At 38.9% G+C, this 144,179-nt stretch overlaps 2 protein-coding genes across 10 annotated transcripts; one reads left to right on the forward strand and one right to left on the reverse strand.

Annotated features, from left to right (window-relative positions):
- Nucleotides 1-1,523: 1,523 nt before the first annotated feature.
- Nucleotides 1,524-73,114, reverse strand: CCSER2 (coiled-coil serine rich protein 2). Of its 9 annotated transcripts, none has more exons than XM_051617213.1 (12): nucleotides 72,542-72,738; nucleotides 57,962-59,435; nucleotides 56,881-57,080; nucleotides 37,172-37,262; nucleotides 33,921-34,083; nucleotides 33,089-33,284; nucleotides 23,822-23,905; nucleotides 21,962-22,048; nucleotides 20,505-20,603; nucleotides 14,965-15,049; nucleotides 10,502-10,541; nucleotides 6,617-6,775 (listed from the first exon to the last, which is right to left on the reverse strand). In XM_051617213.1, the coding sequence occupies exons 2-12, from the start codon at nucleotides 59,394-59,396 to the stop codon at nucleotides 6,712-6,714; spliced, it is 2,544 nt and encodes an 847-aa protein (XP_051473173.1). In that variant the 5' UTR covers nucleotides 59,397-59,435; nucleotides 72,542-72,738; the 3' UTR covers nucleotides 6,617-6,711. The 9 variants fall into 9 exon arrangements, with proteins under 9 accessions (XP_051473166.1, XP_051473167.1, XP_051473165.1 ...); XM_051617211.1 differs by having other exon boundaries at nucleotides 56,881-57,083; XM_051617212.1 differs by lacking the exon at nucleotides 10,502-10,541 and having other exon boundaries at nucleotides 6,596-6,775; nucleotides 56,881-57,083; nucleotides 72,542-72,737.
- Nucleotides 73,115-137,164: 64,050 nt separating this feature from the next.
- On the forward strand, nucleotides 137,165-143,508 carry LOC127384063 (protein NDNF-like). Its single transcript, XM_051617992.1, has 4 exons — nucleotides 137,165-137,360; nucleotides 139,450-139,645; nucleotides 140,172-140,305; nucleotides 141,272-143,508. The coding sequence occupies exons 2-4, from the start codon at nucleotides 139,458-139,460 to the stop codon at nucleotides 142,621-142,623; spliced, it is 1,674 nt and encodes a 557-aa protein (XP_051473952.1). The 5' UTR covers nucleotides 137,165-137,360; nucleotides 139,450-139,457; the 3' UTR covers nucleotides 142,624-143,508.
- The last annotated feature ends 671 nt before the right edge of the window (nucleotides 143,509-144,179 follow it).

The following is a 144,179-nucleotide window of genomic DNA, read 5'->3' on the forward strand; positions in this document are numbered from 1 at the left end:
GTGCTGGGATGGCCCTGTATGAAAGCTTTCCACAGCACCACTCAACGCCTGGTCATCCTTCCACACCTACCCCCTACCCCTAACAGGTGACACCCCCACTCCAGCCCCAAAAAAACCCTCGCACATGAGCTTTTCTCACTATAGTGGTGCTCCAGGCACCTGCCAAGCTCCAGCCAGTGGTGGAGATAGGCTTGGAGCTGGGCACACGGAGCTGGGCATGTGCAACAGCAGCCAAAGAGGCTGCACAGCCCTCCTTATGGGGTGCTCAAGCCATTGCTTGGACTGCAAAACACCTGGAATGTCATGCCCACCATGCTCTTATGTGACCATCACCCTAGTGACTAGTCTCATTTAGCTGCATTCAGGCATGCTCATAAAAAAAGTAAACCATTCCTATACACAGAAAGGTGCTGAGTGCGTTGATTCTGGCTTGCAAAATAAGTGAAATGTCAAAAATTGCTCATCATTAACACTTTCTCCTCACACATCATGTTCTGGTGAACCCTTCCAGATTCAGCAGAACACTGCTTTCAGTCCAGGGAGCAGAACACTGTTCAGCACTGCCACAAGGCATTTACCTTTGGATAGGAGAGAGTAGAGAAGACAGGGAAGCTTTGAATGACAGCTTTTAGGAGCACTAGTTACACGGTCACTGAATCAGCTGTTTAACATCTGATAGGACTGTCACTGCAACAGTCTTGTCCATCAAGCAAAGTGCACCCTTGCCCACCAGAACTACAAAGCAAGGAGGATCCACAGTGTGTAAGTACCTTTTTGGGCCCCAGTTGAGGAAGGTACCTAAAACTTTGGAATTTGGAAACTCTATGCAGAAGTTCCCCCCACCTGGAAAAACTCTGAAGATCATCCTGAAGCTCAAAATGAAACCTTAGATTAAGGATTACAAGTGTCTGTCTGAAACATTAAGTGTTCAAACTACAGGAGTCCCCCTTTACCAATCCCTAAATTTTTATTGACATTTCAAAGTTGAACTTTTATCTACCAAAACAGGTCAGATGAAATTGGTGGAATGGATTTTTTTTTTTTTCAAGAATAATAAACCATTAAAACAATGGGCAAAATACTAATAGACAATTAGAAGCTTTTTATGACTGTTCACATGTATGCATACACTGTATTCATTTGGACTCCTTTGGGGGAATAACTCTCAAAGTTATTTGTTATTATAGTAATTTTAACTAGTTAATTATGTAACAAAACTATGAAATACTCTTCTCAATAGTGCACCAGGGTGAAATAACATACCTTTAAAAACTAGCCACATCAGTCCTTGTTCATGTGGAAACAATCCATTAAAAGTTTAGGTTTTCCATGTATTCTTTTTTTTTTTTTTCTTTTTTCTTTAAATAAAAGTCTCATGCTAAAAACCCTCAGTCTGTTGGAAAAAGACAATTCCATGAGAAAACACTGTAAGAATAAGCACAGTCCCCACCTCCCACAAAATCTTCTGCATAGTCAACGACTTGAAAACATACATGAAGTGAACAGTCAGGAGAAACAGATACTTATTAGAATTATGACTTATTTTTATTCACTAGAGCAACATTGAAGACAATTTTTAAATACAGGTTTTTAAATCAACTTTACAAGCCAATTCCAATATACAGTATTTACTCTGGCCTGGGTTAAAAAAGCAAAAACAACAAAGCAGATAATAAGGGTACCTCTTGTTTGAGCCAGTAGTGAATTTAAGATTTCACTGACACTGGAAATATACTGGTTTTATTGTGGTGCTTCTATAATTACGTAGGCAGTGAGCAGCTTTACCACAACAGTGACTGAATTTCCTTGATGGTGTAGTTGTAAGATTACTATACTGAAACCTACCACCAGGATAATGTATTAAATCCACTCTGCTCAGAAAAAAGCCACTATAACAAGATAAGGAATAGCTACACAATCCTAATTCAGGAGCAGACTTCCATTTGTATCACGAGAAAATGTCCATATTAAGAGGATTATGTGCTGTGCAAAAAGAGAAATACCTCCCCCCCCAACATGCAACCTACCCAAGTATGCATGACACTTCAGAATGTGCATATGGTTGTGACATGCAACTAAAGTAAATCACGCAAATGGCATTCGGGTTTCTAGCATCATTACAACAAATTAGCAATTAGATCCAAGAATGGAATTAATTTTACTGATCTATGATGCAGTCTAGTTGTTATGTCTAGTCTCACTGCTATGAGATGTAAAGTTGAGGAACCCACTTTTTTTGTAACTGTATGAAAAATTCAGGGCTGTTTTGGATTTTCAGGGCCTTTTTGATTATTTCCAGAAAGTCTGAAAGATAATATTGCACTTTGTTTCTTGAACAAAAACATATATTGGAACATTATTATTTGAGGGCTACACTAGTCCTAGGGAAATTTTGCCATTGTCCTTGATTGGCAGTAGGAAGTGCTAGCTTCAGGATAATCTCTCTGAATCATCAGTATTAAAATTCCACAGTTAAAGTCATTGCACAACAAAAACTGAGTATGCTGTATGAGTACTTATTAAACATACTAGAGTGCATATCAATTCTGTGAAAGTGATGTGAAGATACCTTGGAAACAGCCACACTACCAGGAAAATGAGTTTCCAACAAAAGCCACACACAGCAGGAGGCATCTAGATTATTTTAGGCACAAATCCAAGCAATAAAGCTCATTTAAAGTGCAATTCTGGGTGGTTTTGTTTTTTGTGTGTGTGTGTTTATTCACTTGTTGAAACACATAATTGCCTCTGTACACACATACTGAACAGTAGTTTAATACTTCTGTGAATATTGCACAAAAGAACGAGAAATCAAAACCAAAAAAAATGGCAATAAACCAGTTTTAGAAACCTAAAAAAAACCCCTGAAGATATCAAAACCTTTACTTTCCGCATACATGATAATTTGCACCAGTACTCATGATAAATCTGCACCTTCCATAAGGTAGACACATTACCTGAAAACACTTACTTACTCCCCTTTGACAAGCTCTACACAGTGCCCTTTTATCCTTCTCCCCTCCAGCCCCGTCCCGCACTGAAGTGAAGCTTCAGCCTTCACTTCACTACTTCTCTCCCAGCTGCCCATCTGCTGACAGGCTTTGCTCGTACTCTGGACTTGCTATACATGCAACTTGAACCTTCCTTGGTAAAGTCTGAAGAGCCAAAAGACCTTGTTGTCTTTAGAGGGATGAAGGGTTAGCAGCTGAATACAAACACAATCCAGGCTAGCATCTGTCTTATCCATAGTCAAATCCTGCTGTCTCCAGCTCAGTGTCACACTAATCTGTCAGAAGAAAATGGGGAAATGCTAGAACAAAGAATATAACCCATTTATGTTCCTTCCACACAAAAAATAACGCCACAGAATATATTTTTGTTCTTCTAGGAAAAAATAATTAAGTACTATATTCTTCCTTATGAAAACCCTGATCAACTCTTTGCTTCATTCCTTAATTTTCAATAAAGGTGCAGATAGATATCTATAATTTTAGATGTAAACATAAAAAAATTTAACATCACTACATCAAGCTGGTCATACCTCCAGAATAAGAAGCAAAAAACCTCAATATTTCTGTCAATAGCATTAAGTGAAAAACAGATTTTTACACAAAATCATATACAACAAAAAATAAAATGAGCTTCCTTTCAAGGAACGTAAACTTAAAAAAACCCCACAAACCTTCCATAGAAATCTATATGGACCAGAAAAGAAATCAGGAACCTGTTCATTCCGTCAGCAGTTTTTAAAACTCCTGAGAAACACAGTTAGCTGCCAGGAGCTAGTTTTTGGGGAATACAGAAAGTCAGTTTTGTTTGTTGTTTTTTTTTTAATTTAACAAAAGCAAATGCTTATACTGAGGCCCATCTCATTCAATGCTTTTCAAGGAAAGAAATAATTTTTCCTGGAAAGTAATTGTTACAGCAATCTTGAACTGTAGGTATTTTCACCTTCTATCAACTGTAACACTTAATGTTACCTTCTTACTTCTTGCTTACATTGTCTTCACCACAGGTAACAGGAAGTCCTGCAGGTCTCTTATTTCAGATTGACATAAGCATTTCTGAAATAGAACCTCCCCCCTAACCGTTTTTCCCCAAGCTTTTAATTTTTCCACTTCATTGTCAGTTAAAATAATTTATTGTGACAAATCCAAAAACTTTCTTGGACATTATCTACCTACTGAAAAATTCATCTGAGATTTAATTATTTTTCCTTTTCAAGGTATTCATCAGGATACCCCTAATTATAGGACTTATATTACAAAAGTTGATTATTGAATTTATTTATGAAAAGTCTGTACCTACTCACTTTAATTCTCTCAAAGAAAATACTGTAATATGTCAATGTCCTGTAGCCAAGCTTAGAACAAATTATTACTACATTTCATTTTACTGACATTATATGCTCTTCAGAACAGATTTTGAGAAAAGTAATTTTAAGAGCCTTCTGCTGCTGATTTTAAAACCAATTCAAGAAGAGAAAAAAAACCCCAATAGTAACATCCAAGAGACAGTGGTGGGAAAGAAGGGAAGAACTGAAGATGGGACATAAGTTTCTGGAAAGCTTCACTGGATATGGACATATTTATCTCACAGCACACATGTCATGGTCCCATAGTTGCACCATGATGGGCACGTACTTCCAGATCCCACTTTCAGAAAAAAATACTACTTCTAGAGAGCAGAAAATGTTTGGTGTTGGTTTGGTTTGGTTTTGTGTTTTGTTTTTTTTTTGTCTTTATTTCCCCAAAAAGCTCCTTCCCAGTTATCATGCACTTCTTTAGAAATTACACACAAAAAAACTTACAAAAAACCCAAAACCAAAATACACATCTCTGAAAAACTCTTAAGAGTACCAGCTCTGGATTAGGATTTAATAAGACTGCTCAAAGCAAGTAAGTGGGGTTAATTAATTATTTTGTTTTAAAAATAGTTGCTTTTTAATACAAGTTTTATTCTGTAAAATAGCTTCAAATGCTTACACATATGGCAAAGTTTGTGCAAAATTTCAAGTCAGGTACTTCAGAGTCTTTCAATATTAAACAGAATTCAATAAATAAAAATAGTACAATAAAAGTTAAAAACTATTAATTAAAATGCATGTTGTGCAATGTCAACATAGGTGTTATGGACCCCTCATTCCCAGAGGCTCCCTACTTATCAATTAATGAGAGCCTGTATTGGAAGGTTTTGCACAAGTATCCTTAGCACTGCGTTTCAAGAATCTACCGGCAATGTGTCTATTCAACACAATAAAAACATACCACAGTCTTGTAACAAATGATATTTGAGAAGATTCATTTCACCCTGTGAAATCTGCTTATTGTCCGTGAACCGTGAAAATGGGATAAATAAAGAACAAAGCAACTTCAGATTACAGCAAAACAAAACAACGCAACCCACCCAACCCATCAGATTAAATAACATTAAATAGGTGAGTCTTGAGATAATTATAAATACAAGGATTTTTGCATAGGCTTCTGGAATACAGAGTCAGAATTATGGCCAATAAAACATCTGCTACTCAGCCTAATTTCCACCGCTCTAACCTAACGAGTACTCAGAACCAAGAAGTTAAACCAAAAAGTAATTTCATTGTCTAGTAACTCAGAGGTAAGAAATTATTCCTGCCATCCTCAAATACATAGTGCAGCATTCTGGTATTCGTGGTCACATCAGACTTTAGTAATTGCTTACTTACTAAGATCACTGGGCAATACAATCTTTAAGACAGACCTACAATATAAGAAAACACTCTGAATAGAAACTGCTCAGCTCAGAATATGAGCCTCAGAACATAACAGGATGGAGTATGCAAACACTAAATAAAGATGCTATTTGAATATTCACTCAGGATTTGCAGGCTTGTAGGTGAAGGAGGCTCAAAGGCAGTCAAGACACAGGAAGCAGTTTAATGTATGGCATCATTCAATGAGATGTAGGAACGTTCTCAATGTGTCTTTGGCTTAGGGAGGCGGGAATGCCGATTAGAGGGCAAACTGTCCCCAGAATGCAAACCAATACCCTGTGTTTGCACACCTTCCTTTCTCTGTACTGGTGGCTTTGGGATGTTAGTCTTCATGCAGGTGTTTTGAGGCTCTGCAGATACTGGTGTGGATTTCTGACTGCTCACTTGCTTAGATTTAACAAAGGACATAGTTGGTGGACGAAGTTTAGACACTTTCTGACTCTGTTTACCCTTTAGGTTATCCTGACCAGATGTTGACTGTAGCGGAGTTGAACTACTTGATGGTAGAAGCTCATGTTCCTTGGAAGCAGAGGAATGATTTGCAGATCGTGCGAGAACGGCCATTGTAGGAGGCACTAAAGCATTTGGGGGCTTTGCTATTCTTAAAGTCTTTGGCCGAGAAGCCTGATTTGTGAAAGAGGGTTGACTTTTCACAGCTAATTCAGTCTGCACCTCTCTGTCATCAGCTCCTGTAGAGGTCTGAAAACAGGAACAAGATGATAGTGCACCTTCTTCATTACTGGCCATCTCTCCAGGGTCTTCAGTATTTCTATTCTTCAAATTTTCCAAATATGATGTATTCTTATCTTTTATGCGTGACTGTACGCTCATTAAAGAGTTTGCATCATTCAGGCTGTTTATGAGAGAGATATTTGCAGCATTTTGATTTTGATGATTGCTATTTGCATGCAGACCATGTTTAGGATATTCACTGTGGGCCTCGATATGTGGCATTTTTATTAGTTTTCCCTGGGCGAGGTCTGTGGAACTGGGAAGGCTGCTGGAAGGCTGTAGTACTTGAGGCTGTTAAAGAAAAAAGAATACAATAATATATTAGGCAAAGAAAACACCAGAAAACATCCTGAATCCAATGTGTGTTGACTGGATGCTTGGTAAGGGCTGAATATCTGCTTTTTTAAAATCAAAACTTTGACAAAACAGGATGGCTCATGGGATGTGTACAAATGTAACTTGCAACTTAAGAGGAAAAAATATACCAGCACTGAAATACACAACATCACAAAGACAAAAAAGAAACCAATTAGGTTAAGAAAGAAAGATGGAAAAGGCATGGTTGATGGTTTTACCTAAATCTGCAGGACAGTGTGAAAATGGCACACGAGTACCCTTGATCGATTCCGATTCCACTGCTTAATAAACAAGCACAACAGCTATCACACTGTATCCATCTTTTAATTTCTTTTAACCCCATGGTCAAGATAACTATCCCAAACCTTTTGTCAATGTCATATACTGTACAGGCAGGAAAGGAGTTTAATGGACCACATGAATTTATAAGTGCATTTTCCTTGCCTTACTGAGGTCAGAAAATTTGATACAGGTATGCACTAGTTAGGTTAGTTATTAGATTTAAATAACTTTTACCTTGAATAGAATGCAAATGGGCTGATAAAGAAACTCTCTTCAACAAAGCAGTGCAACCAAGTACATTTGAAGCTAGATATCTGTCCTGTGACATATTACTAAGCTGATAACCAAAGGATAAAGATAATGAAGATTTTACATTTTATCAGAAGATTTAATTTGATCAGACACGTATCAAACAAGAGCATTGCCTCTTCTGGATCATTTGTTTTTCTCTTTGCTCTTCTCTGTAAAAAGACTTCAAAGATTAATGTGTTAGCTTCACAAACATCCTAGACTTGCAACTTGCAGACAGACCTTGGAAGAATTATAAAATTTCTGCAATCCATGGCAAAACCCAAAACCTATCAAAACTTAAACTATAGTTTTATCAAGTCCAGGTTTAGATTATTTTCTCATTTTCTTTATAAAGGAGGAGAAATGAGCTACTACAAGCTAGTTTTATCCCTAAACTACTTGAATTCTTACCGATTGATGGATTGCACATGCATAGTAAACAGGCTTATAATATTTGTTTATTAGTGAAGTATAGTCAGTCAAGAAGAAGCAATCTTCGTCTTTAAGGGATTTGACTAAAAATGTCACCTTAGTCTCGCTCTTGAATAATTCACAACTTCTAAATGTGAAAGCCAATTATTTGTCCAGTCTTTTAACCTTAGAATCAGAAGGAACAACATAATGAAAGCTGTGCAGGCCAAAGGCTTGTTACATTTCTAGCACAATAGCACGTCTGGATTATTTAAGCTTTTAATCTTTTTCTTGGCAGGATTACTACTGAAAATGAATCCTCAAAATTCCTCACCAAGAAAATATTGTAATGGAAATAAGAAAAATACTGAGATTTCTCAACCTAATTTTGATTTACTCGCAGTTTTTCACTTTACAATGTACCAGTTCTACCTGTAAGCAATGGCATATCAAAGCTGGATGGACCAGGGACACCAGCAAGTGAAAGACAGGGAAGTGCAAATATCAGCAGTCTGAACACAACTGTTCTGGGAAAAGGGAGGAGGAGGAAGAGGGGGAAAAAATGCCTCAAAAAAGCCTTCAATCAAACTGATGTCAAAATTACTACCAGAACACACGTGACCACAACTAGCTTAGCTTTGTGAATTCTCCTTAGCCAAGCAATTCTACAGAAAGGAAGTATTAAACACAATTAATAGTTCAGTATACTAAGACAGTTAGAGCTTAAAAAAAAGAATCCTCTAGGTACTTTTTTTTTTTTTTTTTTTTCCTTCAGTGTTTAAGTGATGGGTTACAGAAGTCATCCTTCCAGCTTAGGACCTGACAGACAGATGTTAGCCAAAAGGATTTACTGATTTGGGACCTCACCTGTAAAAACAAAATTGCTAAAAATAAATGTAGAAACCAAAGCAATATATACTTGATTACCATACAAATACTTCAACAAATAATTCAGATTTTCTAATCCTTCCTGAAGTGAAATATTAGTACATTTATAGCAAGCAGTACTACGTGGAATTCTATTATGTAAAAATAATTGTCAGAAAAAAATTCCCCTCACCTAGGAAAGGTTTCTAAATGCCAGTCCTGAAAAGTGCAGATAGAAGTCTAATCTAATAAATCCTAACTTTATATCAAATAGTCCCAGTTACACTAATCAGCAAAATGAAAAATGTTCAATTTACAGAAGAAACTGAAGTTGTACAGAAAGCTGTTAGACACAAAAGTATCTGAAATACAGCAAAGAAGCAAGCTTTTGATAATGATATTTTTAGTTATTTTGACAAAAATGAGGTAATATTTGAGCCTTTACATTTGGACAATTTTGCATTTTACATATAAAAATATATATATTCTTCATTATCCTTCATGACCTAAAAAGGTCTAAGCAGCTTACTATCCAGAAAGCTGGCAATTCAAAAGTAGAAAACAGCTCCATGCTCAGAATTATTAGGATATTAAAGCTATGGTGTCACCTTTGCTAGTTTTTTTAAAATACGGTACTGTTCTCTAATTATGTACTTCTACTTAGTCAAAGTCTGTCCAATTATCATGGTTACAGATTTTTAACTTTCTTCTAATTGCTACATGCTTAATGCATTCAAGATGACACTGAAAGCGGAGGATCACCACTTCAGTTCAGAAGGTACCTAACACTGAAAACTGCATTTTCTCCATCCACAGCTTACATCTTTGCCTTACACACAAATTTTCCATTTACTAGGGAGGTCTTAATAAATTATGACCATGTTATTCGTAAAAAAAAGAACCAGCAGAAGGACTAGTTATTGGTGAAATCCATCACAAGAAGGAGGGGGAACAGAAAAATATAGAAGCATTCTACCTTCTAAGAAGAGCAATTTATTTCACAGAAATCTTAAAAAAAGAGTTGATCATCTGCATTGCTTTGAGTGGGTCAGACCATGACACTAGACTTCTGGTTTTGTCCCATAAAAAACAGTCAAGTGGGTAAAAACCAGCATACCTTTGAGATGCTCCTAAAACGTGAAGTTGGACTCTAAAACATCTCTAGGACAACGTAACTGGAGAGAATTAGTCGTCCCCTACACAAAAGGACATTAGGCAAAACCTTTGTGCACATGGTCCTTTTTGCACAACAAAGAAACAGACTTTTCTGCACTGGTAAGAGATGAAGTGGTGCACCAATCAAAATTACTAAATCAGTCCCTACCACATTAGCTTAAAGAGATTTTCTCTCAAGTAAATCTGGCTGTTACATCATCCAGAGAAAAATGACAACACATCCGCAAGAAGGATTATCTTTAGTCCTCAGTTATTCACCCTGAGATTGCACCGAGATTGCATTAGCTTTGTAATGGAAAACTGAGACAAGTATGTCATACTGATAAAGAAGTTAAATCAATGTGGTCGTAACAGTAATAGTAATTGCAATATCACTACCTGAAAAACCCCTGCAGTTTTGCTGTACTTATTTTATACCTCTAACCTCAATCCTGATTCCCTATAAAATATCTTTGTAGAATGAAATAGACATTTTCTCCCTGCAGTATTTTGAGGAACAAGGGAAGTGAAGCAATGAGGAACCCGAGAACTGCATGCACATCTCCAACAGACATGCATCATGCATAGGGCAAAAAAACCAAGAGTGGAAATGTGTGAGGAGGAGACGGGAAGAAATCTGAAGTTGTACTGTACCACGCTTTATCACAGAAGTAATGGACTAACTTCTCAACTCCTTGCCAATGGCATAATGGGAAAGCAGAGACAAGAAAAAGACAAGGACAATGGTATCAGAGGACCAAGACAAAACAACGAGCAATTGCCGTGACAGAACTGCAACTTTTCAACATTTAAATTGCAATTATCATGTCCCCCACCCGTTTTTCATCTACCTTCCAGAAACAAAGGAAGCAATAGTGTTGAAATACTGCAGTACAAATAATATTTATAGCAAGACCTGCACAGAATACCTTTGCTCTTGTAACTTGAAGTCTTTTAAGACAGTTATCTCTTACACTTGAAATACTGTTTAGAGCTGTAACTAGAACTTGTGTGTAGCATTACAGATGTATAAATAAAAAAAAAAATTGCATCCAAGCACATACAGTTTTAGGTATCTAACAATGAACAACAATGCATTGTGTATCTTGGCCATGTTGCCCATGCCTTTTAATACTCCATCTTCTAGAAACTCACTCACCAGCTTTCTTTTTAGGAAGGGGCAGGGAAGAAGGGAAACAAACCCTACTACATCAGTTTTTAATTTTCTAGCTGTTCTGACATCCCTTATCTCAATGTCTTGTCACTGGATAAGCTGTCATTTCACAGGCCTTTGCTTGAAATGACAGCCCTGCTGAAAGGCTACACTGGAAAGCTCATTTTCTACCTCTGGAAAACACCAAGATTTCCCAACTTAATCAGCAGCATTTGTTGATACTTTCAATTTGCTTTTTTTTTTTTTATTTTCTGTTTTAGCTAGCTATATTATACCCATATTTCAACACTGCAAAACAGCATACCACATCATGGAGTATTATTTATAGCAATAATATTAAACAACCATATTTTTTAAAAAACTACTTTTCATCACAGCATGGGGGTAGTAAAATAATCAGGAGTATGGTACAGCTTTCTTTTTTTCTGCACAGTCTGTATAGAAACCCCAACTTTCTTAAAAGAAAAATACTGTCTTCCTCAAATTAAAAAAAAAATAAAATCACTGAAAGTAATATATAACTACCATCAAGGCAGGCATTACATCTATAAATCAGTTACATATGCAACAAACAGACAAATGTGTAAATCACATGTAAAACTAAGCTTAGTCAGGTACAAGAGAGACTTCTCCTGTAGTCCAATCTGAAACTACTCAACATGGGAGATGCAAGTTTTTTCTTTATGTAATGGTTCCAGGACATTTTAAATAATTTGTCACTCTCTTAATACAAATCATAGAACTTCAAGATAATATTCTGAAAGCAACTTTGTTCTGCTAACACCAACATCCTACAAGAACAAAGAAGGAATATACCCTTGTTAAAAATAATAATAATAATAATACATGTAAAAGCAAAGCCTGCACCTGATTTATATTTGGTGTGCATACAGCAGCTTTCTTGCTGGTGACAAAGCTACATGTGACCTGCTAGAATTGCTTACAGGACCTTTATTTGTAATGCTTACATACAAGAAGTCATCATGAAGTGCACAGTAAGCAAAGATGTGAACAACTGCAATGCTTGAGTAACCAAGCAGCATTCATCTGCATTTCCCTGTGGAGAAGCACTCCAATCTAGGGGCCTAGAGGGAGTGGTATAATATTGTTTTATGACAAGAGTTCATAATTGTTCATCACCAATGTGCATTCTAAATGCTGTGTTTCCAGAGTGGCATCATTAAAGCTCCAGAATATGAAAGCAAACATTTCAAACTTTGTTGAAGAAAGTTTGCTGTGTCATCAAATTATATCCTATTATCAAGATTAAAAATCAAGGAGCATTACATAAGAATTGAGTTCAAGACATACATTTCAGTTTTAAGAATAAAAAACAAAATTTTCTTCATAAAATGACAAAAATAAAGGTATTATTCAGAAAGTGTTTATGAAATATAAAATGCTGAATTGTTTCCAAGGCTGTTGAAACAACATAAAGGTAATATATGTAAAAGTACTAAAAATTAATTCTCATTAAAACATACATCCAACTCTAAAGCACATTACCAAAGTTCTTAGGGCAAGATAAGCAGTAGGTGCATTAACCTTGTCACCTTGTAACTTGTGCAAATAGAGAAATGTAACCATATGATAGTATTGTGGTACTACGTAGTAGGGATATAATATCACCTGTCCTGTTCAGCAGCAGTAAAATTATCTTACCATATATAAACAACTAAATATGAACAGCTTACAGATTTTTGTCCTCATAATCTACAGTGCTTGTTAGTGGTCCATCCGATAATAACTACATAGGGAAGAAACCTGCAGTATCCACAAGCATAGATATTTTAGGTTCAGGATGCAGAAGTTAGAGAAGAAATGTTTCAAGATCTCCAAGCAGAAAACACAGCCAAACAAAACTGAGACTGCTTTGTGTTCCCATCCCCTTCTCTATACTCTTGCAAAAGAATGCTAACATTGACTTGAAGGCTGTTTTCCTATTCTTGGTGGTGATACCCAGCTCATCACTTGCCTCAAAACCCCTCATTTAGCATTCTGTACTAGCTCAAAAACCATCACACCTAAACCCCTTGACCCAAGGGAAAAGGCAATGCAGGTAAATAAGGATGCTAGTGATAATTCTGGTAATGTTCTGCATAATGGGATCCTTCACAGACATACATCAGCGGTTTTGCAAGACAGCGAAAGTGTCCAAGAAACCTCCTAATTTATACTGCATTTTTATTCTCAATATTTATCTTTTTATCAACCTAAGACTTAAAGAAAAATGCTAAGAATACTCAGTTATATGAAACATTTATCTTCCTGAGCAATAGGTTTATTATAGCTTCGGTTGATTAGTCAATGGGTCAGTTTTCATCTACTTGATTTCCTTTACTAGTAATAATTCATAGAATTTAATGTATAAGATGTATACTAAAAAATCCAACCGGCTTTAGTAATGGAAGTTTGCTATGGGATCCCTGAATAAGAAGCTGCTGCTATTACTGAAGGAATGAGGTGGGGGACGGGGCTCAGAGAAATTATAAGATTAGCAAAGTTGTTTTCTTCAGTTCAGCAATTAGTGTGAATGATGACAACAGAGGCACACATCTGGCAGCTCAGACATCAGCCTCCCATTCTGATTCTCTGTTCAGTAAGCCCCCAAAATGTGATGTTTTTATGTTCCTGAGGTCTACAACTGATCTTTTTAAACTCAGGTTGTCTGCCAACAGGATAGCAAAATAGCCAGGCTGCGTTACTGCTGGCCCTCTCCAGAAACAGACTATGTGATGATCAGCTTTAGGGGTGCTACATTCATTACACACACACAGTCCCATATCAAACACCACAGAAAAATGAACACATCCCTCCATCGCATAGAGAAAAGCCTATCAAACAGGCTGTGCATTCCTGATGAGTTGTTTAAATGAACATTGTCACAGAAACGTCAAGAGAGTATTTGAAACACAGTTTACAAAATAATTTAGTGGGTTTTTTCTTGCAATTGGAATAAGTTCAGATTATTGTAGTCTGAAATACATGTAAGATTTGTTTTCCAAGGTGCAGCTTACTCTTCAGATCTCCATTGGCCCTGGAAATCTATTGTATGTTTCCATAATTTTACTTTCTCCTTTGTTTCTTGTCCAAATACACTCTTGGGCTTTGCTAGGCAAACACACTGTAATTCTCAGATTACAGTACATTTTAAAATATAACTTTAGCTTTACAAACTAGTTATATTTCTTTGATCAATTATCTGTTGACAATGCAATACCAAAGCACAAAATAAGACTTACCATTTCTCTATGTCTACGTAAGCATACAGTTTTAAAATCAGCAATTGTCTTTTGTTTTGCAGATCCAAGCCAAGAGAACAAATGCATCTTACATCAGCCCACATTGTAGCTAGCACATAAGGAATGTTAATAAATCATGCAAGTTTTGCAACAGCCACTTGGATTTATTAGAAGCCTTTTTACAACAAAGACTGAGAGAGGGGGAAAAAAAATTAGTTTTGGGGAAGCCATTCTGAAAAGTTAAGAAAACTTCTTGTGAGAGGCAATGAAAACAACACTTTCTCGGCAACGTTTTCATGTGTATTCACAATGTATTTACGTGTATACATCCACATATGCACACGTGCAGACTTACGAGCAAACAGAACACATACACACACAGGATGGTATATTACAGCCATGAAAGAGAAAAGGAAAATGCAGCAAGCAAGATTGATGTTAAGACAAGACTGGAAACAAGGGCCTACTCAGGTTTGCCTGAAGTACTGCTGAAGTACATCAGCATTTAACAGCTGTTACAAAGCTACAAGTGGTAGCTGCTTATACGATGGCTGAAGGAAGCATTTTGGTTAGCCACAGACTATTGTGTATGCCTGTAAATCTGCCTGAGAAAGGAGGGTACTACGGGATGAACAGTGCGTGCAAAGGGGAAGCTGCTACTGGAACACGGTGAGGGAGATGAGTGAGAGGTACAGACTCACTCTGTCTGCGGTGCGGTGGAACAGTCCGAGGGATGCCCTGGAATGAGCCCTGCCAGGGAGAGAAGGAGGGAGCAGAATACCCACCCTGTGCAGAAAGAGAGAGGGGGAGAAGTATAATAAAAAAAGAGAACAGGGAAAAAACAAAACACCAAAAAGCCACACCATTCTTTTTTCTTTTTCCCCTCAGAAAGGTATAATTATATTTTCCAGTTGTTCTACTTGGTAACAGAAACAGCTACATGCTAGAAAATCGCAGAAGAAAAACTAAACTAGTCAGAAATCTTGCAAATACCTCAATTGTTATTCATTATATACACATTTCTGCTAAAGATGTTTTTAGGGGAAAAGTACAGGAGCTGAGCTTTGCATGTTAAAAATACATGCTAAAAATTGTGGATTTACAGCTTTCAAATATGTTTCAAAAATGCCTCCCCAAGCACTAAGCTGCATAATACTAAGACTCTGGAACATCAGTCAGCTTTAGATTATAATGAAAAACATTCTATGGCATAGAAACAGATTTTCTAGCAAATCCTGGTACTTTAGAGTCCACTTTGCTCATATTTTGATAGTACCATTAAATGTGAAAAGAGGAGAGGTGACATTTGACTGTCTTCCTTGCACTTTGCTCTTGGAGCTTGAGCATTTGGTTACAGGATCAGAGACCCATGCACGTCAATGCCATGTGTGGTTTGCCTGTCAGACCTTTCCGTTCACCACAGAAGTGACACACTGTGGGTGTTGCATTCTCAAAGCATGAGAGTAATTTAATGCAGTCTGTAATTTTTTCCACTCCCTCACCTTTAAAATAAATCTATCCAGGCTGGAACTTCCCCCTTAAATCACATAATCTTCATTTCTTCTTATTTCAGTTAGACAGGTCTAAGTCTGTAAAACCCCTTCACTAGCAGTTGAAAACTTCTGCTTCTACAAAATCCCATTCCTTTCTTTTCCCAGATGCTGGAATTGTGAAACAGCAAAGGTATCCCAAAAGAGAAGTGTTTCTAAATTTTAAACACCAGGCAAAACAAAAGACTTAGGAACGGAAAAATAAGAGCAGCTGAATTAAAGCAGCCTACAAACCAGAACAAAAATACTTATGTTCTTCAGAAATCCTGATTCATTGTGCAATTGCTGCTGAACACTTAATGAATTTCTGACCCTGACTGCACTGGTCTGTTTGGTTTGTTGTTGTGGTTTTTTTTTTTAAAAAAAAGATTACTATGAAGATATTATGGCCAGAGTTTTCCACTGCTATGAAGAGACCTCTACCTTAGAATAAGCAATCCCATAAACAAAGCAATTGCTTCTGCCAGAAAAGGACAAGAGAAGTATTTCTAAACTATGCTAAATAGTAATTTTAGGCCAACAGCCAAATATTCCAGCTTTTTTTCCCCAGGATATACCAATATCCAAAACTGCTACTGCTTTAAAATAAATTTTCTGCTGCAAAAACACAAATACATGAAACTACTATTTTTATCCATACAGCTGGAGCCTCTGAGCACTCCCAAGAATTGGTGGTTTTTGCTGAATCTCTCCAAGAATTGCTGGTTGTCTCATATGAACTCAGAGCTCCACACCATGAACAAACCTAGAATGACATACTGTAAGCATCAACACAAACAAAATGTTTTTGCAGCAGCCTCCTCTTGCCAGCCTAGCACCCAGTCAAAGAGATTACGAATGCACAGTTCTGACAGGCAGTGCTCTTCTTGAAAGCATTCAGGTGAAAAAAAAATACATAGTCTTATGTGCTGGATTACACTAAACCAGAAAGAATTGCCTGTGAAAGGTTTAAAGAACCTCTCTTCTGTGCATTTTCCCACATATTACACACTGCTACTGTAGGAGAGTAAGAAAAATGCACAACACTACTATTTAGTCCTGCCATGGTTCTGTCTCACCAAGGATGTACATTATAAGGGATCAGCAAGTGAACAGCAGAGCATTGGACAACAAGAGAAACCTGGGCTGACTGCGAAGATAAACACTAAAATAGTGCCTAGGCTTCAAAACCTGGAAGCTTAAATTCATAGCTGCAGAGTCAAAGCATAAAGAAATGTTAAGGCTAAGGTGGAAGGAGATACTCAAAGACAGCAGTACCCAACCACAGTGGAAGTATTAGGAAGGTTTATCAAAACAACTGATGTGAAAGGCTTTGGAAGGATGGAGTGGAACAATACTCAGATGGAAGGCAAAGAGTACATCTCAGCACAGAAGCAGAGATGTAGCGAAGAACAAGATTATGCATGATCCCAGGCAAACTGAGTTTTTTTGTTGTCATTTTGCCAGAGACAAGAAGGAATTTGTACATGTATTTGGAAAGCAAAACTTATTCTCACCACCGTGTACTATCTACTGTACACTAACTACTGTTGCAGGGCATGGAAAAGCACCCACCAACTAGGAGGAGTTGCGTTGTGCTAAGGAACCAGAGGCCTTCTAGAAATGTGACTGTCTACCCTGTCAGTGAATACTTGTACAAGCCTTGGGGACTGCTAACCAAAAATAATGTTTCCTTCTAAGTGGTCATTGTCTGTACAAATACTCAGAAATTACATACTGTGATTTTGAGCAGACCGTCAGGACACTGCTTTCAAGAAACACCATGTAGCAGCACAGGGGTGAGGCAATAGGTTGGCTCTTAATGTTCAATTTTCAAAACATGTATTTTTAGCCACTAGGTTTTATTACATGAAGTAGTAAATTCCAAGGATTAACTTAAAGTTACATAGTTTCCATTTATATACATAATTATCTTTAAATAGGAAAAAAACCTTAGAAGTACTTTCAAAAGCTATGTGATCTTTAAAGAGAATAAAACCATAGAAGTTTATAATCACATCAGGAGGGGCCCTTTTCTAAAAATATCCGGTAATAAAGAAAGAACTGGTAAGAACGTAACTTCCTAAAATGAATATCTAATGATATTTACTTGCCTATTTACTGGGAGCATCATGAAGTGATCAGAAATACCAGCTATTTGAAATCGGTAATAAAACTGCAATAAATTACTGCCATTCTCTAATTGAAATCTTTTAATAGCCAATTTCCACTCTCACTATTTCCTTGTTTATTCTAGCATCTGTTCTTTGTGAAACATTACTTAAACTATAAATTAAGAGCATTTCTGGAAGCATTTAAACTATTCCTTAAAACAGTAAATTGCTGTGTGTTCCTAGACTGCTATTTTTGTTTCAGGAATGAACATACAGTATCAGTTCTGATAGAATCTGTAAACTGTCAGAATAATCTTGAAAGTGAAAGTAACTTCCTGATATTCACCATCATTTAAAGTGACAGACAGGTTAACACTTACAGAAAAAAAAGAAATAATCAAATATCCATATAGTAATAACTATTAACAAACTTGAAGTAGCAAAAAAACCTTTTATGTCTCAAAGGAGCTGTACTCTCATTGCCAAGTTTTCAATTACAATTTGGTCTTTAAAAATCGTAGTCTATATAAAAACTTAATTTCATAAACATGGACTATGATTCATACCATGTTTAGAACCAATAGATCTGATTTCTCCCAGCCTGCACTCTCAGTTCAAAGCAATATATTCAACTGAAGAGGAATGTTAATAAAGCAAAACAATATATAAGACTTTTTTTTTAGTAAGAATACACTTTACTCATGTCTCTCCTGCTATTTCAATTTATCATACTCCTGCCTCAAGAAAATAGAGCCAATTGTCTCCCCTTTCTATTGCAAGTGACAGTTTAAGTCACTGGGCTCCAGATCAACAATGATTTCATGCCAAGGCTTTTTCTACATTTGTACTCCCCTTAGTCCATGCAAGGAAGCACACAAATGCCTGTTAGCAGAGCAGCTGTTAAATCAGAAAGTTACGGTCTGATCATTAGACCTGAAACTCTGCTTACAACAGCAAGACTATTATCCCCCTTTAAGAAATCCCACATTAAGGAGGTCCAAAAGTTAAAAACACATGCAAAGAAGAAGACATTAAAAAAACCATTCTGTACACACACCCAATCATGAATACAGCAGAGGTCCTTCCTTTTTTAAACTATACCCCCTTAACTCTAATTTCCTCATCACAAAAAAAAAAAAAAAGAGTGTATTTTTGAACAAACCTTTAGAATAACTTAGAAGAAATATAATTCAACAAGACCAAAACCACAGAATTTGAATAAATTACTACTTTTACCTGAGACATCAATTCACATTCACCATCTTCTCCAATATCTTCGTGTTAACAATACCACACCTTGCTCAAACTAAACTTCTGTAGTTAGCAACTAACTTTCAATAGTTACTAATCTGTTTCTGAATTTATGTGGAAAATGATAGGGAAAAAAAGGAACACAGAAACAACAATAGCCACAAACCCAGTGATAGTATCAAAGCACTAAAACATCACAGAACATCACAGATAGGCAATGAAATGGGTAACAGAACCAATACAAGAGCTCAAAAGCTACAAAGTAACAAGAAAAGAGAAACAAATAGGATAAACGTCACAAACATTACACATACTTTCTGGAACGGAGCTGTCAGAGCAAACTAAGAGCTGATTAAAATGATGGTCTCTTTAAACTGGGTTCTTATCAGACAGAAGGTGGCTGGGAACCAGGGTCTCAACAGGATAAGGCTGATTTCTAGCAACTGCTGAACATGCAGTGTGGTTGCATTTCTGCCCTTGCACTATACGTTCAAAAGGGTGAGTTTAGAAGGATAGCAGGGGTCTTTACTACAATCTTACATCAAGCAAATCAAGGCAGGGTAAAAACAAAGGAATAAGAAATCTAAGACCTTTTTTAATCTTTAGAAGAAATCTCTTAAGATTCTTTAGCTAGAACAGCAGATCCAAGATCCAGAGTATTTGCTAATGACTGACAAAAGTCTTGTCCAAAGATAACTCCTTAGTATTATATAATATCAAATATGTTGTCCCTCCCCCATCTTAAGTATTCTGCTAGAGTTCCATGAAGAATCTAAGTAAAATATAATGAAACAAAAAGTGATCCATGCAACATCATGTGGGAATGAAGATGTCCTTTGTCAAAGTGATTTTCACCCAATAATTTTTTTAATATATCAAATTCTTCAAATAATTCATTAATAAAAAAAAACTTTTGTTTTTACATTTATGAAACTTGGAAAATACCGTTGCTTTCCTTAACGAATGTGAGAGCAGCAACAACACTTGAACCAGGAAAAAACCACAACTATAGATAGCTAAGACTTAAAGTCAGGACAAAGGAAAATACCTTACATAGGATTAAATATACAGCTTGGCCTGGCTGTAACTTAAACAGTGCAGAAGGTGATAATTTTAAGAACAGATTTCTAAAACTTAATTACTTACGTCTGAAGAAATGTTTGCAATACATGTTTATATAAAAGGGTTACAAAAGAGCCCAGGGGATGCACAGCATGTAGGATACTGCTCTCACACACAGCACAGAATCTCTTACCCAAAGCCAACCTGTACGACAGCAAATGCCATAGAACTGGGGAATGAAATGCAGAAAGTCATACCCGAGAAGGAATGGCACATTTTACTCACAGAACTCCTCCTCCAGGAGGTTTGGGTAAATTTATCAGCGTACATACACGTTGTCCCTGCAGGTTTTTGACTGTCTTTCTGGCAGTTACATCTAGTGGCCTTAATCCCCCAAAAAAGAAAAAGAATATTTTGTTAGAAAATAACTAAGACACTTGAAAAGCATAGTCAAGGCCAATGTTCAAACATGACCCGTTATTTGGCAGTATAGCACAATACAATTAAACTAAAGAAACTTCTAATTAAAGAGCTGCACAACTGCTTCTCTTCCCAAGGCATATCTAGAAATAATTTAGAATAAATGTTGAATTTTGGAAAGGGTTTTTGATTAACTTGTATTTATGAAGGAACACATTCTCTAATTCACCTTTCAATAAGTCCAAATGTAAGTTTTACCCATCTTTACAGCACAGTTCCTTAGCTGCAGCAAAGCTTTCAGCTCCTGCAGTAATCAGGTATACTTCCTACCAGGGGGAGAGACTTCCTTCTGGAAATCTTTGAAGGCTGATGGTAAGACTAAGCATACTGAAAAATCAACACATAATGCAAAATACTAATAGATTTATTATTATTTTTTATATATCCTGTGATCTGAAATTCTGTTGTTTAAATGGAGCAAAAAGCCAAATCTCAACATTTCATTTTTTCTAGGGGGAATGATCACATGGTAGACAGGGAGAGCAGGAAGACCACAGGTCAGTTTCAGTGCACATATGTATAAAAGCACATGCTAAACATTTAATTAGTCACACAAAACTGTCTCCAGCTATGATAAATAACATGGTGTGCACCTCTTGGCATCTCATCTACCCTACTTTTCAGATTTTATTGTGGCTTGAAAACTTGGGGCTATTTTACAAGAATTGTCACAGCAGGTGAGTTTAAAAAAAAACAAACAACAAATCAACTTTGAATACTACCTTGCTTGACTTTAAATTCTATGGTGGAATTCTTTATTAAACTAATGGACTGTAGAGGAAATGAGAGGGAGAAAAATACCTACCAAAAAATGTCAAGTAGAATGATAGGCCTGATACTTGTTATTTTTAAAATACTTTAAGCATAAAGTACCTTATCTCTGCTCATTGTTCTTTCTGAACAGCTCCTAGAATTTCATGTTCAAAGTGTTTGTTTTGGAAATGAAATGTATTAAACAATGGTCTCAACATCCTTACTCAGTGCCACACATACAAAACATAACTTGCCTACAGAATTAAATATCCCTGGTGTACAGCTGCAAACACATTACAGCAGGTATAATCAGTCTGCTAAAGGATCCATTACAGACTCATGAGTCAGGTGGGTCTAAACAAAAGCCAAATATACCTTTGTTTTAATGAAAGTGTAGGGAAAAAAATGAGACAACTAGCTCTCTTAAAGCCTTGATAAGAGTTACCTATTGAAGTCACACTTTGCAGTGCATACTTGAGACATTGTTAAACATTTAGTGCTACACTTACAAGTTGATGCTCTAACTGGTTGATTGTTTCATCCTTTTTCTTCAGTTCATCTTTCAGCTGCCTGATCTCATTCAGCAGATCATCCATCTGCAGTGGAACAGCAGGCAACATGAGGTTTTCTATAAGGGCTACACAGTCTAAAGCAACACCTCTATGGGACATTATATCAGACGGAGGACAGGCAGTAATGTTAGCATAGGCATTCCCCTTATTAACACAATGAGACAGGCTGTAAGCACACAGCCTAAAGAGTGAAGAAGCTTGACTAGAAGCTTCTGTAATAGAGTTGAACCAATCTACTGAATTTTCAGGCTAAGGTAAGTATATCGGCTGCATTTTTGATGCAGTAATTCATCTGTTGTACAAGTGACTGGCATCACGGAGATGAACATCCCCAGCATCTACTACTACTGTGCTCCTCTTCATACAACAAAAAAAAAATATTAGAGAAGCTTAAAAGTTAAGTGAATTTATCATTAACATAAAATGATAGAAACATGAACAACATAATTTAGAAACATGAGCAGAACTACATTTACTGAATGCAAACAGCATGGCTGATTTGAACTACTATAAACTGAAGACCTAAAGTTCAGAATAAATAATGAAAATATGCAATTTTTTTTTTATTTTTTTATTTTTCATCATTAGGTCAATTTAATGTGCTTTCTAACTGTGCCATTATAGCTAGGCCACAAACTAAGGGACACACTTCCATGTAGTAGCATTGATCTATGAATTCAGTTTCACTGAAGATGTTTTTTGTTACTGTTTTAGGACAACACTCGGATTGATTTGTTGGGCAATTTTTCAAAAAAACATGATGGTATCAGGTAAAGATGTGACAATTCAAAATATCAGTTAAACCTAGCAAATTTTTTTTCTTATTAAGTTAAAAAGCAATACTTATTCCTCTAGGAAATGAGACTAAGATTTTGAGGGAAGTGATTGTAGCAGGACAACAAATGCATCAAACAGCAATTAAAGAAAAAGAAGGCTTAAATGATAAGAATGATGCATATAGACCTAGAGCTTTGGTGAACCTCTTAAACCCTGAAACCAGGATTTGTACAGATGATCTTCAAACAGGAACAAGATTGTAAGTGTTCTTCCCTTTCAAGGAGTATTTCTAATTTTATTGTATATTCAGCAAGTATTATTGTACTACTACTACTTACTACTCTAAGTGTAGGATTAGTGATCTTTCTGTACTGATTTTACAATAAGAGCCTCAAGCAATGCTATAAAACCCCTGTAGAAAACAACATTACAAGACTTGGACCATAAAAGATGATCCTTTTTGGAGTATCCACTGTGAGTGCTTTGCCCTTTAATATCCATTAAAAAAAAAAAGTGCATCTTTGACTTTGTGGGGTTCACAGTGTTTTTAAGTTACATCTGCAACATCTGCATTAACTCAGGGAAAACTTATTTACATGAAAGAATTGTAAACTGAAGTCAATAATTAATTTAATGAAAGAACAAGTAAAGTATGATTACACTTTAAAGCAAAAATTAGCTTTTCAATTTCTAACACTTAACAAGCTGGCAGCAAATTTTGGAAGGGAGTTACTCTACAGCTGTTAATTCCCACATGGCTGCTACAAATAACAAAAAGTAAAGTTATTTTAAATATTTAAATGGTGCTAGCATTTGTTTTAAAAAGCATGTATTTTAAAAGGTCAAATAAACCCTTCCATTTTAACAAAACTGAAAAGACCAGGTATATCAAATGCAAACCTAGCAAATGTTTAATAGATGAACAAAGAAAGAGGCACTATTGCTCAGTGACAGAAAAGTCTTTTTAAACACAAACAGACTTTTATCTTCTATTCTGTAGAGTTCATCAGTGTCGCTTACCTTGAAAGTTGTCTCAGGTTCTCGTGGTTCTGGACTTGGTGGAAGTGAGAGTGGGATGTCCTGGAGTGATATATTTTCATCATTCTATCAGAGAATAAAAACAAGAACTGGCTGATGCTTTGCTCTCTGTGAGATTTATATTGCAACCCATGAGATTTGACCTGGTTAGGTGACTTAGTCTATTTATGCATTTTTGTCTGAAAGTTTTGTGACCAACTGTTGAACATTATTTTAAAAGAAACCTTACAACCAGCAACATAAACTATGTATATATTTCAAAGTTATGATTGAAGTGGAGGATGAATTACTGGAATTAATATCTATTACCAAGAAGTTTGACTAGTTCCTTATGCACTAAGCTATGGTAGAAGTGCAAGAAGCTGGAAGACTCTCTTGCCTAGCTCACTTGGTCAAGAGTGAAAAGACACAGCATTAAGTAGGTGGCAGCTATTGCCTTCAGTCCCTACCTAGACACAGCAGCAGTTCATATCCTCAAAACTATTTCCTGAAAGAACTCCCTCGCAAACTTGCTTTGAAGGATGGACACATATCACCTGTCTCCAGAACCTGTTATAATGTCCACTACCTCTGTGCATTCTCCTTTTCTCCCAGATAGGAAAGCCTCCCTTGATGCAGCACATTGCACAGTACCCAAATAAGGGCCATGAACAGCCTCCCACTCCTCACAAAGTTGAAGAAACAGCTGCAGCTATGCCAAAGTGCATTGATTTTGCACAAAAATCTGGTAAAAACTGCCCATTGTGTTCAGATGTGTTGTATCAGGAGGGAATGGTGATACTATGTGATTTTTAAAGCTTCGTTTTCTTCAGTATCCATTCAAAGAATCTGTCTGAGCAATATCAAAATATACAGGCAGAATATTTCAGCCCTGAATTCAGCCATGAATTCTTAACTACTAAAGCAACATTTGCTTCTGGGACAACTAATACAAAATTAATTCACGGCCATCAGAACAAAACATCAATTATAAAAACTGGAACCACAGAAAAGTATTCTTTCCCCCAGCATGACAGCCATAAATTCTGAAATTATGCACACCAAGTAGAAACAGAAATAACCAAAGATGCCAAAAGATGATTGCCTGGATATGCCCTGAACCACTTTTGTCACTCTCATGACAAAAACACACACAGCCCTTCTCTGCAGTACCTCAAATCTCAGGGCTCAGCCCTGAAGAGGTTCCATTAGGTGACAGTGTCAAGGCACAGACTGACACACTGGCAGTATATTCTCATGACACGTTCTCAGGTTTGTAGCACAATCTCAGTGTGCGCAATTGTAGTCCAATCTCAGTGTGAAACAAAACTACAGTACAACTACAGTGCTGTTATTTTATGGACATGAGAGATCATAACCTCCATTTACTGGGTGTAAAAAGATTCCACAAACACCCTTTTCTGTCCATCTCATCCATGCTACCTTCTTAAAGAAGAAAAATAAAATAAACTTCTATCTTACAGTATTCTACTTTATTTTTAGGGTTCTTAAAGGGGAGTTTCTTGATCCAATGACTTGTAGAATATAAGAGCAGCAACTCCCTAAAACCTGTCTGTCTTGAAACTGCTGAGGCTGAACCAGCAAGTCCCTAAATTCATGGGAGTCAAACCACAGCTCAAATGCTAAGGATCAATTAAGGGAAAAACTCACAATACAACTATTTATGTTATGTCCATGAAGCATCTTTTTTTTTTAATCCATAAGAAATATGGCTCACAAATTTTTAACTGAACTGCAGAGAAACATCAAGATTGTCCAGATGAAAAAAAAAAAAAACTAACTTCTAATAATTAAGTTTTAACTTCTTCCTATAGTCACCAACTAGTTGCAGCCAAAATATGCACAACCATTACCAGAATTAAAATATAAAAATACTAAGAACTGTCATACAATTCCAAATTGCTTTTGCCATACTACAGACAGTTAAATTAATTGCCATCACTAAGATGTAATCGTATATCTTGCAGTTTTTTGGTGGTGTTTACTTGTTCGTTTGGGTTATTTTTACTTCTTGGGTTTTTTTATTTTTATTTTTTAAAGACTATGATAGTGAGAGCAGTTGAATTTCAAGGCTTCTGACTCCTCAACACAGCAAATCCTTCAGCTTACCCTGCTTAACACACAGTTGTATTCACTTCACAAGTGGCTGGTTGTTCCTTCTGGGCAGAAAGCCAGCAAGTGACAGGCTGATGAAGCAGCAGTTTACAGCCTATGCTATGAACGAGTTCCAATCGAGTGTTTTAAAAATAATTTGCACAATAATACCATACAGAAACAAACACTATTTAATCCAAAGCATTTCTGAAGTGGTAGAGGAAACTGAGCAGCGATTAAAATAATAGAATCATTTACAGATTAACAGATTATATATTTTGTATTATATTTTAATTTATATACTGCAGAAAACAGATTTCATCAACATTTGTTATTTTAAATGTGTATTCAAACAAATACACATGCTCAGAAGAAAAGGTACATCAGACAGTCACAGCTGTAATTGTGAAGGAGCAATCATGGGAACGGAAAAAAAAACCAAGCCAAAGTACTTCAATCAAAAGTAGCTTGCAGGCTTTTAAAAGCTGTATCACTGATACCTCTAGTGTATCTTTTAGTTCACATTAGAATGCATTTAAATGAAGCAATAAAACATTCTACAACAGCAGATTAAGACCTAATTGCAAAGAAGGTTAATATGTCGCATATTCACTGGTGATTTAAATGAAGTTCTCCAGCCCCATGTTACACCTGACTAGCAAAGCAAGTTCATCTGCATCAATTTCCTTGCCACTGTCTTAATTATCCTAATACATATAATGAACACAGGGCAACTAAAAAATAATTCAGTTCTAACACTATCAGCAGGAACTTAACCAACCATTGTGAACACTTGCTAGGATTCATCTGTGAAACTTGTTTTGTTTTGCTTTTTCTTTCTTCTTCATTGTTTTGCTGAAGTGAGATTGGTGAAGCAGAGTAAGGCTATCAATGTACAAGAAAGATATTAGATTGGCAAAACCCCCTATAAATTAGCAAAACAAATGCAAGTGGTTATATGCACATGCTATTTTGGTGGTCTAGAAATTATATGCTAAAATATAATCACATTTCAGAAACTTGGCGAGAACTTATACTAATTTTAACCTTCAGGTAAAATTACAGTAGACTTTCTAAAGGTATCTTCAAACTGTTACAGGCAATATAAAAAGCTATTACCTCTTGTTTTTTACCTAACATGTTTACAGCAGTAGAATACGTTATTGATCATACAGGTGCAACAAAAGCCTCATTTCTGCCAAATGTAAAAGATGTTTGCAAACACAAGAACCGAGGGCAGCTCATGAGGCATATAGAAAACAAATGCTTATCAAATACATCGACAAAGAAGTTCTACTTCTAAACATAAGTAGCAAAAAAAAGCACAACCCATTTCCTCAGGAGAAGATTGCTTTTGAAAAACAGCAGCATTAGACGGTAAAAATAGTTGTTGTTAATGTTTAACTTCTTCTTAAATTCAAAACACTGCAACTCAAACTTCTTACATCCTGGCAACCCTGGTATAGTTATTTTCAGTTTAGGCAGGAAAATAACCTGCAGCGTGTGAACTGACAGAGGACTGATGTTGCAGACATTCACATTTAATTAGCTATGGAGAGACAGTCTTCAGTTATAAATTTATTTTCTTTTTAACCTGATATAAATTCATATATATAAACTTGCATGCAATGTTTAATGAAGATCATACTCATTTAAGAAATTGCTGTCTGCAATTACTTTCAACTCATTTACATTTACTGGAAAGATTTTTCTGGACATAAGTCAACAGAATATAATTCAACTTTTAGCCAGTTCTGAGTGGCCTCTATGTAATAAACTGAGGTAATCACATGCTTCAAGATAGAAAATTACAGGAAACCTGGAGTCAGAAACCATTAAAAAATACCTCAGCAAGACTCAGAAAACCATCCTATATTGACTAGTAGCTACATAAAGGTAACAGGTAGTGGAAAAAATAAATCCACACACAAATACCCATCAAACACTTTTAGAATACTCAAAAACTTAAAGGTTACACAGGCAAAACCTTTATAGTAACTTTTTAAAGACAAGTGTAAGTCACCTCCCCTCTAACATTTTATAGTATTATCAGCATAGTACCTAAACACCAAATGCAGAAAAATGTCTGAAGCTTTACAGCCATGACAAGTTCTGATTTCATGCTGAGGATTATTTCAACTTCATATTCCTTTTCAAAGGATATCTGCTGAGAAAACACCATCTCAATTTTCTACAAGTTTATTTTATTGTTTCAGGATAAAGTCAGTGAGAGTTAGAATTTTTAAGTGTACATATAGGTAAAATAGATGACAGTCCTTGCTTTGCTGAGTATTAACACTGTCAGACACCTTGTTTCTCCAGACAATCTTCCACCTGTCAAATATTTTTACATACCCACTCCCATATGTTACAGTCTAAACTGCAGCACTTTATTGCATTCTCAGGTCTGCATATGTAATTTTTAATCCATCTCAAGGACATGAGCTAAAGGTTATGGGAATAACCCTCTATCATGGCTGTCACAGGTACAACCCCAACTCATTCAAATACAAACAACCACAGATTGAAACCTGTATTTTTGAGTGCCTGTACTTAACATGCTCTCATGCTAATATTTTACAAGTGTGAAACCTTTAACCTTATAAATTCCCAAAGAAGTGACTTACTGTTTTTTGGTAAACAGAGCACTAAATATTAATTTTTATTTAGTGACACTTCTTAATAAATAATAATCTCTGTGAAATAGAAGTGTTTAGTCAAGAACAGCCTAAAAAAGAAATCTCATTTTCTTTCTAACCTACTGTGCTGATTATACACAGCAGCAGCTTACCTACTATAGATTGTTGGGCTTTGAGCATTGCAGTTTTTTTGCTGATAAACAGTTCATCAGCTCAAAAACGCCACATTTATTTGTATTTGCTCCTGTCCTCTCAGTAGTTAAATGTTTTATTTTATGTGCCTCTATTTTAAAAATAAATAAAAACCCCACAACCATAAAGTCAAGCTCTGTGACTAAATACATCATAATAGTCCAGGGAATGTATTTCAGCATTATAAACGAGCCCCTTGTATACAGCAGACTGACTGTGCAATTTTTCTCACTGCCTATACTTTCCTTCTTCTCCTTTCCCTTTGCTTTCTTTAGGTGATATTAATTGCAGGTTTTAGTTAAAAGCACACATAAAATAAAGAAAAATTGTAGAACTTCTATAATAGATGAGATGAAGGATATTATTCTCCCTCAGAAAAAATCTCCTATACTGCCTCAGAGGAAGATAAGCTCAAAGCTTAAAACAATAGTTGCTTTAATTTTACTAAAATATTTTAAATCCTTCTATTACAAAAATTAACCTTTTAGAACCAAAGGCATTTTCAGCAATTATCACACAGTTCCCAAACAGCATAAGCTGCCTTTCAAAACACAGGATTTTAAAATAATATACTATTAATAGTATGCTAATAATTTCACCTTGAGAATTCTTTAAAAGTTCCAGCATCTGCACTTCACTAAGAAGCTGAAAAGTGCTGAAGAAACACTTCTAAAGTTTATCAAGGTTTATGAAAGCAGGTGCTATTCACCTGCTGACAACTTGGCACCTTGAGTGTAGTTTCATTCAAATATCACTAAAAATCAGTGTCATACAGTTTCCATTGCCCACTGTCAAACACAGTGAGAGTCCAACAGCTAACCAAATGCTTAAACTTGAAATTTTGTCAATTTCATTTGCTATTCTTTGGTGATTTCTTTGGTTCTATTTCTTTCAAGCACAGCTAAGTCACTGAGGTGAACTATTTTGTGGTGGAGAGAGAAAAAATAGGTGCAATTTATAAAACTTAACACATGACACAAAGAAATCTTAGTATTTCATTAACTAATCTGTTTCTTCTTTGTCTTCAGGCTTCTTACAACAAAGATAAGCAACTCTGCAGATCTCATCAGATACAATAATAAAACAGTACAATGAATACATACTTCAAAGATACTCAGGTGACTTACTAATCTCTAGCTTCAGCAAAAATACATTGGTGCATTTCACAGTTTAGCACTACAGACTCCATTTTTTCATTCATTCCCCTTCATGCAAGTGGGCTAGTCATATCTGAAAAGTTTCACTGAAGATCTGGGCTTGAAAAATAAGAACTTATTTTCCAGGTAAGTTGAAGAGAAACATTTTTAATAAAACTTGCTTCCCCCAGAGAAAAAAGGTCTTCACAGATCTCACAGTTCTTTGAACTGCTTCATGTTTCAGTCCTCCCTAAAGTATCAGTAAGTGCTTATCTGAGATAAGACAGGGTGGCTGCAAATCACTGCTGCCAGACTTCAGAGGAAGTTACTACAGAGGATGGTCAATCCTTGCCTAGATCAAAGGCTCTCAGGCATCAGAAATATCACAATTCTTATTTAAATAAGGATGTTCTAACACATTAGCTCTGTAGCCTCAACTTAAAGCAACAAGTTTAAGAAATTAACTGAGGAGGAGGAAGGAATTTAAGATCAGAAGAAAACTTATTTACTACTAAGCATGCAAATGAAGTACCTTAGTCAACGTTTAAGAAGCATTAACATTTAGATGTCAGCTATTACTAGAGCTAAGACTTCAGAGCTTTTTCTTCTTACAAGGCAAAGTTAGTGCTCTGGTTAAGCATTAAGTGAGAAGATTCACAAGTAGCTCCACATCTCCTTGTAAATAATTATAACTGCATGTAGCGCAAGAACCACCTACAATTTTCATTCCATGTAAGCTGCTATAAGATCATTGCAAGATCAGAGAAGGTTATACTTACTACAGGGAAAATGTTAAAAAACTCTGCATGATGGCAGCATGCAAGGAGTAAGCAGACAACCCGTGTACTGCTGGCACTGTTATCCTGGTCACACAGAGTTCAGAAAAGGCTAGACTGCTCAAATAACTACTTATTTTTCCAAGCAGAACTGGGAACCCAACACCCAACTCATGCTGTTGCAGCTATGTTACCAGTAATATTCAAGGTAATTTATATATGGTGATGTGAGCTACAGTCACAGCAATGACTCCAATAGAGCACATTAAGCCTCCCTAGGAATCTGCTAGGTATACATTCATTATATGCTCTGCTTTACAGTAATCACTCTAAAGTAAGATAATTGTATGAAATGGACTTTAATTACTGTATCTTACTATCTTTCTACAACTGTTCCCAGAAGACCTCATGCCTAAAACCTGACTACAGCTCTATTTCTATCTATCCAAATAATACTGCCAAAAGTCATAACTGGAAAAAGGTAACACTTGTATATTTAAATATATAATATAGGTGAAGCAAATACAAGAACTTCTGCTTCCTTTACTAAAGACAGTGGTTGAAAGGAGCCAAGTTTGTATCTTGCTTTTTAATGTTTTGAAAGAAGAGGCCTTTCATATGACCCAGAATGAGACCAAGTTCTAATTTAGTGTTCAGACAAAGTTCATGTAGTTGTTCTCAAATTTGTATTTCTGTTCTTTACAATGAGAGAGAAAAAAAAAAAGACAAAAAAAAAAAAAGACCTGCAATATTTTTACTCACTTGTCAGTATAAAGCTCAATATTTTCAGGAAAGGTTTAACCCTTAAAAATAACAAAAAGATGTGTGTGTGTGTATATATATATATATATATAAAAAGATAGAGTCTTACTCTGATTGTTCAGTAAATAATGGTAGTAAGGATCTAAAGTTATCCCCTCTGTAGCAGGTTAATTTACATTTACATTGCTATTCATATTGTTTGATTAAAAGGCTGGACAATACACAGGGCTGTAAGATTAAATGTTCAGAAGTCTAGTGACGAGTTTTGGAAGCAGTGAGTCAAAATGGGGAGGTGAGGTCAGAAAAATACATAGAAGTGTGCATGACCAAGTTTGAAGGGAAGAGTAATACTTGTTATTACACAACCCTACATTACAAGGAGTGAGGCAGAGGTGGTCAATTTTTTGGCAAGAGAAGCAGCAAATTTTGAAGAACAGACATTTGTAGGAGTAGCTTTCTTCTGAGAGTTTAAGTTTTTTAAGAAAAACTTAAACTGAGCTACTTGAGGCAAGGTTTGTGTTCTAGAACGTTTTAGAGAAGTCTGGCTCTTATAAACCAGGTCAAGATTTAAAATAGAGTATTCTGCAAGGCCACACACTATTTGGCTGTAACACGCATGCCTTTACACAATGATCTACACATGCACAACCATCTATCTAGTTGTTTAATTGTCCTTGTGTTAAAAGGCATTAAAGGCTCTGGATAAGCATTCTCTGCTATGTCATGTAATAATTAGATGCTTGAGCCCATTGGGAGGCACAGCTTTTGCAGTTCACTACCCAGGCACTAGGCTTCCCTCTCTGACACTACATTATTTTAGTTAGAATGATACTTTTGATTTCATCAGTGGAAAAACATCTCCAGTATTCTCAATTACCATAGGAAGCAAACGCTCACATTTCTAAAAGGCAGAGTCATACCCCTGAATTAGCTTCAAGGCTGATTTGCTTTTTGTTTTGCTGTGTTTTGTTTTAGTATCTTACTTTCAGGGCACAAACTTATTTCCACATTATTGTGTGAGGAAAAAAAACAGCAGTAAACCTACAGAACACCACACAGATACTTTTCAATGCTAATCTGTATATGTCTCCAAAGAAAGTCTCAAGGAATTTTTCTTTTTAAGGTAGCAAAGGAATTTTTGAAGCTGAAATGCCATACTACTGCTGAAGTCATCCAGCATTTGAGCAATTCCAATAGAAATGACCCAGTAGGATTTGCTAAGCTTTTTGTCAAAACACACAGAAAAGAAGGAAAACAAAGGCTTAAGAGCTATTACAACTGACTCGCTGAATGCAAGTTTGATCAATGGAATCAATTTTTATATTTTAATTTAGTTTTATTTTTTTAATCTCAGCTTTTTAGAATCTTACTAAATAAAATATTTTCTTCACATCCACTGAGGTGTTTTTTAATCTAGCATTATTTCCTCAGAGAAGCAGAATAACAGTATTTAATATTTTTTGCAAAGTGCTGAAGTATCAGAAAAAAGTACTACTTTACAGAGCAATAAAAAGTGCACACTTTCTTGAACACTGTAATTCAATGTATAAAGGAAATTATAACAGCCTAATAAGGCCAAACAGAACACTAGCCCACTTAAGCTCACTCTCCAAAATACTTTACTGCTTTTGTTCCATTTAAACAGCTCACCTGGTGCAATAATCTCTTCAGCTTCAATAACTGAGTTTTTACAGCTGTGCAGTCCTGGACCATGTGCCGAAGTGTCATTTCATCCAGCATCACAGTGTTCTCTGCTAAACCCACCAGCTGTCTAGGAGCCTGATAAAAATTCGGTGCTCCATAGCTTTCCAAGTGACCAACAGGAGATTCTAGGTATTTCGATCCCCTTTAAAAGAATAATTAAAAAATAAAAACACAGTGATGACAAAACTAGAGCTAGAAAGCAGTTAGTAAAAAAATGAAGTGTTCTGTAACATGGGTTATATTAACACACCGTGGCATACAGCAGTAAATAAAATACATTAGGAAATGTCAATCCCATTTCACTTAAATGCTGGGCTTTCCTTCCCACATGCGTACACCTCTCACAGTACCCAAAAAACAGTTTGTTCATCAGGATTTCTATAAACTGCCATTCAAGCCAGCTTCCAAGAACTATATGTTTACATAGAATTTTAAAACAAATCAATAAGTAAAAAGCTGTCCACACTTACAAACTGCAAATAAGAAGACAGTGTAATGTTCTTCCATGGAACATATATGGTAACTTAATCCAGGCTTCGTAGTATCACATAAACACAAGCAACTTTTTTTTTTTATTTAAAACCGTGACAGAAACAAAAATTTTGAAAAGAAGTAATTATAAATCTCAGTGATGCTCCCACCCAGACACACTATTTATAGACATACAACTATTCTGAAAATATCATGTACGCAGTGTCCCTTGAGACCCTTCTGTGCCAAAAGACATTTCTCATCCCGGTATTTCAATTGCTTGGGAGAAAAGAGACAAGTCCTTTACCTGTTCAAGTCATTTTTACCATGGATATAGTGATCAGTGTGGCCAAGATGATAGTGATCCTGTGTATTCCACCGCTGTTGTGGTGGTCTTTTCCAGAAACCTTCCTGATGTTGCCTAGCATTTCTGTCTTGTCTATCATAACGGCTCATATTTTCACATTCCTCTACAGAGAGCATAAAGTAAAAGTTAAAAAAAAAAATAAAATTTGTTCCTAAGTCCTTGTAAATAAAATATTTGCAACATGCTGGTAACAAATGCAGTGTAAAATCTGGGGGGTTTTTAAACTGATTTTAAAAAAACCAAAAGCATTTTAGGACTGCCAAGCAGACTTCTGAAGTGATGGCACATTTCTACTAGGATATAAACTGTTAAAAGAACAATAGTAGCCTGTAGAAAACAATTACAGAATTTAGTCTTATAAGTATTTTGGATTTAAGTAGAAAAAAATCATTTGGAGCCAACAAGGCTATGGGCAAGAGAAAAATAAAATCTGTAAGTAACATTTTCCTGTTTTCCTTAGTGACAGGATCTTCAGGCCTTTAAAAGTTCAAACATTACACGAATACAGAAAGACGACATTTCAGAAAAAGGCCAGTACTTAGTTTCAAAAGAGAAGAGTTTCATTACTTAAAATACATATATATCTCATCTAATTAATCTCATTTGTTTATCAGCTTGAAAGACCTTGAATCTTTATTTACCTGGACAACAAGAATGATTTAAAACAACCAAAACAATCTCCTTAAAACACTAACTTCCCCAAAGCGAAGCAGCAAATTCCACAAACTCCTGACGGGAACAAAAGCTATATTTGGCAACAGCTTGTAAACCACAAGAAACAGAGCCAAAACAAGTGCTACCCGTGCAGTGAGACACAGCAAAAAGAAGTCATGAACTGTTACTCTGCCATCGCATTTTCTCCTTCACTTACCCAAGGAGTTTTTCCTCACATTGTCAGTCCTTTTCTAGGAGAATAACTTTACACGAGAGAACACTGTTTTATTCAGCTGCCTACTCAGACATAGTTGCGCATAAGACGCTCATAAACAGGCCTTCCTTCCTGCTCAGCTCCCAGCCTGCGTGCTGTTGGGAAGGGAGCCCAGTTTCACCCTGTGATTTAAAACTGCCATCCTCACTCACTGCATACTTGTTGAGCTAGAACTGTTTCTATAAATAGTGTCCAAGCGGTATCCCAGACTCCAGAATGAAACAAGGAGTTTCTGTAGACCTAGAAAGTCTTAAGAGGTTGGTGTCAGAGAAGCCACACAATTACAAATAGAGTGTTGGCAAAAAGTGCTGTTAAATATCATTATAACAAATGTTCATCTCTACAATTCAGTTAACACCTAGTTCAATAACCAAAGAAGCAGGTAAGAAAACAAAGTTGTTTACCCAAAGTAACAGCAGATTTCCTTTAGAAACATCCTTCTACAGCTCAAAATACATGAAAATTCAAGGGAGCCTATTCAAAATAAGCCCTCAATAACTTTGTAAGTAATTTTATTATTATAATTTTCAGCTTTGGAAAATGAAATTGAGACACTAAGTACAGAGAAGTTAGGATTAACAAACTTTGCTTTTTCAGGTGGTCATAATTATTTAATGGAAAGCCTGGAGGTGAATTTTGAATACTGCTATTCAGATCCTCTTTGCTAAAAATTCAGGGGTTTCAAGATAAGAAGCAATTATACAAGAGACCCTGTTTATGCCCACTTAATACGGAAACCCAACTTAAAAAAAAGTCAATAATAATAGTAATTAGCTAATATTGATCTCAAACAACAAGTCTCTCCTCCTGAACCAGCAGCTTACACAGATTGTTGTAGCCACAAAACATATTCCAGCTGCACAAACTTTATTGATGCTTAGCTGTAGAAGTCTGAGTAGGTTTGTAGCAATGCAATTAAGAGAGCAGTGAATTAAAATCATATTTCATTTGTGTCTAGATTAAATGGTAAACAAACTTTTTTTGGGTAGCAAACATTCATCTTAAATGCATGCATTTTTAACAGTTTTCAAGTGAATAATTTAAAACAGAATTACTGATACAGTCAGTGCACGTTTTATAAACATTTTATGAGAACATTTTATTCTCATTTTATGAGAAATTGATCTACCCTGTAGAAATGTTTCTTAATTTTTCCAACAGGATTAAAATTACCATTATTGAAAGAATATCTATGCGCATAACCACTAGTACTGTCAGAAATCACCTAAGCTTGGATTGTCATTCATTCTGGAAAATTAAAGAATTGTACACTTATCTGGGCTGAAAATTTGAATACTAGGACTAACATTAGTAAGCAGCTTTCACACAAGTATGCTGGAAAACTTAGTCTGAGGTGTAAAAGATTGAGTACTACACTTGATATGTGCACACTTGAAACGTGTTGTGCCACCACTGCAGGAGATGGATCAACATGTGTTTATTTACTGCTAATTTGGCTTCATATCTTGCATACACACTGAAGTCTTCCCCCAGAGCACTGATGGAACTCTGAAAGAAACTCAGTTTCCCCAGTATTCAAGCAGGCAGCTAACCAGGACACCAAACAAGATAAGCCTTTTTTCTTTCAGTGCCTTTTGGTACAGGGTGGGACACCACACTGCTCCACATGTTAGCTGACTCCCACTGAACTTCGAGGTAAAGCTAATATCCATCTTCACATGACAGTGACAATTCCTATGAGTAGTTCAAAACTGACCAAAAGTAAATGCCCCAAGCTCTTCTAGTCCAGGATTTGAGAAAATGTGGTGGCAATCATTTGCCTTGCCTAGTTCATTCTAGTCTGGATCTGTGTTATTTTAGTGGCATATAGATACCACAATCCTCCGCCTGTGACATATTTGCCAGCATTCTCACTGACAACAAGAGTGCATAAAAGACTTCTCGAAAAAACACATCTTAAACCTTAAGGCCTCTGTTAACCTGAACTGTATAAAATGTATTAGGAAATACTGCCATTTTATAGAAGAAAACAAATAATGACCTCAAAAATAATTCTATTATCATTCACCAAAGTTGAAAAAATGTTGTCCCAACAATTAGCTGAAGGAGTAACTTTGAGTTAAAAATTTATTCTACTAAAATAATTTGAAGAAACTGTGCAACAAGGCTGCATTTTTATAAAAGGCAGTAAAAGTCTAAATTGAAAATTCTTCAAATGCAAAAGTCAGAACACCACAACTCAAAAATCTCTTTAAGCCTGTAATGCAGTTTCACAATAAGATTGCTTGGCTAATTTACTAACCCTTATCATGAGGTGGGTCCTCAGGTAGGTCCACATCAAGCATGAGATCATCATCCTCAAGATCACATGAATCAAGATTATTCAAGATATCCTGCAAGAAAGAAAATGTAGTATAGAGCTGCTGTCATGATACTTCATTTACCTACTGTCACAAAAAGTTTATTTCAAAGCTTTGTTCCATTTGTATTCTATACACCCAATGTTGTCACCAGCCTCCTCTCCTTAGAGGCCAAGATCAACCTTGCTCATGATCATCTTTATGAACAATACAATAACAGTGCTAGATAAAAAAAAAGATGAAGCAAAACATTTTTCTGCCTGATGTCCACAGAACAGTCTGAAGATTTCTCTATTCATTAATATTCTGCCTGCTCCTCAATTAGAAACATTTCAAAATTAAGTTATTTTTCTCACTTAAAGAAAAACTTTATGAAGAGAAGATATTAAATCACCTTATTTTGGCTTTCTTTGCACACTGACCAAAAGTTCATAACATCATTGAAAAGGAAAAGGGGTTTTGGAAACCTAGATGACCTTGGCTTTTTGGGCCAGATTATCAGCACTAAGCTCTGCTGCCTTTCAACTTTTAAGATCATAGTTCACATAAAACTGTTTCTAAAGCAACTAGCAAGCTAACAGTATAAGAAAAATAAAATCAAGGTGCTAGCACTAAATAGGATTATAAATATTCCATATAGTCAGTCAGGTATATTCAAAAAACAACTGTTGTGTGGGTAAGTCAAGTCAGTGCTAAAAAGACAGACCATTCCCTCTTTGTTTAAGAATTCCAACTACAGGAAAAACTCAAAGAGGTCAAGGTTGTAGAATATCCAAACTATTGAACAGCCAGATGCTGCTGCAAGCATCACGTCACTGAAAAGCCATGTCAGGCAAAAAAGTGCAGTACTTGATTAGAGAACCCAGACTCCATTTTACTTCATTATTCACAGAAAGCCAAGCTTATTAACAAGTGATAAAAACACAAAATAGGTCTAAGGGAACGGCTACTGGTTATACAGTTTTAACACTTGGGCACTGTTTTCCCTTATCCCACAAATAAAAGCCATAGTTTTAAGGCCCAAGATCAGACTCAGACATTTCACCTCTGCCTCTTTTCTAAGAGCAGGAATGCAGATTTTTCTTAGGTTTAACAGCAACTCCTAAAGATGATTCATAGGACCAATATTGAAAAAAATCACCAAAAATTAAGCAAAATAAGTGTTTCACTAATTATTTCTCAGTGGATAATAAAGCAATAAGCAAATACTTAAAGGAATACTTGCCTACAGTCTATTAATATCCTGCATAACAATATTCACTTGTAAATCTATGCCTTTGGGGGCTACCATTTGTTAGAATTACTTTGCCAGATATCATAGGTGAAGAGGAAGAACATTAATAGGAATCCGTCTAAACTGTTCCTCCATTTGTTTTTCAGCCATCTTCTGATACTGCTCACAAAGGACTGGTATATTTGATTACAAATGGTAGAAGAACCTAAGTGTATTTTAAGATATTTTTTTTTTTCCTCTTAACACAGAACATTGAACATTCTATATTTCTGCAGGGGAAGTTATTTATTGACTTAGGAGGGAGGGTATGAGATGAAAATAGTTAAGATGCACTTTGTAAAACAGAAGCAATACAAAGGAAAGATGGAATACTTGAGACAGAACCACCTGCTTTTTTTGTATTTCAAAGTCCTCCCAGAATAATTTTGTTTACATACAGTATTCTAAGTAGTTCCAGGAGAAATAGAAAAAAATAACAGTGTGAAAGTAGGTTCAGGGCATTGTGAATAACAACAAAAACAACTACAGAAACACTTTCACAGAGAAATTGAAGCCATTTAAAGGAAATGTGGATTTAACGTTCAGTAGAAGAAACTGCCTGTGTATACTCATTTTTTGTTTCCATTAATTTACATTTTTTCAGGAACTATAAGATTTTTAACTAACGTGTTTATAAAATGATTCTGCAAAATCCAGGTGTGCTTGAGATGCAGGTTTGGTTTGTTAGTTGATGAATTATTTCTATATCATGCTTTGTTCTTTCAAATTAGTATGGACAAGCATTTTCTTCTTCTACTGGGGGTACCTTAATAAGCATAACAAATAAATTGCCAACAGTGGCCACAAATACATCAGAAAGTTGAAAACATTTGTCACTGCTGTGCAAAAGCATTAAAAAAGCACAATATAAAAACATAGTATGTCAGACTGTTAACTAATAAATCTAGATAAACCCCTTTACTATCTTTGTATGAGAACTTCAGAACAATGTCAGAGGAGGTCAGCATTTGAGATGCCAAACATACTTTTTTGTCAACAGCCTATTTAATTATGTTTCCCTAATTATACATTCCTGCACCACACTCAGTCAACTCCATACTGGAACAGACAAATGTGCCTGTGAAGTCTTTGCAATAGCTGGGCCACATGTTAACTCATTTTGAATTTAAGTATTACCTAATGCTATCTACTTGAGAAAGATAATATAAAAGTAGACGTCAGCAATGTCACCATGAAATAGCTGCAAGATAAAGTGCAGGTTTCATCAACACATTAGTGCTTACAGATCCCATATTTATAGGCCTCCATTGTTATTCTTTCTACTGTGTAATAAACTAAAGTACATTATACAGTACATGGCATTAACATTGTTAATAATATGTGCTTAACAGCAATTATCATCATTAAGAGATTCTGGGCAACAAACTCAATGAGAACAAGAAAAAAAATTCTTTAAAGGTGCATCAACTACAACCCTACAGAACACTACATGTTGCAGTAATTATTAAAAGTTACAATAAGAGAAAAATGTATTTGTATAGTTGAAAAGAGTAACATGTATTAAAAGAAGCATGTAATTTCACAAGGCTTATTTAGCTCTAGATTTTCAAGATGGTACAGCCTAGAAAAAGCTTGAGTTTGGGACTATGAAATCCCAAGTCAAAGTTCAGTGCTGTCCCCAGGCTCTGTCTTCAGAAAAGTCTTCAACTGCACAAAGGCAGCCATGCTTTGTTTTCTTGCAGCAACAGAACAGGAAAATAATTAAATGAGAAACAGATGATCTATGACTAACTGGTATAAAAACTGAATAAACTGAGAACCCCAACCTACAACAGCCTGGGTTTTTTGCCTAATCTGTTAGATGCAGAGTGTTCAGAATCTTTCTCAAGAGGCATAACAAAACTAACTTCTCAAGACCAGTGCTTTAACAACTGGAGTACTGTAGGGCAGCTACTTTTGCTGAAGCTGAACAAGTTTAAAGTTCAACACAGATCCGTATCCATCATAATGAACTGGAATAGCAAAATACCAGTTTAATATAAAAAGCTCAGTTTCTAAAAATTCCTCATGCTACATACATCATAAGCTCTCTTCCACTGAAGAACAGTATTTTTCAGTCCATTAACTTAAGTTCAATTTAGCTTCACAGTTGGACCTAGGCAAGAGGCCTGATTCTCAGGTTGCCCATTTCTTGAGCTAAGTATATCATGTAAATCAAAATAAATTAAAATGTGCCCAAATTAGGATGAGGACAGATGTCTGGATTTCCCCTTTATTAAATGCAAAAGATGTGGACCAGGGAAAGCTTATGACACAATGCATATTACACTGAAATAAAAAAAAAAAAAGTAAAGGAAGAAGTCAGGCCTTGAGGTTAGTGCAGAAATACAGAGCAATTCCAGATATGCAACCCTCAACCAAATAATTTGGAGACTGTTCACAGAACTGAGAAGAGCCTGAGGACAAATCACCAATTCAATACCATTCTTTTCACCCAAGCTATGCTGTTCTGCTTGGAAAGCAATTGCATTGAGGTAGTCGTGAACTGTTGGTGAATATTAGGAACAATGTTTTACATTTTTCCACAAGTGAAGATCTGAACTCTCATTCTTTTGTTCTACCTTTAGAAAGTAAGCTGTTAAAGGTAAATAACTATAATTACTTTTGTTAGTGATTAGTTGAGTTAGGTCTTGCTTCCAATAACAATTATGCACTTCCAAAGCCAGTGGAAAATGGAAGCAAAAGCTCACATTCAATTTAAAAATGTTTCCCATAGTGATTACTTAACTGAATAAACATACAAGTTTTTACAGTCTGATTTGCATTACTTCCTGATTTTTTTAAGGCTACATGCACAATTTTTTTCATCTCAAAGACAACCATACAAGAGCATTTGCACATAGATAATTTAATACAAACTATTACAACTCTCTAAAAGCTTTGAACAACAAAAACATTAAAGGGATGGATATCACCACTTTGGGGAGAAAAGTGAAACTACAGAAACTATGTATATCTGCTCAAAATTTGACAGGATTTAGGATGACTACACTTCTTATTTTACAGCAAGATATTACATCCTCTACACCACCAGTGCATAAATACCTTTCTGCCATGCCTAGTTTTGATATTATTCACATAATAATTTCCCAGGTTACTGGCAATGCATTTCTAGAACTTTTATCTGACATGAAGGTAATCTAACTTAGTACAAAACTTTTCCATTAAAACTGGTTGAATATTACAAAAGGCAAACATGCCAGGCTATCTCCAGCACGTATTTTCAAAGTTGTTTACTCAAAGAACACAACAGTAATTACAGGTCACTTAGCTGAATCACAGCACATTATGGCATATTCCATTTATTCAGTTACCTTTATCTCTCTGTAAAAAACAAATCATCAATAGGTTAGACTCAGACTGCAGACTTTTGTTTAGTTATTCTTACAATAGCATGGTGTATTCCTTTGATGAAAACATTACAGCTAGTACCAGAAATGACTGATATAAAATCAAGGTTACTTTAGGACTTCCATTGAAGATTCCTTACTTATTTTTGACACTGTTAGTCTTTGTGGTCAAATTTGAGCTCAATTTTTCTACATCTACCTCGAGCTGATTTCAGGTTTTCAGTAAGAGTAAACAGTTTTTCAGAAACTGCTGAAAGAGGAAGCAGAGTTATTTGTCCACGCACATTTTTATCTTCAGTTTTTTATTTTTAAATAAAATAAATAATAAGTTTTTTAAAGACCACATACTAGAAGAAAGCTTGACACCAAAACTTCCCTCCAGTTCTCCGAAACTGACATCCCAGCTTGGGTCAAAATTAGGTACAAAAAACACATTCAGGAGCTACTGAAAAACTAATTAATGCATCAGAACAATTTAATAAGTGGCTTAGAGAATTATATTTAAATGACCCTAAAAAGTATAAATTAAAAAAGGGTAAATAAAAAGCCCGCTGAATAGAATACTATAAGAAACTCAAAAATATCTTACTTTTATAGGTCTTTTGGGTAATTACTATAATTATAACATTTTAAAAATATAATTTTACAGGAAAAAGACCCTGAGTCTTAGAAAAACTAGCATCTCTGTATTGCAACATACTTCTCTAAATTTAGAAAAGCAGTTGTCAAAGTTACTAAATCATTTAAAGCAGACATATGTGCTTGTGACATTCCACAACAAGAAAAACAACAGCCAAACATTCTGGGCAGATGTCACCTTCACCCTTTTTCTACTACTGAAAAGACCTTATTTAGATACAACTTTTGGTATCTATGGCAGCACGACAATGAAGGAACAATGCTGTGTTTAATCCAACTCTGATGCTATGGCAATGAATGTATCACTACAAATTTAGCAATACTGATTTTGCCTAATATCACTCAGGAGAAGAGAGTAATCAAAAGTAGGTCCTCCTGGGGAGCAGTGGGGAAGCCCCTTGAAACAGCAAAGGAAGTAGGCATTGACACTGAAACAGAAAGCTCAGTTTCTAGTCCAATGTAAGTAACTGATAGATTGAAGTCAGTTATTTAGCTGATTCACACAGCAGTGGCAGTCTTCATGCTTGCAGCATCAGAAGAACAGAACAGTCCTTGTACCAAGGGCTAATCCAACACACCCTTTTAATGCTCAAGACGACTCTTTAGAACAGGGCTATGGTAGGGTATTGTACCACTAGTTGTACTTTTTATTGCAACAAACTCATTTTCATGATTTCCCCATCCTATCACTTAGCAACAAAAAGGCAAAGGTCTTTTTGTGATCATGTTATTCACAAAAATGTAGATAAGATAGCTGAACAGACATGGTAGCTTTTGTCAAAAATTTCCTCAATTCCAACAGGCTTAAGAATTACAGACTAAACAAAGCTTCTTCTACATTATCATTTCTGAAGCCAAGAAAAACATCACAATACAGCCTTGATACACATCTGAACAACCGAACTGCACAGTAAAGCCCTATTGTTTTAAGAAGCAGCAAGAATAAGGCTGAATAGGAGGCCTGCTGCAAGACCCCTAGCTTCAAGGATTTACTGGGGAAAAGTATTCAGAAGAGCATGAAGATTACAAAATCATCAAATAGATGTTTAATTCATAAGATGCCGTGTTCTGGACAACAAAAACAACAATCACAAAATAACAAATAGCTTTCAAATTATTTTTGTGAGGAGAAACCTGGGTATGTCTCCTTAGAACATCAAAAAATACCTACTCTCAAACTGAACCTTGCCAGTGTGCATTTTTTGTCTGAACTGAAAGATGTATCTGTGATGCATCAGATGGGCAAATACTCAAAAAAACTTAAAGGAGAACTGAAGCGTTTGCAATCATTCCTCCACAACTTGAATTCTTGTTGACAAGCAGCATCATTGGAAAAAAAATATACACTAGACTTCTTTTAGTTATAATACAACAGCTTTTCTTAGATTACATTTTCATTACATGCAACAATATATCAAAATATTTTTACTTAAAAAAAAAAACAAACATGAATAGTCCTGCCAGTATGGCAGAAACACCCATAAATCTTACATTAAGATAAAGAACAGTATTTTAAAACATTATATTAGTACCTCATATTGATTCTCTGCTACCTGCAGGTAACATGAAAAAAAAAAGTATTAAGGCATCAGAGTATCCCAGACAAAGCATACTATTACTTTCTCATTAGTAGTTATGTCTCCTCTGGCATGACATTTGAACACTACAATCATCACGTACCTGTAATTTCAAAACATAATGTCTTTCACCATCTACACAAGGTCATTCACCTGACTGAAAGCAGGGATCACTGCAGTGTGTTGGCCCAGTTTTGAAAGAACAACAAAATTATACCGTGTTTATGAGATCCTCTACACTTCCATATTTGAAATGAGAAGAAACGGTCCTGTTTTACATCTGAACGTGATTAACATCTCTAGTTTCAGTGTGTGGTAAGTCTATAAGTCTTATGCTATACTAAAAAAGTGCTGTTTCTTTTTTCATTCTTTTGTTATTAAAACCTAGATGTGTATATTCTCAGAAAAACTAGTAGATTTAGATGCATGAAATTCCACTGTGTTTTCACACTAGTTTACTGTGCAGTTGCATTTGCTGCATCTCTTCTGCCAAGTTAAAGATTTTGGATTTTCCATTAAAAAGGCAGTGAATGGAAAGAAAAGGATAAAAAACTGACCACAGAAAAAAGTTCAACAAGCAGAACATAAGCATGAGTAAAGGAAGAGAACTAAGGAAGAATCTGCCCAAAAAACTTAAAGTGAAAAGTTTGAGGATAACACAGAAATTAACAAAGTATCATTTGTGGTACTTGAAGAATGAAAAAAAGGAAGCAGTTTTTAAAAACAACCACTGAAGGACTGGGTAAATCATTCATCTGGAGGGCAGCTTAAGGACAACTGCAAAGTAAGTCAAATATGATTCAAAGCTGAGAGAAGACAGAAAGACTTCCAGAGTCTTTTTCAATGCTATTTTCAGCATTTGACAGCACCCAGATGAAGAAGAGATAAAGAAAGAAACAGGAATACAAGAAGGTAAGGTTAAATAAGAACTGACCAGAACTGTTAAGTGAAGGCAGACAACAGAGACAGAAGATAAGACTTCTTTCACAGAGGGCAGCCAGGAAGGCACATACTATAGGGCTGAAGAGAAAAACCCACTGTAAACAACATCGGAATAACAGAGGAAACCACACAGGGAAAGAAAGGATAGAACTCTGCAGGATACCAAACTGCCACAGTAAGAGCACTATTTCAAATGCTGTATATTACAAGCCACATTAAATATAATTAAGCACAACATCCAAACAAGTATTTCATTGTTTTGCTCATGTAAAGGAGGGCTGATGTGACAACAAATACAAGAACTTCCAGAACAAAGTCCAAGACATTTTATGTTTAACTATTTGCTATAACAGTCTTAAATAAAGATTCATTATTCTGTAGAACATTTTTACAGAGGCATTGTATTGTTTATCATGGCTTATTGCAAGTAGATATCAAATAATTGTTAGGTTAAGTTATTACACATGTTTTCTCAAGAAGCAGCTATGCTTACTGCTTAGTATTTCATGTTATTTTTAAACAGATGTCAGGCTGTGTAACATATCTAAAAATCAATAGCATGATGAAGGGAGAGAAAGAAGAAAGCCAGAAATATTAACCATTCTGTTGAAACTTCACTAATTCATAAACAGCAGCACTTTCCAAACAGGCATCACAAGTTCAATGCCAGAGCCACAAAAAAAACTTTTCCTTGACTGCCATCTAGCCTCTGGTAATGAACCTACAAAATAAGACAATAACAGGGGGGAAGCAATTCTGCCCAACTTCCTGCTGAATTCCCACAAAATTAAAGAGTATTTTGTAATTATTTTTTTTTTAAACAGGCAGATGCTTTTAAGCAGAAAGTTTTTTCTTTACTATAGAGCACAATAAGAGAAAGTCATCAGCAGTAAGCATAAGTAGTAACATAGAAGCAGCACAAGACAAGGCAAAGCTGCCCTTCCTACTCATCACTTTCAGTCTTTTTTCAGAAAAGGCTTCTGATAATAAAACTTCAGCATTACTTTTAAGTTTACCTACAAATAATGGAGCATTTTACATTATAAAGCTATTTGTAATTGCTATGGATACCCTTAATTGGCAAAAATAATTTAGAATGACTCTTGCTCCACTGACTTGCACTTGTATTCATAGTGTGAGGTTCAGCTCACAGAAAAATAGGGAGGGGAAGTCCTCGAGAACCAGGAGAAACTACAATTTAAGCAATTTACTTCCTCATGACTTCTAGGCTACCAAACGTCTTGGATGACAGATCTGCTCATTTCTAGCCATCTGTAAAGACAAACCAAACAATCTCCTTCAGCTCCCCAAATGTGTTTCAGTTTGGTTTTACAACTTCCTCTAGGCACAGGCATCACCATTTGAAAAAACAATTAACACATGAAATACTGAAACTGAGCTATTTTAATTTTGAAATCCAATGATAATTGAAAAACTGTATCAGCCACCTCAGGCTTCAAGTAACTCCCAGCTGAGAATGAAACCAAACCATAATCTCAAAATTCAGAGGAACACCAAGGGCAGGGCTGCTACAAGTAAAATAAATTAAGTTTCCTCCATACAGTAATTTTTAATTATACCCTAGCTAGATTTTTAGTGTCATCTGGATACAACTTGTTATACAGCATTAATGTGTTCTGTTCTTATACAGTCAGCTTAATACATTTACTTCTAATTGAAAACAAATAAACCTCAAAGACCTTCTAGCTATTTTTGAGTAATTGTTTTGACCAGAATCTAAATGAATTGCCACCAACACAGGAAGCCTCGTCACTTACTTGCACTGTCACAATATATTCTCACTACATTGCCCTGATGCACTTCAACACTGTGTACCAAGAACAAGAAAACACTGAAATGCTGTTTACTCAGAATCACCTCACACGTGGAAAAGTGGTGCTTTGACAAATTGCCACTCTCAAGGAGGGTGACAATTAGAGCTACAAGGTGATATCAGATGGCAGTTGGTAGCAAGATGGCCTGAATGCGTTTGTGAAAAGGAGTTAAAGTGCATCCCCTATTTAAAACCATGGGGACAGTCAGACTGAAACCGGGTGTGTGCATTTCACTCACAGGGACCAAAGATGTGTGTACTGCAAAAACAATTGATCCCAACGTGTACAACACATTGCTCCTCCCCTCAACTTCTTATGCATTTCAACAGAAAACAATTTGGAAAAAGATTAATCACCAGTGTTCCCATAACTTATTAGGACACAATATGAGGTGAAAAGGAAAAGTAAAAGGAAACTGTCTGCCCATCTAGGTTTTTAATCAAGTAATCTGTAAAACATTCAGAAAACCATGTATATGGGTTAGATGTATGCCTCCAATTTATGTTTTTTTTCTGGTTTTTCTTGTTTACATTAATAGCTTTGAAAAATATCTCAACTTCTCTCTAGGAACATGTTCACCCACTCATTATGGTTTGAAAATTTCCTAGGAGTAAGGAAAATATGTGAGACTTAAAAATTTAGCAATAGAGTTAGATAAAGTATACTAGAGTTATTCTGAAGTCCTTCAGTTACTGAAAAATTATGTTACTTGGCAGAATAAAGAAAAAAATGAAAAGGAATAGCTATAAGCTCACATTAAAATGTAATATGCAGTTAACAACTCATACAGAAAAAATTACTTACAAGTTTATGAAATAAAAAGTGCTGATTTCTCCCAATATTCTCATATTTCATACAACAAATCAACTGCTGCTCTCTCTCCACCACACAAATTCAAAGCTGTCATTACCAGCTACCACATATGAAGCCCTTGAAGTTCCCTTACTTTGTTTTACCAGTCAAAGCAGCATGGGATTTACCGTGTCAGTTCTGAATCAAGCAGCTCTCAAAGGCATATATGCTTTCCCATCCCCAAGGAAAAAAAGGTAATTTGCCATAAAAGTGTGTTCACAAAACATCATGTCTCTCAAAGCAACATCACAAGAGGTTTGTGCTCTGTAATACAGTCATACAACCTCTTAATAATATTTGACAGCAGGGACATGTACATCACATAAGACAGAGATGCCATCTCATTAAGGAATTCAATTTCTCACTCCCATTGCTGTAATAGCTCAGCTCTGAAGATGAAGAGTAGAGCGGCAGTGGGAGGGTAGGCAGTGACTATTTCCCCTCTGAAGTCTTTACCTCTGAAATCACAGTTGTGAGTTTCAAGATATGTCCTTTCTCTGCCATAAGCTGAAAACTGTCTGCAAGCAAACTGCTGAAAGAATAGTTGAGGAACCTTGCTAACAGAATATACAGAAACAAGTTTGTACTCTTAGTTCTGTATTAAGTAATAATAGACTGAGTTTTACATTGCAGTTGCACATTTTTCTACTAAAACTGTAACTGTGGACACATTAATCAGTGATGGACTCCCACCAATTTAATGTCCACAAATAGTATTTGATCATAATGAAGACTAAATCCAAAAGTTGACACAGACTTTTGAGGCTTTGAAATCAGAAACAAGCAATCTAATGTTTTCTCCAAATATGAATTTATAGACTTAAGGGTTTTTTTTAGAAACTGAGTATTTGAAAAACAAATGCCAGAGATTTCTGTTCTTGTAATATTGTAAAAATGAAAGAAATTATATTAACCTATCAAAACCTATTATGTTACAAGTTAATGCTTAAGTCAGCAAAATTTTTGTCAGATATGAAACACAGCTTGAAGACATTAGGACAAAAGAGTGTGGAACTTAACCTTATCAGCTTAAGTAGAAGTTACCAGCAACACTAGCTTCAGATACATGGTGCACAGATGCAAGCCAATGAGAAACACCTTTCAAGGCTGACGTGTATTACATTCCAAGCCCAAAGTCACTGTTTTTCTGAGGAGGAAGATTGAACCACTTCAGGAAACAGAGTAAGACAAAGTTCTTTCACACAGACATCCTAAGCAGAAATGGCAGCTCACCAAGATAATGTATTTCCAATAAATCTTTTTGCATCACAAGTAAAATTCAGACATGCTGTTCACCATTTTCTGGAATGCATCAGTAAAAGCCAAAATTTCACAGAAGACTTCCTGGCCTGCCTCAATGTCTCTTGCTGAAAAACTACTGGTCTACAAATCCAAAAGTCAGGTTTTCAAGTCAAGGAGTGTGAAGGACCAATGAATTATTCAATCTGTCCTGCAAGACAAGATTTCTTTGGTGATGAATGCAACAAATGAAAATTATCTGAGCAGAATAAAAAAATACAGAACTCCAGGCTGCTATTCCAAATTTGTGATGCTATGTGCTATACATCTCTCTGTCCATTAAAATGCTCTTTGGTGGGCTGGGCACAGAGGCAAATGTAGAAGGAGGCACAATACAAATTGTAAAGTATCGGACACCCTCTGGGTTTGCTCTTAGTCACTTCCCAGGAGCTCCACAGGCACTTGTTTTGTACAGTGTCCACGCTCAACTGGACAGATAGACAAATGCAAATTTAAATTATTGCCTGTAGAGATGTACATGCCTGCATCAGATGATTTCTGAAGTGTTTTTATGATTGGTTTGAATACTTTCTAGGTAATAGGTAGAAAAAGTTACCTCTCCCTACACTGGTACTACATTCTACAGTTTCCTTACTCAGACACACACCTATGGGGAGAAATTCCCCATTTTCCTCCTCTCTGGTCCAGTTATGTCACAACAGTGGCCAGATAAATTTGGCAGCAGCAAGAAATATTAAAATGTCTAGGGTCTCACAGGCTTGTTAACTAGCCTCTTCAGGTGCCAAAAAAGGGCCAGCTACTTCAAAATCCAAATTAATATAGTTAGACAAGATTCCCCAAGGTTAGAACCATTATAATTAATTAAATACTGCTGTACTATAAGAATAATGCTTTCTCCTTCCTTTTAACCTCATTAAAGTCCTGGTCACATAGAAGAAACTTTGAAGTCTATACTGAATTCTCCAGCACAAATACATTTTAAAAATATAATCTAACCACAAACAAAATTGGAAGTGTGTATTTATTAACATCATAATGAATTCAAGTAAGAACAGCACTGACCATCCTTTGGTTTCAGGCACAGAACAAATCCAGACTCTTCTTAAAGAAGTGCCAGACTTAAGTACACAAACTACTTTAAGGAAGCAACATAGGAGCACCCTATGTACTTAGTTTTCTGTAGTAGCTTCACCTTTTGTCAGCCAAAAGACATGTATTCTAACAAAGGAGGAAATGTGATTAGTCACCACTGTTTATCTGAGTGCAGACTGTCAAAGAAAACCTAATGTCTTTTTTTAATGCTGTCCTCTGCTTTGAGGAAGATCTTTGTTGTTCTTGAATGAACCACATGAAGAGTTCTGATACAAAGATTTTAATCTGTTTCAGAAAATCTCAAGTGCAGTCTGGATAAAGAACAGAACTGCCAATGAGAGTAAGGTTTATGAAATAATGCAGTCCACAAAAGCAGTGCTGCTTCAAAAACAAAATGGTAACTCCTCTGAACTCACCTATACGAAAATTTACTGAGTTAACTTTTGAAGAATAACAGTATGTAGTTTCTTGGGGAGAAGTTAATTAAATACTGTTCTGAAATGAACTCTAAATTGGCTGAAAATTATAAGTTTCAATCAATCAACACCACTGCTAATATCTCACAAAGCAGTGTGACATTTGGTTTCATGTTTTGATGTTTTAACTTTATTCATTGTTCCCTTCCATTTCAACAGGGGAAGTCAGTTCAACTACATTTCCTCTATCACGCAGTAGCCAAACAAAAGCATAGAGAGCATACAGCATGTGAAAAAAATAAAGGAAGATGTGCTTTGAAGAAAGACTCCAAATCTGTAGGAAAGAGACGGTAAGGTCTGGGAAGTAGCCATGTCAGCACATTTCTGCACTGCTTCAACCAGAGCTGTGATATACTGGGAATAAATCAGAAAAAATTCTTCCCCTTGAAGATCTAAGTTTGAGAACAAGACACAAATGTATCAATCATCTAATACAAATGGATGATAATATAAAGTATTATATTTTCTATATTAATAACAAGTGCATACACCCTATTGGTGAACAAAGATATTTGGTTGATTCTGTCTCTTACTGGGGAAAAAAAACAAGAAGAGCTGAATGGTGAGCAAGTCTTTCCTGACTGGAATATTTTCTCTAATGAAGGATTTTACTAACAACTTGCAGACAGAAAAGCAAATACAAGAATGGGGAGAAAAAAGATGTTGAAAATCTAGGGGTTTCAGTAATGCCTTATATAAAGATATGAAAATCTAAATAAATTCAAGAGTTTTTCTTTCAATAATGAAGTCATATGTATGTATATTATTTTTTCTGCAAATGCAGATTTTACATCAAAGCAGGTTTGGTTTTTTTGAAGTTTTCTTTTACATTTACTCTCAGTGCCTTAAAATCTTAAGACACTTCACTAGCAGCATGAAAAGCAGAAAAAAGAATCAATTTTCAACTAGCTCATTAGATGGAAACTGCTTTTTATGTGTGCTTCTAACCAGCTTGCACCTGAAGGACTCATTTCAAGGCTGATCTTTTTAGAAAGTTATAGCAAAAAAAAAATGTCCACATCAAGAAAAGATTCATGCTTAGTTTCACTACACCCTATTACATGGATGCAAATCTACAAGACCTTCTGAATACTCTTTTACTGAATGCCGTAATAAATCCAGTGCTGCTTCTTATGAAAAATTGCTAAGAACACAGCTCAGTTTTAGAATACTACTTAAATTATGTTCAATCGGCAAACATTGCTTTTAATTCAGAAAGATTTTGTGCTGAAAATGCTTCCAACAGCTGTTATATAGTGCTGCTAGCACAGTATGGAGACTCAATACAGTGACTGAACTAAACAATGCTACTGTAGCATTTGCTAAGTAGTAGACTGCAGCATACTCCACTGTATCTCTGCCTCTAGAACCAGAAACCACTCTGCTCAGTCTCTAAAACTAATTCAGAATCACCCTTTCCCAAGTTTTGATCATCAATGGAAAAAAATACAGCAAACCAAAAAATAAGTCTTGTAAGACTCCAAAAATCACCTAGGAAAAAGAGATATGTGCAGCTATTTCACACTCTGGCTAAAATTCTGAGTACATGTCAATAAATGACAAAACAGAGTAATTTCAATGAGATCCAGATTTCATTCCAAGAGCAATTAAATTCTCAGCAAAGCAGCCAAAACCCATCTGTCTCTTCAAGACGGATTTCAATTATTATTCCATAACCCTATATCCTTATAATTACATTGATGCTACCTTTGTTTATACCCAAAATACTGGCTTTATTTCTTGCAGTAAAAATTAACATAGCACAAGCATTCATATTGTTACTAAAGCCTATAGTAAAAAGGGCTCAGATGACTCGATCTCTTGACTTTTTGTAAGAAAGGATCTTGATATGACCTGATAATACAGAGAACACTCATAAGTTTCCAGTCTAAACCTATTTCCCTGGATGAAATTGCTTTAAAAGAAACAAAACACACCACAACCTGTTCTCTAGAGAGTATTAAAGACAGAAGTCAAAGCTAGAGGTCTATATTCAGTTTGAATTTTTACCTCTTCCTGATTATTTACAAACTAGAATATCAGAGTGTCTTTAAAAAAAGCATATACCTCAGAACAATTAATAAAATATCAACTGTATTATCTATCCTATTCTTAATGCACATATGAACTTTGACTTTCCAGAACTATTCAAAGCTTCACTCTGAACAAGCACATATTAATGGTTATGTTTCTCATGTGTCTACTTAATACAGTGGACAGGAGAAAATAAAACAGCTGAAGCCTTGCTACACCAAAAATGTGCTTCATTACTGGTTAAGCAAAGGGGCAATGAGACTTGGGTCAAGATCCATGTTTTAGGCTATATTGCTTATATATATATATTGAACATGAGATTTCCAAACAAAAACTACTGAAAGCAAAGGTGTAGCAAGGTAGATATACTAGACTGCAGTCCAAATTCTCATTCCAAGAAACTGGAAAAAAGATTTCATGTTTCCTGTCCTCTAAAGTGAAATTACTTCAGTCCTAAGCAGCTATTTCAAATACCACTGTGGAAATCTGACATTCAGTCCTTCAGATGTGCAACTACTAGACTTCTACTGAGGGAATGCTCTAACCCTCTCACCTGCTCACTGAAGAGGCACAAGCCAGCAAAATACTTACACAATCTCTCCCTCCAATGAAACAGAACTCATCTAGAGGAACTAAGAGTTCTTAAAAATCTTGGTTTCAGCTTGGCTCTGCAAATGGTATTTTATTTTTTTTTGTTTAATGAAGACAGTTACATTACAATCATGTGCACAATCCAAACCTAGAGACACAGCAAATGTGTAGATCCATGTTAAGGTTTGTTTGAAGAAACATTTTAATTATAGCCCTTAAGACAATCTCTGATCTAAAGCTAATTAGCAACACAACTGATGAAAGCCCAGTACTAAAAAAAAAAACCAAAGAAAAAACCCAACACAATGCAACCAAACAAAACCCCACAAGCAAAACACAGCACAAGTCGCACCTCACGATGCTGAGCAGATTTCTGCCATAAAACAACAAAGAAGCGCTATGTGTTAAAGTAGGTAGCTGAAACACACAACATGAGCAAACAGTACAGCTAAATGTTAAGCAAGAAAACATGTGGGCAAATATTGTCTATGTTGCTAATTTATAGACATCACAACTGCTCTGCTAAGCATCAGTCTTCCCACATAGAACTGAGTAGAAACAGCATCAGTTTTTTAGGTGTTTAGTAGCAAAGACTAACAGCTGAAAGGAGTATAAGGAATATAAATGAAACAAATGCTTAAAAAAATTGAAGGAAGCCGAATTCTTAGAGTGCTACCCAATTGATAGCAAATTTCAATTTACTATTTGTTAGTAAATATCAATTCCAGTGAAATTCCAGTAAAAACTGGAAATGAAACAGGAGGGACAAGGAAATAAATGGTTTTGTTACACAATTAGAGAATACGAACTTTTTCATCCTGACAAGGTCTCAAGAACACCTCACATTCTACTCAGCTGTAAGTCCCCATGACATCATCTCATGAGGTTATTTAGATTTTTGTAACTTTAAAGCCCCAACACTTGATTGCACATTTTCTCCACAGCTATTGGCACAGTTAGTGAAGAAGAGAAAGTCTGTCCCAATAGAAGCCAATTTTTTTTTCCCTCCCTGTTCTTAAAACACAGATCTATTGAAACTACCAAACATCTGCTTTTCTTCTCCCAAAAAAGCAACTAAAAGATTAAGTAGATAGCAAGTCCCTTCACTCATCTTCCTATTCCAGTTGCAATTCCAGAGGACTAGTTAAAATCCTCTTTTCAAAGAAAGTCAAAATACTTCTAATCTAAGATTACCTAATAAGAGCTGTACTGCTATCTGCAGAAAAAATTAGGAAAAGTCTGTAATATGTGTCAATACTAAAGATGATAACGGCTTAAAAACTATCAATACAACAGCAGGACAGAAATTAAAAACAAGGTTATTTTTGCTCTCAACACTACCAATTACTCACCATTTAATTACCTGAATTGTTATTCAGCTACATTGCTTCTACTCACCCCAGCCTGATGCCACAGAAACTACAGAACTACCTCTCTGCTTTGGAGATTTCCCTGGAAATATTAGTTCCAAGGGGCAGTCAAGGTTGGCATTAGCTCAAGCACTCAAAATTCTTAAATCTGACTCTTTAACAACTGGATTTTGACACACAGATAATAACTTTTACCCTCACTGCACTAGAGGATGGAAACTGCATAATTTGATCACACACCTGCCAGCAATCAAAATACCTGATGTGTTGACTACTCACAATAATTATTCTCAACACTTCCAGTTCTATTTTTTTTAACCTGTCTTTACACTCCCTGCCTGCAGAGAAAAGGAAAAACATGGAACAAAAGCTTACACTACCTACCCAAGAATCCAATTCTTCAGAAATGAAAAGCTATCAGAATTCTTTCTGCCTCTTCAGAAGAAAAATGAGTGTTTAATCTCCAGGCTAAAGAAATCAAATATAACATGCTTCCTAACAAGACCAACAAGCACGGGAAAAAAAATACAACAAAAAACACCATTAAAAGGCAAATCAACAAATATTTCAGAGCTACCACTTCCCCTCAAAAAGGAAGCTAACTGAAAATATATTTCTGTCTTGTAAATATAAAAAGACGTATTATTGATGTTTCTCTCATTCAAGATAAAAAAAATTAAAAAATCACTGTACAGCAAGCATTGTAATTCTGGAAAAACTCTAGCAGCAAAAAATCAAAATACGGGTGGAAAAAGCACATGACTTTCTAGATTCAACAGGCAGTCTTAAAACTACCTTCTTTCTCCACTTCCTCTAAACCTAGTAAATTAATTCAATTTTTAAGTCCTCTCTAAAAGATACTTACTTTCAGTAAAGGAAGAAATAAATAAAAGTAGTTGAAAAGCTTCTAATGCACCTCTGCTCTACAAGGCTTACACGAGCTTTTGTCAATAAGAGCACTGACTGACTATCAATTCATGCACAAGCAAATTAATGCATGGAAGTTACATGCATCAAAACCAATGTCTTTCATTTGTCTGATAAATTTCAGTGTATGTATCAAAAATATCTATATTTAAAAATTATGAAGGACAAAGATAAAAAAATGTGCTTTCTTCCCTGGCATGTGCATCCATGTATCTGGGGAAAAAAGGTACCTGTTTTTGCAGCGACCTACATTAAACCTGTTTGTCCCCTAAAACATGAAAAAGGTATAAAGTTCATACAGAAAAAGTCTCAAGCTGTTTTTCCAAGCTGGCCACAATTACCATGAAAACTTAAAAACCATTTATAAACTCTTTAAAACATTACACCACAACATTGTAATTAAAGACAGAAAACAAACAATACCACAAGCAGGTGAAAATATATCAGGAATTTGTTTGTACTTGTTACACATATCAATGTAATTACACAGCTACACTCAATTTTCAGGAGAAATTTCTTGTTGTTCTGCTCTTGGACTAGTGCAGTCAATCCAAATAAGATTATAAATCAAAGTCTGAGCAGGTGTCACAATTCCTGTCCTAGTCCAAAACTGGCATCTACATTACTAAACTGGTGGTAGTGACACAGTATCTAACACACCTAACACATCAAGCACGACACATTGCTCCTACGGAATTTTTTTTGTTACAAGTTCTGAGTGTTTGGATAAATTAATATGAACAGTGAAAAGGGATGACAGACAGACAAGATTTTCCTCAAGTCCACTGAAATTCCAGGCTTGGCTCCCTGCATGCAGTGCTGTGACTCTTCAGCTGAAATAACTCACCACCCACTCTTCATGCTTCAGGCAGACCAGTTATAAATGTAGCAGTAAGAACAAGGTTGTTATGCATCCTGTGTATCACAGTACAGTCAGGTGTCTACTGTAAAGGTTCTGAGCTTGAACAAACTGAGAAATCAAAATAAACGTTGGTTCAACAGGGTCCTAATATGTATACAGTACAGATATAAGATGGTGGAAGAAGTTAGAAAGGCGACTGCTATTTTCTTGCATTTTCACTCCTAGGTTTATAGACTGGTCGGTGATATTTTAACCTAACATTTGCAGAAATTAATTAGCTTATATTTTGTGAGCACTACCATGAGATTGCATTAGGAAGGACCTGCTCTATCCTAACTTGAGAGTAAGGAAAATAAATGTATGTAAATAGCCTAACCAAGCTCACCTGTTCAGAAACACAAACTTAAAAAATAAATAAATCTATCAACTACAGAAGGAAGAGGAAGCAACTATGAAGCAAAAAATACGTTAACTCTATTTTTAAAATATACTTAATAAGCAATGAACTAAAAGCACTAGAATTATGCAACTTATGCATATAAATACATACTATGCTGTTCATTTCTGAAGATTCGTAACTTCCACAAGGATGGACACTTCCAATAGGTTCCAATCCTTCTTCATCCCACATATACGTGCCATCAGAGCTGTCAGATGGAGAAAGCTCAAAAGATGACCCAGCTCTGTAATTCATCTCTGGAGAAATCACACTCTTGGCAGTATGCTTTGTGCTTTCACTGTTGTCATCCACTGCTTAAAGAAAACAGAAATAGTCAAGATTCCAAAAACAATCCAATATGCCCAACATAAAAACTAATGTGTGTGTTATTGGTGTGTTAACTTTTCTGAAACTGTACTGTCACAGAAATTTCTGAAAGAATTCTGTCATATTGTTCACTCTTCCTGGAGGGGAAAAAAAGCTCAAGCTGGTTTGGCAGCTATAACTAAGCATCCTTCCAACCTACCTCTTTGCCAGCCTTTTACACAGCTTAATTCATTCCCCATAAAAGGATTCATAATTCTAGTAAGCAGCTTTCAACGTTAGAGGGTGGATGCAAATTTAGATTCTTTGTATCCAATTGTAACTTCTCTCAAAACAAGTGTTTATTATGAGAAGCCCACTAAGGACTTTAAAATGCAGCTTTTAAAACGATCTTCTGTCTCTTCCACTACTTTTTAAAGAATGCAGCATGCCTCTGGAAAAAAAGATTCATATCTATTATTTAACTGATGTAATTTGACACCCTACACTTACTCCCACTACTTAGGAGTGGTTACACCTACAAGGGTCAGAGAGGGGGTGGAGGGAAAGAAATTCCCTTAAATTAACATCAGTCCAGAGAAAGGAATGGCAAAGCAAGTATATGAGGAGTCCCACAGCCCTACCACAAGCATGGTTAAATGAGGCATCACTCACTCTAATCTCAAGGAAAAAGAGCTTTTCAGAGTCATGCCTGGGAAAGGTAACTATCACATTGAAAAAGCACTGTAAGAAAATAAAATGTGCCAGCATAGAGCCAAGTTCCATTCTAAAACAATTCACCACCAATGGGTAATTTATCTAACACCTTAAGTAGTAACAGAACCTTGATTTAGTACCTAAAATTTCCAACAGAACATAAAGTATTTACCAGACACGTTTATATCAAGCCAGTCATCAGCATTACCACAAGATCCTCCACCTTCCTTGAGAGAAGTGAACGGCTCGATGGATGTGATGCTCATGTGCTCTAACTCTTGAAGGCAGCTTTCCTTTTGCTCTATTTGTGTAGTTCTGTTGGGGTCTTCTATATCTATGAAATCATCACTGAAGTCTTCACTCAAATCATTTTTTTCAGATGATGACAAAGAAGATATAGATATTTCATCTCCATCATCACTCATACACATGACTTTTGATCCATGTTTTCCCATACTTTCATGCAGGCCCTCATCAGATGCTGTTCTTTGAGCACTGCTCTCTATAATGCTGCTTTTCTCAATTGCTCTGTTAATATTTGTTGAAATTTCGGAGGTCTCCATGAGGGATGTGTCAGGAGTTGTACTTTTGCTGCCATCCACAATGGTGCTTCCAGCAAATCGCTGCCTGGTGGGCTTCAGCAGAGAAGGCCGACTCAATCTGTATCCAAAAGATGGTGCTGACCCAGATCCATTTGACAGTGGGGGCTTCTTTGAACAAGGAGCTGATGTGCCAGAGTACGGCCTGGTAAATCCATACTTCACAGGTTCATTTCCATTTGGTACATCCAACTGGCGGGCACTTCTTGACAACAAAGTCGATCTCTGAGATGTCCTGGCAGCTACATTTTGACTATGATAAGGCCTTGTAAGATCCACAGCTTTGTTAAAGGAATGTGACCTGGTTAAAGATGCAGTGGGAAGGAAAGAATTCTGAATGGAATGTGAAAAACTTTGTGATCTTACCATTTTTTCACAGGAAAAAGCCTTGCTACTGTCTGTAGATTGTGCCAGGCTTTCTCCTGAACTTGTCCTTGTGGCACTGGAATTAGATCTAGGTCTCTGCAAGCCTACCACTGGCCTGTTTCCATAAAATCCATTTAAATTGGATTTTGGAGCACTGAGTCCAGAATACGAGGTCCTCCCTGACAGGGTGCCTTTGGTGAATTTTGCTGAACCAGAAAGTCCAGGCAAAGACTTTGGGTTTAATTCCTCAGCATTAGATACAAACATACTGGTTTGCTTTGCTGCTTTTGAGGCAACCGAAGTACTGTTCAAACCCACCCTGAGCAGATTGTTACCCAGCGCTCCTTGAGTCTGAGAATACCTCTCGGAATCAATTAATTTTTCGTTACAATTATATTTAGAGTTGGTCTCTCTCTCGTTTTGATCATGATGTTGATATTTATTTGATTTTTTCCAGTTGAAAGAATAGGAAGACATGCGCACGGTGCCATTGTGCTTGCTGAAGCTTTTGCCACCATTAGTCCCTGCTAAACCAACAGCTGCCCCATTTGGCACAGGTTGCAAGACATTTCCTAAAGTTTTCATTCCATATTTCGGTAGCCTGGAAACCAAGGATGTCCTGGTTTGATTTTTTTCTTCCATGAGCTATTGGGTACATTGGTCCTTATAGGGTGATTGAATCTGAGGAAAAGAAATAATGTATTAGATCTCAAACATACATTAATCAACATCATTGTATACACATTTGCATCTATGTTTACTACATTGCTGTTCCCAACTCTACTGTGATGATACAAAATAACTCACACAAATTTTCTGAACTCCAGAGAAATATGTCACAAATAGCAGTCATTTGCCAGCAACATGTTACTCAGGTCACACCTCCCTCATCCCACTTCCATTCTTTAGATAAACCACTTTTTTCCCTTCCTTTTGAAATTGATAGAATATGCTTGAAAAAGGGTTGGGTTGATTGGGTTTTCCATTTACCTATTTTGAGTAGCAAACTGATTTTTTCAATTGTATTACAATTATTAAATTGCATACTTAAGACTTCATATTTTGAAAATCCCACAAATTGAACCCCACACAAATCTGGCCAGCAATGTAAAACTGCAACAACTATAATGTAACATCTGATCCCAAGCTAATTTTTTTATTTTTTTATTTTTTTTTAAGATTCCTCAATGTCGATGTCACAAGATACAAGATTATCACTCATCATTCACCTTGACCACAGCATTATTTTTCCCAGATATCTTAGAGATATCCCCAATTCAAGATGAAAATTCCTAGCAATTATTTTTCTTTCCTCTTTGTACAGAAACTATAGTCTATTTTGGCCATTTTCTTATAAATGTCCAAGACTTGAGTTACAGGGCAACAGTTGCATGAGGTCAGTGTTAGTGAACAAATTCAGAAGTTCTACTTCTCTGCAGTGACACTTGCCCATATAACCTCAGCCACGGATATAAGATATAAAAAAGATAATCATAGCACTCATGCATTCCCTTGTATCTTGAATTTTGGTCCCATCTTCCTGATTTGCAATACAGGGGAGTATACTATAGCCTTTAATAAAGATTTCTTGTATCTCACCTTATAGTCAAGTCATTCTGATCTATTTTGTATCACACTTATAAAGTCATATTTGCTATAGAGAAATATCTTTGCCTCAAAAAAATTGCATTGAGAATTTCAGTTTCTTGCTTTGAAATCATAGAATTATCATAGAATCATAGAATTGTTTTGGTTGGAAAATAACTTTAGGATCATAAAATCCAACCATTAACCTAGCACATTGGAAAGACCACTACCAAACCATGTCCCTAAGACGCACTGCTTTTTGTTTCTTCCACACTCATCCACTTATCAATCCTATTATTTGGACAACTAACTCTGTCTCTATCACCCTTTTCTACAGCACTTAGTCTGTTTTTCCTGGTTATACAATATGAACAACTTATCTAAGTGCTATTATTGTCTGAACTTGCAGGCTGAACAATAAGGCCTTAAGAGGTCTCCAAGTTTCAATGTTGCACCTGAAGACAAGGTTTCACTCTAGCGTTACACGCTGTATTTGCAAGACCAGGTTTCTGTTTTTTCAAGACAGTTGTAAAAGGATAAAGAATATTTTGCTTTTGCTAGCCTGGACTTCATGTTTTCATCAGTTTACCCACTTGTCTTATAATGGTGTCAAGACATAAGATTTCAGGCATTCACATGCTATTCCCTGAAACTTTTATCCATGTTTCTCTTTTCAGACCTACACACAGCTGACAGGACTGAAAAAAAAAAACATGAAAAATTTTAAACCAAGACCATCATGGTGAGAATTAACACACAAGAAGTAATTATATTTATTCAAGGTAGTGGAAATAACATTTGTAACCACAGGAAGAACTACCTTAAAGTGAGTCACTCCCTGAACTGCAAGACCTGTCTAAGAAACACTTAAGAGAAAATCAACCGACATTTGATTAATGCAAACTGAAGTACCCTTAGGATTTTGTAAATGAAAAGAATGCCCCAGAGCTGTACTTCTGAAAGTATATCTACATTAAAAAGATAAAGAGAAACTTACTCAGAGACATGGCTTTTTAGGGGCTTCTAACCTAGTAAAAATCCCAGAGTCCACATGCTACACTGGTAGTGGACACTTCTGTTTATAAACACACAAAGCCAGAGTTTCCAAACACAAGGTGAATTCTTGCACAGTAGAGACATAACCCTCACCAAAGCAGCATGCCTTGGAAACTGCAAAACATTTAACCCATCACACATAACGTGTACCTGTATAGGGATCTAAGTGTCTAATATTACACATCTCAAAAACACTATGACCAACTTCACCTACTAAGAAAAGCATTTACACTGTCTCATTCATCTGTTTCCATATAAAAGAAACTTGCCTACAGTGTATCTATACGCCTTGTAAATAAAAAAAAAAAAGCATAAAGTACACCTACCTTTTTAATAACTCCACGCACAAAAATATGGCCTTAAACATCATGATGCATTAATTGACAGCAAGCATCATATTGCAGATCCATCAGAAAATATCCCACTCTAACAAAAAGGCTCCAGTCTCATAAAGATATCTTCCAAATTAAAAAGTTAAATTAGAAAGCTGCTAATTTAACTTTCATACTTTATGGATAATTCTCATTTCACATCTGTCTACCATCTCTTAGGTGACTGCAAAATTTAAATGAGGCCATTTAATGAGATTACTTTAATCCTCCACCAAGTGCTGCAAATTAAACTTGAAAAAAGAGACCTTTCAGTTCTCTAGGAAGGGTGGTTGCTTATTTATCTTTAATTAGGGAAAGAACAAATATTATCTTTAAAAAAATCATAATGATTGCTTAAAACACTTCAGATTATTAAACAAAAAGACTGCCTACAAGCAATACTTGCCCATGTTTTGTTAACTACATAAGTAACTACTGTGTAACCTCTTCAATTTTAGTTGCATTTGTTTGGTTGAAATACAATGCCATAAAAAAAACAAAAAACCACAACAAAACAACAACTTCACAGTGCAGTGTTTGGCAGATTTTCCTTTTCCCAGAAAACTGGAAATTGTCTTATTAAGTTTGTAAACATCCTCAACATTGACATATATTTACCACTAGAAATTAAATTACTCTAAAATTGAAATTCCCTTATCAAGAAGCATAGTAACTGCAAATTATAGTAAGATTTCTGCATCCCATGAAACTCGGATTCAATACAATTTAAGTCATATCTTGCTGTATTATAAAGAAATTAAAACTGTTTTGAGACTTCTGCAATCTACGGATTTTTTTTAAAACAGGTATTTGGGCAAACTAGCCTGATATGCTTTGCCTTGAGAAATACATTATCTAGAGCACACAAGCCTAATCGGGAATTAAACTAATTATAAAGAGCCTAGTCTTATATAATGATCCAGGGAAAAGGAATTAAAACTTACAAACCCTCTCTGAAGTATAATCTGAATTAACGGAAAAGCTGCTACATCCTTACCTTCAAGGATATTCAAGATCCTGGTGATAAGCAACAGGATATTCCTTCTCACTCTCCTTTGTGTTTTCTGTATTTACACCTCGGCAAGATCCTCGATGTTACTTTCAACCACAAACACAACAATGACTTTCACTTCATTCACAGACTGCTCCAACAAAACCAGGGAGGCAGCTGCCTATATACTAGCTTCTCAGCAAAGCTTTGTTTTGCATCCGAGACTCCGCCCTACATATAGTGGATTTATTATATAGCAGAAGACAGTTTAAGGTTCTTACATTCCCATGTTTAGGCACCTTTAAAATACTGTGATCCCTATGATCCATGCCATCAAAAAGCTAACAGCATTTTCAAGTTCCAAACAACTCATTACTATGAATGGGATTAAATCCCCCTCCCTTTGTCATAGCACTGTGGAATAAACAGCTGCTGGATGAAAAATATCTGACAGACTGATGACAGAAGAGAGCAGTTCTGCAGAACTATTGCTATGCCAACAGTTTCAGATCTATGTTTTATTCTTCTCTGCAATTTTAAGGCCTAAATAAGAAACATAAATACTGAGGAGCTAGCTTAAGATGCTTTTCTTAGAGCAATGTCCTTTCCAGCATGAAGAATTTTTTCTTAAGGCAGAGATAAACACAAGTTTGTGTAACAGGATTGTGCTGGAAAACCAAGACAGTCAACACCTCCTTGCTGCTTCTGGATAACAAAAATGGTACTTTCCTGTAGGTCTGTAGGAAGCTAGCAGCTACAAGTGGTACACAAGCTTCCTTTCCTACCCAGAAAGATCATGTCAACTGGTGTCTGTATATTAGCAAATACTAATTATTAATCAATTTTTTGCTTTTTGGTGTGAACAGACTGGCAGAATGACTGCTATGAAGCTCTGTGAATAAATGAATTATTTGTATTTCTGTCATCATGTGCTGGATGTAACTGAAGCCAAGGAAGTTTAATGACCACGTTTCCCAAGACTTCAGCAGAAGGCCTAAGAATTAAGATACTATCTAATTCTGCTTGTTTGTCTCAGTGACAGCTGATCTGAAGCAGCATTTTACCAATATTCACGCATATATATCTTGCCAACTGGACAGTGCTAAGATTTCCAGTGACCTTCATTCTTACTCCTAGAAAACAAAAACACATTCCTAGTATATAAAGAGCATGGACGGGAACATGCTTCCTATGGTAGCCCAAGTTATCTCCTCTGGTGAAAAGCCTCCTTGGCCACAGCATTACACTAGGGCAGAGACAAGAACTGTTAAATACTGCCCAAGCAGTGCAGAAAACGAGCGAAGCACACCCTTGGGAACTCAAGAGCAAAGGGCAGGCAATGAAAGGACAGCTTGAGGCAGGTACAATCTACCACCTTAAGTAACAATTGTATCTTGTTTTCTGCCACCACACTTTTAACAGGAGAGCCCTGCTGATATCAGAGACACAAGACCAGTTCTTCAAGGTGCTAGGGACATGGTTCAAGAAAGGGTTCCTAACTTCTCACTGATTTTCAAGGTAACTACGATGCCCCCCACACAAAATACAAACTTACCAATTTAAAAAACATTGTAGTTTGCTTCTAAGTATCCTCTGCTGAATCCATATCCCACATGGCCTTTGTGAATTTAAATGCACATGAATCTCAACTCTCTCCATGGCTTATAAAAACCACCTCTGTATACCTCTGGGTTTTAATGCCACAGTTCCTATTTATTTATTGCTCTATTTAGGACACACAGGATGCAGATCTTTTCTCCACCGATAAATGGTGAAACTTAACCAAAACTTCAGATCTTTTCTTCTTAACAATGTAATAAAAAATGCATTAGGGCAGTTAAGTGAAAATGGCAGTTACATCCACCACCATAGGGAGGGACTGAATGACAAAAGCAAAGGGAGGCTCCTGCAACAGATGCAGTAAAAGGCTTCTTTAGCAAGAACTTTGGAACTTAACAGCTGAAAGAAATTAAAGAAACTGTGAGATCTAGCTAGCAAACAACTGCTTTGAGCATGACAATCCCTGAGGAATTAAAGATGATAAATGCAGAGGAAATTGTTTATGTTGTAGGATTTAAACTGAATCTAAATACAACTAGAAATTCTGATTGTTTTGAAACCAAACTTCAGAGTATTTACAACAGTCCCATACTTTCCAGTGTTAGTTACCCTGCACAGACTGACTCCAGCTCAAGCAAAAAAAGCCTTCTCTCAACACCAAGATCCAATAAGACTTATCAGATGTTTGAAGGTACCAGAGTCATAGAAAGTATGGTAAGAAATTCCAAGACACTTAATCCTTACTGTTCTGCTTCTCTGAAATAAATTTGTTATTCTGTGCTATAAGTCATGAGATTCTGTTCCACAATCTCAGAGCTTAGAGTTAAGTCCTTTTCTGTTCTTCCTCCCTCACATTTAGGTACGCTGATGTTTATTCACTTGTAAAGTTTGATTTATCAAACACCAAACAAAACAAGCTGCTCTTATGCTGAATTTTATTCACCGTCTATCAGAGTGCCTTGGGTCAAGGAATATAAGCAGAGCATGATAATGAATAAAGGGAGGAGAGAACAAAAAAGACATCCCAAAGAGACTGGGCTTCTGTATTTCTAACACTGAACAGTATCTTCAGTCAATACAGCAAAAGATAAGACATTCCTTGCAATCTTTAAAAGCATTGTAGCTACTCATCAGAATACAGTTTCTTAATGCTATGTAAGGCTAGAAGGAGGACACAAGCACTTACTGGAGAAAAATAAATAGGGAAATGCAGCTCCATTTTGTTGAAGAAAGCTCTCAGAATACATTCAGAACCAAAAACTTCATTCACATCCCTTAGGGCCACACTCCCAATTCACTCTGCCATTAATGCTATTTGCACTGGATATCAGGCACCTCAAGGAAGCTAGAAAAGGCAAAGTGCTATCTGCCCAGAAATTTATGCTTTGTAGTACTTTGCCCATTTTGCATATCAGTAAAATAAATGCTGTGCATTTTATACTCCAAATTTTTAAATGAAACCTTGCCAAAAGATTGAAACAGGATTCAAGATATCATAAAGCCCTAAAGATTTTCTTGAAGAAAGGCCATGCAAATTTTAACTAGAGGCAAGACCTTTGCTAAGGTTTCTCATATAGGTAAATTTGCCCTGACTTTTGGCATTATTACAGCATGACTAATAAGGCAGAGAGAAGTCAAAGTCCAGATGCTGAGCTAGCTGCAGCAAGGGAACAGCTTCAGGACTAAACAAATAAATAAATAAATTAATTAAAATGGAAGAAGGTAGCTGGAGACGGGGACATATCACTCCTAATAAAAGAGATTATCAAGGCCTGCAAAAAAAAGAAGAAATAGACCTTCACATTCCTCTTAAATGTTAATATAGGTTATCACAGTTCATTCATAAGTGAGACATGAAATGCAATGACACTCTTTCCTGCATTAGTGCTGACAGCCTAAATGTTCTCAGGGACAGAGGTATGCTAGCAAGTGGAATAAGGCATTGCAGGGGCACAACTCTTCTCTGAAGCTGTCAAGCCCCTGACGCATCCTCTTGGAGGAAGCAATCAATTCACTTATTTAAAAAATAAATCTACTCTTGTCACAGCAGAGATAAAGCGTAAGCCCATTCTGACTTTGCCAAAATTCTGGAAAATACCTTCAGCAAGAACTAAAGGTGGCTCAGACACTGACAGACATTGGGTTTTCCTTAAGTTTGCTCTTTTGTACTCTTGGAATCATGCATCCAAATGAAGCAGTTGTACCTTGTTAAATCTCAACTACTGATAGCAACTCTGTACCTGCAGATGTAAACACTGCCCTTCCTGCATAACTATTTGTTCAAAACACAAGGCTTTCACTGGAAATCCAGAGAACATGAGGCACAGCTGATAAAAATACTACATGAAAAGTGCTGACCCCAAGAACTCCTTTCAAAGCATTGTAAGATGTGGATGGAATGCATCAAAATAAATCAGAAGTAGAAACAGCTGACATAATCATAAAACTGACATACCTAGCTCCAATGCAGAAACACTCCTGCTAATTACATGGATTACTTCATTTGTTATGTTTTGTGAGAAACAGCCTTCTGGGAACAGAACAAATTCAACAGATTTAACCTTAGTGAGCGAATCACATAGACCAAGCTTCTTCAGCAGGGTAGCTTAACAGCCATAAACTGCAAAACATGTACTGTTTTCAAAATCTTTGCTGGTGAAGAGAAACAAAGTTTTTAATTCCTTCAATTCTTTGATTACATTACTCAGCTTAAATTGCTACCAAATCTGAAAGATAATAAACAGAAAGGAGAAAAACAGCCTAGGAAGAGACATAGATTATCTGTCTGCCTTACAGATCTGCAACCTAAAGACAAAGTTGTACAGCTACAGAGAAGAACTGAACTATCATATTACTCAAGCATTATTTCCCATAAGTACTGCAATTGTACAGCACATCTATATGTAGGTTACTCTCTTGTGCTGTCTTAACAATTGCTTATAGCTGGCAAGATTTCTGTCCTGGAAGATACTGCATAATTGTGTAACTGTATATGTAAGTGTACATACATATTCGAAAAGCTCTGATCTTTCCCATTTGAGACCTGCCTTTCAGAAAAGTTTTAAAGTTGATAGGACTGTTTACACCATAAAGGCAAATTAGATTTTAGGCTTTAGTCAAGATTTACTGAATAATCCCAAACATCAATCACAGCCTAGAATCCAGTCTTTCTAGAAGTGAAACTGGATCTCAATCTCCCCCTTTTCAAAAATTTTGTGATTATGTCAGCATCAAAGCAACTGACAGCAGAAACAGGCCCCTGCTTTTGCTGACGGTATTATCCTTTCAGCAACATCATCTCTTGTTGGTAATTTCAAATCTTCTGAATTTATTTACAAACCAGATTTATCTGTCTCCCAGTTCAGACATAAAAGCAATGTCATTTTGCAAACAAGCAGGAATTACCTGCTATTGTTTTGCAAATGTTTCACTTAAAAACAGAGGAGCCTCCCTTTTCCCCCAGAGCTATTATCTGTCACCTAATGATTCAAACACAGCACTCATGTCTCTAATTCTACTAGGAGTTACTTAGTCCACCACTGCTTCAGTAACAGTCTAAAAGAGTCAGCTTCCAGTTACTGCTTTCTCCTACCTGGAGCAGGATTTTCCTGCTGTTAAGAGCAGGCAGGCTGGATGCCAAGTGAAACTTCGAATACAGCTGATCATCAATGAAAATCTCCCTTTTTAGATTGCCACCTTGTCCATCCTACTCCTCTAGTTTATTTATATTATTATCTTCTCCATATATGAACACTGCACTGTCTTAAATTAAAATCCTCTTATGGTGGTACAGATATTGTTCAGTACATTTTTGTATTGATTATATAATGACTAAAGACAGAAACAATACTACATGTCTGAACACCTGCTAAGCAGTTTAGTTTATCCATGCAGGCATCTTAAGATTAACAATTCTATTAGTTTAAACCTGCAATGAGGCTGTGCTTACCACCAAAGATTATATTTTTTTCCCCTCCAGTCACACATGCTCCTTCTTTCTACTGCTGCCTGAACAAGAATCCTAGTTATAGATTAAGCTCAATGACAAGCAGAGATAACTGAAGGAGACTGCATGTAATTCATGGACTCACTGGTACTGAGGTATCTTGAGTAAGCCTTAAGAGTTTCATAGGCGATAACTGAGCAAGACTAGACAAGATGAAGCAGTAGGAAGACAGAATAAAATAGTTCTGGGAATTTATTTTCTACATATTACCAATGCTATTTCAACAGTTTAGTTTTTGTAAGATCACAACCTTGAGACCAGAACACATCAGACCTCTGCTACAGATTTTTTAAAAAATCAGGTAAATCTGCCACTACTGGACTAAAAAGAACCAACTTAAAAAAAAAAAAAGGACTAACAAAAATATTTAAAACTTCTCTCATGGAAGAGAGCAAATGAACCCTGGATAAGCTTGAATTATTATATAAAATCATGATTTCTCTGGGTTTGGATCATAGCAATTCAACTGTCCATATTCAGTTCTCCAGCTCATTCATACAGTTCCAGCAGCCAGTCTTATTTTAAAGGCAGTAAATAAAAAGTCACATTGTCTCCTGTGGTAGCCTTAAAAAAATCACATCAGAAGGAGCGAAGAACAGGGTAAGCACAGAATGTGACTTCCTCAACCTTCAAGTACTTTCAATTCATGGGATTTCCTGAATTTGATGTAATTTATTTAGGAAACCTCCACAGATCTCTCTTCCACTATTTTGTCCAACTTGTCCTTGAGCCCCCCAATTTTTTCCATCCATTACTGCCACAAGCATAATTCTTTTAAAGGTTGTTTTACAGCCTTGCACAGACTTCTCAGGAAAGCCACTTACAAACTTCCTACATTGCAAGAACTGGCCACTGATTTCTGCTCTCCTTGCTACCAAACATACCTGTTAGACTGATCAGCTTGTTTAGTATCTATGTGCTTTCAGGAAGAGATACTGGATTACTTGTATTCTTTGAAGTGAAGTCTGACTACTCTTCAATATCCACCCTTTACCAAAACTACTGCACCCATAGACTGGCATATTATAGCTTTCAGTTGAAACTTGCTTATTTTTGAACCACATCTTTAAAGTGCCACTTTCTCACTATTGAATTTCATCTCACTAGTGCTGGACACTTACAGCTTCTATCTATGGGAACAGATCAAACTCAAAACCAAACTCTAAAAATATTCTAGTACCAAACAACTTTGCCACAACATAAAAATATCAACATGTTTTTAAACCACAAACTGGCAGCTTTCTCTAAGCATTTTAAAATGTGTTTTATGCTTCCTTTCTCATTTTCTGATACATGAACATAAACAGTTGTATCTAAATGTATCTATCAAAGTCAGTAACTATCATTTCTAAAACACAGAAGATGCAGACAGTTGTTATATTCTCATTAAAAAGGATTCCCAAAGAAACTGACATGTAACTTCAGTTACTAGTGACAGTTTGTCCACAGGATCAGTTTCTCCCACATTAACTTACAGAATTACATAGTATATGCTTACATTTTACTTGAATTTAATGGAAGCTGGTAAGTATAATTTCTTTTGCTTAATCAAGACCTCATATTAAGTCAGAGTAAAGAGTTATTTTATAAAACAATCTCAAATGCTAATTTATGACTGAAAGATTTACACAGAGAGGGAGCAGCATTTTATTTTTTTTTTCTCTGTTTACTGCAGGACAAGACTAAGCAGGATGGAAGATTCTGCTCCTTTCCTCAAGTCTCCTGCTACTAACAGCAGTAGCTTTGGCCTTGCCAAGTCTCCACCTATGCAAGTTTGCCTCAGGGAGAAGAAGCTTAGTTAAAAGTCAGAGCTTCCCCCAGATCATAAGAAATAAAGATCAACAAGCTTATGTAATAATTTAATGATGTAAGACCAGAAAAATAATGCATTTAAGAGAAAGCTACCTTTTATATGATTCTCAAAGAGAACATGTGTGGAAGTATCATACAAATTCACGTTGCAGTAAGAATCTCTATATCTATCTAGAAGAGACTGTTGAATCTCCAGCTCAAAGTACACATGATAATAGTGAGTCAAGAGAACCCAGGATATTCAGTTTTCCCATGACACGCCACTTAGCTTGTGCTGTGTGTGTCACAAGCCATCTGGGCCAATTAGGCTAAAAGCACAGGAGTCCTTTTGCTTCAGGGTATAAATTCAGAAATTGTTTTCAACTTAAGGGCTATTCCAGATCTATAACTTGCTCAACTACCACAGAAAAGTAAACCCTTTTCAGCTGTTTTCCTCTGGCTAAGAAGCCAAGACTCCTTGCAGTGAGAACCTCGCCAACATTAACCATATTTCTGCTTCAGTCAAAGCCATTAAAATGCACTCTGTAGAAGACTACCTCTGCTCATCACAGACTAAGTGCTGATGAAAATCCCAACAATCTGTAGTAAAAAACGCATTTTACTGAAAACTTGTCACACCAGTTCCCCATGTGACCAGGACAAGCATCCCCCACCCTGAGAAGACCTTCTTGCTTCACTTACTACATGTCACTATCAGCAGAACTGCTGAATCCTCCCTTTAGAACACACAGAGAATCACTAGCAAACAAAATCCAGATCTCTGCAAATCAAGCTACTTTTATCAAGGGGAAAGCAATATTCTCAGAATGCCTTCTAAAATGCACCTACTTAGTAGAGGTTTAAGAGTGAGCTGGAGTATGTGTTCCAGAGGTACAAAAAAAGCAAAGACCTATACTGAGTAGCTAAACGTCATATTTGAAATTATTATTTTAATGCTATTGGGATTTTGTTATGACATGCATGTGTTCAGGTATTCAGAGATTTAATACGCTTTTTTTATTGCTCTAACTGAAGCACAATACAAGATTTTAAACCTAATTTTCAAAAGCATTATCAATATTTTTATCTTCTTAGCATCCCTGTTGGCAAGGAATTTAACCCTGCCTGAAAGCTTCTAATTAGGAAGATGGTGTTGCTGTTTACATTTCCAAATATTGGCTGGAAGACAACACCACAACCACTGCTGCAACTGGCTACCTTTTATTCCTTCATCTCTCTTCCCCTTTCAGACATTCACTTTCTAGCAGTTTAGGCATACAATGTTCATCTGAAGACTGATGGCATGGTGGCTTTTTTATCTATAGAGCCAGTGCCAACACTTCTTTATAACTGGTTTACTCCAAATAACCAATCCCTTTAAAGGATGATCAGGTCCAAAAAGTAATAGGTTTTACTCCAACGAGCTTTTACATAAACAGTTCCATTAAACAGGATTACTCATTAGTATAACAATACATTAAATGAGATCATTATGTTAATTGAAATCATTACTATTTATTTTTCCTGTACCCATACATATATTTACTTTGGTTAAAAAACACAAGGTGTTCCAGTGGTCAAAAGTATCAAATACAAAAATCTTCTAGCCCTGAAACATTTCCAGTTTAAATAGCTTTACAATTAGAAGACAATACTCCACAGGTTTGGGAGCCCAAACATTGAGATTTCTATAATGAAAAGTAATAACCATGAGCAAAGATGAAATATCGACTGTAAAAACATATTTTTTTTTTTACTGCAAGATGCATATTCATGTAGATTCCTTATTAACATTTAGGTTCATTCACCTCTTCTGCTTAGAGGTATTAAATTCAAAATGGGCCCACTGAATCTAGGGTTAGGTGATCACTACATACATGAGAAAATATCTGCCAAAGTGTATTCAGTATCACAAATAAATAAATAAGTTACTGCCTCACACTAATATGATGAAGAGTTTTGTGCTGCTACACAAAGTTTTCAGTTTACTGCTACAAATACGAAGCAACAATCCTGCTGGTTGAAGCAGTTCCCCTGAAAACCGGTTAACGTCGTCGTACGACGTCCCAGACGGAGCACCAGACCTACAGTCCTTACCTTGACACGTCGTCTGGCCTGGACACTAATGCTCTGCTACAGCATAAAGTCCCCATTCACTTTTGCTGTCTTTAGCTGCAGATAAACAGCTCGACTTGCTCCAAGTCAAGGGCTGAGGCTGCCTACGCTTCACTGTGTGTCACAGCACATCTGACAGAACACGATGCTACAGCAGGTTCTGGGTGATAAAAGCAAAGTCTTAATGTCATCAGAGCGAAATCATCCCAACACACGTAACGTTCCCTCGTTAAAAGATTTTCGCTAAAGCAGATATCCTGCCAGGTTACTGCTTGGTTTTTTAAACCGTTATCCCTCAGCAACCACATACCGAGTCCTTCTGCTTCTCGCCCTCTCCGGAGCTACAAAGAAATCTCTGCCGCCAGGGCCTTCAGCAGCCTCTTCCTACCACACCCGCAGGTACGTCTCAACCGACAGAGAACTAACAGACGCCGAAACCCCCGCAGGGCCGGATCCCCCGCCGGCTCCCGGGCAGCAAGGCTGACCGAGCCGAGCCCGAGCCCCGGGCCCGGCCGAGCCCCGGCAGGCCCCACCTGCGGCACGGCCCGCAGCCCAGCACCGCGGGGCCGGGCTGACACCCAGGCCAGCCAGAGGCCAAGGCAGCGCCCGGCAGGGACGCAGCAGGAGGCTGCCCCGCCCGGCCGGCCCTCCCCGCCTCAGCCCCGCGGCCTGCGCGGCCGCAGCGTCCCCCCCAGCCCCGGCGAAGACTCCAGCCCGGCGGGAGGGCGGCGGCGCAGGGCAGGGGCAGGGCCGCTGCCCCGTCCCCCGGCAAGGAGAGCCCCGGCAGGGGCAGAGCGCGGGGCAGGGCAGGGCAGGGCGCGGGGCAGAGCGCGGGGCAGGACACGCACACACTCACCGCCGGGCGGGCTCAGGCCGGGCGGGCTCAGGCCGCGCTCCCCGCTCGGCCCGGGCCGCTCCGCCCTCCGGCGCCGCCCGCCCCGCCGCGCATGCCCGGCCCCCTGCGCGGCTCCGCGGGACGTCAGCGGCCGCGGCCCCGCCTCAGCAGCCTCACCCTGCGGGGCCGCCCGGCCAGTCACCGCTCCCGGTGCCCGCTCGGCAGAGGGGCCCGCTCCGCTGGGTCGGGGCCGCCCTGGGCGCGGCTGCCGCGGATGTCCAGGCCGTGAGGCCGCGGAGCCTGCGGGGCAGGGCTGCCCGCCTGCCCGGGCCGTTCGTGAGCCCGCCGAGCCACGCAAACGCAGTTTGTTCAAAATCTCACGGAGACAAGTCTGCGAGTGCCGCGGCCCCGGGACTCGGAGGGCAGTGAGGGAGCAGAGGCCCCGCAGCTGTGGCGGCCGGGGGAGCGGCCTGGCGGGGCGCGGGCAGCGGGGCAGGCGGCGGGGACGGGGCTGGCCCCGCGCTGCTGCTCGGGGACAGGCTTGAGAGCGTCGTCTCCGCCCTTCTGCCCGTGCCAGGAATCGAAAGGCAGCGACAACACCAACAACCTAACAGGGTGCACAGCGTCGGCGGATCCCTGGGTCGCTGCCCCGGCTCGGGGCAGCAGCGCTGTTCCCAGCTGCACCTGCTGCTCGAGGCCCGTGTCTCCGCAGCTCCCCGGCTGCGGGATCTCCACGCACGTCTTCTCTTGCCCTCTCTGCCTCTCTGTTGCTGTGCCTCAACTTCACGTTTGCAAAGTGTAATTTTTCTCCACGATTTTGACCAGTATCTCCAGACTTTTTGCCTGCCTGCCTCACTGAGCCTCGCGGGGGAAGGAAGCCGTGCAGTAGCTTCGGGCCACGTTCGTGTAGGAAGAGAAACACCCTGTAATTGATAAGCATCATTTGTCACAGGCTCTTGACTAGAAGTTGGGCACAATGCCCGGGTGTGGGACCTCCTTGCAGATGTCAGCCCAGGCACTGCCAGTGCCTTTGTAGACACCGGGAGTGAAGACTCCAGTACATTTGACCCATGGAGAGCAGAAACACCTTATTTATTTATTTATTTATTTATTTATTTATTTATTTATTTAAACTAAGGAACAACAACCGAAGCTTTTGTGTGTCTTTTTGCCTGAACTTAAATGTACTGGCTACATTAGTGCATTTATTCTTAGAACAGTCTGAAGCATAATTACTCCCCCTGTGGTACAGGAAGTAAAAAACAAAAGGCAAGCAGAGAGAGATTAAATCTCTTGTGCAAAGCTAAAGAGATAGCAACGCCAGGAAATGAACTCAGATTTCCTGAGTCAGGCATCATTGCTTTAACCATATTGGCATCCTTTCTTTCAGTCATTCTCAGCTTCTGAACGGTAATGTAAACATCAACTGCATTAGCATAGATTTGATTTTTCTCTACTTTGTTCATCAGAACAACTACACAGTTCCCACTGATGTTTCCTTCAAATAACTTTCTTCGCAATTTCCTTCCCAAAAGTAAAACAAATTGTATTACATATTCACTAGGAGGGTGAAATGATATACAGACTCATTGGGAGAGTCTTGCATTTCCCACTGCCTTCCTGCAGGCCCTGGCAGCTATTTCTTGGACCCCAGTAATTTAAGCATCAGCTCACAAAGTAACTGTGGAGCTTCCACAGTTCATCTGTTAGGCAGGTACCCAAGTGCACGGTGAACGAGATCAAAGAACAAATGATTACCAGTTATCATACTTCTCAGCTGGGTCAGAGAACTAGGAAAGCTTGCAGCCAACACAGAAGAAGCATGTAAGCTAAGTGTACTGTCTTGGAAGTGGTGGTATAACCACCTTTTACAACTTCAGCTCCTACTATTATTATCTGAAAATAATTATGAAATAAAACTCTAAAAGAAAACTACATATGTAGGAGAAGAAAAGAACCAAGAGATACTTTAGGAAAGATTCAAGAGCCTTCACTGTGTTTAGATATTGAACAGATTTCCACAATACCTATATAATCTCAAGATTAAGATCAAGTCCTGAAGCAGATTTCATAGTATTTGAAAAGTAACTTCAAAAATTGGAAGCACCACATACACAACTCCAGCCTCTGACAACTCCAGCTTCTGACTACTTAACTCAAAAGATAGTCCTAACACTCTTGCTGAGAGAATACAAAGATCTAGCTGTGATCAAGTGCAGTATATTTTCTTAGCAGTTTAATACTTGATATGTCTGCAGCTTGAGGACTTTACATTCCATTGATTTGATACTCAATTGACTTAAATGGACTTTATATATGACACTGGGAGATGGACTAGAAGCTTGTTTTATTCACTTCACTCCCTCACCTGGCATTGTGCTGCCTTAAAAAGCCAGAGACATATCCAGGGTTAACACCAAACATCCGGAGAAGAGTACAGAAGCTGGATGAGCAGATAGTGATATTCACACAACTAAATATTCTCCCAGCCTCCAGCAGTTTGCAGGCCAGGGACTTTATGAACTAAGGACAAACTTTCCTACAGATTTGCTGAACTACAAGCAGCTTCAGTGCAGGGAGTATCAGGGAGGCCTAGTTCTCGTTGTAATAGTTGAACAGGTGATTTCAGAGTATCCAGCTGTAATCTTGCTGGCTTCCTTAGTTTCAGCTGACTTTCCAACAGTTAATGAGATAGGTGTAAACAACCAGCTATACTATGTTGATTATGGTGACTGTGTGTAGCCATAGGACTAGGGGCAAGGGCCTTAAACTAGAGCAGGGTAGATTTAGATTAGACATTAGGAAGAAGTGGTGGTGGTGAAGCTCTGGAACAGGTTGCCCAGAGATCTGGTGGAGGCCCCGTCCCTGGAGATATTAAAGGTCAGGCTTGACTAGGCTCTGAGCAATCTGATCTAGCCAAGAAGGTTCCTGTGCACTGCAAGGGCGGCTGGAGTAGATGACCTTTAAAGGTCCCTTCCAACCCCACACATTCTATGATTCCATGATTCTACGGTTATTGTAAATAAGAGTATTTTTCTATCAGTATCTGTAGCATAGACCAGCTTGAAGGGAAACTCTGGGTCATTCTTTTAACTTTGGATTGGTTTCCACTTCATGTATTTCTGTGAACTGGAGGTTCATATGTTTCCCTAAATCTAGTGGAAAATAAAAGGATCATTCAAGTTTGTCCATGTAACAGAGTTCTATACTCCTCAAAATCTGAACGTGGTGTTTCCCATCCCCTGCCTTACAATGAAGCTGAGTTAATCTGCTTGGGGTAGGGCCATCCTCAAAGCAAGGACTGTCTCCTTCCTCACATCACTTCATAAAAATAATCTTTGCCATGATGTCCACACAAAAAAAAGCCTTGCTAGGTAGCTCATATGCTGCTAACTAATCTGTTCACAATAATTTCATCTTTGTGCATTCCTTTTCTGCTGCTACTGTATTCAAATACTTTCTACTTTGATTTTATATTATCTGATCCATAAACCGTATTCTATCTGTTTGCATTGTTTCTAGTTCAAAAGGGCTCAGCAGCAAGGTGCCACTAGTTTTTTTCCTAGATAGAAGTAGTAATATTGTGGGCACTTTACTTTTACAAAAAAACTGTAGCATGGATTTTTACCACCTTGCAAACCTTCAAAAAAAGGCAATCAGAGGTTAGAATTTAAGAGTGTGATCTTCTTGGGGTACATCTGGACTTTTGATGAAATATAAGACATGGTGCATGCAGCTGGATGGTTAGAGGTTGAAATTCCTCATTTCAAAATGTGCCATTCTGTAAAATTTATTCATTGACAGGTGTCAAAAATGAACTGTCATCTGTTTTCCAAATGTGTGTGTCTACAAATAGTTCTTTCATTAAGGAAATAAATTCATTAAGCAACACAGCCTTGGGAGTGCTGGGTTAACAGTTGGACTTGATGATCTTTTCCAACAAAAATTATTCTGTGATTCTATTATTATTTGAACAGACTAGTTAAACTATTCAACAAGTCTGGTTAAAGCTACTTTGTAAAATACTGCCAGTTATTTTCTGCATGTCTGAAGTGGCTGTGATACAATACATATCACCTTTACTAACACAAGAGAGCATTTCTAGACAGTGATTAAAATCATATTGCACGTTTCTAAAATAAATTGTGCTTTCTTTTTAAACATGTGCTCATCAAATTAAATATGTTAAAATGAATTAGTGTATAATATATTTGCCTAAATATGATACATCTTCATTTTCCATTGCAACTGACTGTGTAAGGAATAAAATTGCCTAATATTTCCATTAAATCACTGGGATTTCTGAGGATTCTAAAACATCAATAAAGAATCTTGTTTCATCTTGATGTACAGGTACAGAAATTATTTCCTACTGTGTAATTAAAAAATGTTCTAAATCAGGCCAGATAAACATTTTTACTGTATTTTATAACTGAAGGGTTGACTGATAATCTCAGAGCTCAAAAAATAGCCTTTTTCTAGTGACACTGTTATAGAAATGTATCTAATGTGTTTGGGATTTTTTTTAATCTAGTCATCATTCGGTTACACAACAGGAAAAGTAACAGACTTATGTTTCTAATAATGGCCTTCAAATTTAACAGAATGAGAAAAGCTGTCTGGAATTCACTGAAATCTCAGTATAATTCAGTCAAAACAGTAAAATATATTTATATGTAAACATTGTTACAAAGGATCCTGTTTTAAACAAATGCTAATCCTAAACTGACTGATGTGGAGAATTTAGATTTTTTTCTAATTTTGTTATTTAATAACATTTCAAATGCTACAATCCTTAAAATGTTTAACAAAGATGAAATGAAACTTTTTTTTTTAATAGCTAGTGTCCTCCATTTACAATATCATTATAGTTTTTAATCCTGAGATTTGCAGAAGAAATAATCTACTTATAATCAGCATATGATGCATTAGATAATGCAGCAATAGAGCTACGTGTTAAGAAATAAAATGTAAAAGGAAGGAAAGCATAATGGAAAGATTAAATACTGTAAGAGCATCACATGTCATTTGACTGCTCAAAATACAGCATTTATATTAACATTCATCTACAGGGAAGACTGTCAGCATCGCTCAGCAGCTGGAAGGGAAGAACTAGACATGGTCCTTTTGACTCTTGTTCAAAAAGTTCTGTATTACCTCTTCATATGTTCCATTGTCATACTTCTTATTTTGCTTTAGAGGCTTTGAGGACTGTACAAAATTACATTTTTCAGCTAATAACTTTGTTTCTTCAGATACTCTTTTTACCAATGACAGATGCTCTGTGTTATGGTGAGAGACTGTATAAGCAACCTTAGGTAGACAGAATTATAGATTCATCCCACCCTCTTTGTTAAGGAAAATTCGCATCAACTAAGGAATTATGTGAAAAACTGTATCATAACTGAAAGCATGAAATGAGATGTTTAGGCATACTCTAAAGAGGCAGTAATGATCAAAACATCCTCTGACAAATGTTAATATCTACTTAGTAGTGCAGATAGATAGCAGAGATAAAAGAAAACAAAGAGATCCTGCACTGCAGCTGAACTTCACAGACATTTTGGCCTGACCTGAAATGAAGAGGGTACCAGTGCTTTTGGGGAGGTGAAAGAGCAGTTCAGACTCTCTCCTGATAGATGTGAACCATATTCTGCCTCCCTGAGTTTGGTTCATCTCTCAGCCCATTCAGATGTCCTTGCTGGCTGTGAACACTGGAGAGTCCTTGGCTGAACAGTTGCACGTTGTGCAGGATTCCAGTGTACCAGAGGCTGGCACAGAGGATACTTCCCACTTGCTCAGATGAAATATTAATTCATTCCATGTATCTCAGAGAGTGCCCTTTTAAGAGGAATCATGCATTTTCTGAGTCTTGATTCATAGCTGAAGGAGACTACAGAAAGGCATTAACTCAAGTGATATTGTTTCCATGCATACTACTTCAATAATATTATTTTTAATGTGCAAATAATTAGCTTCAATGAACTTAGAAACATAAAGAAAAATACAGTCAGCTCCAGTAGCAAACAGCACTTTCAAAATACAACTTAGGAATTTAAAAATAGTTGTAGTCCATATATATATATATGACCCTGATCTTTCTTGTCAGAACATGTGAAAGCATCAGAAGGTAAAAAATGAAAGCTGAAATCCATTTTTCAGTGATTAGATTGCATTTTCAATATTAAATAGCAATGAAAAACCAAGAGCTGAAAGATGCAGATTAAATGATGCACTTGCTTATCCTCTTTTTGTGCACATGGCAGTAACATGTGCACTGAGAGTTGACCCTATCTAAAATTGTCTATGTGACCAGTCTAACCAGTACAGCTGAATAATTAACCAAATGTTACAGAGCTCCCCAGGAACATCAAGGACAGGAACACTATGCTCAAAATCATAGTCACTTGGAAAAATAATGAAATACTGTATCAGGAAATGTTTTGTATCATATAAGGATATTTTCTCTTTTATCCTTAGTCCCTCCACTCTTTACTTTTATTAGCTCTAGTTACTCAGAAAAGCTATGCTTATATACATGTGTATGTATAAATAAAAACGTATTTATACAAAATGTAACTTTTACATATACCCTGATATGCATGTAAGGATGTGTATGTATAAACAAAGTTGTTCCAGGCATTTGAAATAATCTAGAGAATGTAAGTGGATAATTAAATTATTCCTAAATAGCAGCCATGAGCTGTTGGAGATAAAACTTGCACAGGTCACTAGTGATTGCTCCTCCAAGTGAGGTTGGTTAGCCTCCCGGGTCACTCCGCAACAAGGTCCTTCCTCAACACTGACTCTCACTGGAAATGGTTTTCAAAGTGAAACATAGTTCAGTTGCAAGAAGTGTTGAGCACTTACTTTCCTGTCAAGTAAAGGCTGAACTATTACAAAGGAAAAAATAGAAGTTTTATTCTTATTAGCTGGCACCTGTGCCTTTTTCATGGACTTCTGAAGACATTATCTCAAGAGATTCTGACAGTTTCCTGAAATTCTGGCACCAGAGATGCAATCACTGCTCTATCAAGTAAGCCTCTTAGCAAGGTTCTGCTGTGCTTTTAAACTCAGAGATATCGAAGGCATTTTTCTCAGAGTTACTAATTAGTAGCCCTAGATAGCAGCAGGTTTGAAAGGGAGTGAACTATTTTAGAAGTGCATGCAACAAATAATAATGGCTATGCTTTAGATGATTGTCACAAGGCTCAAGGACAAATTCTGAACAGCATGACTCTGGCATTTTAATGGCTAAAAATATTACTTCAGTCTACATCATGAAATAAAAAATGCTGGCATACAAAAGGCTGCATGCAAAATTTTAAGTAAAACTGCTGCTCTTTCAGTCTCATTATAAAGATAGCTATGAAAAATATTTTCCACTCAAGATCCTTGGAAATCAAGGAACTTCTGGTGCTCTGCAAATATGAATGCATCTTAATAGAGTTAAGGCTACCTCTAATTAATTTTAAATAAACTGAGTTAGAGAAAGGTGCCAGAATCAAACTGGCAAGTTAGTCCCAGAGACAAAGCTGGAAGCCACTGTTCCCCACTATCCCATCAGTATATTTAGGACTGAACCATGCAATAACCTGGATGAAGCTCTATCCCACACCAAACTGGTGTAGGGAAAGAAAATGCACCCTGAGTGTAAGAAAGCTTTCCCAGTAGTAACTGCAAGTAAATTAAATATTTGTGGATATTCACTAATGGTGGTGGTTTAAAACAGAGGCTCTGAACAGGAGTTTAGAGAGTCTCAAAGAGGACAACACAAGCTGAAGGATCTCTCTTTACTGAGAATGCAGTTAAAGTGCAGAACTAACTCAAGCAGCAATTATGGACATAATGAAAGTATTATTGGATAAGTGCTTAGAAAAAGCTAAACCTACAAAAAATGCACAGATAGGTGGATAAGCTTTTAGGCACTGTCTGGCTGACTTCCATCCTTTAATAGGATTCTAAATTGAATATTTGATTACAAACATTTTTAGGTATCTATTGGCTTTTTTTATGCCACATTTTTTTGATCCACTGCAATCCTTGTTCAAGTACAGAATGATGCTCTGGCAACATGAGTTGCAAGAAAACATTCTTGCAACATAAGCTGCAAGAAAAAGTGAGGGCAAATATTTTATAGATTTTGATCAGTAATATAACAGCTGGGTTTGAATACAGTGTCTATGGGTAAAGAAGGATCTTGGTGAAAGGGGAAGGTGCTTGTGAATAATTTTCTTACTAACGTGAGAATGGTGCTACTGAATTATGGCTTTTCCAATGCATGCATTGTTTAATGCTTATAGTATTTATTTCTTATTAAGACTCCAGATATTCTGCCCCTGTGTAAGTGACATATGATTGGACTCAACTTAGCATGGAATGTAGTATCCTTTGGTTCCTCAGAAAGCACTTAAGGAAAAAAGTTCTCCTTTTGGAGTCAGAATTTCTAATCATAATTAGCTCAAGACACACTGTAGTATCTAAAGGGAAAACTGGTTTGGAGGCATTTTCATTATAAAATAGATACCTTATTAGTCCTGTGAAAATCTCCAAAGACAACAACCCTCATTAATTTGAGAATTCAGCAACTTAAATTATCTTACTGAGTCCAAAGAACTTCACAAGACAGAAAATAGATGGAAAAAAAGTTTTAATTTTTTTTAGTAGAATTCCTTATAGGTATGATCACCTATCTAAAGAAATGTACCCTTCATCCTGGCTGAGGTAGTGTGATAGTGTGCATTTAAAGTGACATATTTCAATACTAAGAAAACAGCATGTGCTGCTGATGTGTCTAAATCATGAGCAGTATCATAAACTCTAGCTAACAGAAGTGAGCCTTAGTATTCCCTGGAGTTGTACTTCTCTTATAGTCATAGTGTCTTGGAAGTCTTATGCTTGTGGAAAGCATAGAATCAGCTGCAGAAAATAATACTAAGCATTACATGTCTAGATGCAGATGACCTGGAGTTGTCCAAAGATGGGCAAAACCAGAGGGGAGTATGAGATTAAAAATAAGGGAAAACAGAAGAATACAAAATGAGAAAGGAGAAGGTTTTACAAATTGGCAGAAGAAGGCAACTCTGTAAGAGATCAGATCTCATGAAATATTGAGAGAAGTAAAAAAAAAAAAAAAAATAGTCCTGCTATTTTCCCCTGGAGTGATGGAAGCCCCTACTTTGCCTTCACTTCATGCTGCTTTTAATTCCTGATGCTAACACAGGGGCATCCCTTAGCTTGGTAGATACACAAGAATATGACTGGTAAGATTATGATCTGTAAAATTTTACACCTGAGGCCAGTTTTAAGCACTTACTTAAATATATATTTTGCACATTCAGTGAATGAATTAAAATGTATGTATCAGATGGAAACATAATGACCCTTAGATCTGTTTTCTGTATCAGTTTTTTACATCTCTCTTAGTTTGTTAGTTGCTCAATGGATAAGTGCCATTTCATGAGTCATGGAAGTCTGTTGTCATTTGAGATGGAGAAATGCTTACCTGGATGGATTAATACATTAGGACCCAAGGTTACTGGCTTTTTAAAAAAACCTTAAGCAAGGATCTGCAGTCCTGTGACACCTATTCTTCTATGCTGCTCCTCCAGGTGCACACTGAAGATTCAATGTCAGCTTGGATAATATTTCAAATGTAGTTTAAATGAATGCATTCTATACACTTGTTTTCTGTAGGTTTATTATGAATAAGCAAATGTTTACCTTCCCCACAAGATTTTGGCTCAAGCACAAAGAATCTACAGAATAGTTGCTAAAATGAATGTGGTCCCATAAATAAATTTTAAATGTTAGGATTTTGGTTAAGGGCATATTGGAAGCCATTGGTTTTTTTCCCTGCAGCCTTGACAGATAAATATATTGGTAGATCTTGTCAGATCTCTCCATGATTAATAATTCAGTAGAAGAGGAATTTGGGCCTCTTACAAATTTAGAAAGCCATGATGATAAAGGTATCATATTAAGAAACCTGAAAACCAAACCCATATATTTATACATCACTTAGTAACAGCTTTAAGAAATATATTGCACTGCCAACATATATCTCCTCTAAGCTAAGATATCCTCTTCACAGGGAAACAGAGTTCAAGATCCATGTCTAATTAGTCTATGGTGTTTTTGCCAAAACTACTAAACATAACATTTGACTTCATAGATTAATCAGCACACAGTCACAAGACAGAAATATTGATAGTCACTGAGAATTCTGCTTTTCACTGGAAGTTTGATCACTGTTGACTAGTCTAGGACTATCAAACTTCCTCCTTTGCTCTTTTAATAGCCATCAGACCATATTGTGTGTCAAAAGTAATAGATTGTCTGCACAGAGATGTGACCCAGTTGCTGACTGTGAATTGAAACTCACTGTATTCCCTTCTCCTTTGAGATAAAGACCCTATTACCCATTACCTCTGTCTTTGTAGGGCATGTAATTTCTTATGAAATTTACTAATTAAAAAGCTAATATGTTAAAAGCTCTATATTAAATAGTCTTCACTCACTGCCAAGAAGGAATGAAGTTAACACTAAAATTTCATCAATGTGTATAGTAAATACAAAGAATAAAAACAGGTTAGCGAGAGTAGATTTTACATTTGCCCTGCAACACTGAGTTCTATAGAAGAATATACACAAGTCAAAATAAATTTCCGTATCAAAAGGTAGTCAGCAGCAGGAGACTATCTTTTGATTAGCATAGTACATTCTGTATTGGTCAGCTAGAAATGAAGTGGGGGAAAGAATGAGAAGGAAGGAATATAAAGGAGAGCCTCTGTCTACAAAGGTATTTGTTTTCTTACTGAGGGGAAAAACATTATTACAGGTATGGTGTTTTCTTGGTATACAAACCATATCATGGTTTTATGCTTATTTTTCTCACTCATTTTCCTGCCTTGATTTTTTACATTTATTTATATATAGATATACACCATGTATATTTATATATACACCTTGCCAGCCTTTACTTAGAGGAGTGTCTTCAAGCACTCAGACCCACCGGCTACTCAGAGACTTGGCAAATACACAGCAATGCTGAGCCATTTCAGTCATTGCTTTTAACTGCTTTACAGGCCCTCAGCTTATGGAAATATTGAGACAAAGTCATGTCTTGCAAGTGCCAATTTTTTTACTAGTAAAATATGAGAGAATAAAAATAAGGCAAAGAAGGAAAAAGAGGTCTTCCCAGCTTTTGTTTGCTGGTGGAGATGAGACCACAATCTCAATATTCCTTACCTCTGGCTTTTCTAATCAGTGTGTATCCCTGGGATCTGGCCCAATAATGATGGAGTTTTGAGAAGGGTGTGGGAGGGAAGCAGTTGGACTTCTCCAAATTGTAGGGATACTGAAGATAACAAAGATGCCAGTAAAATTCCTTTCATCCTCCCAGGCTTTCTCTGCAGCCACTTCCCACATTTTAATGACTTCAGAAAACATAAGGAGCAGAGTCATTCCCCCATTACCCTGCCTGCTAGTTAGTTCTAATTGCCAGCACATCAATTATGGTCCATTAATTTCTGGTTCCACTCTTCTCTTGTTTACCAGACATGATGTCAACACAGTCCTTGGGCTGTATCAGTAGACATCTTTGTTTTCATCAGTTCACTAAGCCACCTTCACCTCCATCTCTCTCAATTGTTAACCATTGTAACAGGCAAATAGGACATTTTATGAAATCTCTCTCACTGAAAGATCCAGCTTACAGCTCGTTTTGTCCTGGTAAAAGACCTCAGCCATTACAAGATAAAATCTAGTTTGCAAGTGTCTCCTAAGAATTTATCATCTTTGCTCTATTTAAATGTTAAAGCTCATATCATTACAAATTCCAATTATCCTGCCCTGTAGCCCTGCAATAACACTTAAGTAGGAAAAGTATTATGTGCTGTGTTCACTCTGACAACTGTGTAGCTCCAGAGTGCTCCTGGTACCAAGAGTATTTCCACAAGGGCAGTATTGGTTTTATTCACCCACTATATGCAGCCTATCGAGTCATTCTTTTCACATTATGCACTAATTAAAAAAAAAAAACATGTAGTAAGACAAGTTAGGTTCAAAAATCTCTGAAGGACAGACCCGCATACAGCAAATCAGCTGATGCATTGTGCCCTCAACTACGACTTTTTACTGTTATCTTAAATTACATTCTACTGGCTGATCAGTTCATAAAGTAAATGGGCAGCTGCAGCAGAGAGCAGACATTTTAATAGTAGAGTGCTGTGGACGTGGCTGACTGCCAAAGAACACACTGTTAAAGCAAGCAGCATAAATTGAAAAATTAAGATACTAGCACCAAGAGCTACTGGTAAGAGCTGAGGGTCAATAAAGGACAGAACAATAATCTAAAAGATTTTTTTCCACTAGATTAAATTTAGGACAGGCAAAGCATCCTTGCTTTGGAGAAGTGTTCTGCAGTGCTGGGAACTGAGGCCAGTCTCCAAACAAACATGAAAGAGCCTGTTGGCTGTCTTGGCTGCTGCAGCTTCCCTTGGCCAGTTAGCAATTTGGTACAATCCTTCTTTACAGCCTAATGGTTGCAGCTGGACATAACACCATTCAGATCAGTTCTGAAATGTACCTTGTCAGTAACCAGTATATATTTGAATGTGTGCACTCTACTTAATATGCAACATTGTCTTTATTTGTAGAACATCAACAATTTCTTGAAATTGCCTTTGACCTGAAGCAAATACAGAGTAACAGCAGTGAGGCAAAATAATATATTCAGAGGCTTCTTCCTCAGTAGCTGCCACCAATATCACCAGTTAATATACATTGCATATAACGATGGGTTTGAGTCATTCTGTAGTTAAATGACTGAGCATTCATTGTTCAGGAAACAAGATTGCACATCTCTTCCTCTGAGTACCTACACTGTGCTCCAGTCTTTACTTACTTATCATCATGTACTGTTACTCAAATAGCATCATGATTTTTTTATTGCTGTCCTATACAATGACTACAGCATAGCCTGTGATGTGTCTTTATTGTCTTCAGTAATTCTATTGTCACTGTGAGCCACTGCCTCTTTATTGACTCAACTTCTTTATGTAAGTTGTATTTTACTCCACAGATGCATTTAAATAGTCTGTCAGCATCTGTACACCATCACATTTATTGCTGTGCCTGAGAGTACTTCCTTTGGAGCAATTTAGAGCTGAAGCAATTAAGCAAACAGCTATAAATTGAGATGGTGTGACTCTTCAACAATGCCTTGTAGGACCTGTAACTTAATATTACAGTATAATCCTGAACAGCTTTTTTGCTTGTTGTTTTCTATGGTCTGTCCAGGAGTATTCTCAGTATTCCATGGAAGGCACACCTAAGAATTAGGAGGTCTTCTGAACCTGTAACTGTTCACAAGCAATAGGCAATCAGAGCTACAGAATTTATTATTTGGAATAATTTAACCAAAACCAAAGGTGTGAATTATGACCTCTTTGTGTGCCAGGAAATTGTGTCAGCTCTGTGCAGCAAGATTTTCTCTTTCAAAGCAGAACAGCTCTGAATTTCCTAAGGTGACTTATAAAAAAATATTCTTTTATTATTTTTTTTATTATAGAGCAGGAGCATTACTAACTCTTTTAGTGATTTACAAAGTTTATAAGGCCTGGGCCTGAACATCTTCAGCACAGTATTCATTATTCATCTGTGTTAGGGAAGGCTGAGCTATGCTTGACTGTTGCATTGGGCAAGCAAGTAATGTGTTTGTGATTATCAGCAAAGACAGAGCCAACCCTGCCACGCCTGGTGATGAAAAGAGGGAGAGAGAAGGGGAAATCTATTCAACCACCTGATGGCAAACAAGTCACAGGATGTGGGAGTTTTTGTGCCACATCTAGCCATGCTCATGTGGGAGAAGGAGAGGTGTATGCCTCCCTTGTTTTGTTTTTTTCTCCTTTCTTCTTCATGCCACCTAAATCCAGGATATTAACTGCTGCTTCAGACTATATTTGCTGTATCATTGCACAGACTGTGACTCTTTAAGGTTATGACTTTACTGTAGGTATTTGTCTGACTGTGCTCCAGTTTATTTTTAGACACCAGGAATGAATTACAGTTACGAATAATGCTGCTTTCAGACATTTTGGATTAGAAAGCTATACAGAAGAGCTTGGGAAATATTACTTATTTCTTTCCAGTGGCTTAATACAAGCAGATGAAAGCAATGGGGAAAAAAATTAGCCTTTTCACATTATGTGTTTCATCAGGAAAGCATTTGACATTTGTACCATCATCTAATTTCTCTTACGCAAATCATCTGTGCAGGGTATGAAATGAAAAGTCATAGATTCATTCTCCTCAGCTCTCTCCATGAAAAGTTGCAGCTTGGATAACCCTGGGTCTGACACTCTAATCAAATGGTGTTTAAAAGTGCAAGCCTCTAAGATACATAACCAGATACAGATGTTTTGTAACTGCATCCATATGGATTTGGGGGCTTATCCATACCTGCCCTAATTGATTGTGACTGTCCACTCACTTTATTTTGTAGCCATCAGAGAACCTGGGTCAATTTCTTGTTAGAAAGTTGAATTGCATTTGCATTATGTTAAAACAGGATCAAGAAACAGGGTGAATATAAGAAAAGGATAGTCTGGCACAGAAAAATCAATCTGACTCTGCTTATGCACCCCTTCCTTGTCTCAGGCTGTACCAGTCAGGGCTGATACAAATACAGATATTAAGCTTACTTCCATTTTAAGCTGCGTTATTTAAAATACCTGAAAAGTGGGGCAACTTAGCAGCTTAATATCACTCTAACACAATGTGGAGACTAATCCCTAATATCTTTATTCAGGACATTCCTTCTATGAGTTCTGTGCCAACACCCTTTCCCTCAGCCCTGTCTGAGCAAGGGAAGATGCAGGTCAGAGTGATTGAGGTCACTGGGGCAACCAGCCCCCAGGATATCATCACGAGACTCCGAACCACGGGCATCTGAGCCTACCAGAGCTGACAAAGCCACAGCTGCTGGCTGACCCACATTTGGGGAGAAAGGAGCCCCAGACAGACTCACTGCTGAGCCAGCCATCAATACAGGCACCCCAAGGCCCACAGACAGAATTTCTCACTGATCTTCAGTCTCTTCCAGAGCATTTTAATCATTGTTTGTCATTAGGATCTCCAAAAAGAAAAACACTGCTACTGGTAGTTAAGTGAATCTATTAAAAAGGCTACAACAACAGATTATTTACTGAGGGTTGTATGGAATAGGCTAAGTCTAATCAGGGGCTGAAGACTGAAGGTTAATATGAATAATCTTTATCCTAATACCTCCGATGCATATTGTTGCTGATAAAGTTGAGCTATCAATAAGAAAAGCAATTTTAAGGAAATAAAGTGAAACATGGGCATAAATTAGTGAAGCTGGGGTCAAATATAACAGTTGCAACAATAATGAGTGCAATAAAGAATATAAGCTTGTTGCATCTTCTAGAGATGAGGCTCTCAGAGTAATAAAAGTAATGTACATACTAAATATGTTCAAGGTCAAATAATGCCAAAGCTTACTTACTGCAGTTCCTCTGCCTTCTGAAATCCTCTTTTAAATGTTAAGGCTTCAGTGACATCTGCTGTTGAAGACCTATTTGATTAATTAGTCACAATTTAATACATATTCCCCTCTAAGTGAATGTCTTCCACAGAGTTTCTGATATTTGATTCTATGAGTAAAGTCTCCTGCCACCACAGAAACCCTTTAATCTGACCAGAAAATCTCCGAGACTGAGCTCTTTTTTGTTCTATTCATCCAACAATCTGTTAAATCACTCATGTTTTTTTTAAAGCAACAGAAATTCTCTCTGCCTTGCTCCTGCCATCCATTCCAATTTTAATACGTGGAAATTGCACAAGCACATGATTAACTGCCAATAAAACTATATGCTATGCATTCAAATCCATCAGTAGCAAACCACAAGAAAAGGCTTAATTTAAAATAATTCCAAAACTTACTAAATTACTGCTTCTGTGCTCACAATACACTTTAAGGACTAGCAGAAAAGTGTATAGTAAGCATTATCTTCATTCATTAATTTGTGCTTCCTTTTCATGTGCATGCTTGATGGTCCTGAGAGCAGAACAGAAAGTCCCATAGAATCCTGTCAAGACGCTCATCCAAGCAGTTCACAAAAGACTCAAGGTAAAGCTAAAAGACTGATTCTTCAGCTCAGAGTAGAGACAGAAGTATTCAGAATTAAACATGCTGCATTGCTCAGTTGGCAGCACCAGTTATGTGATGCAGTGAGTAATACCCTGGATAAAAGGTGTTGTGTCAACAGAATACTCCAGTAAGATATGGTCAAGCAGTACACAGAATACTGCTGTTTAGCTGCACTTCTTTCCTCTCACTCTGGAAAAAACAATCTTTTCACATAAAAACTAGTGGCCCACACATCTGTGGTGCATCAGAATTAGGGCTGCAGAGCTGGGATCCAGAATTTTGCATCCTGGTTCTGCTATAACATTGCTGTATGAACCTGAGTAAGCCACAAAGTCAAATCTTTAAGAGCATTCTACAGTTCTGGGGGATCAACTTTAGACACTAGATTTTTCCTGCAAAAGTGCCCAGTAGGTACACTCATAGCAGTGGAAGCAGCTGGAATGTGCAAGTCTTTTGCACCCAAGAAGCTCCGGGCCAAGGTTAGCCAAGCTGCAAGCCCAGAAATGGAAGCATTTAGCATTAAAGTGTCTTTTGGAAATACAGAGATAATGTCCCATTTCACAGAGATTTTGTGGTTGATACATGATTTCCCCAATGGTTAGGCCCTATTTATTAGGATTACGGAGGTTTCAATTAATAAAAAGTGAAATATGATGTAGAAGCCTAAACTACCAAAATCCTCACTCCTATCTTCTATTGATACTGAATATTAAACACATATTAATAGTGCTTTGTCTGACTTGCTTGCAGAGAAAGCAAAAAGATACAGAACTGTGACATTTTTATTTTAACATTTGGAGCCCATAGCAGGCAGTGACTTTTACATTTAATTTCATTGAAACACTCAATACTTTAGAAGACAGAGGTGACTAACTGAAGTAAAGAAGCCAAGGGGAAACCTGCTATTGCCCCATCAAACTTTCAGTTCTCCACAGTACTGTAAGCAAATGGAATTTTAACAGTTACCAAACATAATATTGTCTTATTTAATTCTAATAGTTTTTTGGTAAACTATAGCTGTGAAGGAAATATCCCTTGTCTTGAGCATTTTGATCTTGGGTACAGCTATACTAAACAGAACAAGTTCAATGTGATGGTTTTTTCCCTCACTGGAAGGGATCCAGATCCAACTTTAGCAAGTGCTTGTAGATTCTTAAGAGCTTCTGCACAGCTGCCTGGGCAAGGCAAGGTCCAAGGCTGTGAAAAATAATTGGCTGAGGAAGAGAGACCTCATTCTACCAGGAAGAGGTAGGCATCAGCAATCCATAAATTTAAAGAACTAAACTCCACTTAGCTAATCCTTTTAGGAGTAAATTGTTGCACAGTGTATAATTAAAAAACAAAACAAAACCCAATAAAATTCTGTCTTTCCAAAATGTGTTTACAATGTACTTTGAAGCTGGACACAATATTCCTTGTTATATATTATTTTCAAAAAATTAAAAAACTTTTTTTGCCAATATTTATCAGCTTAATAAAGTTGCTTTACTATGAAAAGCTTATTCCAAGGTTATTTCTCTATTTTGGAATCAAAGCCACACAAATGTTGCACCAGTGAGAGGTTCCTCCTCCACAGAATAAAAAGTATTGTTCAATGAGTATTTTGGACCTCATCATTTCTTTGTTGGAATATTGGCTGTATTGTTACTTATTTGCATTTGTAACATTTCTAGAACTGTAAAAAAGCAAAAATAAATCTGTCCTTAACAAATTTAAGTGTGATCTTCTTTTACTAACATGTAAAATCTAATTAGTAATATTCTTTTAGTTCTATATATTCTATTTAATATTCTGTCAAGTCGTACGATACATTAACTGAGAAATTCTCTTGCACGTTTAGACTTCATGATGAAGACTTCCTTATCTGATTAATTTTTTTCCACTCCAACAGAAGTACAATATGAATAATAGATACCTTTTTTAAAATGAGTTTTCAGGAGAGAGACACCTAGACATTTTAATCTTATTTGGAATCCAATGTTTATATTTTGAATAAGCCCTCACTGCACAATTGCAATGCAAACAGAATACACTGCTAGGGCTCTCTTCCAGTGCAATGTCCCATGCTCTGGCAAACCTCCTGCACCAACACACTTCCCTGAGGTGTGTCTCACTCCCTCTGTGGGTCCAGCCACATGGGGAAAGGAATGTTCATGCAGAAGAATTGCTGCTCTGAGGCAAGTTCCTGCAGTCTGTCACAGAGGATTTGTCTTCTGCTACTCGGAATGCCAAGACTCCAAACAAATGACAGGAACTGAAATAGTGTGTGTAGGGGGTGTGAACAGTTGGTAATTAAGCTGCTATATCTACTGGGATAAATTATGTTTTTATTAATTGAATTAACAGGTTTTGAGCTAAGCAGGTGCAGGTTTGTTGTTGTGGGGTTTTTTAGCTTACTGATACTCCAGACTAGGATATAAATTGTGTTAAAATCATTTCAGTTTCTGTGAAAGTTTCTTTATCAAATAGTTTACAGTAAATTGAAGTAAGGCTTTTGAATTTATGTTCTTCCTGAAATAGCTTCCATTAGAAATGAAGGACTTAATCCCTAAGTGAAATCTTTAAAACACAAAGGCTATGATTATCCTTAAGACCCTGACCGCTAATTGCATATTTAAATAAAAGAAAGCTAAATACTGTAAGCTCAACTTGCAAAAGCTACTGCAAGACTGTGATGCACTTTAATGCCAGCTTTCATTTTTCCAGGACCCTATAGGGCTCAAGCTGTGAATACGTGGTGGCTGGTCATCATCACATACCTGATTTTCCATCCTGTCATAGCTGGACACAAAAATCACCAGCCTCTTTTATTCTTGGCTAAAACACTGGTAGAACCAGGGTGCCAATAGTACACTTTTGCATGAAAGCCATGAGGGGCTAAACACAGAGATGAGTAAAATTTTAAATACCCTCTTAATACAGGTCTGTTGTGAACCCTTTCTCTTATTTATCCAGCACTTTTAGACAAGACTTCCCTCTTCCTAATTCTCCCTGTAGTCAACGTGAAAAGCCTCAGTTCACTTTTCCACTGCCTTAAAATTATGCCAGAAAGCCTGAGTATCTTCTTTTAAATGGCTTAAACAAAAATGACCAGAAAAGGGAAGCTCATGTGTTGGTACCTGCTCAAAAGTTTGATTCTAAGACCACCCAAACCATCAGTTTGAGAAATGAAAACTGGTGCATTCATCTGAATTAATTGTTCTATTTCTTGCAAGTGAATATAATATTTAGCTCAAGTTTCCAGCTAATATTTATGACAATTCTGAGCTTCCTGCCCCATTTTTGCAGATAGCCAAAATGCTGTGTCCTACTCAGATACCATTATATTTGAGAGTTTTTATTATAAAACTATGTAGCTTACAGGTAGCAATTCCTAGATAGCACCCTGAATTCTATGTAGTGCTGGGAAATACGCTTTTATATCTTTATTGTTATTTCATTCAGTGAAATAACTCAATTTTAGTTTCATTTGAGCAATGTAAGTATCTTAGAAACTGTAAAAAAAAGGTTACAGCCAGTAACCTGATTGCTTCTAAACATTTTGTACTATGATTTGCAAACCCATAGACACCCCCAAAGTAAGGCTGACCAGTATAATCTATGACTCTCAAGCCAGACACAGGCAGTAGGCAGCCATCCTCTTAGCAGCACTTCTGTCAGCATGTTAAAATTCTCCCAAGCATTAAAATTACTTAAAAAAGAATTAAAGTGGTTGCCCTCCAAAAGCTGAGTTCACTCCCATTTGCATGAAAAGACCAAAGTTTCAGGCACAGCAGTCCTCAAAACACCCTTGAGCACAATTTTTTTAAAGGCTGGAAGGAACAGATGGCTTTTGAACCCTGATGCTATGGGCCCTGTCTATATGATGAAGCACTGTATCCTCATTTATACTGATGGGGATCAAATCAGCTCTAGCCTTTAATTCACCCTAACCACCAAGTATTTTTCTAATTAGAATAGATGTCATTACCTATTCCTACAGTAATGATAACCTACTGAACTCTAATGAATCAATCCCATCTGCCTTGCTGTGCATATACTCAGCCATTTTAGTGCTCAGAATCAGAAGAATTCACCATGGCACACAAGCTGGGAACCAGAAGTGCTGCTCCACGTATTGCAAAGTAATTTGAGCACTTAGCTGGGTTGCAATGTGATTTTCTGCAGAATTTTATTACCAAAGAGTTTGTAAGGTCATTCCCATGAGAACCTTCAGCAGCCTGCACAGCCAAACACAAAATACAAAAGAAGGGACACCCTTCTTCAGCTGAGAATTGATGGTCTTTTGTGAAGGACAAAGGTAAAGGGCACTGAACAGATGCATTCCATCTAAACATCAAATTTTAAGCTCCACTAGGAGTTCATACATTATAGATTGAATTCTGCTGACTTTGACACCCGATTTGGATAAGAGACATTGGAGTATCACCCCAACAGGTAACAGATGTGATCTTGGCAGCTAGTACAAAGTGATATTCGGAGCCCTTGCAGATCTGTTGATGTGCTGGAACTCCAGTACAACAGTTCATTTTATCCTACCAAAGATGCCTTCCAGGCAGGAGAGCCATGGAAGGCCCACATGCCATTGTGTTAAGCCCAAAAACAATTTAGAAACTGCTGCTTATTTAAAGAGGATTTAACTACTGATTCCAGCTCATTCTGCCATAGACAGGAATGTTTCACAGGAAAAAGGGGACAACAGCAGTTTGATTACTAACATTGCACCAGATTTAAAAGCAGCTTAGACAGACCTACAGTTTGGGGCATTTGCTGTTTTTTTTCCCCTCTATAATTGTGGACATTCAGTATACTTTGTTGCCTTACATTTTTTTTCTCTTCATGATTTTCTTCTTGCTCTCATACCCAACTGACTGTTACTTAGGAAGACAAGGTGTGAAAAAAAGCTCAGGAACTAACAAAACCAATTCAAAACTGCTAGAAACAATTGTATGTGATATATGAACTGACTATAAAACAAGAGGCTGAATCCACCTGGGAGGTCAGGCTCCCTGTGCAGAGGAGGTCTGCTTGCCCCCATAAATTTGAACTCAAACGTGATCAGCAGCTAGCAATGGCAGAGTTCTTGGGAATATGGAGACAATGGTCATATTTCTTCAACCCAAGCCACCTCCCCTGCATTTGCCTGCCTAGAGGGCGACAAAGGAAGCATATACATCCTTCAAAGAGACACTTCTAAATATTTGCCCATTAGTAGTATTTTCCTCTTAAACTGTATGGCAGCCATAGTTGAGCGGAGAAGCAACCTGAACTGGGAAAAGGATTTATAGATTGGGAAAATTTGAGCTGGCAAATAGCAATCCTTATCCATTAACTCACAACAGATCCCAGGTGTCTGGATGAGTTACAACAGAGCAGCAGAAGTTGCTTAGTTGTGCATATCAATAGTGGCAGAAAAAATCTGCCTTGATCAGCCCCAGAAGACCTTTGTGGGAATATTCTCTTTCCTGACAAGGGTGTTCTTTGACACACAACCTAGTTATGCTGGCAGAAAGGTCTGATCTCTCAAGACTGGCTGCTCTAAATTGGCCTGCAATTATACCAGGGGCTGAGAAGGAGGATTGATTAAATTGTTACATTCTTTTAGTTAAAACGCAGTTGTGCTTACTTTACACACAGCTTAAAAGTGAAAAGAGATGCTTCTCATTTATCATGTCTGGCATAGTCCACCCTAGATATCTCTATCATTTCCCAAAGGAAAAGCTCAGGAAAATTTGGCTTGACATGCGAGACATTTTCAGATCAAATCTGGATTGCTAAATTTGGGCAAGAAACTCAAATTTAATTTTCTGTAGAATGTCTAAATTGTCTTTTTTTTTTCTTTTTCCCTAGGACTGTGCAAAATATTTAAATTCTTGAATAATTTTTCATTAACAAGAATGAAAATAAGTGCTTTGCAGCAATGCGTGATTTTTCTGCTACATTTTAGTTTGGAAAAATATTAGTTATTTCACCTTAATGTTACAGGAATTATTTACCCTTGTTTATCAATGGTAAGGCACCTATGCTTATGTTGTATTTCTACTTCATCTTGATAGACATATACATGTACTAACTTAATTAAATTCTTTGCATTCATTTACTGACATGGAGCTTATAATCCTTAAACACTTTTCAGTCAATGGGATGCTTGACAGCAATGTCATATAGCATGGAGTAAATCCAATTCACTCAGTCACTCTTGAGGAAAAGCTCCAAGTGGCTTTTGACAGATATTCTGGCACCAGTAACTGAACAGGCTGATTACGGTCTTGAGGTAGGGATTTGCATGATATATTGTTTCAAGCTGCCAAAGCAGAACGGAAATAGCTTTCAGGATATGTCCTCATTGTGTTAGGATGGCAATGAGAGCAGCTGCTCTAGTGTTTTATCTAAAATATAACCACTGAACTACAATTTTCAAACTTAAAATGTTCTAGGATAGGCCTATGAACACTTGCTGAAAGTCCTTGCAAAACCAAAGCTTTAGATAACAAATGAGATCAGAAAGACAAAAAAAGGAAGCACTATTAGCACACTATAGAGCTACAAGTGTTAGCAATTACTTCTAGTTTGAGCATGAACAAATATTTTGTGAGCAGAACCAGGAGCACACTTAGACTTCAAAATTTTTTCCTCCCATCAGCTTCAGGAATATTCCTGGCATTTCCCACAATGTCAATTCTAGTAAGACTCTTGATTTTGACACTATTTAAAATAGCTGCATATTAAAGCACAAACAGAGCACAAACTTTTTTTTCTAGGCAATGAATGTTAGCAGAGGGTTCTTATTTACAGTAATATTTGTTTATGCACATGAAAACAGACTAAGTAAACAAGGCCTAACTCTCAACTGGTATGAAATCCATCTGTTCCCCAAGTAAAAACACCTCTCATGAGCAGACCCTTTCTTTGCAGAAAGCCTGAGTTCAAAAGTGTTCTACTGGCCTGAGAACCAGAGAAGTATAGGCAAGATGTCAAGCAGTGGAAGATTTACACTGTGCTGACCAAAAGATATTGGGCCAAGACCTGGTCTTATCCTAGTGTAACGACCTGTTTCTCACACTGGTATTGAAAACATTTAAAACAACAACAGTACTTTTTAGAGTACTCCAAGTACACATTATTCAACTGACTGTGAGGTTACATGCTAGCAATGTGGGTGATGCAGCAGCCAACCTCACAATGGACCCATTCTGAGGCAATGTATTGTTTATCTTCATGGGACAACATCTATGCTAGTAGAAAGATCAATCCCATGTCCTGTGCCCCACCACCCAATTTGTCCCTTCCTTAGCAGAAATCTCCTCTTGTACTGTCATGAGGGGGAGAAAATTCCCCACAACCTAAGGAAGAACTCAGTATCAGAGCCACAGGGATTAACTGAACAGGCCAGGGAATTGATTTGTCCACAATGATATAGCAGAATGATGCATTGCAGGATGACACTGCAAAGTGAGGGAGTCATAACCCAAGGGATCCAAGAGGAATTTTCCTGATACCTGAGCACAGCAGATAGGTGTCTAAAATACATTTTAATGTGCTTATAAGACTGAAATGTACTGGTGAAGTGCATCCAGGAAATTCTATTATACAACTGATATACAAGGTCTGTTTAATACAAGGGACAACAGTTAAAGCACCTTGATAGAAAACATTTTATCTTCCCCACCCCTTCAGTCTTTGACAGCTTTCCCAGCTGCAGGCTGGAATGCATTCACCTCAACTCCTGTCCAATCTGATTCATAAACCAGCTTCTATTTTTCACTCTGACTTTTGCCTATTGTATATAAATAGCTCAAAAATTCAAGAAGCTACCTATACTCTTATCAACGAGTTAATTTCTCAGGCTTTCAGCCCTTACCATCATCCTACTTATGACAGCAATAAGAACAATCAAACCATACTAACAGTCATTGTTTCAAAGCCTTTATCCTGTGGCATCTAAAAATCTCCTTGACCTCACATAAGAGCACTCACAAGGATGTGGAAAGGCAAGGACATAGCCATCCTCCAGGGACCTGACCAGCTGTGCTGAATGTGCATGTCACTGCCAAACAGCAAGGGTCATTTATTTTTTTGTCTTAGTCATTAGTTATCAGTCTGGCAGCTTCCAAGCCAGCAGAGAAACAGGCTTCTTGCACTAGAAGCCTAATCCTAGACACTTGACAATATGTACTACTTTCTTCATCTTGCCGTGAGGGGTATTTCTAAGGTACCACATTCAGTGAGAGCACAGAGTGGATGCTGGAGTTTCCTCCTGGACATTTAAAGAAAGAGCAAGGAGGGCAGTTGCTGCCCAGTAGCCCCATGAGCTGGGTATATATTAGCCTGTGAAGGTAGCCAGCCTCCCACCCAAACATTGCTTCCCAAGGGCACCGTGCAACTCTGAAGGACTAGAGGTGCACAGAGCATTAGTGTTCACAGAATTATTAGGTTTGGAAGGGACCTTAAAGATAATCAGGTTCCAACCTTCCTGCTATGAGCAGGGACACCTCCTTCAACCTAGGCTACAAAGCAGATTAATGCTGCAGCTCAGCTCTTTCCTTTATACCACAGTTTATTAGTTTAAGCCTGGCTACACACAGTACAGAGTACATCTAATTCTGCCCAGATGTATGACAGTTTGTGAGAGCTGCCTGTAAATAACCAATAACCAAATCTAGCCTAAATAAAGGGGAAGAAAAATATTCCAGGAGAAAAGGAAAAACAAGTTGCAGCAGTTAGCACGCTGAACAGAGTATGTTGTGCATCTGCTTTTGAATTACTGCAATGGCATCTGTAGCCAAATAGCAATATCTAAACAGTGATGCTGTAATTATAGTGTAGGAGTTTTTCTACTCAGAATAGCCATTTTCTTTTATAACTGTCTCAAGCTGTATAATAGTCTGAAGCAGATCATGTAAGTTCTAGCCCAGAAATGCAAAATGCTAATGATTTTTTATTAGGTGGGTAAAAAAACCCAACAACACACTTTAAAGGACCCCATGTCACAGACTCCTGTTGGTATGTGAGAGCACGCGGCAGCGGTGAGAGCGCAGAGCGGCAGCGGTGAGAGCTGCTCCTTTAATTACTGAGGATTAGAGAAGAGACCGGGCTTCCCGGAGACGGCGAAGCCGGAGCAGAGCGAGGAGACCCGAGTCTGAGCGGGAATCCTGAGAGGAGCAGGAAGGCTGACGTGGCAGGGGGTGTGGCTGAGAACCGCGGCAAGGTTTAAAAGCGGCCATCTCGGCAGCTCCCTCAGAGCACGCGGCAGCGCAGAGCGGAGAGCGGCAGGAGCAGGGAGTGGCGCGAGGGCAGGGAGCGCGAGGGCAGGGGGAGAGCGGCGTGAGTGGAGGCAGGAAGCAGAGAACACCAGTAAATTTCTCTAGCATGGTGGCAACACGCCCTAAAACTGTATTGAAGAAGGATATGGGAACTCAGACGGAGGTTCTGAGCAGGCACGCAGCCGTGCAGGTCTCTGGCTGCAGCGAGTGCCTGAGCCTGGCACTGGTGCCAGAGGGAGCCAGTGGCACCGCGTGTGTGCGGTGCGAGCAAATCGATGATCTCCTTAGGCAGGTGGTTAGACTGACAGAGGAGGTTGAAAGACTGAGAATTATCAGAGAATGTGAGAACGAAATAGATTGGTGGAGTCAAACCCTGAGGCAAGGGCAGGAGGAAGAGATGCTAGAACAAGTGATGGATCCCCGCCCCTCCTGTTCTCAGACAGAAGGAGAGAACTTTAGGAACATGGAGGAATGGAGGGAGGTCCGTCCTCGGAGAGGCAAGAAAAAACCCTCCCAACTCCGTCCATCCTCCGAATTGCCCTTGAAGAATAGGTACGAGGTCTTGGAACTTCAGGGAAAGGAAAATGAAGCTGGAGTGACAGATTTGTCTAGTGAACCGCCTATGACTTGTCGCTCAGCTCCACGCCTTAGGACTTCTTCAACTAAGAAGGAAAGGAGGGTAATTGTGGTGGGTGACTCCCTTCTGAGGGGAACAGAAGGGCCCATCTGTAGACCTGACCCATCCCACAGGGAGGTCTGCTGCCTCCCTGGGGCTCGCATTAGAGATGTTAAAAGGAAACTCTCTAGTATGGTAAATCCATCTGATTACTACCCACTGCTGATTTTTCAGGTTGGCAGTGACGAAATTACTACAAGAAATGTAAGGGCAATGAAGAGAGACTTCAGGGCCCTGGGACGGCTAGTTAGGGGGTCTGGAGCACAAGTTGTGTTTGCCTCCATACCTCCTGCAAGAATGGGTGGAGAGATAAGCAGGAAGAGTTTAATGATGAACGAATGGCTAAGAGACTGGTGCCAAAGGCAGGGCTTTGGCTTTTTTGATCATGGGCTGCTCTATGAGACACCTGGCCTGATGGTGGCAGGTGGGATGCACCTGTCCCAGAGGGGGAAAAGGCTTTTGGGGCAGGACTTAGCAGGGCTCATTGAGAGAGCTTTAAACTAGATGTGAAGGGGGAAGGGGAGAAAACTGTGTCTGTTGGGGACAAGCCCATGAGGAACATACCAGGGCCTGTAGGAGGATGGGCTAAGGAGGATTTAGTCCCACCTATGTGCTCTACTTGCTTCCTGAAATGCCTGTACACCAATGCACGCAGCATGGGGAATAAACAGGAAGAGTTAGAGGTCTGTGTGTGGTCTAAGGGTTATGATCTGGTAGCAATAACAGAGACATGGTGGGACAGCTCACACGACTGGAATGTGGCCATGGATGGCTATGTGCTTTTTAGGAAAGATCGGTCGGTGAAGCGAGGTGGTGGAGTTGCTCTTTATGTGAGAGAGCAACTAGAATGTATTGAGTTTTGTACAGGGGCTGATGAGGGGCGAGTTGAAATTCTGTGAGTAAGAATTAAAGGACAGGGTAGTATGGGTGACACAGTTGTGGGGGTCTACTACAGACCTCCTGATCAAGATGAGGAAGTTGATGAGGCTTTCTACAGGCAGCTGAAAGCAGCCTCACAACTACAGTCCTTGGTCCTCATGGGAGATTTTAACTATCCCGATATCTGCTGGAAGACTTATACAGCCAGACTTTCACAGTCTAGGAGGTTCCTCCAATGCATTGATGACAACTTCTTAATGCAAATGGTGGATGAGCCGACTAGAAGAGGAGCGCTGCTGGATCTTGTGCTCACCAACAAGGAGGGCCTTGTTGAAGCAGTGGTGGTCAATGGCAACCTTGGCTGCAGTGACCATGAGATGGTGGAGTTCAGGATCCTGTGTGGGAGGAACAGAATTTCCAGCAGGACCAGAACCCTGGACTTCTACAGAGCAAACTTCGGCCTCCTCAACCAATTGTTAAGGGAAGTCCCATGGGACAGAGTGCTAGAAGGTAAAGGGGCTGAAGATAGCTGGACAATATTCAAGGACCACTTCTTGCAAGCACAGCATCAGTGTGTCCCAATGGGTAGAAAATCTAGTAAGGGAGCTAGGAGACCAGCGTGGTTAAAAAAGGAACTGCTGGGGAAACTCAAGTGGAAGAGGAAAATCTATAGATCATGGAAGGAGGGACTGGTCACTTGGGAGGAATATAGGAATGTTGTCAGGGAATGTAGGGAGGCAACTAGGAAAGCTAAGGCCTCCTTGGAACTTAACCTTGCAAGTCGGGTTAAGGACAGTAGAAAGGGCTTTTTCAAATACATAGCCAACAAAGCTAATACCAGAGGCAATATAGGCCCACTGCTGAATGAGGTGGGTGCCCTGGTGACAGAGGATATGAAGAAGGCAGAGGTGCTGAATGCCTTCTTTGCCTCTGTCTTTACTCCTGCAGGCTTCTCCCATGAGCCCCAGATTCATATAACCCCAGAAGTAGTCAAGATAGGTGAGGACATAGTAGATGAGGATTGGGTTAGGGATCAGTTGCATAATCTGGACATCCATAAATCGATGGGTCCGGATGAAATGCATCCAAGGGTGCTGAGGGAGCTGGCGGAGGTCATTGCTAGTCCACTCTCCATCATCTTCGGTAAGTCATGGGTAACAGGAGAGGTGCCTGAGGACTGGAGGATAGCAAACGTCACTCCAGTCTACAAGAAGGGCAAGAAGGAGGACCCGGGTAACTATAGACCATTCAGCCTCACCTCCATCCCTGGAAAGGTAATGGAACAACTTGTCCTTGGCACTATCTCTAGACACATCAAGGAGATGGGGGTCATCAAGAGCAGTCAACATGGTTTTACCAAGGGTAAGTCATGTTTGACTAACCTCATAGCCTTCTATGAGGAAATTACTAGGTGGATAGATGATGGTAGAATGGTAGATGTGGTCTGTCTTGATTTCAGTAAAGCATTTGACACCGTCTCCCACAGCATCCTTGTAGATAAGTTGATCAAGTATGGGTTTGATGATCAGGCAGTGAGGTGGATCAAGAACTGGTTGAAAGGAAGAAGTCAGAGAGTTGTAGTCAATGGGGCAGAATCTAGTTGGAGGCCTGTGACTAGCAGAGTCCCTCAGGGGTCGGTACTGGGACCGGTGTTGTTCAATATCTTCATCAACGACCTGGATGAGGGCACAGAATGTACCCTCAGCAAGTTTGCTGATGACACCAAGCTGGGAGGAGTGGCTGACACACCAGAAGGCTGTGCTGCCATTCAGAGAGACTTAGACAGGCTGGAGACTTGGGCGGGGAAAAACCTGATGAAGTTTAACAAGAGCAAGTGTAGAGTTTTGCATTTGGGGAAGAAAAACGCCAGGCACCAGTACAGGTTGGGGGCTGAGCTGCTGGAGAGCAGTGTAGGTGAAAGGGACCTGGGGGTCATGGTAGACAGGAGGATGACCATGAGTCAGCAGTGTGCCCTTGTGGCTAAGAAGGCCAATGGCATCCTGGGGTGTATTAGAAAGGGTGTGGTTAGTAGGTCAAGAGAGGTTCTCCTCCCCCTCTATTCTGCATTGGTGAGGCCACATCTGGAATATTGTGTCCAGTTCTGGGCCCCTCAGTTCAAGAAGGACAGGGAAGTGCTTGAAAGAGTCCAGCGCAGAGCCACAAGGATGATTAAGGGAGTGGAACATCTCCCTTATGAGGAAAGGCTGAGGGAGCTGGGTCTCTTTAGTTTGGAGAAAAGGAGACTGAGGGGGGACCTCATCAATGTTTACGAATATGTAAAGGGTGAGTGTCAAGACGATGGAGTTAAGCTTTTTTCGGTGATGACCAGTGATAGGACAAGGAGTAATGGATACAAGTTGGAGCATAGGAGGTTTAAGATGAATATCAGGAAAATTTTTTTTACTGTAAGAGTGACAGAGCACTGGAACAGGCTGCCCAGAGAGGTTGTGGAGTCTCCTTCGCTGGAGACATTCAAAACCCGCCTGAACGCCTTCCTGTGTGATGTGCTCTAGGTGACCCTGCTCTGGCAGGGGGGTTGGACTAGATGATCTTTCGAGGTCCCTTCCAACCCCTAGGATTCTATGATTCTATGTGCATCTACGTTGTCCAGCTTTGCTTCTTCCCACTTCATAAGCCTACTCATGGCAGTACCTAGAGATGCAAGATAAACACTTCCCATTGCATCCAAGCCCTTTCCCCTTGCACACAGGCAGTCTTCAGTGCAGCCCTAATAACCAACTGGATCTCAAAAGCAGGAGCCAACACAGGGCATTTTTATGAACCACCTTTCAAACATGGGAATACTGCAGAGCTGCTGAAGTGCTCTGCTCCTGCTGATTTTCTAGTCTGTTTGCTGGGGTACTGATAGCATGTGCCAGGTTTTGGAACTTTTTGGAGGTGAGTCACTTCTTTATTTCAGTTGCAAGTGCCTCAGTGACAAGGGTTTTCACCTTGAGTAACAACAGACAAGTTGCATCAATAACCTGGCACTGTCATAGGCTTCAGCTGCAGAGGGCTGCTAGGATGTGTACATCCTTGGCACACAGATGACATTAGAGTGCCAAAGCATATCCTGAGACAGAGGCTGCATCTACAATAACGAGAGGCAGAACCTGGGCTACATTTCATAGATGCTTTACACTATGGGTACAGGGGACTCACTGCTGGTGTGTGGGAGCTGGGGAATCATAGAATGTCTTGGGTTGGGAGGGACCTATGAAGGTCATCTAGTCCAATCCCCCTACAGTAAGCAGGGACATCTCCAACTATATAAGGTTGCCAAGAGCCCAGTCAAGCCTGACCATGAATGTCTCCAGGGTTGGGGCCTCCACCACCTCTCCAGGCAATCCATTCCAGTGATCCACCACCCTCATATTAAAGAGCTTTTTTCTTGGTCCAGGCCAAGGTGACCCAATAATAGCTTTGTGCTTGCCAGGACCCTGTTTAATCTGGTCCCTGTTTAATGTCACTATCCTGACATTATTAAGGCCTGTAATTTATAAGAGCTCTACCTGCTGGTGTGCAGACTTCCAGTCAATCTGCCTGCCACCCTGGATGACTAACAGCTCTTCCTTGTGCCAGAAGCTGCTGTAGGGCTCAAGGGAGAGCCAGACATCAGCCTCATGTAGCCCTGGTGCTGGGAAACTTGAAGGTGGCTGGGCAGCCACTGCACAAAAAGAGGCACATCTGGAACCCATTCCCACATTACTTCCAGGAAACCCACTCTTTGGCACATACACACTCTATTTTATTGCTTGTCTTTTTTTCTTACAGTTCTGCTATAATGACAAGCCCTACCCATACCTCCTGAAGTCAGGGAAAGGTTCCCATTGGAGTAGTTCCTTTGAAGTTTCTTTTCCATAGGCAATTTAAATATGAATTGACATTACAAATTTTCTGCTGTATTAATTTCATCATAAGCCCTTTTATGCAGTTAAGTAATTAAATTCAGTTCTCAATAAGGGCTTTCATTAAAATATTGCTATTGTTGAAATTATTTTCACAGAAGAATGGGGTGTTCTTTCCTGAAAAGCTATTTAAATGGTTCCTCAATTTTAGATAAAGTTACAGTATGATTTAAATTACTCTTTACATACTATTCAATTTAAGTTTTATAATGTTTCTAGGCCCATATCTAAAGTTTTAATTGAGACTACCTTTTTTCACAAGCTAATACAGCTTGCATTGTTTCTGGCTCCATAGTAGCCATTTGTGTTGATTTTAATTCACATCATACATATATATAAATAAAATAATTTAACAAACTGATATCCTCTACTTAATAATTTCACATTTTACAATAAATGTAAAGTACAGGAGACAGCCTACACTTTTTATTTACACATTAAAACAGCAGCATGAGACTTAATTATTCTACTGAGTCTTTTATACAATTTAGATCTCTTTTCTTCCCTTTTTTTTTACATGCCTGTGAGACACTACCTAGCACTACAGCATTTTATGGACATGTACGAAAGACTGTAGGGAAACAGCATGTGAGATCCTACTTCTCCAGGCTTCACATGGGGAAAAGAGCAGGGAGAAGAGGTTGTCACGTAAAACCTTTGTGCTTTAAAGTTGTTTTTACAAACTTGGCTGTAAACCTGGTGCAGATTCTGCACAGCCAGTACAAACTGGAACCAGCTTGAGGCGTCTCAGCACCTACTCTGCTGCTTATATCCATCAAGGGGGCAAAGAACAGCAGGAGTTCAATGTAGAGAGCTTCACCCTCCCTCCTGTATCTCCCACCCTGCCTCACTGAAGCCAAGCTCAGAGATGCCTAGTGCCTTAGCTGCAGCTCCAGGATGCCTCCCCAGAGGGGGGTTTCTGTGCTGTTTCCAAATCCTCTGTCTACTGCTAGATCAATGAGAAGGAGCCATAAAAATAATAATTAAAAAAAAAGGCAACAACCCTACCCTAATGTATGGAGTGGTTGACAGCAAGGAAGTTAACTGTCCTTGAGGGGAAAAAAAGAGCCCCTTGCTACTGAGCACTGCCGGGCACTGTGGAGGCTGGTCCCAGCTGCAGGGCCACCTCGGTGGGTGTGCCCTCGGTGCTGGCAGTCACTGCTGGCCCTCAGAGCCGGGGACTCTTCTGTGAGGGGCCCTGGATGGAGGTGAGGAAGAAATATAGTGTGGTATAGAGTGCTGTGTAAAATGATAGTGTCTGAGTATTGACTCCATACCCTAAAGGATGAGGGTAGGGCTTGACCTCTTCTTGCACACATTGTGGTTGCTTTGTTCAGGCTCTGGAAAATTGGGACAAGACTACATGCTTATTATTTGACTTCCCACATAGCTTTCCAGAAGCAGGCTTTTTTTTTTATCGTCTAGAGAAAAGGTGGAACAGGTATTTATTCTGTGAGAACAAATATGGTTTTTCTGTCTGTGTTTTGAGAAAGAATAAAAGGGCAGCAGCAAACAGCAAAGCTTCAGATTCAAAAAGCTACTTAAAGCATCTGTGCTGATGCCTCCAGTCAGCAATGTGCTCATTTCAGCAGCTGCATGGCATAAATAGAAGCTGCTCACTCTTATCTCTCAGCTAAATACAGGCCTATGGGCTTTAACTCCTGTAAAAATCCTGTTCTACTCCTTCAGGGGAAAGCAATTGTTTCCTAATTGAAATGCCTCTAACCACATAAAGACACCTTAAATCACCAGGAGACCTGCTATAGGTTCCTCTTGTGTACATATTGAGAGTCCCTGAGGTCTCTGCTGGGCTCAGAACTCAGGGAATCTGACCTGCTTACTTATCCCAGTATGTACAATATCCAGACTTCTTTTTTTAATTACAGTTATGTAACTGAGCACTCAGCGCACTTCCTAAGCATCCACAAGAATATTTCAAAAAGCCCAAACTCCCATATTTACACTTTCCTGTTGTTTTAAGAACATATCCAAATCTGTACACGCTCTGAGGGAGGCTTCTAGTCCACTAGCTACTCCACACCACAAGGGTCTGGCAGGTTTCTGCAGCTTGTGTAACCTTTGACTTTGGTGAAGTAGGCAATTCCAATGCTCCTCAGTGCAAGGAGGCCAAGGTGACAGCTTCACAGTGATGTGGCTCACTCTAAGGGAAGCATAGCCACCTCCCACCCACCCTAAAATTTGCACTGTGATAGCACAGAGCCCTGTTATACCAAGCACCAAACAAAACCTGGTTTCTGTTGCTAACCACCAGCAAAAGCAGCACATGGAAAGGAATGCCTCACAAAAATCATGATACAGGTCAGCAACACACCATCTGACTCTGGTTAAACAGTGTTTGATATATACATTTCAGCAGTGTGTGATCCCTAGGCAGGGAGCTGTGACCCACAGGCTGAAGAATCACTGTGAGAGAAGGGTGCTTTCTCTGCAGAAGACAGGTTCCTCCCCAACTGCTGCCACACCAACACAGTTAGTGTCAGATTTAGGGTATGACAGAAGGGGAACCTTGACATTGCAGAAGCAACTAAAATTTTAAGAAGTAATAATAAAACTATTCTGGCTTCAAAATAAATAGTTACTGTCTAAAATTATTTGCCTTCCTTTAATTTATGACAAATACAATCTTTTAGACATAAAAAAATCTAAATTCAATTCACATGGTCATCTCCTATGTTTCTCATAAATTGCTTTTTATTTTTGGTTAAATAGGGCTCAAATAGTTTACATTTGCTACCCAACTTTGTACAAGTTGTTTCCCAGTCAAGTGTACTGAGAAGAATTAATGCAAAATGTAAAACTGATTCTCGGGGACTAATTGGCATTTCTTCCTAATGGGGGGGCTATTTAACAGCATGCCCTGGAACATAATTTTGTTGCACATATGAACAGGGGTGCTAAGTAGTACTTTAAGAGGACAGAGTCTGCAGTCTACCTGACATCACATCTTCAATATAGAACTGGTTATCCTCGTTACACAAAAGATATATTCCAAGATGAAGAATTTTATGTGAGCAAAAAAAAAAATCAAGATATGGTTTTGAAGCACTTTTTTCCACTATCTGCTGAATTAATGATATTTCAGAGTATAGAATAATGCCTTGCAATCAAAAGTTGTGGCATGAACTCTGAGAGCTTCTTTTAATAGAAAAATCCCAAGGGGGCTGTTCAGGTTCAGAGCTCAAAAATGATGATTTATCTATAGCTCTAAAAACTGATGGTGGTTTTCAAATTGGAAAATCATAGCAAAGATTAGATATTACAAGTATTTCCAGATGCAGCCTTGTTATTATCATCAACAACTACTTAGTGCATTATGCTAATTATGTTACCCAAATACTTGCAAATATTACAAAAAATGAGAGGGAGAGTAGGAATTCTTAGCTGCTTTTACAGATTGGGCAATTATCCAATTAGACTAAAAGATCCCTCTAGGCTAATACTTTCTTGGATGTTCAAGACAGCCAGGCATCTTTAGAAACATTACTGATTGTCTGGAAATGTAACTTATTTGTAAAACTGCATGGATTTTAAGGCCAGGGCTGTAAGACCTCTCCATCCAGAGAGGATGCGAGAGGTAGCTGTTCAAGAGAAAGCTGCTTTACCAGTAAGAAGAGCTGGTGAAACAGAAGTTTCAGGGGATTTGTAACAGGATAGGGAGCTTTTTACCCTTATATCATTGGTTCAAATCCTGTCCAGATGGGAAATGCAAGAACCTAGAGGCCCAAGCAGCTGGCTAAATGTGTTTGTATTCAAGGCAGTTTTAATGGGTGAACTCTCTTCTTCTGACTCCAGGCACTATTGCAGGAGCCAGTATCTGCTTAGAGCAGGCATTCTCCCTTGAGACACTGCAGTTAGGATCTCCAGTTACCACTGCAAAGCCTTTTAAAATACTGAAAAGCGTTTTGCAGTGCATGGAATAGACGCCCTTATAAACCTCAGCACAATAACTGGCTCCATTTGCTTTTTTTTCCACATTAGGTTAGGATTTTAAATCACAACTGAGGCAAAACTAACATTGCCACCATCCTGACTTCTTCTAATGGGAGCAGGACAGGACTGCTTCATATTTCAGCTCCAGCTCCACAGACAGCAGGCTGGCTGTAAAGTCTAGTCCAAACTGGAAAAAAAAGGATTGGAGTAGCAGTATCAATTAAGGGGCTGTGATTATGTGGCACTAGGCTAGATAGCATTGCTCCCTTCTCACCCTGTGCTGCTGCCACATGAAAGCTTCTAGTGTTGTGAGCTGAACTGCAGTGCCACACCAGGCACACAGCACAGCCCTCAGAGCCCTTTACAATGCACCCTTATTCTGTACATAGCTGTGTCCCACTGCACGTGAAAATAAAGGGCACAGCTGTTCAGGCTGAGGGCAGACTGTGTGCACGGCTTCATGTTGCAGCTTCCTGAATGCACAGATACACACACCATTTCTGTCAGGGTATGAAAAGGGGTCGTTTTCACTGGCCTTATTAATCCTGAATAAATAACAATGATAATCTCCCACTGCAAGCTCAGTTTATAGTGTAATTAACCCCCATCTGCTCCCAATAACCAAAGCCAGAAAAATATTGTTGAGCTGTTAAGCAATAGCTACTGTTACACTTTCAGGGCATTCCACAGAATTGCAGTCATGCAGCTCTTGATGATTTTAGAGACAATCATGTGGCTTAAACTCTATGCAATGCTTTGAAAATCTAGGAATTGGAAGAATCCATCTGACCTGCTCAGCATACTATAGAGCATGCAGTGAGCACTTAGCACAAATAACTGAGGGAAAAGAGGTTTAAATACAGGCCTAAAAATTATTGAAGCTCCTAATATGCACTTAAGGATTTGAGTTGTATAGAGATCTCTGGAGAAACCTTCAAAAGAAGCAAATGATACAAGGAAATTCGATCATTATTCCAGAAAACAGCAGAAGTCCTTAAGGAGCTGTGTTACAGTTTAATGCATAATACAGCAGTACTATTAAGTAATATCTAAACATCCCTCACTAACCCAAGGCCAAAATTCTGCAAGTGGTTTTATCCAACAGCTAAGCATCTCTGTTTGCAGAGTCAGAACATGGCATAATGATGTTGTTTTCTAAAAGTAAACACTCCATTTTCACTGTTTGCTTTGTTAACCCACCTTTGAAATCCAGGGCTGTTCTACCCCAAGCAGCAATGCAAGGCAGTGTAGATAATCTTCTCAATTCACACCTTGATGTTCTGTCCCTCCAGGGAGGCTGTGTTGCAAACAAGCAAAGGCAGTTATGGCTATAGAGGTTTATATGGTAAACTGCTCTATTCTTGTTTAGATTGTCATTTTATAAATAGTAGTGAGGTTCATTTTGTCCATTATTCTTGTGTTTTCTAGCAATCAGTTAAAAGGAGGTATAATGCAGCCAAAAAATGAAGCCTTTCTGTCTGCCAGATGCTTAAATCTAGTACAAAACAAGACATAAGAGTACAAACCCAATAAACCAGCATTGCTCGTTGTGACAGGCAGCAATCTGCACACCAGCAGCATTGCCCAACTCTTAAACCTCTTCATTTGTTGCTGAGGCAGCAGACAGTTCAGAAGAGATTCAGATGGAGATTGACATGGACATTTTTAGTAGAATCTTCACTAACATTTGCTATAGAAAGCCCAGAGGAATCTGAGAAATCCAATGTACTGGAATGAAAGACAGTGAAAACTTAGGCAGCCAAAGGGATGGTCAAAGTTGTTGCAGGCCAGTCAGAAGCAAGGTTTGACATCTCACTGCAAAGTGGTCAGAGGCACTAGACTGTGAATGCAGTCAAAGGAGAGATCAATAACATCTTATGTGCTAGAACAGAGAGGAGTGGAAGATGGGAGACTGAAAAAAGGCTCTAAACAAGACAAAGTCCTTGCCTTGGCATGCCATAAGGATGCAGGATGGCTTACTAGGAAGGGAGAGATATAAACTGCAAAAACAGAGACAGAAAAGCTCTGCTAAGGTGGACACTGACAGTGTCAGCAAGGCTGGCCAAGGCTTTCATTGGGAGGGAGGGAATAACAGGAGACAGATGCTGAAGTGTGTGCAAAAAGACAGTGATTACACAGGGCTTCGCAGGCAATGTTTCCTGCAGCCAAGGTGTAGAGGAAAAAAAAATGGAATCAAAACTCCTACCATCTTTCCAGCAACCTCTCAGATCATTAAAGATCTTCAGGCAGACATTGCTGAAGGGCAGACAAAGGGCTAGACAGTGATAGTGTCACAGAAAACAAGACAGTTTGGGGGATGAAGAGCGTAGGGAGGGATGTGGAAGGCAGCTGACTGGCCCAAAAGGATGAAGAGGGTGTGATTGATAAGAAATCTGTGGGGTCTGAGAGACTTTAGCAGCATGGGGAAAATTATTAGGGGAAAAACCAGAGCCCCAGGGCCAGGCTGGGAGGAAAGGGACTCCAGCCAGCAAGGACAGACACCAGTCACATCTCAGCAATAAAGGTGAAAGCAGGCAGAAATTGGGGAAGTGGATGGAGATCATGGGTAGGTTTCTCAAGTACATTCTTTTACATTTTATATTACCCCCTAGCAGATGCACATTTCACTTCTCCAGGCTGAGCTCCAGCTTCCATTATAAAATCTCTTTTATTCCCTCATCACTGTCTGAAACAAATTCCTTAATGATTGTAATTTTCCACATTTGGTTGCAGGAGGGTGCAAGGTGCTGAGCACTGAGGCTCAGCAAACACATGCAACACTTGTGGTTCCCCCCTTACATTTCCGCAGATGCACAGGTATCATCAGTTACATGAGAAGCAGTGGGGTTCATCTTGGCTTTGAACCCCAATTCTGCATTTCTGTACATTTTATTTCAGTCTTAAATTGCATTTCCAGGTAAATGCTTTATTAGCTCTTTTACTGATCATATTAGCATTATAAATACAAAACATGAAGACAAAAGGATATATACATTTATATATGAAATATACCTACAAAATACCATCCAAAGACTAGATGGAAAAAAGTATTTCCAAGATGTAACATGAAATTGTTTTAGAATTCAAGCTGAAAAATGCCACCATTATGTCTTCCTAACCCGTTTTCTAACAATGTGTTCTGAAAGTCCTGTTTTTTTCCTGGTAATAATTGTATTTCACTTTTCCACATGTAGTTCTTCCCAGATGGGAACATAAGGCTGGACTGGAGAAGTTACCAAAACAGCAATAACATATTTTCTTGAAAATATGAATGCAGATCACAACTTTGCAGTGAAATATAAAGTATTAATCTTGTTTTGCAGGGAGGGGGAAGAAGACTAAGATCCATGGGGATGTCACAAAATGAGATTTGTTTGCCTGCAGCCTCACGTTCAGCCCCCACTGTCACAGCACTCCAGCCAGCACCCGAGCTGCTTGTTAGAGCCCTGCAGAGCGAGGGTGCTGGCAGAGGGTGCTGCACTGCCGGCAGGGAGCACAGCAGCCCTCCTCAGAGGCAGCCTCCTGATTCGGAGATCGACCGAGGAGCTACAGAACTTCTCTAGTAGTGACACCTGGAACGACCTCTGTAACAAACTCCAGAAATCTCACCTCGCCTGTGAGGACAGCACTGCTATATTCTCAGACGTGGGACAGCAAAGCAGAGAGAGCGTGGGGTGATTTCCCTGCTACGTGAAGCTGGCAAGGGCTGCAGCCTGGTGTAGGCAGCTCGGAGCTCAGCAGCAACCTGCGGGTCCGCCAGGGACATGACAGGGACCTCTGAAGCACCGGCTGGAAACAGTGACTAACAAGCTGAGGCCATGCCTGGGGCTTAAAGAAATCAGCAGCAACGCGCTAGCAGATGCAGAGAGTGATCTTTGTCCAAGCCGGTGCTAATCGCCTGTCTAAAAAGAGGTGGAGTCAGGGGGTCTAACAACCCTCCCTGGAAAGGAGAAAACATCTGGGAATGAGATGGACCTCTGTAGCTGTGACGTAAGAGAACGTGAAGTGGCAATAGGATGAAATTAGGGGGTGAAAATTCCATGTCAATCTTAGAGGAGAAACACTTCATATTGATGCTTTCAAGCACTAGCTTTAGGTTTATTCTTTCAAATAAAATATTTTTTTTTAATTAATGAAATCACTCCATGACTGTTTTAGACTTTGTTTTTACTAAACACCCAATCATTAGAATTTATTCATTTCTACAAAAGAAGCCATCAAGGATGTGAAGCAGCATATATGGCTAACTGAATAAAAATGGCAGTCATCCACATGACTGAGAAGTTTTAAATTCCGATTTTTTAAACCATAAACCAAAACAAACTTGCATAGAAAGGCAACTTAAGCATTTCTAATGGTGGGGGTGTTTTTTTGTCTGCTATAGGCTTCTCAGTTATCAGAGGGGCAGCTTTTATCCTCAACTTTGAGCTCAGCCTGAGAGCAAAGACTTTTTTCAGTATTAACCTTTCATGTAGTACCCTCTGCTGGCCGAAGCAAGCATAGACAGGGAAGCCAAAACAGCCACCAGTAAATGAAAAAGATGCTGAAAAACCATCAGTGACCTTCAGTAGAGATGACCTAATCTGTCACAGGGGAGAAAGGTAACAAGCACACTCAACCCAAAGTAGAAAAATCAATACAATGCAATGCATCTCTCAAAGCCTAAGCAGATTTTCACAATGCAGGAAGTGACACAAGCACTCTCAGATGTACCATCAGTTCTACTCACTTTCCTAGCATTAGCTTTTGTTAAAAAAAAAAAAAAAAAGAAAAAAAAAGCTGCTTAGTCACCTGGAAGGAATGGTGAAAGCCTTAGGCATTTGCCACTTCCTACTCAAAGAACAACGTGTGTGAGTCACATCATAACCTGATCTTTGCCTCTTCCCTCCTTCTACAGGGAAACCTTTAAGTGAGAAATTTTTCAGTAGCTATTTTGTATGAAAATTTCCTGCCATGGTCTGTACTGTCTGCAGCTGGAGACATCACTGAGCAGGCAGGCAGGGAGCTCCTCACTACTCCTGCAGACTCTCCCTGCAACACATGAAGTGCTTTCCTTGGACCAAGCTCTCAGGCTCAGGGCACCCTTGAGCAGCATCCTGCTTTGCACAGTGACTTAATACATCACAAAAATATGATCCAGGTAAATTATACAATTGCTCTCAACCTGCACTCTGCTTAATGTTCCTTGCTGCTTTTCAAGCCCAGGAGAAAGCCTTCCTGCAACTGGTATTAATTGATCTATCCTAGGCTTCACCTCTCCCTACAGACTGCTGGGATGACTGGTTTGACCCATGAGAGAGTCACCAGCCAAGATCAGGACATTTACCAGGCTCAGCTCCTGATCTAGGGCAGCAGTACAACTCCAAGTACCTGCATTCCTCTTGAAACTTTTCCCTGGTGCTAACAGGTAAAGACAAAGTTCTCCTCTTGCATTTTCTTTCCTGTTTCAGGAAAAAAAAGCTCTGCAGGCTCACAAAAAGCAACAAAGCTATTGGACACTTGTGTCAAATAACAAAGCCCAAGCAGAAATCTGAAGTTTATGCGAGCATTCCCATGCCTGTTCCAGGTCAGGATGTGGTGTGCAATCTAGACACCCCAGGGAAACCTCTCACTGCACCATGACACCCAAAAAGCTCTGCCTAATCAGTGATATGACATGCAATTTGTTTTTGTCTACAGCTTGTAAAAGCTAAGCCAAAATACTTCAAGAGTTAACTTGAAGTTAACAGGGAAGCTGTGCTTATGCTTCTCCAGCCTACTTGGTCTCTTATTTAACAGCAACACAGCCACAAACTTCCCAGGGTGATTGCCAGCCTCAAGTCACATCTGTGCTGTATTCAGGCAAGAAAACAGATCATAATAAACCAAAAACAGGAGAGGGGTAGAAAAACATTAATCTGCTGAAAAAATGCAACAAAAACAACAGACCAAAACTGTTTCGACAACAGGTTAATTGTGAGAACTGCAGCTCCTTTCCAGCTTAAGTACCTGTTTTTTGATGCACTTCCCAGGTTGCTGAGGAACCATGGCATCAGGTAAGAGCACTCGTGCTTGGCATGAAATCAGATTTGTTTTCTGCTCTATATATGCTAGGCACCTGTCTTTTTTCTGACCTGTCACAAAGTTTGCTGAGCAACACACAGTAACAACCATTTCCTGAGTTATTTGTTAAACAGTTAACAGCTCTTCAGCACCCTTGCATGGTTTAAATTCTTTCTTCCCATTGGCATTATACAGCATTAGCACTGAAATCTGAAAGTTCCTTAGAGTTCCCATAATCTCTATCACATTTAACTTCAATAAACACTGTTCCTTGTATATTGTGTAATTTAACCTGGGTCTTAGCAAAATCTTTAGGTATGTCATAATTCATACAGTTTTGCACTGAAATGAACTAAAAAGCTTTTCATCAATTTGTCTTTTAACCTACGTGTAAACCAGGACATTGCTTTAATCCATAATAGCTTAGTACTTTAATAAGCTCTTCAGAGTGGTATTGGCAACAGATTTTTTTGAGCACACAAGCAAAGTGTGCCTTGGTCCACTGGTTTGTTGGTGTACTTGAAGTTCCACAAATTAGAGGAACATGTTTTACTTTGAAGAAACCAGTGTCCAACCAAGTTTGTGAAAAGACTTTTTAAAAACTGTTGAACTACGACTGCAACCAAAATGCATGATAGTTGAAATAAGACCTACAGCCAGCTCTGAACCTATGTATCACTCTTGCTTTCTCACACTTTTAAGAACACAAAGAATATACCTAAACTTGTAGTATTACAAAAATACTTTCATTTCCCAAGTTTATTGCTTCCTTCTCTTTCAGGAATATTGCAGTGGAGAGTCCACACCTCAGAGCATAACAGAAACCACAGATGTGGCCCACAGGAGATGAAAAAGCTTCATCATCCACACCCTCCCTTGGCATAGTGTGCTCAGGCATCTTTCCACTAAATCTTGAAGTGAAAATCCCCTCCTATTAAATAACAACACATCATTGCTATAAATTGGGCAGGCAGAAGGTTCTCATCTGTCTGGATGTGGTTCTGTTTTCACTCCTCTTAAATGCATTTCATTTCCAGGGGCATTATCTGAGGCCCAGGGGATAGGAAGGTACCTCCTGAAGTTTCCATCTCTGGAGAACTCTTCCATCCTTCTCTAAGTGTGGTTGAAGCCTGAACTAAAGAGCTGATGTGTTCAATGCTCAGCAGGCAGCAGTACTGCCTGGAGCTCCAAGTTTAACTAAAAATAAACCAGCAGGGAACCTTCACCTAGACATTTCATACTTCCCAGAGGCATCATGCACCTAACTGGTTGGCTGTGTAACTAGACTCAGGTTGGCCATCCTGCCTGTACTGTATAGCAACATAAAGTTTATGGATGGGATTCTCATCTCACTGAGGTGATTTTGGTGGTAGCTTTGGGGCAATGTAAGCTCTAGTATGAGATACTAAGAACAAGCTGGCGAGTTGCTTGTTAGGGTAGTGACACACAGGTGCTCCACAGAAGAGCCTGCTAAAAAGACTGGCTTGTATTAGCATGGATAACATTGCTGGCAAACATTTGACACAGCCTAATTTAGTCTCACAGCTGATATTACCATTGCTTTACAGTGAAAACTAAGCAGACATTAGTCATGCTCACCTAAAGCAATTCACAAATTGTTAGCTATCATACACTACATAAGGACAGTATTTTCAATTCACAGCTCTGGAAGTTTGCCTATCTCTGTAGTTATCTGTATGCTCCTCCTTCCTCTGAAATGATCAGATGCTGTAAACATTAATGACTTCCCATTCCTGGGAGTGATGTATTGTTTCTGTGGAACAGATGCACCAAGATCAGATTTGCCCAAGGTCATTCTGACAGACAGTGGAGAACTAAAATATTTTTCAAGTCTTAGTTCAGCCTCAGCGAGAAACCAGAAGCTTTTTAGCCTCTACCAGACATATCAAACTGAAAGATTAAACCTTGAAAACTATTCCAATCAACCAAGAAGGCAAAGTATCGTGTTTAGCACGTTAGCTTCCTTTTGGCCCTTTTGGGCCAGATTAATGGATTTTAAGACCAACTTTTCTTTAACAGCAGAAGAGTCAGTATTATATTCTTGGCCAAACTTGTGTACTGTTAGTGTATTTTAGTCACAGAAAATCCAGCCCAGACCTGAGGTTCCTTAAACTCTCAGCTTTTCTACACATTTATGCAGATAAAAAGCAGGAACAATGTTTTCTAGTACTATGTATTATTTGAACATAAGCAGGTAAGAAGCAGAAAAGGAGAGCAACAGCATATGTGGGAAAGGAATCAAAGAAAGATTAAAAAGAAGTACCAACTGGAAAGAAAAGTACAAATGGCTTAAGAATACTTCTTTTTACTCCTCCATCACTTAATTGACTTCCAAACACCAATTCTGCCAGAATTTCTACTTCATTCCTGGCACTGGCAAGGCTAAGGATTCCTAAATCAGAAGTTAGACCCTCAGAATTACTTGATTGACTTACAGATCACACAGACCTTGAAAACAGCATCCTTGTGGTGTGCCTGCAGGATTTGTTTCTTCACACAGAGCATATGCCCACAAGGAGCTTAGAATAACAGCTGATACACTAAATACTGTACGAGAAAGAGCTTCTTGCTAGTTCTCCTTGGCCCTGATGGACCAGACCAAGGCCAGCTATGTAAGCCACAATGCTCTAGAGAGTTTGGCATTTAAACTCAGACCTTAAAAGGACAAGCACACATATACCTATACCAAGCCCTTTACTCTGCTTTCTGATTTTCAAGTTAATAGGATTTGCTCAGATCATGTTTCTCTGCCATCATATGGACTATTTTCTTTTTTACAGAGGAGCTGTAAATAAAACTCATGAGAATTAGAAAGACAAGACTGGCTTTCTCTCAAAAGCAAGTTTACTTCAGTTGATATTTTGCTCAGAGGCATGCTGCAAACACTTGGGGCATTGCAGTGTTCCCACAGTTTTCAAAGAGAGCAAGTCTGTTATTTGCAATCCACATTCCTTCCTCTAAGTCCTGTGATACAGATGGAAACAAGAAGGTTAACCTGGATGAGTGGATCAGCTGTTTGGTAGATGGCTCAGAAACCTGGTACGGGGATTTCACATAAGTAGCAAATCCCTAAAACATTCTGTTAGCATGGGAATCAAATAAATAACCCCTGCTGGGATGCCTAGGTCAGCCAAGCACACACTTTGAGTTTCAGTCTACAGGGCAGATTTGTTCTACATATATGTAATTATGTCATAGCCAGAAGGCTATAAAAGTACCTGGTTCATGTGCTACAGTTAAAACAAACACCAGTCCACAGGCTCCCAGAAACCAACCATTTTAAGTGCCAGCAACACAAAGCAAAGGAACGTGTTCCACATGGAACAAGAGAGTTATTTAGTAGCCAGAAAACAAGCAGGTTATTAAAATTGTGAAGAAGACCTTTAATTCCTTGCAGCAGTTGTGGGAAACTTTACCAGTTGCATCTCTATAATAGATTAGAATTTACAAGTCGTCACTGGAAGGCTATAATCAATCCCAAATTTGTTTTGCAAACCAGTTCAAAGAAAAGTTAAAATATGGAAACAAACACTGTATCTCTTCTATGGAAAGAAGAGAATATTTTTTTATTCCTACCAGCTTCACATTTCCAGCAGATTATCTTAAAAAAAAGGTTTTAAAATACAGCTGCAATCATCAGGCTTTGAGAGGTATTACAGAACATGGAACCACGCAAAGGGATTAACTACTAATATCATCCAGCTGAATAGCATGAGCTCATCTGGGCTTAACCTTCTGAGTCCATTCCATTTGTAGGACCAAAGCAAAAACAATAAATCACAGCTAACAAGCAGGCAATTTTTATTTTGAACATTAAAAAGGATGGATGATTTCTCTTGCATCTCCATTAAGGAACAATTTTTTTCCTGGAGAGGGCATATTTATCTCTTCATGGCTGCTATGTTCCCATTAGTGCCAGGCAAATAATTCATGAAGCATCACCTGACAGCACATCCCTCTGAGCTCACAGACTGGCCATGAGCATACTGTGTTTCCCTCCAATTCATTTGTTAACAGAACAAGGAGCACAGGGCTGGCAGGTGGTGTGCAACTGCCAGTTGGCACATGGGCCTGGGGACACAGCATCACCCAGATCTGTGCATGGCCCACATGAGAGAGAAGTTCAGCAAATTGGTTACAGCGTATGGTGGAGAAAGAAACCCATCTCACACTGATACTTTAGCATGTACTGCTGGAGCTGCAACCACCCTGGAGACATGCTCAAAGCAGTCAGGTTGAACAGCCCTTGGGCTGCAATGACCTCTAAACAGGCAGGAAGAGGCCCCACAGGAATCAATCTGTTGGATAAGTTGCCAGCAAAGGGACAGTGCAATAATTCCAGTGGCTCAGGGTATGAGTTTCTTCAGTGAATCTCTAACTAGAAAGTCTAAGTAATTGAAACTGTTCCAAACTGTTTCCTTTCCACCCTGCTTGTAATCAGGCTGATATAGCAAAAGAAAAAGAAATTGGGAGAGTGGAGCTCAGGAAAGCTTAGTTTTTAGTAAAGAAACAGGATGTAACCAGCAGAAGATTTAAGAAAGCTCTTGCTGTTTTCCTGTGACTGATGACCACGACCTCTGCCCATTATCTGTGTATACAACATCTCAGTCCTCATCACCCAACTACAGTTAAGCAGGAGCTTCACATAAGTGAGATTCAAGAATCCAGTGAAGCAGGACATGCCAATACTCATTTCTGTGCACTGCCAGGCAGCCTTTGGGCATCCCACCCCCTGAGGTAGCACTGCGACCCTGGGAGGGCACAGAGGGGAAACATGAAATGCTTTGCTGTCCATTCTGCAGGAAGGGGTAACACAGGGCTGACCCAGCAAAATGGATCTCTACTTGCCCCCTCCCAAAATCCCTCATCTCCACATCTGAGCACAGTCTCCCCATTTGCAAGTGCCCTCCAGTAATCCCTGTCCAGAGAGCCGCAGCAATCAAAGCAAGGCCGGACTCTGGTTCCACATATCAGCTCCATGCTGCTCTTCAACCACCTGGCATGAGCCCCGGCTGCATAACTGCCTGAGTAAGGCCTGGGAGGGCTGGCAGAGAGCAGGAACCCTTCTGGGCCCTCGGGTACCTCTTGGGCCCACGAAGATTTTAGCCAAAGAGAATAATGATGTCAGTGGGGAAAGGGAATTAGCACTCAGAGCTAAGCACAGACTTAGTGCACAATTTTGTTGCTTTCAGTAGCAGCGAGCCATCTGGCTGCCAGGCTCTGAAGAAAGCAAGCTAGAAGTCTTTCCTTTTATTCCCCTTTACCCTTTCAAAAGCTCAGTTCCAGAAAAATTCGTGGCCAGTGCAGTCAAGCACCAAGCAAAGGGAAGGATGTCAGAAGGATGAGATGTACCAGAAAAGAGCCGGAGGCACCAGAGCAGATACTGAATGAACCAAGTATGGACAGGGTTATACAAACTGAACTGCTCAGGCAGCCTCTCTGCACACCCCTAGCTGAAAAGGGAACTCATTCTTAAAAAAACAAAATAAGCAGAGAACCTCTTTCAACTTTGGTTTCTAAGCTTCCTCAGCACGTTCTCCCTCCTGCACAGCCAGGAGGACTGAAGGGGAAGGGCTGCACAGCAACAGCCACCCCTTCCCTCCAGCCTCCCTCAGGCTCATCCAAGTTGGAAGTCTGCAGCATGGCTGCTTTTTTGCATACTTAGCTAAAACCTCCTGATTATTTTGCTCATTCTACCCTGAGTTACATATCACTTTTGGCATCTTTATGTTTCTTGCCTGTGATTTAACTTGAAATGTAAGCTCCCAGAGGAAGCACCATGCCATAGCTGTATATAGATCCAGCCTGAGCCATCCAGGACCAACCCAGTCCAAGTCACAACAGTTGAAGCTAATTAATCATTTACAGCATATGTCACTTATTGCATAAGGCAATTAAAAAGAAGCAGAATTCCAAGTCTGATGTACATCCTGGCACAGCAAATAAAACGTTTCTGATTTAGGGAGCATGCTCCTACCACTGCACAGCAGCTCAGGCTGTGTCAAGGAGGCCATGTTCTCCACCCAGCACAGCCACCCTGTACTGCCCTTCTTCTACAACAGTCCTCACCACGGGCTTCATGGGAGCTTCTTTCAAACAGTTTTCCTTTGATTATAAACCACACTGGATAATTACACAATTTTTACTTATTAAGACAATTTGATTGTTTGGGATGATTCAAATAGGTCACATGTTGTCAGTTCTCATAAGGGATGAATGCACAAACACTTTTTATAAAAATATCCAAGCCATGGCATTTGAATTGCAAGTATTTGTGTGTGACTATGACAGTCATTTGTTTAAAAAGCTTTTCTAGAAAGAACAGCTATACATTTATAGGAGTCTGAATGAACCTGAAAGGAAAAAGGGAGAAGTTAATTTAAGAGTCTAGTCCCTGTTCAGAAGTGTTGTTACACTCACAGCTGATATGGGGCAGTATTTTCCTCCCTTCCACCAAGCGACACCAAATAGCTCCATGCAGAAACACTATCTCCCTTCAAGAAAATTTCAAAGGCACCAACCAAAAGGGGCATCTGACTTCATTTAAGAGCCAGGACTCTGGCCCTTCACTCCCAATTACCAAGTACACACCCAAAATAAGAAGCATACAACCAAAACAGTAAGGCAATTTAGGGATAAGATACGCCCAAAATAAAAAAACAGACAGAGACATGTTGAGCACTTACCAAGCAATTGAAAATCACCTGCAGGACCACTGCTTGCCGAGTTTGTGCACAGTTGCTGCAAAATTGCTTTCAGCTGACATAATCTGGCAAGTTGATTATCAAATTTAACTGCTATTTTGCTCTGACAAAGACAGTGCATCTGCTATGTGGGACTTTTCCTTACTGTTAGTTTTCACTGGTGATCCCACTGAAAATTGTGTCTGAGAGCTGAAGCTGGCCCCAGGCCTTTTGAAAAAAGAGCCTGCCAAGGTCATTGCCCTTGTCTGCATCCCTTCTGCTTGTTATTATGTCCCCTGCTGCCCTGACAAGAAACACTAACACATAAAAAGCCAAGCAGCAGGCTCCAGATTAGTTCTCACTGTGCTGCTCACTGTGTGTGCACCGAGTTGTAGGTGCCAGAAGAAACAGACAGCATTCACACACCTGCTGGGCTGGCTCACAAGGCATAGGTAGGGGTGCTGCTGAACAGAAAGGCTTTCAGGAATTAGCTGTAAAAGCAGACTCAAAATGGGCATCTCTAGCTACTACTTCCACACACTGGGAGGTGGATGGTGTTTCCATGCCTGAGCTGGAAGAGGGGCCCCATCCCACGGTACCTGAGCAAGGCAAGCGGGAGACAGCAGTCTAGATCAGACAACTTCACAGTGATGAGGAAGGTCCTTGGTTAAGCCAGCTCACAGGTCTGAAGCAGCAGGGCCCACAGCCAGGCACAGGCATGGACCAGCACTTCTGAAACACAACTTTGGCCAGAGCTGAGCTTAAATAGAGCTCCTGGGCCCACAGGCAAGGGGGTGCAGGTGGAGTCCCAGCTGAGGATGGTCAGGACCAGTAAGGCTTGTTATTCGGACTAGTAAGGACTAATATCTCTGCAAAAGGTGGTAGTTTGGTATCCAACCAAAAGACAAGTGAGCTATTCAGAGACTGTGTGTTTTCTACAAAAATGGATGGTACTGGCTTTAGCCATTGGAGTGTCTCAGAACAGCACAGATAGAGACATAGTAGCAAAACGTTCCAAGCTAACACACTCACTTGTCCTTATCTCCTGGTGCAGCATGCTTGTCCTCTGCTCTAAAAATTAAGTGAATATTGATGGAAGTTATTGATTGACAGCTCTGCAGATATCCTGTGCTAATCCACAGAGCAGCCACTGCAAATAGACATGAAAAATATAGTGTCATCAGATGCAGCAAGACAGTGACAATTCTTCTCCAATACTTTAAGGAAGAAACTGCTTTGTAGAGTGGTTTCATCTCCACACAAAGTGTAAGCTGGGTGCTTGCTTAGCTTTCAGTCCCTCAATGCTGTGAGACTGCATAGCCTCACTGTTTAAAAGGCACTTTCAAAACTATTTGAAGTTTATACAAGGTGATCCTTTCAGATCTCTCAGGGTAAGAAAGATTTCCATCCATTTTGAGTAACCTGTTTGCACCCCTTCCCATTCCTGGTGTGGCAGCAGCTTCTGCACAGCCTCTGACTCTGCTGGGGAGGCATTTGTGTGTTCTCCTGATCCAAAGTACCCAAACCTAATTATAATGGGAGGTATACTGGGGAAGGAAGGGAGAGAGAGAGAAATCTCTCACCTGGAGACTAGGGCTTACATCATTTTACAGAGGACAGTCACAGCCCTCAATCACATTAGTAGATCCCATTAGTAAAGTTCCGTATTCCATGACCAGAGATTAAGAAAATGAGATGCCCACACAATGGAATTTTGTCTCCTCCTTGAATACTCTGCATGCTTTGAAAAGAGCTATTAACTCTTCAGAGTGATGCTAAACTACTGGTATTTTGCAGTTTCAAATACATATTGATTTTTTTAATGATACTGTAATTCATATTATAGATCAATGCTTCTAGTTGTGTATTTATGGTTTATTAACCTGCATTCTTTCAGAGAGATTATTTTGTCATTGTTCTTCATGGTATTATAAAAGAATAAATGGAATGGTGTTTAAAAATACCTTAGTCATTATTGCCAGCTATTACTGCTGAGGACAAATGCCCATCTGACTGTCTGCATCTCCATCTATTACCAAAACTGCCCAGAGGCCCATCAGCTTGTTCTGAGCTTAATGAATGCCTTTCAGCTCCTCACCAGGAGCTCTATGAACCCCAGGAAATACTCAACCATTTTTCTCCTGCTCACTTCAAAATCAAAGGGAAGCATTAAGTATTCAGAACCTAAGGCTTGAGTTTAAGATTTATAGTGCAATGGTGCAAGGTGCACCCAAGCACACTCAAAACAGGGATCTTACTTGTGATGAGGTTGTTTATCTGAGGTTAGAAAAAGAGACGTAGGAGCTGAGAATGTGTTTGGAAATACACAGCAAAGAAATTCAGGACTTCAGTGGAGGTCAGGGCTTTTTTTTTTTTTTTTTCACCGTCTGACTTTTGAATAGCAGCAGTGTGATATAACAGAGAATCAATAATGAGAATAAACGATGAAGACCTAAATGGATTCTCAACATCAAGCTGTGATGTACAAATCTGTCCACCAGTCCATCTCAGATAACACTGCATCTCAGATAACACTGATAAACGTCTTGAGCCAAGCCATAGATAGGAGCAGATTAACTGATCATCATTCATTTCAGAATGCATCCATCTACTTGTAAACGTCTGTCTTAAGGAAACGGTCTCGCCTCCTACTTTAATGTGTCTCTTCTGAAAATAAGATCAGTGACTCAATTTTTCCCAGTTATCACACCCCACAAAAGTGCACCATTCACAATACTTTGGGTCCCAGCTAAACCCTCACCGTACCCTGCTCCATTTAGCAGTGCAGAAAGGACAAGAGGGTTATTATCTACAAACAGAAAGCAATTTACTTAAATGTAGAGGAGATGAATACTCACATACTTGATTTCTCAAGAATAATTAATTCATGAGGGAGACAGGCAACCTGTGCTCTCATTAATGTCTCTGTGAAACAAGTGGCATCACTAGGTGTGCAAGTTCTCATTCCTGTTTAAAGAGAAGATTTTTTTTTCCCCTCCACAGAGAAGAGAACATGCTTCCCAAAGGCTCTAGTGTTGGAGACACAGGAATAAGGAAGTAATTCATCTCTGAAGTCCTTAGTGCAGAATTATATGTTGCACTGATCTGATCATAGCATTTACTTACAGTTCTTCCAGTGAATGTGAAATACAAAGACAGTTTACTCAATAAAACACAGAAGTTTGTATATGTAGGCTCACCCTACAGATCACCCAGAGCCACTGGAGCTTGAGCCTTCTCTCCAAATAACCTTTTTGCTTCAGGCCACAGCGTTACATGCCAGGCCTGTCAGTCAAGCCCTCATCATTGCCTGACTGTCTTAAAGTCCCATCAGGGGCTGAATTAAAGTGTTAAAGCCAAGTCTGATTGTATCACCTCCTGCCAAAAGTATTATGAAAACATGCTGTCTCAGGATTCTCAAGATCAAAGATAGAGGCCTAATCTGTGCTGCAGAAACCATCTACATTACCATACAATTAAGAAGCTGATATGCTATTTCTCATAGGTACCTGCTGCCCATTACAGATAGACAGAAACAGAGGTGATGTCTCCACAAAGGAGTCATCAATTGGGTTTTTAAGATACATTTGATGGCAAAATTTTCAGGGCAGCATGACCTGTCAAACTGCAGCCTAACTTCTCTACAGATGGTGCAGAAATTGGTATTTTAATATAGGGAAAATATAAGCAGCTTCTATAAATATTCTAAGTTATGCTTTCATGTTGCTGTGAAACTATCGCTGTTATTTCCAGATGGCTATTAAGTTTTCATTTCTAGCACCTAGAACAGTTTGGGTTTTTGCTAGTTTTTGCAAATGTTTCTCAAACTTCCTTTTAATTTTCCTGATGCTGGGTTCAAGAAGACAAAAATGTTGTATTCACACTGAACAAAAAGGGCAGAGCAAAGACACACACTTGCTCAGGATGGCAGACTCTATTTATAGTGGAGACAAAATCAGAAATAGGGAGAAAACTGGAAACCCCAGTATTGTACTAAACATTCTTCACAGGGAAGTGTCATCTTCCCAAATGGCATTGCAGGGAATCATGGTTGAGACTGATCAAGGCTGTGTGTTCCTGTGTGCCAGGCACAAGTCCTGCCCAAAGCACACTCACATCAGTACAAAATCTCTCAGTGATGGGTGTGAAACGAAATTAATCGGGGTGGGGACATGTGGAGAGAACAGAAAAGTGGAAGAGAAAGACATAGGGCTCAAAGGGAATGTAACCAACAAAGTACCAACTTGTGTTCCTCTGTTTTGGCCAGCTAATATTATGCCATGCCATTTTTCATATCCAGTTGTCCATGGAAGGAAAAGCGCAGGGTTGACATCTAGGAGAAAGTAGGTTTGGTTTTGGTTTATTTGCTTGTTTTTTAAATAAAACATGGTCAGCAATGAAAGCCAAAACAGATTTTAATTAGACAGAGGACATCTATAAGAGTACCTTAAAAGAATGCACAGTTTGAAGCCTTTGCATCTGCATATTTAAATGCTGAAATATATATGGTTTCTTGTGCAATAGAATGAGGGCCCTTCCCTCACGAGTGCTGAGACTACCTCAGCTAAAAGGCCCAGCCATCAACTGAAATCTGGATCTGCAGCAGCTCAGCCAGAGTTGGTGACTTTACAGAGCATCCTCAAAAAGAAGAGTTTTATTCTCTATTTTGAGAGAAAGAGGAAAGAGCAGCTTCTGATACTGTTTCCTACCATCTTCCACTCTTTTTCTTGTTTAGCTGGAAGTGTGGGCATGTCAGCAGAATACAGGCCATTAGCTAGCAGGGCTGGTCAGAGAGGTAAGTTAAGACCACTGAGCCACTCTTTGCCACCAAAACCCCCTTTGTAGTATGTTTTCCAGCGCAGGAGCTCAAAGGGAACAGATTTTTCACCTAAGTATCATAGCAATCTCTTTCTCTGAGCGTTAATACAATCTGCACCTGGGCTTTCCCTGCATAGCTTTTAGTCACTCCTGGCCAAGAGCAGAGCCTCTCACCAGGGTCCAGCACAGCCTCTGTGAAAACATTCAGCCTGTTCCTCTGGTGTGGGGCCAACCAGAGCAGCACAATGTTGTTGGCAGTTGGCTGGTGCTCACCCAGCACAGGGTTCTGGCATCTCCCCACCGCACTCTGGTACACAGTGTGGACTTAGGTCCCACAGGCTTTCCAAATAATGAAGGCAGCTGCAGCCTTAGAGCCTCCTGCAGGAGCTGCCAACGTGGAAGAGGGTTTGTTGAGAAGTGGAAAATCTCAGGGAAATCTCTTATGTAGAAATTTAATAGGTAGATACTCTTGAAGCAGCTTTGGAGAAATGGTCACACACGTTTCATTTTTAAAGTGGAAAATATGTGGTCAGACTGCCAGACTCATCAGCCTCTTTTGTCACTTAAGCAACTACATAGAGATGATGAAATTGTGGGGACTTTCTATCTCAAAGACGAGGATCCTACCTCTGGTTAAACTGTGGTGTTTGTGGCACTAACCATTTTTTAAATTGGATTTTTTAACGGTGGAATTACAAGCACATTCTTAGCACCTTTCTAAGCCAGAAGGGGTTCTCTGGGGCAACAGCTCAGCTTCATAACTGCTCACCCCTGTGTATAACTTCACTGGCAGGAGAAGTCTTGTTAATTATTCATGAGTAGCACTTGTAGATTGAGGCCCTCAAGCACTTTTACTGTTGTGAAGAAAGGAAAAAAGAGTTTGCTCTGTAAAGGTGTGATATTTATATTTAAAAAAACCCAGCAAATCTTTGAAAATATTTTGTTGGTTTGTCCATAAGAGAACAACGGAGCTAACTTGATCATTTGCTCTAAAGTTCAGATAGCTCATGTGTGGGCTTCTGAAACCCAGGAATAAAGCCAACTTGGCCCAAACAAAGTCTCGTTTGTCTTGACCATTTAGGCCCCTGACTTTCCTTAGCTGCCTGTTAGATTTCTTGCCTTCAGATGAGGCACATGCAATGTGCCTTCCCTAACTAAGCTTCCTTATTTGGCTGGATCAGATTGGCATGTTGGATTGTGAAAGTGAATTTCATTTCCTTGTGGTCATGTAGTTGAAATATGATGGCAGAGACACATTATTCCATTGAATGCATTTTTCTGCTAACTTGCTTTGTATTTCTGATTAGATCCTTTCTTTCCACACCTCTCCTTTAGCATCTTTCTCTCAGCCAAGATGCTCGATCAGATTTTTTTCCCCTCCATCAAATAAATAAGTCAAGTACATAATGCAGTGAAAAAAAATTTTTAATCAATTAAGAGAATTCCCCTGCTGGCAGCAGTGCAATTGCTCAGTTGCTAGGCTAAAAATGCCCATCAGAGGTGATTATTAAGAGATTAATTCCTTTAGAAATTAACTGTAGCTTCTCTGACAATAGTACTAGGAACAGTTTTGCTTGGAAAGGTATTCTCCCAGAGTAGACATTTATAATTTCCCAGCAGTTGCTTGTTCTTCATTACAAGTTCCACTTCTCTGCTTTTTCCCCTATTCTTGTGAAAAGGGGATTTATTAACATAATTCAGAAACATAAATATAGAATACCATATGTTGGACAAAAACGCTTCCAGAGCCAGGTGAGGGGGGACATGATTTTATTCTTTGGCCTATGTAGTGCCAGGTTGTTGAAACTAATCAAACAGATCACACGCTCACACATTGCTACAGCCAAGAACATCTGATAAATCTGCAGTGTAAACATGGGAATAGAGCAGCTCTCCCACCCACCAGCATCCAGCCTTCAGAGGCAATGACCTGGAGCTAAAATGGTGTGGCTGTTCATGCTCGCTCCTCTGCTTCACCTTCTGGCTCTCTATTCACCATCTCGTTCCCTCTGCTCCTCAGATGGCAGCTCCTCTATCTACCTCACTGTTCCTCTCTGTGTCACAGGGAACAGATATGGCTCCTCTGCTGACCTGCCATCTGGAGCAGCATCCTTATTGCTCTGTGCCTACTTGAAATTCAAGAGAAGCAGGGTGTCAATCTCAGGAAGAAACTTTTCCTGACCCTGCCTTATGAGTCCTTCAAATGTGGCATCTGCTGGGAGAATTAAACATCTCCTGAAGCTCTGCTCCTTTTTCCTTCCACAAGTCCAACAGATGCCTGCTATCTGCCCTGTGGCTCACCATTCCTTGAAACGATGCCTTTCTCCTGCAGCCAGTTTACACTGCAGCTTTCGTCTAGGGCAGCCCCTTCCATGACAAGATCATCCCACCCTTGGTCCAGTCCCAATCTCAGGTCTTCAGAGCAATGCAATGCACTTTTCCTATGTGAAAGGGTCAGACATGGCTCCCAGCTGCCCTCTCCATGAGTTGTGTGTAAAACAGCCAGACAAATGAGCCCTCAGCAGCCCAAGACAGCACCCAAACGGGAACAGCCCTCCACATGAAGAGCTTGGGATGGAGAATGTCAAAACCTAATAGCTTTGCTTCCTATTGCACAGGGTAGGCTGTAGTGATACACAAATTGTTTTATGGTTATTTATGGAAATTCAGCAACAAGAAATTTCAAATCATCACTTAAGGAATGTGTGAAAAAACACTGTCATACAATCCAGTTGGACTTACAGATGCCAAGGTTCTGGCAATGTCATAACACTAGGTAACTTATTCTTAGTATCTGTCCTAATATTAGACAGACAAAAATTAGAATCAAGTCTGAACCAAGCCAAAAACAATTCAATAGAGGAAAAGAACAAGGCATTAAAATAAATTCACAGAAACTCACAGATAGAGAATGAAACCTCAAGGATTTCCGATGATCATCTAGTCTTTGACAAACTGTTCTTCAGACCTGAGAGGAAACTTCAGTCTGAGATAGTTTGGCATTACATTACCAGAACCCAAAAAGAAAATTGGACATGGGAGCAAAGGGACAAGGGACTGCCAGAGAGCAGGGCTGGCAGCGTGGGCCACCACGTACAGGGTCACCACTTACAGTGGCTCCTCAGACCACTGTGTACTCAAGCAATCCTACTCTGAGCAGCTTCCTAGAAAGCTGTGCACAGATCAGGAGCACTAACGTGGTGGGGAAATTTCATTTCTTGCTGAAATCTATGGAGAACACTCAGTAAGCAATGGCCACAGGCCACATGGTAAGATAAATGAGACCAGTATCAGGAATAAATCTGAAAAACTGGACAGCACCTGAGCTAGTCTTATGTGAGAAACTATTCTAACACAGACCAAGTCTGGTGTCAGCAAGGGGAGGAATCCAATTTACTCCCATGTGAGTTTGTGGCTGCACTATCTTTGCATAAATTTGCCTCTGATTCAGTGCAAACCCAGTCCCAGTAAGCATCTTGTAAAGGGCAGAATTTCCCCAAGTCCTCTGTGGTCCTGCCTTTTCAGTGCCATCACTGCTTTTTCTCTTCAGAGGCCTGTCCAGGAATTCAGAAACTTGCCCATGGAGACTAGGGGTCACAGAAGAGGCAATATCTCTTATTCCTATGCCACGTATCTTGGGTAATTCTCGAGAATGAATGTGCCATTGGAGCTGCCTTAGTTCTCCCTAGTACATCCTTGTCCTGCAGGAGCCTCATGGGGTGATTTGATGGAGTCTTTCCTTGGTGATGAAACCACACGGTTCTAGAGTCAAGACAGTCTCAGTTTCTACTCTGGCAATTCTGGGACTCTAATAGATAACCTGTCACCTGCAGAATGTGAAGAACAAACATCTGCCACAGGAAAGGGGGAGCACAAGGAAAATAAGCTAAGAGCACTGTCAAGGAAACACTTCTTTCACCAAGGGGCAGAGCAGTGCTCAGTCACTGCAGCTAGAAACTGCCTGGAAGCATATGCTAATTTTATACCAGATTTGGTGTAGAAGGAGAGAGATTCATTCCATTTCATTATGAAATGATACAAGGACCATAAAGTATTAGCTTTCAATTTAATAATTTATAAATTAAGTGTAAATAGTCCATATTTAAAGCTCCTCTCAAGCCACTCATTTATTCTTCCCCTGTGAAAAATTAATGAGTCTATAAAATAGCTTGTAAATTTTAAGCAGTAACTTTTTTTTTTTCTTAAATCCACAGTGTGATTTTCCTAGAGACCATGAAGCATTAGCTGGCTCTAGCCCCTGCTGTTAATCACTGGTCTTAGGTGTACTACTATGCTACAGCAAAGGTTTTCCACCTCCTAAGATTCCTGCTATAGATGAGTGCCAGACAAGACAAAGCACTCTGGTTATTAAGCTATCCTAGTACAGCAATCCCTGCTTTCAGCAGCCTGGCAGACTGCTTCCTTCAGGGGGTGCTTGAGGACTTAACATCCTATCCAAGACATCAGGAGAAGAGTTAGTGAGACAATTTTTATAATCAAATTTTCTAAGTGGAAAATTCACCACAGGCAAAACTTCTGGTCTGTGGGAAGGAAAACAAGCAGAACCAGATCAGCTGGCTCTGTATTTCTGCTGAGAGGATTCCCTAGGGGAGTCTTTTGCTATTTCATGAACTTTTTGCTTGCCTCTGGACAAAAAGCTGTGTTGGTCATTTTGCAAGGCCCTCAGCAACTTTGCAAGGACCTGTATTCCTGCCCATTGGTGTGTGAGTTTACCAATTGCACATAAAGATCAGAGAAGAGGAGAAGATGATCAGGGCAGTAGGAGACAAGTGGGCTGAGGAATGGCCTGATGCAGGCACGAAGCTCCAGGAGTTGGCGTCATGAAGGACCACAACAGAGGAGTGCAGAGAACAGGCACCAGACTGGTCCAGAGGTTGCCATGTAGGTGTAAAAGTGGCTTTCCATGCAGTTGAAGACATGCCTCCACCTACTTCCACTCCCTTCTACCATCTCTGGGGACTTTGCTCAACACCCACTTAAATGCCCATGAAGCCTATTCAAAACCAAAGACATCCCACAAGGACTCTGTATCAAAATCTGTTGCTGCTTGCTGGTCTGTGCTTGGCCAGGGGTGCTGGAAGAGGAGACAGAATTTCATGGCTACTAGGGCATCACAGAAGAGGATGTTCTGTATCACAAGGGGCTGTTATATCGAGAGATGCAGGGTAAGATTCCTGTAGGATAAGCTCCACAATTTTCTGTTAATTGTTACACTTATGCTGAACATTTGGAGTGATTTGCTTAATAAAAAATGTTGGCTAAGAAAACTGTTTCACACTAACTCTTATTGTTAAGCTCTGTCATGAAATATCCAACTCTTTTCAATCGAACAGAAAAAAACACATTAAACAAGACAGAATAAACAAAGCACACAGATTACTTTTCTCTTCTGCATACATATGTATGAGTATGTTTCATATTCCTTCTCTACAGCCTAACTCTGATTATCATGAACAGCAAGTCACTGTGACCATTTATGACAAAAGTCACAGGTTTTATTAGATGCAATGGTAAACTTATTCATTAAATTCCTAGAATTGAGCATTAAAATGGTTACTATTCCCCTGGGAACAAGACAAAGAGATGAATTTACCTTCTTTATCTCTGTTGCATGTAAAATATTTGTAATTGAGCAGAAAGCCTGATCCCAAATGCTTAAAAATATAAGGCCAGGGCAGAAAATGTGATTGGATTTCTTACAATCTAATCATTTTGCTCCATATGTGGCCCCCAATCTGTTTAGGATTGTTAAAATTCCTGGGTATTGTAGTGCCTTCCCCAGAGAATGCTGGGAAGAGCTATGGACAGCCTGGACCAGATGGGATGCCAGTGACTCCAGCCAGCAAAGGCAGAAAAGAGGACAGTTGTTAACTCCTCCTCTCCCAGCCACCACAGAGGTCCAGACAGGAAAATTAATGCAGACTGCTTTCCAAGATGTAAAAGGCTGCTTATATTTTCAAGCTCCTGGGAGTAAACTGCTGCAGCATGGGACATGAGCAAGGACAGACAATTACATTCTTCTGAAAAATTGTACAGTGCTGTAGGTGGAAGTTTTGGTTGCTTGCAAATTCCCGAGTATGAGAAGGAAGAAGGACTCCTAGGAGCTCAAGACAGAAGTGAAATCAATAAATTTAACCAGCACCTAGAAGATGAAAGGCCTCTTAGTCAGAGAGAAGGTGTTTTTAAAAAGCCTAGAGTAGTGCAGGATCAGAAAGCCTCCCTCCAGATGCAAGAATTTCATCAGGCCCGTGCTTATTTCAGAGCAAGGGTCTGGCTGCTCAGCATTCCCTGCCCCTCTCTAACTCATTACTGCAAGGAACTAAACTGGCACTTGAGAACCTCTGCCATAGGAAACACTGGGACGTTCCTTGTCAGCAGGGTGAATTAGTTCTATTTATACAATTTTAATCCTTTGGCATATGAAACAAGCCACACTGCAGCTAAAAACAAAATATGGGATTACCCTATTAAAATGGTGCAGTGATTATGGACAAAGAGACTTCTTTCCTTCTTGTGACTTTCTCAACTAAGATATTCAGTAGCTTTTAGCTAAGCTGAAAACCTCACCTTATTATTCCATACCTGTCTGAACTGTTGTGCTGCCTTGATAGCTTCAAGGGAACTTCGTAGGTGTTTTCTAAGGCATTATTTAACAAGACAACCTAAAACCCTGAAAGCCTAAGGTTATGAGGGAAAAAAAAAGGAAATGAAAATACCAGCTTGGGACCATCAAGATGTTCTTCCTCTTTAGTTCATAAAGAAGCCATTAGTGTAATAATGACTCCTGGCTGAGGACTTCAAGATTTTTTCTGTTGCACTGAATTTACACTTGTGGAGGAAAAATTGTCATAAAAGTAAAAAATTCTCATTTAGCTGGATACAGTAGCCTCACAACCAATAGCTCACATCCTGTGAGTTCAGAGTTTTTCACAGGAAATCTCCCCTATATCACATCTATTATTTCTCAGACTCCTCAGACTAACTATTAAAATATGAAATATAAAAATAATGAGGAGTAATTGCATGTCTATGATCTTTAGATTTTTATTTACTAAAAGACCCTTAAAGCTATCTTTAGTTTCAACAGCATCAGAAAAAAAAAAAACAAAACACAAAAATAACTTTTGAGCATAAAGGTGCCAGCATCTTATCCTGGAGTGGGACTTCTGAGCAAAACACACACGTGCCAGTGAGATCTATCAGTAGATAGAGCAAATTATCAGTATATAACTCCTTGGGAAACTTCTCAATATAACCCAACCATAACAGGGGCTATGGATCCAAAAATGTAGAAGGGCACTGGCTTTTTATCTTACCAAAATCAACGTGTACTACGAGGACAACCCATGAGCTTCCAAAACAGCCTATTCCTATACTCTAACCTGGGGACACACCGCAGGAAAATTCCAATGCTCCTTTTTGCTTGTAAGTAATTCCCTGTCTCTCCTGCTTATTAATGCCTCTAAGTAGGAACAGACTAAAGCTTTTCTTAGCAGACAGACCTTTGAGTTTTGTGCACTGTGAGGATTTGACAAAACCTGGAAGAAATAGATGTAGCTGCCCCACTGCAGTACCCTTGCTAGATTTTAAGTGCCAGACTTTTGCTTAGGCTCATCTTTCACATCTTCAGAGGAAAGTCTGACTCTTTCTGGAGCCCAGCTGTGTGTCTAAGAAGGTATTTTTTTGAGCAATAATACTAACCAGAAGCATGTTAACTTCTCAGGGACATGCTAGCTCTGGCATCTGTCAATCAATGACTCTGACACCCCCCCCACTTGGGAGGGGATTTTTACAGAAATTTGCATCCCCTTTTCCATTGCTGTAAGGATGAGTCAGAAGTTGGATTCTTTTGCCAAGAGGAATAGATTGTAACTTGCAGCCACAGAAAATGCTAAATGTATTTGACTGCTATAATGCCCCCAGAGATCTGATATGTAAGACATTAGAAAATGTCAGACATTCATAGCTGCTTCCACTCAGGGCTATGAGCAGAGTTTATAAAAGCTAATGAGTTAAGAAGGTATTTTGCAGGCAGATAGGTAGCTGGGAGCCAAAGACTAACACTTTCAATTCAGTTGTTCCTAGGAAATGTGTGCATGTGTGAAAAACAGAAAATGAGAATATTACTTGTCTCATAACTGAAGGATTAGATTTCTATTTCCCCACGCATTTTTAATGTTCTTAGAGAGTTTCAAGAAACAAAACTTCCTGGGCAGGGCTGGGGCTGCAGGTCAGTTGCCTGTGTTTAGGTAATGGCCTGGGTTCCAGCCAGGGCCTAATCCAGCCAGTCAGTGGATGGGAGGACCACACAATCCTGATACCTCTTTGCTACATATTGCACTAATGGGGGGACTAGAGCTTTCTCCACCCTTCCTTATTTTTTCTGATGAAGGTGACCTGATCATCTCAAAGGCAAGTTGCCAGGGTAAGGGAATTGCCTCACTAAAAATAGACGTGGTCAATTTTCATGCATCCTCCCTGCCAAGTATGAAGCAGCACTGCAGGGCTGTCAGAGTTGAGCTGGGGACCACTGCCCAGCTTTCTGAGCATCCTTTTGAAAGGGAAGCTGTGAAAGGGCAACCAAATGCTGCAGGCAGGGAGTGCTGTGGGACAGTGTGCTGCCAGGGCTGTGGAATGCTCCTCTGGCTTGCAGGATCCATAATCTGAATATGGAAACTGGGACTGTAGTTCCAGGAAACACATCTGAAGCATCTTCAAGAGAGTTCCCTGACAGCCTGACTGCATGATCCAATTTCAAGAGAGCACCTTTGTTTTTAGCATTACTGATCTTTTAGCAGAGCTACTATAAAATAGGGTATAAATCAAGTCTCTGGAGTCAAATTAATAATAGAATCATTAAGGCTGGAAAAGACCTTCAAGATCATCAAGTCCAACCACCAGCCCTACACCTCCATGACCATTAAACCATCTCCTGAAGCACCACATCTACCTGTTTTTTGAACACCTCCATGGGCAGCCTGTTCCAAGGCCTCGCCACTCATTCAGTGAAGACACTTTTCCTAATACCCAGTCTGAACCTCCCCATAAGAGGTCAGGGAAAGAGGTCTCACACCAAGAGATGTGGTCATGTCTTGCATTTTTGAAAGGAGGTGATGGCCAGGGGAGTTGGGACAAAAGTAGGATCTCCTGAAGAGCTCTCCCAAAGTCACCGATTCAGCTGTGAGGCCCAGCAGGAACTATTCAATAGAGACAACAGCCTTCTCACTAGAAAAATGTAGTATCACTTTTATGTCAAATAAAGAGTTTGATTTATCACTGTTGTAATTCCACTGAGTTCAGTTGAGCTGTATGAGTCATGAACCTAGTTCTTAACTTTCTCCATTGAGAATACTGTTTTTTCCTTTGATACTGTTGCAGTGAACCTCTCAATCCATGAACATGCATCCTGCTTCAGCAAAGCATGTGAGAAGCCCTTGTGAGAGAAACTGGACTAGTTCCACATTCAAACTATCCTGTCAGCCTCTTTCACCTGATATCCTTGCTCATGTAATTCAGTGGGAGACAGAGTAATCCTTCAAGCATTTGGCTAAACACAGCTGAAATCATGGCCAAGGGAAAGACTCAATGGCTTTCTCTGGAAGCTGTACTGTGTGCTTGGTAATGGCTTGTCTTGACAGCAGTGGGGAGGTTCAGGAGGATGAGAAAGTGAGTCCATCCCTTCCAGAACATACATTCCACTGTGTCTATATTAACTAAGGATTTCACCAGACATGTGATGTCTGCTCCTGAGCCCTGCCCAAAGATCTTCTTACTTCACAGCACTGGTTACAACCTTATAATTCTCCCTGCTTACTTCCACTCATTAGCCCCTCCAAATCTCTGAAAAAAACCAGACTGTAGTCCCTACATTTATATTATGGCCAAAACCCGTTCTCTCATCACCTGTTTTCAGTGCATATTTTTAATGCACTTCATCTGAACTACATTTTCCCTGTTCCAGGCCTGTTCTTAGAACTTACTGGACTTGACAGCACCATTTTCTCATACTTCTCCTTATGTGAATGGTTTGCTTCTGGCTAGGTTCTTGTCTTTTCATTAGTTTCCATGTCTGTTACCCAGATGCTACCTGGTTTGGAATTCACACTAGAATGGCAATTTTTCTGAAGGACTCTATTTGCTATTTACCCTACTTTTGCTACTTTTCTAGCAAACAACTTGCAATTTTCCTTCCTAGCTCAATAGCACCAATACTCTGATCATACCATGCCTGCAGTGAGGCTCCCACACTATTATAAAAGCCCAGTTGCTCAGCAAAATTTTTTTGTAGATAAATTTTCAGGAAAACTTTGATGAGCAACATAATTACTCCTGCCATCTTCCGCAGTGAGAGTCAACACAGTAAATATTTCTTTGCGTGACATCAGTTGATAAGGAAATTAACATTTTTGTAAGGATTTGCTATGCAGAATCTCATGAAGACTTTTTCTACTTGTTCCTCACATCCCTGTTAAAAAACTTTTGGTGTTGGGAATGCGTAAAGAATACATCTTCAAATCCAGGGGGACAGTGGTAACGATTTACTGCAAGTCACATTCTTCAAACACTGAACAAGAGACTTCACTGTAAAATAAATGAAAGGTTTAGCCTCCCTACTATCTTCTGTCTTTGCCCCCTGCAAAGTGCCTGTCTAGAAACTCATGCAGGTTTGTGGCTTGCCTTTCTAAGACTTGAAGCTGAGCACACATGACCACAGGGACAATCCCAGGGCTCCTTTCCTGACATCTCAGGCCAAGAGGTTAAGTAGTACAAGCAATACACGAATCCTGGCCATACCCTGCTCTGCTCAGCAGGAACAGGCCTTTTCAGGACCATGGCTTTGCTACAACTGCTTTGCAGCCTCAACTGCAGAAGTGATTGTTTGTGCTTGCTTGGAGCCATTTCCCATGCACCCTTTTCCTGCCTGCTCCCTCAGCCACAATACTTTCACTCCAGAAATACTCCCCTAGCCCATACACTTTTGGAATTTCTTTCTTACACGGCCTCTGCAAGCCAAGAAATCTGCTCAGCCCTATTCAGTAGATTCCTGTCAGTCTTCAAAGGATTGCTAATTCCAGTCTGTTTTAATGCAGAACATTGCCTCCCTTACAGCTTTTTTGCTTTCCCTTCTATAAGCCAGTCAGCACCTATTGGACCATTAACAAAACCACAGCAGAAACACAGTAAACCTGAAATTATCTGAAACTTCTGCAGTGCTGTAGGCAAGGAGATTACATGCTCCACAGAAGGGCCATCAAGCTACTATTGTAAAACTAGTTTCCCAGAGGATACTGGTGTGCCCCTGGCTAGCTTGTATTAAGGGCTAACAAGGGTTAATAGCATTTGCTCTCTCCATCTCACCCCCTCCTCCTCACTGTGCATTTCTGTCAAAGAGACCTGCTCTCAGGCCAGCCACGCTGGGATTGGGCTGCTCTAACAGTCTGGCTGACACTCTGTGCAGGAATAAAGTCCTGCTGGCTGGAGGCAGCACCCTGAACGTGCTTCACAGACCTCCAGAAGGAACTCCAGAACTCAAAGGGCAACAATCAGGACTTAGGAGGTTTCAAAATCATGCAAGTTTAAAACAACCTTTGAAAAAACCCAACTTAAGAAACTACCAAAACTCTGGGGATTTTTTGCCTTTGTTTGTGGTTTTTTTTCTTTTTTCTTGAAAGACTGCAGGCATTTTAGTTCCTATGTCTGTTCCAGACCCATATGGAAAAATCAGTTCTGTCCTGTTAAACTGGTTGCACAGTTTTGGTTTTCATCTGTCTACAGAGATCTGAAAAGCCTATGTTGTTTTATTTTGTGCTTATTTGGCAAAGCAACTAGTCTTGAGATCATCTGACCAGGAACAAATGGTAAGCAGACTATTTTTTGTAACATTTCTGAGAGTCTGAGAATATATTGTTTGTGTAATTGAGTGAAAGACTTAAGGATGATGTTCTCTTTGGGATAAGCTGATTATAGGTTGGTTGATTGCTTGTTTTATTTGTTTTCCTGGACAAGAAAAGCTGAGCTGTTGTGGCAGCAGTGTGGTTTGCAAGATCCTGTCATTTAAGCAGCAGAAACTTTTTTTTTAATTTAATCCTCTCAGAAGGACAGAGCAACTCAGATTCCCCTGTCAAAGGTAAAACAAAATATTTGAGGTTATATGTTGAATCTGTAAATTCTAATTAGACTGCAAGAATAACAAACCAGCAAAGAAGTTACTCAGTAATAAGGAAAGAGGTGATATTAAAATATTAAAAATTGAATTTATATGGTAATCTTTACTTTTAGACTTGTTCAGATGGTTGTTTAATCTTGCATTCAGCCAGGTGCTAAATGTATTACAAAAAGGAAGAGAATATCCTAACTTTATAAGGATATTAATTAGGCCATTGAGATGACACAGTAGTGATAATTTCAATAATAATCTCACTGATACTAAAGATGTGTTACTTTGGGAATCACAGATTAAAAGAAATTTTTTTCATAAAAGTCTACAGATGTATTCAATAATGTTTAAATGTGCATGACTAAAATTAATTTATAAAGAAACCTCACCTTTTGTAAAGTCACTTCAATTGTAATGGACAGCAGGTCTGTTGAATTGTTGCTATTTTGGCTGCCTAAGAACTTCTGCACCCTTTGCAGGCACCATAAGGAAAAGACTGATCTCAAACAAGTAAGAAGAACACCAAAGGATTGAGCCTGTCTTATGTTCTCTTCTATCATTAGCCAATAATGAGATTTAACCAGGATCTTTACTCCTTGCTGCTTGTAAGATGCAAAAAGCTACTTTTTCCTCAAAAAAGGGGGATTTTGCTCACAGAGCTCCCTCTGCTTTCCAAATCCCTGAGCTACAGCTGGCACCTGCATTAAGATCTATGTTCTTCCTTCTCCCTTTTGTGCCCTTTCTGCATTTGTACTTTCCTCTCTTTCTGAAACGGGCTATGGCAGACAAAAAAGTTGTAATTATAATCAATAAAATCATAGTAGTGTGCTGTCAAAATTCTTGTCCCAGTTGAAGTCTCCTATATCTGTGTAGATCTGTGCAATGTACAGCATAGTTTAAATAATGTCAGCATTTGAAGATATTATTTTTGGGACTGTTTGTATGAATTTCTGTCATAAGTTCAAAACTTATAATAAAGCCTCCTGGCAAAGGGGACATACGTGATTTTTAAAAATCTCCTAGCAGAGCAAATACAATAGAGATGTTAAAGTTCTTGTGAGCAGCAAATGCTGAGATAAGCTGGAAGTGATGCAGATGAGAAAGAGATGAGTAATACAGAATTCTCAGAATTATTTATCCAGTTGCCTTACAGTAATAAATCTTCCTCCAAATAAGATACATAAAGAGATTAAACTTTCCTAAGTATCAGTTTAGGGATTCTTACATAGGATCCTCTACTTTTCAAACAGTATCTTACAACTGCTCTGAATAAGTTATTCTGACCCTCTTCTCTACACATGCCAAGTTAAGATGGATTAAATAAAAACAATTATCTCTGGCAGAATAGTGGAAAGTGTTTGGGATATAGTGAAATCCTATGAGTTTGAAAGTGACAGTTCCATTACAAATAACACAGCCTGGGAACTTATTAAATGAAGACTAAACTAGGAACAGTATTTAAATGTAATTCTACACTCATTTTGTTAGCAGTGTAAAGGGTCTTATTATAACTGTCTTGTGATATTGCACTTGTACTACATTGACTATATTTTTCTATAATGAAAGACTTGATAGCAGCTTCTGCCCTTAAATCTTTGCAGAGAGATCCTCTGAGAAATATTTCTCTGTGAACTTCAAGCAATTGAGCAAAACAAAGACTGGCACTGTTTAAATCCCTGACTTGCTCTGATTATGATAAAAACCAGGAAAGGCACAGGAAGAGAGGGTCACTGATTACTTTCTCTCCTAAGAAAGCAGTTTCCATTTACTTCTGTCATCTCACTTTGCAGTACTGAAGATGTCCTGGTTTGGGTTTTACCTGCCTCTTCACCTTTTCATGGCAGCTTGCTTGTGCCATTCCATAAAAGCATCCACCACCAGTTCCCAAAAGAGCTACAAGACTGATCTCTTCAATTTCTACCACTCCCTGATACTTGCTGATGGTAAGGAAACTACAGTTCACCTACTGAAGGATATACCTAAAAGGTAAGAGCCCAATACATACAGAATTTGATACACACCCAGCATGGCTGTGGAGCAGGGAGTGAGCCAGATGGTTCAGCCTTGATATGCATTGGACAGAAACTGGAACATGGCATATGCTATACAATGTGACAATGCTCACAAAAGCAAAACTAGAAGCTCTCCTTCTTAAAGGCAAATGAGTATTGAAATCTCAGAAGAGCAAACTTTGCTAAGCTCTTGTGACATAATATTAAGATCGCAGTTAGGAAGCAAAGACCCCTTCAGTTTAGGTGATCAAGTGAGGATCTTACCAATCTCAGAGTAATCCAAACAGGAAACCAAGCAATGGCAAGTTTTTACTTAAATTGAGAAATTCATCCCACAGCTGATGATTTCAGACATTGACCATCCCCTTGTGATGATGCATCTCAAAGGGGAGCAGTCATTCCCACCCACAGTGAAGTGGCCCATAACAGAAAGGCTGATGACAAGGTGTCACAGACAGACTTGAATTTTCTGACACTTTGATTTTAATCCACATTTACAGGTACTATTTTATCGTGGAGGAAGGCAGAGCCCTTGCACCTTTCACAATAACAGTGACCCCCTGTGATGTTCCCATCGAATGGAGCATACTTGTGCACACAGCTTCAGCAAGTTTCCTCGGAAAAGAAGCACGAGGTAAAACCCTTGATCTGCCTGAGCAGAGACAGGGAAAGCAGAAGTTATTCATAAGGAGCTGTGTTACAGAAAATTCCCCACACACATAAGTATCTCATGCTTTTCTCTCCTGTGGGTTGTCATGGGTTGAAGAGGACACCCCTGTTTCCAGGGGTGAAACATGGCAGCCCAAGGGATTTTATCAACTCAAGTACATCAAGGTTTACATCTGAAAGAGTTGATCAGGGTAACATTTGGGAGCTCCACAAACACTAATGTTTCATAAGCGATTTGTACTGGCCCAGATTTCCTGTTGCTGTCTCAGCTCTTTTTTTTGTTGGTTAAGCCACTTGAACCAGTCATTTTGTGATGTGCAGAAAAATTCACCTGTTTTGGGGTTTGAGTTTTTAAAATTATTTTTTCTAAGAACACCATCTGCACTGCAGTGGGCATCATGCTGTTTTTAGCTCTCTAGGAAATTCCATTTGGCTTCATGATTTTAATTTTTCAAACTGAAATCTACCATTAACAAGTTCTTACTTCTCAGGGAGGTACACATGACTGAGAAGTTCAAATAACATTCCTTTGAAGTAATGAATTCTCCCTCTTCATAGAGGAGTCAGTGGCACAAAACTAAACCAAAGAAAATTTTCATAGGAAGTATGTGTTTTCTTGAAGAAAAGTACTCAAAGAGACAGCACTAGAAAAAGAAAATTGTAGAGGCTGCCTCAACACAAGTCAATCTTTTGCCAGGTGTAGTTTTCTAATTATCTTCTTTTTGAAAACAATTTTACAATGCACTACTAAAATAAAAGCTACTCAGGTTTTATTTTAATAAACTGCTAGTAGCAAAAAAATGTTAATTATAATTATTGTTTTCAGGAAGAAAACAGGATATTACCTGCCATGTAAACAATAAAACCTATGCAACGTGCTTTATTTCATATCTATTAAAGCAAAAGTTACAAATCTGCTTTTTGCCTGCAGGTGATCATGATATACAAGAGGTCTCAAAATCTCAGAGGGCTCCAAGCATGGTATCCACCATTTTCAACTATAAGGGAAATTCTGTAGAGACTTACATGGGGATGCCTTCTCATTCTGCCCTTTACATGCTAGAGTTCTTATCCACTGAGAGAGACACACACATCACTGTGTACTTAACAACTGACACGTCATCTGCCAACCTCTATCCAGAACTTCCAATGGATCCACGCATAGATGTTATTGGCATTGGGCATACAACAGTGACTCTGACTTGGAAACACAGTCCCTCTGTCTTGCAGCATAGAGAAAACATCCAGTACTGTCTTCTAGTTAATGAAAAGCACAACTATAAGAGCTTATGTGCTGCTGAGACAGCCATCAGATCCTCTGGAATGAAACTGCCACCTACACTAGCTTTGTCTCTCTCTCCATACCTTCTTGAACCACAGCAGGTGATGATACTGTCCAACAGTGAACTGAGCATCATCAACAAAGCAAGTAGTGGGGAGGTCAGGCAGATATGCATGGGTACCAAGAACACCTACACAGTGCCCAATCTCAGTCCCAGCATTCAGTATTATTTTGATGTTTTTGTTGTCAATCTCCTCACAAATGCCAGCGTTGCTTACACCGGGACATTTGCAAGAACCCTGGAAGAACCTGAACCCAAAGTGACAGAGCTGAAAGATGGGAAAGTGATTCAGGTTGTCCTGGATGGGAAAAAACAGAAATTCTATAATCTACAGTACCAGGCAAGGCACAAAAAAATACAATTCACCTTTCAGTTGTGTCGTGGCCAAGCACAGGTTCACATAACAAGGAATGGTAAAACAGTAGCACTGGAAAACATCTCAGGACTGAGGTATTTCTTACTGAAGGGAAAGCTGCTGGACACATATTTAGTGCAGCTGAGGTCCACAGAGGACTCAAACTCTTCTGTGAAAGTACAGGTGTCCCCCCATTTCTACAAACCCTTATTCCCACTTCTTCCAGAGAGCTTAAAAATCAAGTCCTTCAGCAAACTGAGGACCTGCAGCTCTGTCACCATTGCCTGGCTAGGAACACAAGAGGAGAGCAAGTATTGCGTGTACAAGAAAAGGATTGAAGAAGATCAGGTCTGGATGGACCTGCAGAGTGCAGACAGGTGCTCTGGACCTGAATCTCGGCACAAGTCTGAGAAAGTGCTGTGCAAGTATTTCTATGATATCAACCTCCAGCGAGCTGTCACCACAGAGACCATCAGTGGGCTGGATGCAGGGACACTTTACTTGTTTGATGTTTACCTCTTTGGGCCATCTGGTATTCCCATCAGATACCACAGCAAAGTCGTGAAGACCAGAAAAAAATGTTGAAAGTTTTAAATAAATGTTCTGAAGTGAGTGAATGAAGACTTACCAAACTCTACGTCAATCTACGCCACAGCATATGCAGTTGAAAATATGCTAACTCACAAAAACTTTCAAGCCATAAGATTCTACGGAGGAAACATCTTGGTTGTTTAGATCAGTAGGTTTTCTTTTGTGTCTTCTCTCCCATAAAAGTTCAGCACGCCCCCCCCCCCCCCCATGTCTCATTCAGACATCAGCATCAGAGACCTGTGAAACAAATCCATGCACATGGAAATAAATACCCACAAAGACACTCATAAGAAATAGATTGAATACTGAAATGTTTCCCAAATCCAACACAGAAGTGATGGGAAACACATCTCAAGAACATCATCATGTTAAGGTAGAGAGTTTTCCACTTTGTGTATCTCCAGCTAATGAGGAACTGACAGACCCCACAGTCAAGCTGCTCTCAAGAAATGGAACTTCCCCACTGCTTGAACAGCAATGGTGAGAAAAAGAAACAAAAAAAACCCCAAAACAGTGGAACTGGTGTAAATCTCCAGTCATTCTGTAAAGCAGACCAAAATACATCTTTCCCTATTTACTTGCATGTTTCCTTGGCTTTTATTTCTATAGAGAAACTGTGCCTGGTCAGAAGTGGGCAAAATACAGGTCAGAAACTGGCTCTGGATCCAGATTTTCTGGGAGCACAAGTACAATGCCATGCTGCTGCCTGTTGAGGAGAACAGCAAGCAAGGAAACTTGCCATGGAAAGGAGATTTTTACCTATAGTCTCTGGTATCAAGCCCGTATCTATCACTGTGTGACTCCTGAGGGTAATGTACTCACTCTTTACATCTTTAATCCAGCCTACCTGAATAAATTTGTTGCTTTAGGAAAAAATAAATGTGGTTTTCCTATTATATATCATGAAAGGAAAAGATTTGTAGTAAAAAACCCTGACAAACACTTTGTCTTCTTTCCTTGATTTCCTTCCTTAGATGACAAGAGACAGCATAAAAAATAAAAGTATAATAAACCCCGATGCTCAATTTCAATTATCAGTAGATCATTTTGCACATAGGCTCTTGGCAGGTCTGGTGTTTACATAGAAAGAGATACAATAGATTCCCTGACCCAGAGGTTGCCTGCTGTAATTCCTATTCCTCTACAATTACACTAAGTAGAGATTTAAATTATTATTTCCATTATTATATATTTCAGATGTTTTCTTGCAACTCAGGGTCAAAGTTCTAGCTTAACTCTGAATAATTATTTTATCCAAACATGCTTGGAGGCAACTTGGTAAGGACTGAATCAGTTCTGTGCATACACAGAGGATTACACCTTTCCTGCTCCGAAGACTTTATAGTGTTGTGCACCCTGTGTGCTCCACACTATACCTTAGTGGGCTCCGTCCCAGAAGAAGGGTTCTGGTCTTCACATGGTATCAGCTGCAATTTCTGGGCTTTGGCTAGGCTTTACACTCCTGCAGGAACTGTACTGGATTGAGCAGTGCCACAGCAGGAGCCCTGTGCTTTGTGACCTCCTCCACACACCCTGTGGGACTTTTGGCT

Source organism: Apus apus, chromosome 4 (assembly GCF_020740795.1).
Source record: "Apus apus isolate bApuApu2 chromosome 4, bApuApu2.pri.cur, whole genome shotgun sequence".
In the NCBI taxonomy this organism is placed as follows: Eukaryota; Metazoa; Chordata; class Aves; order Apodiformes; family Apodidae; genus Apus; species Apus apus.

Coding starts and splice junctions, on each gene's coding strand:
- LOC127384063 (XM_051617992.1), top strand. CDS start 139,458: ATGTCCTGGTTTGGGTTTTACCTGCCTCTTCACCTTTTCATGGCAGCT. Junction 139,646..140,171: donor CTGAAGGATATACCTAAAAG/GTAAGAGCCCAA, acceptor CCACATTTACAG/GTACTATTTTATCGTGGAGG. Junction 140,306..141,271: donor CCTCGGAAAAGAAGCACGAG/GTAAAACCCTTG, acceptor TTTTGCCTGCAG/GTGATCATGATATACAAGAG.
- CCSER2 (XM_051617206.1), bottom strand. CDS start 59,396: ATGGAAGAAAAAAATCAAACCAGGACATCCTTGGTTTCCAGGCTACCG. Junction 37,263..56,880: donor CTTCAGAAATGAACAGCATA/GTATGTATTTAT, acceptor TCTTTCTTGCAG/GATATCTTGAATAATCTTGA. Junction 6,776..20,504: donor CCTCCTGGAGGAGGAGTTCT/GTGAGTAAAATG, acceptor TTTCTTTAACAG/CCTCAAGTACTACAGCCTTC.